General features: G+C 38.3%; 7 protein-coding genes and 4 pseudogenes across 7 annotated transcripts; 5 read left to right on the top strand and 6 right to left on the bottom strand.

Moving 5' to 3' along the window:
- Positions 1-28,846: 28,846 nt before the first annotated feature.
- LOC143558260 (receptor-like protein 6) lies at positions 28,847-31,771 on the bottom strand (annotated as a pseudogene).
- A 20,902-nt stretch (positions 31,772-52,673) lies between these two features.
- Positions 52,674-53,920, bottom strand: LOC143558278 (uncharacterized). Its single transcript, XM_077047136.1, has 2 exons — positions 53,820-53,920; positions 52,674-53,694 (listed from the first exon to the last, which is right to left on the bottom strand). The coding sequence occupies exons 1-2, from the start codon at positions 53,918-53,920 to the stop codon at positions 52,674-52,676; spliced, it is 1,122 nt and encodes a 373-aa protein (XP_076903251.1).
- A 5,255-nt stretch (positions 53,921-59,175) lies between these two features.
- On the top strand, positions 59,176-60,081 carry LOC143558277 (uncharacterized). The gene has a single exon (XM_077047135.1). The coding sequence runs from the start codon at positions 59,176-59,178 to the stop codon at positions 60,079-60,081; it is 906 nt and encodes a 301-aa protein (XP_076903250.1).
- Positions 60,082-60,743: 662 nt separating this feature from the next.
- On the top strand, positions 60,744-61,202 carry LOC143558276 (uncharacterized). The gene has a single exon (XM_077047134.1). The coding sequence runs from the start codon at positions 60,744-60,746 to the stop codon at positions 61,200-61,202; it is 459 nt and encodes a 152-aa protein (XP_076903249.1).
- A 3,530-nt stretch (positions 61,203-64,732) lies between these two features.
- LOC143558275 (receptor-like protein 6) lies at positions 64,733-67,658 on the bottom strand (annotated as a pseudogene).
- Positions 67,659-79,003: 11,345 nt separating this feature from the next.
- On the top strand, positions 79,004-82,716 carry LOC143558274 (heavy metal-associated isoprenylated plant protein 16-like). The gene is made up of 3 exons (XM_077047133.1): positions 79,004-79,088; positions 79,190-79,318; positions 82,592-82,716. The coding sequence occupies exons 1-3, from the start codon at positions 79,004-79,006 to the stop codon at positions 82,714-82,716; spliced, it is 339 nt and encodes a 112-aa protein (XP_076903248.1).
- A 2,202-nt stretch (positions 82,717-84,918) lies between these two features.
- Positions 84,919-85,851, bottom strand: LOC143558273 (F-box/FBD/LRR-repeat protein At2g04230-like). The gene has a single exon (XM_077047132.1). The coding sequence runs from the start codon at positions 85,849-85,851 to the stop codon at positions 84,919-84,921; it is 933 nt and encodes a 310-aa protein (XP_076903247.1).
- Positions 85,852-96,080: 10,229 nt separating this feature from the next.
- LOC143558271 (uncharacterized) lies at positions 96,081-96,803 on the top strand. The gene has a single exon (XM_077047131.1). The coding sequence runs from the start codon at positions 96,081-96,083 to the stop codon at positions 96,801-96,803; it is 723 nt and encodes a 240-aa protein (XP_076903246.1).
- An 844-nt stretch (positions 96,804-97,647) lies between these two features.
- LOC143558270 (uncharacterized) lies at positions 97,648-98,106 on the top strand. The gene has a single exon (XM_077047130.1). It carries the CDS (start codon positions 97,648-97,650, stop codon positions 98,104-98,106), a length of 459 nt encoding a protein of 152 aa, XP_076903245.1.
- Positions 98,107-101,636: 3,530 nt separating this feature from the next.
- Positions 101,637-104,561, bottom strand: LOC143558269 (receptor-like protein 6; annotated as a pseudogene).
- Positions 104,562-135,872: 31,311 nt separating this feature from the next.
- Positions 135,873-138,577, bottom strand: part of LOC143558268 (receptor-like protein 6) — a 2,925-nt pseudogene continuing 220 nt past the window's right edge.

Raw genomic sequence — 138,577 nt, 5'->3', positions numbered from 1 at the left:
GAATCGGTATCAGAGCCAAGTTCAAGAAATCGATAATCGAGTTAACTTTGATCGGCAGTGAGGCAGATCAACGGTATAGTGATTGGCGGCGATTGATGGCTTGAGAGGAGCTATCAATCGGCGAATATCGGACCAAGTTGGGTTTGTACCGATACATAGGAGCAGCGGTGTGGGTACTGTTACGGCGGCGCAACGATTAGGTTGTTCGTTCAGCAACATCTCAGAAACAAAGGGTTTCTAATCAGGATTCCGCTGTGGGAAAAAAAAATCTTGCATCGGAAACTAGTTTCTACAGTGATATGGTTTTGTAATTAAAGTATATTATTAAAGGTGTGAGAAGTGAAAAGGGCAAAATATTTGTGTGGTGACTACTGGTTCCTATCGTGAGGATAAAACAAAATTTAAAAAGTTTATTTTTTTGGTTCACGAGGAGTTCAAGAAGGAAAAAAAAGGTGTTTTATTTTCTTTCTTTTGGTTCAACTGCTTGAACTTATTATTATAGGTTACATAAGACGGTTTGATCATTATTATTGGTTTTTATTTGTGTTGAACAGGACGGTTCAATTCAATGTTCATATTTTATTGGCTTACGAGTTAGGTATTAACCAGGGTTTGATATACTTTATTTTACGAGCAAGCGATTTCGGTTCTGAAAAGTTGTTCGGAATTGATTTGTTCATATTGTTCCGACGGACTGGAGCAAGGGGTTGGACAAGCGCGTTTAACTTGGAGTTCGATTTTACAAGGGTTAAACGAGTTATGTTTGGCCAGTCTATTGATTTAAACGATGTGCTTGTGGTTTGATTCGGGAACAGGAGATGATCAAGGAAGATTGTTGTCTGCTCGATTAGATGACCGGAATCGTAACCAAAGGAGTGGTTATGCGTTTTCATACGACCGAATGAATGGTTGGGGGACAGGGTTACAGAGGTAGTCGAGTTCGGGGGAGTCGAATAACACATCTATGGATCAAGAAAAGTTCCGGGGATATCAAGGCGAAAATGGTTGTGAAAACCGAGAAGGTCAAGTTCATGGGTTAAATCAAACAGGGCAAAAGAGACATGCTCGGAGTTGAATGACCACTTATTTAGAGTCAGAAATTAGGGGGTGATTGTTGGAAGTAATTTCAGATTCTAAGTCACAAGTCGGTGAACTTGAGGGACTAATATTGACAAGCTGGTATAACTGGTTGTGTTTCCTAATTACATTATGTTTCCTAATTGTACTGTAATTATAATAGGTAATGCCTTTGATAACAAGTTAGGTTAAGTCTATATAAACATGTCATGGTTAGACATTATAGATTGTGGTGGTGTGAGATGCAACCGAGTTAGGGTTCATCCAAGAGGCACACACGAGATGTAACCGAGTTAGGGTTCATCTAGATGTAACCGAGTTAAAGAGTCAAACCGAGTTAGGGTTTGAGGGTTTGTAATCAGTTTTTAGAGTCATATTTTATTATTAATATAAACGCAAGTTATTCGTTTAGTTTGTGTGTTGATTATCGATATGGGACTTGAATTACGGGACTTGATATATCACTTGCATTTTTAAAACTAGTTAGAATCTAAATTAAATCAGGTTATCTAAAAGAGTTAAGTACCAGTTTAGTACCTGTGGTTTGGCCAACTACGCAACTTTAATACATATTATTTATTTTGTGCAAATGGCTACCTCAGTTTCTTGCATTTTTAGTACTTCTTTTCTAACCCGTCTATTTTTTCCGTTAAGTGAGAGATAATTTGGTAACTTCGTTATTTTCTTTGTCTTTTTCTTTTCTTTTAAACGCTTATATCTTGTAAACCCTAAATCCCGAAATCATAACATCAAAATCCAAATCCTAAATCCCCAAACCCTTTCTCCATATCATAGGGTTTAAATTTTTATGATATTTGGGGATTTAGGGTTTGAATTTTAATGTTATGATTTGGAGATTTAGGATTTACAAGATATAAGCATTTAAAAGAAAAGAAAATAACGAAGTTACTAAATTATCCCTAACTTAACGGAAAAATAGACGGGGTTAGAAAAAGTACTAAAATTGCAAGTTTTTTGAAACTGAGGTAGCCATTTGCACAAAATAAAGAATAGGTACTAAAGTTACGTAGTTGGCCAAACCACAGGCACTAAAATGGCACTTAACTCTATCTAAAAATGATATCTCCAGGAACAGAATACTCAAATCTCATTAAAAATAAACTATATCACTTGCACATATCACTACTTCCTTGCATAATATGACATTTAAAATTTTAAAATACAAACACCGACTATCTTATATTACCCAAAACCCTTAGAACGACAATAAGCGAGACTTTGGCCGTGAATAACGAAATCCAGTAATTAAAAGTCAATTTTTTCATGACACTACTTATATAATCTTTTCCCCTTATTCATTCTAAGTCTCATCAAAATTTTTGTCACCCAGATCAATCTAAATGGACGGTGAACAACAAATCATTCGATCTAGTAGACAAGAAGAGCCTGATTATGCCGATAGTCTGGAACCCGGCTATTGCTTTTGTCCGACGGACTACGATCTCATCGTCCACTATTTGAAAAAGAAGATACAAACTGGAAACCACCCTAAGTGCCGGTTACACGTGGTCAATCTTTACGACTACCATCCCCAAGAACTGTCTGGTTAGTAACAACTTCCCACCCTTTAATTAACTTGTACATATGACCTTAAATAAGAGTATAATTAATCTTGATCGTTTCTTGTTTTGTATTTTTTTTCTTTTAACACAATTAATTTGAATGTTTTCTTGATGACAGAACGATACTTATCGCACGAAAACAAGTGGTACTTTCTGACATCTAGAGATAGAAAATATCCAAAAGGGGACTTACCTAACAGAAAAACCAAGAACTTTGGATCTTGGAAAGCATCACAGAGATATACAACGGTTTATAATAAAGCGAGAGAAGCGGTTGGAAGTAAAAGAAGTTTAGCTTATTATGATGACAAGGGGAAAAAGACGTCATGGCTAATGCATGACTATATACCACCAATGATCCGAATCTCCCTATCGGAAGCGATGGAAACAAGGTATGTATACGTGTGTAATTTCTTAACATGTCCGTCATATGATTCTAGCATGGCCAACTTTCCTTGTTTTTGTAGCTAAGTGATTGTGTGTTGTGCGAAGTTTACAAGAAGGCGCCGGTGATGATCCTAACTGATAACAATAAACAGTCCAGAAAAATTCAGAACAGACGGAATCAAGAACAAAACCAAATTGATGATGAACCTCCAACTAGAAAACGAAGAGTATCGGCAGGTAATTTACCTAATGGACCAGAACACTTCCCAGACTCGACAATAGATGTTGAGATTGCTACACCAGTGAGGTTTATGTCTACAACGTATCAGCAATCACTTAACAACATTGATGGGTGTGATCAGCCATTTCCTCCTCAAACTTTACCGCAACCAGTTAACAACATTGATGGGAGTCGTCGGCCATTTCCTCCTAAGCCATCACAGCAACCTGTTGACAACATTATGCACATGAGAATAAACTCTAACCTTAGGAGGTCAGGTAGAGCAGTTGAAACTTTTGTTCAACAATTTGCAAGAGAACACGCTGGGCCTTATTCGGACAACAACGGTGGTGATAACACGATGGGAACGGATCCATATACACCGACTTCAACAGACAGCCTTGATGACCCTACTGATCCAATGTCTTGGGTAAACAACTTTTTCGAAGATCTACCTCCGTGATTCTTGACAGACTTTCCGCATGAAGATCCAACTCTAGTGACTTGGCCAGATAGTACTAATGAAGATCCGTCTTCAGAGACACAGCCATACTTCGGCCTTGATCAAGATATTGGGGTTTCTTGATGAACATGTTTTAAGATATCATTTGTCCAAACGTATTTCTTCATTTTGAAAATGCATTTGCATAACCAGCATCTAATTTGTTGATATACCTATGTCATAAATACTTTTTTAATGGGTGTTGATCTATTTCAATTCCTTAGAATGTTTCTCTTCAGATGGGTGGAATATTTGATTTTCTTGTTATTTTATGCTTTTTTACTTGGGAGCCTTCCCTACATATTGTTCGTTTAGCAATAAGGAAAGTGGGAAGCCTAATGTGTGGGAAGTATCCTCATGGTCACGTAATGTGGCTAAACAAGCCTTTGTGTTTCAAGACGTTGCTTGCAATCCAAACCGCACCCAAAGCATTATGTCGATAGTTTGGAATCCAGCTATCGCTTTTGTCCGTATTGAAGTTTAATCATAAACTTAGATAACTTATTAGCATAGTCAGTGCTTAGAATATAATAATAGGTAGTTCGTTCAAAAGTTGTAACTTAACGAAGACAAATTAAAAGATGTGTCACATCCCGTTATTGAACCCACGCGATGGTACCAGCTCCTATAAGAGGCCTCAATGGTCAACACTTTATATTTAATTTCATTTTCGTGTCGATCATCCAATGTGAGCGTTAGATTAAATTAGACGCAATTTAACTCGTGTAGCTCTCGAATAAATATCAATTCATAATCTTCCTTAAAAGTTGTATAGTATGATATTGTTTGGCAATCCTTCACGTAGGTGATAATTCTATCTGTTTTTACTTTGTGCTCGTGCTCTACATGACCACTTATCATTTAATGTGATAAGTGATATATATATATGGTAGGTTTTCTAGACCAATATTGAGATTTGGTTATTATTTTATATAAGGAAAAGACGCCAGAAAAGAAAGTTCTCCCAAAATTCTTTGTAAAGTTGATGTGAGTCGTTTGTTAATAATAAAGAACCCAAAAGGGGATACAAAGTATATTAATTATATGCTTGAGCTTTTTATAAAGTTGAATATGCAATTTTATATTTGTTACGCGTTGGTTAAAGCTTTCCAGTTGAATAGCCTCCACGCCATGGATTCATCTATAAATACCGGAGATTCTTAACATTCTTGCTCATTCTTTTAACACCTTCTCCAAGTCCTCATAACACGAGAGAACGAGTCAATCCAAAACACAAATTTGTTAGCATCAGATCATCATTAATTTTCATAGAAATGGCCAAGGTAGAAACTTGTTCAGTTATTCAATTTGGTTATAACATTCTTGACCTCAATTTGTACAATTGATTGCTTATGCAGCAAAAGATTGTTGTGAAGATGGCAATGAACAACGAGAAGAAAAGCCGTAAGGCTCTGAAGATCGCTGTTGGTGTCCCGGGTAAGATGTTCAAAACATATTACTTATTCTTCCTTTACATAAGGTGAGATTTAAATCATCCGAAAAATTAACTAGACATGATTTGTGAATGGCTAAACAGGTGTGGAATCGGTGTCTTTCGTTGGTTCAGATAAAGATCAGATTGCATTGACCGGTGAGAAAATCGACTCAGTTGAATTAGCAACGTTGTTAAGGAAAAGTGTAGGTTACGCTGAGCTTGTTAGTGTTGGTTCGGTAGAGGAGAAGAAACCTGTTGCTCCTGCCAGTGCTGCCACAGGTCAGACACAAGCGCCCGTGTTGCCACCAATTTATACTCACCATTATAACTACAGTGTGCCGTATCATGTATACGAAGGCCCCTATAACAACGATCCCTCTTGCACAATCATGTGAGATTCATCAACTGATACAACGAGAGATCAAACCAGCTTATTATAAGTAATTTGATTCGGAATTTGTGTAATTGTAACATAATTTTGTCTGCATAAACATAAAATGAGGCTTCATGTCAATATTGTGATGTAACACAATTAACTTTATTTATTACTCTTACTTTCCTTTGGAAATGTCATTTCAAATTTTGTTTTCCAGCATGTTCGAGGAAACCCAACCTAATATTCCGGGATAAAACTAGTTTATTAAAGTGTTATAGACCGATTTAAGATGGTCAATCTCAAGATTCTGCCTTATGTAGTAACCAAACACTCCCGATATATCAGAGAAGTGAACGACACCTTGCTTCCAATTTACTGTATTTTCGTTACCTTGAATTTTAATCAAACAAACCATTTACAGGCTAATCAAATTAAGGAAACTACCAACTCTCCTAATAATAAGACACATTACCTAGAATTGGGAAATAATTTAATCAAACAAAGCAAACTGAAATTAACACTACCATGGTGCATGCATGAGAACATAGTTTGAGTTGCTCCATGAATTAGGAGCGTTGGTAGAATTGTATCATAGCTCAATTGTGTTAGTTAATCCCAATCTTGCTAATTCATTAGGGATTAGTTACTTTGTTAGAAAACTCACTTAGCCTAGAATGTAATCAATAGGTAGTTTGGGCAAAACTTGTAATTTGGCAAATATAAACTAAGTGATGTGTCGCAAAGTTGCACCCCCTTGTTAAACCGACGCTGTGGTTGCCAAAACATCATTGGCGCCCATATATGAAAGGAATCACCGTCACCACTTCGTAATCATCATAATCACATTCAAATCGTTCAACAATCGTTTCCTTTATAGTATATATGTTTTTTTTCTGAAATTGGTGGGTTTGCAAATAAATAAGTGGTTTTAGCTAACAGACTTAATATTATGTGATTTTAGGTAAGTTTATATCTCAAAAAATAATTGATTATGGTAACACCTTATCAACCTTTCAAAGTGGTGGTCAATATCATCAAAACTATGAACAGTCTTTCCAAAAAAAGGAAAATTGTTATATATCTCCTCTCATTATTTTACGCAAACTAAATAATGGAAGTTTCAAATATCGAAAATTTACGTGTGTATATATATGTGTGTATGTGTGTGCAGTCATTATAAGCGTTTTACAACTTATTCCAGTGATAAAAGCATGACCAAATTATGTAACTTGGGCAGTTTGTAGTTAGAACAAATATGAGTGGGTTTACTAGACCAATAAAATAGTGGATTAGTTTAATCCATATAACACTTATTATAGGAATAGACGCCAGAAAAGAAAGGTCTTAAGGGTCAATGATAAATTCACAAACTTTTTGGTCAATCAAACTTTTATAAAGTTTAATTATGAAAGTCCTGGGGTTAATAATAAAGAATTCAAAAAAGGTAATGCCAAGGCAAACAAAATATTTTAATGTAATTTTTTTTAAATATGAATGTACGATTCATATACTATAAATTATAACTAATATGCTTCAGCTTTTTATAAAGTATAATGATTAGTTATAATATGTATTACGCGTTGGTTAAGCTTTCCATTAGGATGGCCTCCACGCCATGGATTCATCTATAAATACTGGATATTCTTAACGTTCTTCAAGTCCTCATAACTCGAGTGAGCAAGTCGATCCAAAACACACACGTGTTAGCATCAGATCATCATCAAGTTCATAGAAATGGCCAAGGTAGAAACCTATTCAGTTATTCAATTTGGTTATAACATTCTTGACCTCAATTTGTACACTGATTGCTTATGCAGCAAAAGATTGTTGTGAAGATGGCGGTGAACAACGAGAAGAAAAGCCGTAAGGCTCTGAAGATCGCTGTTGGTGTCCCGGGTAAGTTGTTCAAAACATATTACTTAATTTTCCTTACATATTAGTTTAGATTTAAATAATCTGAAAAGTTAACTAGTCAAGATTTGCGAATGGCTAAACAGGTGTGGAATCGATGTCTTTCGTTGGTTCAAATAAAGATCAGATTGCATTAACCGGTGAAGGAATTGACTCAGTTGCATTAGCAACGTTGTTAAGGAAAAGTTTAGGTTACACTGAGCTGGTTAGTGTTGGTTCGTGTAGGGGTATGGTACTAAACCCGGTTTTACGACCCTAAATTTATTATGTTTGGCTTATTTTATTATATGGACTAATACAATGTTATTGGGCTGAGGGGGTTTTGTGGAGGTAACCCTAACTGGGCTAGGTCCATTAGGGTACCATGATGATGGCCATGAGACTCTCTATATAAGGAGGTCTCCACCTCCTTATTAAGGGGTCATGCTCAATAAGAGCCACCACCACTTTTTTATGTCTGTAAACAAGAGATCTTTTAGATTTCTTAGCAGTCACCTCCACACCCCCGAAAAACCATTGCAGGTCTCAAGCAGCCGAAGAAGAAGATCAAGACGTGGTTCGTTCATCTCGAAAATCCGTGGAAACATCGTCATGGATCAGGTCAGATTCATTTCATGCTTCGACATTGGCGCCATCCGTGGGACGGCAACGAACTACCCTTCGATCTTCATCTCGGCTGTCAGATCTCTCCCAGGAAATTCAGATCCGGAAGTTTACAGAAAAAGGCTTCAAGGCTTGTTCTATTAAAGCTCAAAAAGATCCATAGATCTAAAAGAGGCTTCCAGATCTGTGCGAAAAGAAACTGCCTGACTCGAATGGTCAAGTCTCCGGATCTGTGATGGTTTTAAATCTGCTCCGAGCTTCAGATCTATCTAGATCTGATTTACAGATCTAGATCTAGATTACAGACCTGGATTTTAGGTTTAAAATTGCAGATCTAACTCTTAAATTGCAGATCCAGAAAGTATCAGATTTCCGCCGCCATGTACGCGCGCCCGTGGATTCTCACTCCACAGCCATGCATGTGCCACCGCGGAAACCACCATGTGGGTTTTGCGCAAGAGACCTCCGCCATGCACGCGCACTCGCGAGTCACCACTCTATCGCCGTGCATGCGCGCATCAGGCTACGCGCCAAACTTAAAGGTTGGGAATCCTCATAATATCCCATATGGCTACGCGCCAAACTTAAAGGTTGGGAATCCTCATAATATCCCATATGGCTACGCGCCAAACTTAAAGGTTGGGAATCCTCATAATATCCCATATGGCTACGCGCCAAACTTAAAGGTTGGGAATCCTCATAATATCCCATATGGCTACGCGCCAAACTTAAAGGTTGGGAATCCTCATAATATCCCATATGGCTACGCGCCAAACTTAAAGGTTGGGAATCCTCATAATATCCCATATGGCTACGCGCCAAACTTAAAGGTTGGGAATCCTCATAATATCCCATATGGCTACGCGCCATACTTAAAGGTTGGAAATCCTCATAATATCCCATATGGCTACACGCCATGCTTAAAGGTTGGGAATCCTCATAATATCCCATATGGCTACGCGCCACGCTTAAAGGTTGGGAATCCTCATAATATCCCATATGGCTACGTGCCATGCTTAAAGGTTGGGAATTCTCATAAACCCATCAGGCCAAGCGCCAAACTTAAAGGTTGGGAATCCTCATAAACCCATACGGCTTCGCGCCGAATACAAGACCGAACGCGGCTCCGCTCCGTTCAACATGCACACCACCATGATGCTTGAGCGCAGTCGCATATCACATGCTCATGCACCACATATGCTCACGCATATTACATATGCTTACGCATCACATGCTCTCACATATCACAGTCTACGCGCACGCGCATGCAACATCTGCGCCTGGCGCATGACACAAAGTCTACGCGCACGCGCATGCAACATCTGCGCGTGGCGCGGGACATAAAGTAGCTCGTAAGTCGCCTCACGCGCAAGCTTTATTATTCTTATAGCTTGTAAGCCGCAACTCGCGCAAGCTCAATTATTATTATAGCTCGTAAGTCGCCTCACGCGCAAGCTTCATTATTATCATAGCTCGTAAGCCGCAACTCGCGCAAGCTCCATTATTATTATAGCTCGTAAGTCGCCTCACGCGCAAGCTTCATTATTCTTATAGCTCGTAAGTCGCCTCACGCGCAAGCTTTATGTTTCTTACAGCTCATAAGTCACCTCGCGCGCAAGCTTCATTATTATTATAGCTCGTAAGCCGCAACTCGCGCCAGCTTCATTATTATTACAGCTCATAAGTCGTCTCGCGCGCAAGCTTTATTATTCTTATAACTCGTAAGTCGCCTCGCGCGCAGTTTTTATTATTCTTATAGCTCGTAAGTCGCCTTACGCGCAAGCTTTATTATTCTTATAGCTCGTAAGCCGCAACTCGCGCAAGCTCAATTATTATTATAGCTCGTAAGTCGCCTCACGCGCAAGCTTCATTATTATCATAGCTCGTAAGCCGCAACTCGCGCAAGCTCCATTATTATTATAGCTCGTAAGTCGCCTCACGCGCAAGCTTCATTATTCTTATAGCTCGTAAGTCGCCTCACGCGCAAGCTTTGTGTTTCTTACAGCTCATAAGTCGCCTTGCGCGCAAGCTTCATTATTATTATAGCTCGTAAGCCGCAACTCGCGCCAGCTTTATTATTCTTATTGCTCGTAAGTCGCCTTACGCGCAGGCTTTATTATTCTCATAACTCGTAAGCTGCCTCGCGCGCAAGTTATGTTACATTATTATCGAGATGCGCGCTCCATCTTTTATCAGGCCTCGCGCCACTATGATGCGTGCTATATCTTATTTATGACAGGGCACCATCATTATCATAAGGATCGCAACATGTCACCATCATGAGGAAAACCTCCCAAAACTCAAAGACAATAAAGACAAGGCCAAAGAAAAGGGAAAAAACCGCCCCATGACCTAACACACCTCATAAAATCCAGCGCTCCACCTAGACGCTTGCGCGCCCAGGAGCAACGCTGGACTTGGGGGGCTTGTAGGGGTATGGTACTAAACCCGGTTTTACGACCCTAAATTTATTATGTTTGGCTTATTTTATTATACGGACTAATACAATGTTATTGGGCTGAGGGGTTTTGTAGAGGTAACCCTAACTGGGCTAGGCCCATTAGGGTACCATGATGGTGGCCATGAGACTCTCTATATAAGGAGGTCTCCACCTCCTTATTAAGGGGTCATGCTCAATAAGAGCCACCACCACTTTTTTATGTCTGTAAACAAGAGATCTTTTAGATTTCTTAGCAGTCACCTCCACACCCCCGAAAAACCATTGCAGGTCTCAAGCAGCCGAAGAAGAAGATCAAGACGTGGTTCGTTCATCTCGAAAATCCGTGGAAACATCATCATGGATCAGGTCAGATTCATTTCATGCTTCGACAGTTCGGTAGAGGAGAAGAAACCGGCTGCTCCTGCCAGTGCTGTTGCGAGTCAGACACAACCGCCCATGTGTGTGCCGTATCATGTATACGAAGGCCGCTATAACGACGATCCCTCAGCTTGCTCTATCATGTGAGAATTAACTCATCAAAACAAAGAGAATTTCGGTTGCTTACAATACAGATGCTTCATGCTTGAAGAAACATGGATCTACTCCCCTTAACGGGTCCTAGATCCGATGAGCCAACAGGGTAGGATACGGTTAACTGCTGATACGACACGCCTTGATCTTCCTCTCCGGTTGCTCAGATCTGTCATAGAAAAGTGGGGGAGTGGAGGTGACTGCTAAGAGAATGAACTCTTGTTTACAGACACAAAAATATGTGCGAGCCAAGGGTCCAAGAGAAGGCCCTTTTCATGTATGATAAAGGCTCCTTATATAGGGACTCCATGGCTACCATCATGAACCCTAACCTTTATTGGGCCAGGCCCGGTTAGGGGTTACCTCCACAAACCCCGGCCCAATAATAATTAGTAGACAATAATAATAATAATAATGTAATAAACATAATATATTATGTAATAAATAAAAGGTCGTACCGGGTTTGACGTACCCTACACCTACAAGTCCCCAGTCCAGTGCTTCTCCTGGGTGTGCAAGCGGTTTGGTGAATTGTTAGACTTATAAGGAATGCTCAGGAGTGAGGAGTAGTGTTTTTTTGACCCAATGCTTTCTATATGGACCTTTTTGCATGTGCGTCTACTTTGTTTCGGGTTGTAAAAGGTTTTAAATCATGATGGCGATTTTGGCGCGTGGGCCTTTTTATCATAAGATGACACGTGGCCATACGGGTGTATTATAAGGTTCTCATCCTCAATTTGGGGCGTAGCCATGTGGGTTTTTTTACAAGGGTCCCAAACCTTTATGTTTGGCGTTAGCCGTTAGGGCTGGCGTTGGCGTTTAGCCGTTAGCACTGGCGTTGGCGTTAGCCTGTAGCCGTGGCGTTGGAATTAGCCTGTTATTTGGACGTCCTCCATCCAAAGATGACAAGCTTGTCACTTTCGGCACGCACATCGGGTATAATAGGATGTCTTCCATCCTCGGGCGAATTATGAGGTGTGCCCAACCTTATATTTGGATGTCTTCCACCGCGCTAATGTAGTGGTGATATACCATGATAGTCCCCCAGTTCATTGCTGCTAAATAATGTTAGTAGCATTGAACTTGTAATAATAAACTTGTTATTAATGTTTTCAATCACATGCGCGGATGAGTATGAACAACTTTTTATATCATGACAAAAATGATATTTGTTGATTTAATATACTACATGAGATTAAATAATTTCTCATAGTCGTTATTTACTAATAATCGTTTTAAAGATTTGGTAATACTCACGTTTTTTAGTAAAGTCTATGACATCTCCATTTCATTTCATAAACTATTATGCAATATTAGTTTATTAATAAAAATGGAAATTGTGTCAAGACATGACTTGAGTCTCCGCGCGTTTTATAACGGTATGTTGTTTAAAATATGAAGAGATTCACTTACATTGTTGAGAGGATTCCACGCCTCTGACGCGAGACATCCTTGTTTTGTTTTTGTAGACCATAAAAAATGTCTCAAAACTGGAGGGGTTGATGTGAAACTTTAGGAATTAATTCCCAATCTTCCCACATGCTACGGATCATGTCTAATGAGTGTTAGCTTGAATATTTAATGATTTCATTTGCCTCCTATCGCTTCCCCATCGAATAATTTGATTACACCATCAATATGTCTGACGGCTTGTACAAATTGAATTAAGGCCTTCACTGGAATTTGTGTGTTTGAGAAGATGACGAGGACGACATAACACCATGGAGTGATAACGCAAGTTACCCGCGGTGATCAGTTTTCTTTGTGACCTGCGGAAGCCGAGTTTGACACGCGGTTGTTCGGAGTTCATTCCTCTCGAACATGTAAGTGATCCGCGGTTTGCCTGCAAGGGCTTTCGATTGACCCGCGAATGTTCCGGTTAAGTTTTATACTTGATCCGCGTGGCGGAAGTGACCCGCCGGAACTTGCACGGAACTTTTTTGTTGATCCGCGGAAGCTAGAAGATATTACCGCGGAAGCCATAAATGACCCGCCATTGTTTTGTTTGGAGTTTTTCACGGGTCCACGGAAGCTGAAAACGACCCGCCATTGTCTTCCTCGGAGTTTTTTAGGTGATCCGCGGGAGCTAGAGGATATGACCGCGGAAGCCATAAATGACCCGTCATTGTTTTGATTGGAGCTTTTCACGGGTCCGCGGAAGCTAAAAACGACCCTGCCATTGTCTTCCTCGGAGTTTTTTTAGGTGATCCGCGGTGACGTGTTGACGGAAACCAACATGCAGGCAGCTAGGCGGTTTTTCTTAAGAAGGTATTGTCGTCATTTCTCAGCCTTCTCTTTTATGTGGAAAAGACAAACAACCACTTCTTTCTTTTATACTTGGAAACTTGAAGCTCCTAGAATTAATTTTTTAGATTGTGCAAATTGGTCCATAATTAGTCTAGATCTGTACAGAGTAGACTTTGAGTTGCATTAAATTTATTGATAGGTTTAGATCTTGTTTATAGACCATCATATATATGATTCCAAAGATGAGGGACCATTATGAAAGTTGAGAATTAATTCACTTTCTTGGAAATCCTTTTCACGTGCACATGTTGCATTTTTGCGACATGCGATTGTCTAGCCGAAGCTTCTCACTAGGGCCCATGGTGGCCAGATTTGATCCGCGGTTGCTCGTTAGTGATCCGCCAAAGCTTTTTCGCGGCCCGCAGAAGCCAAAAATTGGTCCGCCAGTGCACGCATGAAACCGCGAAAAGCATAATTAACTCATCGGAGTTTGTATGTTGCTGCAGGGAATGCATGCGGGTGAGGTTGTCCAGCCGGAGCTTCGCGGGATAGTCCGAGGCTGATGTTATGGAGGTCGCGCGATACTTACTGCGGAAGGCAAAATGACCCGTTTGGAGTCTTGCTCGCGACAACAGCTTTTTTATTATGTCTACTAGAGACATGTCCACTTGAGACTAAAGCGCCCGGATGACCCGCCGTTATGTAGTGTGGTTGATATGCCGGAGCTATGTGCGTTTGCTAATCACAGTATAATTGTATTGAATGGCCTGCAAACGCATTTATGCGCGTTTGAACATGGAGAATGTAGACGTTGTGCTTTCTGCTCACCATGATATCTCATAGTGCAATTGGCACCAGGTGACTTGTGTAACAAGTAACCTTTCACATCGAAAACATATCTAAAAGCTTCACCAAACGATCTGCAGTTGCCTTCGAACAACTTCTGCTGATAAAATAAACTAAAATCCACCCCCAAAGTCTTCAAATCCCGAAAGGGTGAACACCGATTCTCCAACTCCTCTAGAAACAACGAGAGCAGATGAACAACAGATGAGTAAATCGTAAGTGATTTCACGTTGCATAAAACCTCAAACACCATTATAAGATCATCAAACAGTGTCCTCTCTTCAAGTTTCTTGCAAAATCCATTGTACTTGATAATCGCCGTTTCAAGAACAGGGAGACCGAGTGTAACTTCAAACCGTGGGAAATTATTCCCCCGAAACTCGAAGTATTCAAGGTTTGGAGTGGTAAGATTACATCGGTTGACATATTTACTGTAGTACACAATTGTTAACTCCAAAAGACACGGAGCGTGTACCTTCAAAGTGTTTCCATCTGTTTGAAGATGACAACAAACCAACTTTAACTTCTTTAACGCGGGAAACCCTGAAAACGGATCAAGATCCGTAATTATCACCCTTTTGAGATACAAATTTGCTAGATTTTTGAACGATCCAGATCTTGGTCCAAAAAACGAGCAACACATGGGTTCGAGGCTGTCAAGCTTCAACCTTTTTAACGAATCCCATGAAGCAAGCGACATGTTCGGCCAACTCGTGTCTTTTCTAGCCCGGATAATATTTGCATCGAGTTCTTCAACACCTTCCTTAACCGCGTAATCAAAAACCTTTTTCAAGATCTTGGCACTGCATATTCCACTGCGTGTGAAGCTTAGTTTAACCAACTGAGTCGACCGACGAACAGATGACGCAGCGTAAACGAATTTATCGAAATCATTGAGTTTTTTAAACCTATAGGAACTGAATTTGAGAAAAGGAACATAAGTCCATTTAGAAGACCATGTTTTCGACAACAACGAGGTTTTAAACGCTTGTTCGGTTTCAAGAGATGAAAGAATTCGAAACTGTAGGTCTTCTGGTAATGCCTTAAGCCTATCCGCCATTGTTGTGTTGGTTTCTTGTTGTTCTTCATGTAATCTTTTCACCAAGGTTTTGGTTTCTTGTTCTTCACGTAATCTTTTGATCGCCATTCTTGTATGTAGTTATGAAAATATGTGATTATAGTCGGAGATGAAGATTAAATCAAGATATATTGATTTGTTTGACGGTGTATTTTGAACTTACCATATATATGTCTTAGGTAAGTAATTAAATTTATTACAACTTACCGACTTACCGTGTATATTTTTATTATATGATTTATGAATGTAAATCATAAAGTAACAAAATAGTTTCAAAATTCAAAATATGAATGAATTTTCAGTTTGTTATGATCGTGTTATTAGTGTTGTATCAAATATTAATGATTCAAGGAAACCCATCCCGGAAAAGATTAACTCGATGGGCAGCCGACAGAAACCCATCCCGGAAAAGATTCAAGGTCGTTTAACAAAGTTTTTTGTCTCAAAATTGCCGAAGAAGTGCAGCGGTAACAATTTGGCTGATTTCGTTCGACGACATGGGGAGATTTTCGACTTGTATATTGCGAGGAAACGGGATAGATTTGGTAACAGGTTTGGTTTTGTAACCATGTTGGATGTGAAAGACAAACAAGAGATGGTGAGAATTCTTGTGCTATTCGTATGGGTGACTATTGGTTACACTACAAAAAAAATGTCGTATAGTGACATACAAAAAGTGTCATTAAATAACAAAAAAATGCCACTAAAGTCTCGAATAAGAATGTGCGGCAGACAAATAAAGCGTCATTAGAAGCGGTGACGCTAAAGCCTTTTAGAGGCACTTTTTAGTTGTGTCGCACAAACTTTTTAAGCTTTTAGTGGCACTTTTTTTTTCCAATAAAAATATATTTTGTGGCAAAAATTTTGCGTCACTAATCACTTGTAGGTAAATTTCATACTAATTTTAGTGATAGAATTTCCATTAATCATTTATAGTATAAAATAAGAATAAAACCATAAAATGTAAAAACAAAATATTGTTACTTTAATTAAAAGTTCAATCGTCTTAAACTTATTCCAAATGTTTACAAACAATTTCCAATAAGTGTCAAACTAAGTTATCAAACATATAAACACAAAACGAAAAAATGTTGCAAGATTAACTAGCAAAGCACTCATCGCTTCCAATGTGGTTTCTAGTCAGTCATCTATTGTTACTTTGTCACTTGTTCTCCCTAGAAAAGTAGAAGGCATCCCCAGGTTCATCAGCATGTTTAGCACTTGTCTTAACCGAGTCCTTTCTTACAAGGGTTGCAACACCATCTCTACCACCTTCCATTGTTTCCTATCAATCTGGATTATATAATTCTATGTTCACAAAATAAATTCAATACAATGTAGCTTACGGTAAGATAATTCCTAGAGTAAGATCATCTCCTGTATTTTCAAAAACTCTTCACATAAGCATCAAATTGAGCAAAATCAAATATTAAAAATTAGCATCACCAAAATTATATAGAACAATAACTAACTCGTATATTTAGATAAAGGCGCCCAAAGTAAAACTCAGCATGTAAACCTTCTAAATGCACTTTGGTTTAGGATTTGAAGTATTACTACAATGACAATTAACACATAATACATAAATAAAATTGTTGAGAAACCATTAACTCATACATTTACAAACCTTGAACTTTCTCTAGCGGGCTTGTCACACAGATTACTAGAGCCGAGAAATATTCATGACGCCTTACGTTGAAGATTAATGTTTGTCATTTTGCCACACTTTGAGGATCATATTCATAATAGCCTCTAGAAGACTTCAGCTTGCTCACACTAAAATCTCCGTAACACCATCAAAAGCAACTAAGCAATAGAAAAAATAATTAAAATTTCATTATCACAAACACCAAAATTTATTAAAATGTTTTAAAACACATTTCGTACACCTAAAACCGATGAGCTACAGTGAAAAGAAGTTTTCTCATCTCGTTCTTTGATAGGCCAAGCTCTTTGCTAAAAGACTATGTGGGCCTTCATCCTTACAAAACAAATATACAAGAATTATATATTTTACTACTTTTTAAACATATACGTTGACATAGTGGTGCGCATGAAACCAAAATAACCAATGTTAATCGAATGAACCAAACCCAAAAGGGAACGTTTGTGTTTATTTTCTTCACACCATTAAGTAAATTTAAGTGTAAAATGATAAAACCTTTAAAAAAGGGTCACACAAATCATGTTACTAAAAAATTATTACATGGACAAACCCTGAATTGTCGAACCAGTGTTTAAGAAAAAGATTCTTGCAATTATCATGAGGCCAGATGCAGTAAATAGTATGAAGAGAATGACTATTATATGGCATAACTAATTTGGTTCTAACCTTGATTTATTGTAATGGAGCATGCATTATTTTCATCTAATGATCCTTTCGACCACCACCATAAACTGTCTCAATGCAGCAACCAAAAAACAAAGGCACATAATATGGGGTCTGATTTATACAGCATGTGCATTATTAAAAAAAATATATGTCAAACTAAAAATAAATTAAATTAAAAGTCAAAAACTCACCACAAAATTTTTCATAGATGAGAAACTGCAGGATGAATAGTTCTTGCCTACACAAAATAAAATTATACAGTTATCAAATCACCATAGTCAAAACTAGTAAAAAAACATGAACTCCAGTCTTTGGATTTCAAGCAATTACTCGATTAGGGTTGTGAATCTGTCAAGTTAAGGCGATTTGTGATTTAAAGCTAACACTATTAGGATGAAGAATATGTAGCTTAATTAGGATGTGTCGAACCTGTTGAATCAATTAGGATAACGAGACCATTGTGAGACTAAATTAGATTGTGAGGGTAGGAGTGAAAGAGGTAAAGAAATAAGATTTCAAGACTACACAAACCTATGCAGTGCGTATCATTATAACTAATGGGTCGTCACGGTTATAGTCTAGTATGCATGCAGCTTCTAGTTCGCTATAACCAATGGCTTTGATACCAATCTGTCACACCCTCAAAATCCACTAACGGAGTTTTACCGTCAGAGGGTGTGAACTGGCAGGATCGGAATCATCAGTTATAATCAAACCATAAAAACGTTTAAATGCAAATAAGTGCGGAAGCGTAAAACCTTAGTTCAAAAGTTGCGTCACGCAGGACGACTTAAAACCAAATATAACTGTTAAAAGCAAGTTTGCAGAACAAAAGTCTTTTCGTTTAATGCATGCTCCTAAACCGCGCGCCCGCCTCGGCTACCTGAGAATAACATACTAAAAGTGTCAACACAAGGTTGGTGAGTTCACAAGTTATATAAGATAAATCGGTTAGCGTTTTGCGTAACCTCGTTACGGCGTTTCAGTGTTGCGTAACCACGTCACGGCGTTTAAGTGTTGCGTAACCACGTCACGGCGTTTAAGGGTTGCGTAACCACGTCACGGCGTTTAAGTGTTGCGTAACCACGTTACGGCGTTTAAGTGTTTTGCATTACCAGATAGTGTTACGTCAAATTATATATCGATAGGTAGCTAATCTATACAACAAGTATCGCTAAGTGGTTCGAGACCGAAGCTGACTGTTTATCAAGTGCCCGTCACCAGGTCAACCCAGACCATGGTAAGTGTTAGCCAAAATTACACCCACTCAACCTCCAGTTGAGCTTAGCGTCGGGTGGGGTTTGTCAAACCCAGTAGTACTACTCAACAGTGACTCGCTATTCCAAATATTAACCGGTTCGATGTGTGGGACTTCAAATGTTACGTTTGCCGCTTAGCCTTTACAAGTGATATATAATTTATAACAAAATCTTAAATATGCGTTTATCTCAGAAAATGCGTTTATCAGAGTATGTTATCTCCCCCAAGTGAAAAACGTTTGAAAACAGTTCAAAGAGCGGGGTAAGTGAAACTCACTGTTTGCGAAGAATATCCCGATATAGATCACCAAGTGATGCGCGTCGTAGAAACTCTCTAGCGTTCTAAATAACAAAGAGATTTTCTAAGTATCGGTACGTTTAACGAGTCTCTAGACTCGGCACATAATACCTATGCACGTAACAGATTTCGTGTTTCGTTTGTGAATTGTGTGTGACTTAAACAAGTACAATTGTGATACGATACATGAGTGAGCAATTACTTTCGTGTCACGTACTAATAACATACTTTCCTAGCAATTATCCCCGTAAGGGCATTTTGGTCAACAAACAAAATTAACTAACCATTATTCCCCATAAGGGCAATTTGGTCAATTCATGGCAATCAATTAGCAACTATTCCCCGCAAGGGTATTTTGGTCAAAACATAACAAATATATAAAAACTATCATATTTCATGCATTTTTACACAACTCAGCAGTTAGTTTCATTATGACAGAATTTCTACTTGAAAGATTGTACTATTTCACCGATCATAACGTCTCAATTAATTCACCAAAAATCACCACAGAAGCATACATATCTTAGGTTTCCAGAACATATTTTATCTTATTTTTATTCCACATATTTTTCTTATAATGACCAAAACATTACAGCAAACTCATATCAGTCAGATTCATGCGCAACAGGATGTTATTTGCAATTCCCGTTAAACGAAAAATCCAATAAATGCAAGACCACTTGGGTTTGGTTCCTAACTCAATGAGTCAACTTCCAGAAGTGGAACCAACCCAATTGGCCTCGTGGTTCATGAGATATAACATTTACAACTTAACCTAACAGCAGGTCTAACAGCTCAGCTTTGCACCACGTTTTTGTAAAATAATAAAAGTACACTTCTACTTGTCCAAAAATTACAAACTTATACTTCATGGAAACTAGACTCAACCTAGTTTACTGCAGTACCCACAATCTCAACCAATTTTCACGTTTACACTTCGTTACAGTCATTTAAACATCGTATACACATTCTGCCCAGATTCTGTTCACATCAAAACTTAACAATTTCACTAGCCATGGATCACAAATAAATCATATAACATGCTAGACACTAATACTACTATCCATGCATCTCAATTACACCATACATACAAGATTAGGGTTTGTGTTTTAACTCAAATCAAAGACAACAATGAATCATGCAACAACATCAATCTAGTTATCAATTCATTATCCAAATAACAACAATCATATTAACCATATACATGAACAAAATCGGCTGCCTAGGGTTTGTACTTAACCCATTAAACATCAAAATTAAACAACAAGAAGGTAAAGGATGATCAATTATACCTTCCTAGCACCTAGTTCTTGGATTAATCACTTGATTTGATGTGTATATGTGTGTGTTCTTGTGGACGGCAGCCGTGGAGAACAAAGGAGGGAGGCCGATCGGGTCTTGTGTTTAGAAAATAATTTAGGGTTTAGTGTTAAGGTTATATTTATAATAATACAAGTTACACTCTAGTCCCTAATCCTTCAAGTGTTACATCTCTAGCCTAAACTAGTTGGTTCTTGTTTCTTGTTTAACATTCCACATAACAATCAAGTAACACACATATACCTAACACATAATTATCACATAATTAGTGTTTTGACGTTTGTCGTTTATTTATCAATCGTTCGCGTCAACTCGTTTGCGTTTCGGTGCAAATCCCGAAAGACTACACATGTAGTAAGTGTTAAGCGTCATTTAAACCCTAGTTTAAATGTAATGAAGTGTGCGTTATAGATTCAACGATCTTAAAGTTTGAATTGACGGAGTTGAGTTAACGGGGTTAACCTGAAATTGACGATTGTCACAGAAATATTTAAAGTAATTTTCAAAATCATTTTATATCCAAATAAATATGATTCTGATAACTAAATGTTAGTGATAATTGATGAGTAAAGTCTAGTTATTTTGATCATAAAACATAAGCCAACGAGTAAAGACGAAATTTTAAAATTAAAAATTTATCTCCTTCGAAAATTCAGTATAAAATATTTTCACCCGAGTTTGAATATATCCGCTCGAATTTGCAAATTTCCCTCGTTGTTTCTCCAAAAAATTATTGATGTCCCGCTCCTTTGTAAATCACCCAGTTGAATACCAGTTGATGAAGTCATTCTTATGTCTCGAGAAACCCTAATCCCGAGCCGCCAAAGTTTTTTTCAACGACCTCTTCTTTCCGGAATCAGTGAAGTCCTCTCATGATCAATTGGTAAGGCATTCGACGACCCTCACAATCTAATTTAGTCTCACAATGGTCTCGTTATCCTAATTGATTCAACAGGTTCGACACATCCTAATTAAGCTACATATTCTTCATCCTAATAGTGTTAGCTTTAAATCACAAATCGCTAAATGGCTTTTTATTTGTAGTGTTAAGAGCAAATGTAGCAAGGTTCACATTGGAATATGGTGAAATTAACATTGGTTACAAGGCTACCAATGACACACACGGTGGTTCTAAAAAGAAAGATGGGACAGATTTTTCTTCCGATAAGGGTATGACTACAATGTTCAATTTGGATGGAAGATCCTTTAAGGAGGCGCTCACCGGAAGGCTTGATTCTGTCAGGAAGTACCGGGTGGTTGTTGTTGAGGACCGGGTTAATGCGTATAAGAGTCTACATGGGAGAGCCTTATTGCGAAGATGATTGATTTGGACACCTTAAAAACATCAAAATCATTCAAAAGGAATTGCATCATGTCGAAGGTAAGGTTCAATATTTAGGTTGTATGATGGTGATGATATCCTATGAGGAAAAGGACTCGGCAGCAACAGCGTTTGAAGCGTCCAAAGAGATTATTGGGAAATTAATGTCTGTCTATGTTTGGGAGGGCCAGACTTTGGGTTATGAACGTCTTGCATGGCTAAAGTTACAGGGGTTACCTCTTCAATTGCTTGCAAGTGAAGTTATAGACAAGGTGAGTGAGGTGTTTGGGATGATTCGGACCTATCTTATGAGTACATTGGAGTGTTAACAGGCGATGTTAAGCGGATGGCAGAGTAGATTATACTTCAATGGCGCGACAAGAGTTTTCAGGTTTGGGTGTCGGAGGAGAGGGAGACTGGGACGTGTCGGAGGAGGTTGACGGCGAGGGACTGGATGTTGATAATTGTGTAGCAGAGGCTGAGGGTGGAATCAAAGGTGGCGACGGTGATGATCCGGAGGATGGTGTCGAAGCTGACGTGGCCGGCCAGAAGGGTAACGGTTCCGTTAGTCCGGAAACGGAAGGCTCTTTAATGCAGAATATTGACCCTTCCGTAATTGTTGGGAATTTAAAGGAAGGTATTAATGAGGAGGTTTTTATTTTCGGAGACAAATTTGATTTTGATAAAGTGGAGGTTCATGAGTTTCTAGAAGACTTAATTTGCAATGTGAACAAACGTAAAAAGAAACAGGTTTTCTCAGGTGTGGGCCGACCCAGCCCAAGCTACTCTAGTAGCTTAGAAAAGAATAAGATAGGGAAAAAGCCCAAAGGTGTTGACCCTTTTGGACTAGATTAACTTCTTGGGCTTAATGAGGAAGGGATTCAAATTCAAGAGGATTATGATGGTGGAGCTCAGAGGATTATGATGAGGGGCATGCTTTGGGAACAGAGGAAGAGGAGGGTCGGTCTTCGGTCGGAAAGGGGTTTCCTTTATCCTCGGGTAACAGTGATTTTAATGCAGAGAGTGTCATTGAGGCGGAGACACAAGCGACAATTGTAGTGGGTGTTAAGCTAGGCGCTCAAGTTGAGGTCTGTGAAGATTTCATTAAGGAGAATATTGTTAAGGAAGGTGTACAAGCAGGTTTGGAATGAATATTTTATCCTTAAATACTAAAGGTGTTGGGGTTGTTGGGAAAGATAATTGGGTTAAAAAGTTAAAGGAGGAAAATGGTGTGTCTGTTATTGCATTGCAGGAGACTTTGTGTAGTCATGTTAATAATTTTAAACCTAATCGATTTTGGGGTAGAAAAAATTTGAATGGGAAGGTGTTGACTCATTAGGCAGATCTGGGTTTGTTGATGGTGTGGGACCCTAGTGTTGTTTTGAAAGATTGCTCTGTTAAATATCAGAACTTCATGCTTGTGTTTGGTCGCCTTAAAGAAGATGACACCAAGTTAAATTTTCTTAATATTTATGCTCCTAAAAAACGGTGGATAAATGTATTCTTTGGAGTGCTTTACTATCTTTTATGAGGGGTAGGGAAGGCCTTTGGTGCCTTTGTGGTGACTTTAATGCTGTTCGAAATGAAGATGAAAAAAGAAATTCGAAATTCAATCAGTCGGGTGCTTCGGATTTTAATTCTTTTATTGATGAAGCTTGTCTCATGGAGTACGGGATGAAGGGTAAAAGATTCACTTTTTTGACAGGCGCGGGGAATAAATGTAAAATGAGTAAACTGGATAGATTTCTTGTGTGTGGATATTTTTTTAGCAGATGGGCTGAGGCTTGTTGTCGAGCACTTCCTAGGAACCTTTCAGATCACTGCCCGATTCTTTTGTCTTTGGTTAATAAAAATTTTGGTGCGAGACCTTTTCGATGGTTCAATTCTTGGCTCGATAGGGATGGATGTGAGGAGATGCTGGTGAATGCTTTGGATCGTTATCAGTCAGTGGGTTCTCGTGATGTTACTTTATCTAACAAGTTTCGGTTTCTTAGGAATTTAGTTCGGAATTGGAAGGCTAAACAGGACGTCACTGAAGGAGAAGAGTCATGCACTTTGAAGGTGGAGTTAGAGAGTCTTGAAGCTACTATGGAACACAGAGATCTGGTTGAGGAAGAGGAATGGGTCTGGGCTGAGTGTAAAAATGGGTTGGAAGAGTTGGAACTACATAGATTGAAATATTTGAAACAACGGTCTCGTGTTCGTTGGGTTATGCATGGGGATGACAACACAGCTATTTTCATGGTGTGATTAATGGTAGGAAGGTTGTTAATGCTATTCAGGGGATTTTGGTGGATGGTGTTTGGGTTTTAAGCCTAGCTTAGTCAAACGGGAGATTCTCAAGTTCTTCAGGGAGCATTTCTCATAAGCTCTTCGTGTTAGACCTACTCTTCGTTGTGATAACATTAAGAAGGCTCCTTTGGACTTTGTAGACGACCTTATTCAACCTTTCTCTAAGGAGGAAATAAAGGAGGCAGTGTTTTCTTGTGGTGCAGATAAAGCTCCTAGTCCCGATGGGTTTAATTTTAATTTTATTCGCAGGTTTTGGAGTTTTTTAAGAGGATTTCTCTGGTATTTTCACAGAATTTTTTGATACAGGTGTGATTAATAGAGGTTGCAGTTCTGCCTTTATTACTCTCATCCCAAAATGTAAGAAATCGGTCAGCCTGAAAGATTACAGACCTATCACTTTGGTTGGTATTATTAGTAAAGTGATCTCGAAGGTCTTAGAGGCTCGTTTGAAGAAGGTTATGGATTCAATTATTTCTGATACTTAGTTGGGCTTTCTGAGCGGGCGCTTTATCTTAGACCGGCCCTTATTAATTAATGAGATTATGTCAAGAAGAAAGATAAAAAGGATTTTTTTGTTGAAGGTAGATTTTGAGAAAGCATGCGACAATGTAAATTGGGGTTTCTTGATCTCTATTCTGCAGCAGATAGGCTTTCCTGAGAGGTGGTGTAATTAGATAATAGGTGTCTTACATTAGGCAAGATCGGCCATTCTTGTTAACGGTTCGCCTACTTCTAAATTCCAAAGTGAAAAGGGGCTGCGTCAAGGGGATCCTCTATCTTATTTTTTATTTTTGGTTGTTATGGAGGCGCTTTCGTGCAAGATCTATAAGGCCATTGAAGAAGGGGAATTCAAAGGGTTAACTTTGGCAAAGGATGGTCCAGTTGTTTCGCACTTATTTTATGCTGATGATGCCCTAATTTGGGGTGAATGGTCTCGTCTCAATGTGGCTAATATGGTGAGGATATTGAGGTGTTTTCATGCGTGTTCTGGCCTTAAGGCTAATATTCATAAGTCCAACCTTTTTGGGCTCGGTACGAGTGGAAATGAATTGGGGGAGATGGCTTCTATGATGGGCTTCAAGTCGGGGTTGTCTCCGTTTGAGTATTTGGGTATTTTAGTGGGAGCGAATATGAATAAAATAAGCAATTGGTGTAAGATTGTTGATGTCTTTGAGGCTCGTTTGGCTCTTTGGAAGGTTGTCGGATTCATGATTGATGACGTGGATACCCTTACTCACCCAGGGAAACCTAGAAGTTAAGAAGCAACAATCACAAGTTGTTAGACAAAGAAGCTCAAAGCTTCCTCACCAAAGCTTCTAGATTGACCATGGAAGCTCCTCGCTACAGTAAACCTCATAAAAGTCATCTCTGTTATGATATAAAGCTGAAACATACCATAAATTATAGATGTCGACATGGCAGGACAAAAGCAGAAAACAAGTTACTCTGAAATGGTATTACTTGTCTGCATGTGTTAAAAGAGGAGTTGACCATTTCCTTTTAAGAAGCTTATGCTTCCCAAAAAAGCTTCTCAATGCCTATAAAAAGAGGACTTCACCCAACGGTAACATTCATTCACACTTATCCTATATCTCTCTACTCCATCTCCATACTTACCCTCTTATAACCTCTTGTATAATATAACTGATTCCCACTCCGGTTGATCGCAGTAGACCCCTTTCTGCGGTGAGACTAACTAGTCATGTTTTCTTTGATCTTAGCAGGTTAGGGAGCTGTGTTAGTTTTTTACTTTTGGACCGCCATACCTTCAATTTTCGTTATACATGTTGTAGATCAATATCCATAAACAAATTTTAATTTACCAAGCTTAAATTTCTTTAAGGCATTTGCCCGGATAGCATGTTATTTCTCCGGTTGCATCCCAAGTTCACTCTCTAACATGAAATAACTTACTTCTTTGTTTAGGAAACTCAACCAATTTGTTGTCTATATTGTTGGCCCAAACTTGATCTTTGATATTGAATTAATAAAGAAATATGATGAACAATAAGATATGATCAACAATCTTTATTGATAACTTGAACTTAGATTGAATGATCTAAACGTTCTGATGCAGCCCCTATATATTTATAGATCACCAAAAGACATGATGATTAGGGTTGCAACCTTTCAAGAACCACAAAACAACATACACGTGTTTTGCAAGTTGCAAACTTTACATATGGACACTCTAACCCCAAGACTTTATACATACTTAAACATACTTTCAACTAATTACATCACGTCCCTTGTACTTATTGATGACGAGTGATTAATATACTACATGTATTGGATTAAAAAGAAAGCCGATAACCTTGTAGATCAATTGACTTCAAAGAAGAAAACTTAGACAAGAAAGGAGGCATGAATGAACTGTTGTCAATGCCTACACCTAAGAGATGCAGTTGTTCAAGACTAGTCAACTTTTGCAGCAAATCCTCAAAGCAAGGGCATTGAAGCTTTAATGGATTCCATGATAGATCTAACAAAGTCAACTGCATCAAGTGGGAGATTTCAATCGGGATTTTTCAGGTGAAGCCAACTGAGATAGAACAAGGCTTCTTAATTTCTTTAGACGAGCAATCTCATGATTTGGACGAAATACAAAACACATTATGATGAAAAGTATTTTGTAGATCCGATAAGTTTCAACCTGAGTAGATTTGCGGATCCAGTCCAAGCTTATGCTTTTATACCATTTGGTGGAGGGCCAAGGTTGTCATGCTCAGGCTACCAAAGCTTAATATTATTGTGTTTGTGCATTATGATGTAACACGATATAACTGGCTGGTGATATAGCCGATGAGCCTATTCTCATGGATCCGTTCCCGTTTCTTTCCAAAGGGATGCCTATAAAAATTTCTCCTGAGTCTGAATACTAGCCACATTGTAAATCTCAACTAGTTTGTTGTACTATTTATTTCCATCTTAATTCTTATATATGAACTAGGATTTCAGTTTGCATCAACTGGTCTTAGATCGATGTTTATAGTTTGGAAATAGTATGTTATGTGTTACTCCCTCCATCCCATTAAAAGTTTCCATATTTCCTTTTTTATTTGTCCCATTATAAATGTTCACTTTCAAAATTTATTAGCCAATTCCAAGTTTACCCTTAAACACACACAACCAGCATTAATAAATAATATTGATAGACGCAATTTACAAGGGCATTGTTGTCATTTGGTAAGCGAAAAAGAGTAATCATTTAATCTATATTAACTTTGTATTTTTCAAACCATGACACTTCTAATGGGATGGATGGAGTAATTATTTTGAGATTGAATCATTTTGACGACTAACTAGTGTATTGAATATGTACATTTCAAATCACCAAAACGACGAAACAATGCTTCGAAACGACAAAACAATGCTCCAAAACGACGAAACACTGCTTTAATTAACAAAACTCAAGTCGTTTGGATCACGTTTCAAGTTAAGTTATACATCAATCGACTCGTATTCTTTTTCTAATCAAAAGCCCTAAAACATTAGTTCGAATAGGAAAAAAAATATAATGTCAAAGTCCTTTTATTTGTGTGGGGGGGGGGGGGCATTGGCCAACTTTTTTAAAATTTGGGATCGCCATTTATGATAAAATGAATAAGGATTATTATCAGTCAATTCTATTCATTAAGGATTATTTAAATCTAATAAACCCAAATAAAATTTTTCATTAAATGATCCATTAAATTTAAATCAATGCGTAACCTTGACTCAGTGATCAATTTTTCATACATTAGCTTTTCATTATATAGTTGTTAATTTTTGTCAAACTTATAAACTAGAAAACTAATTAGTTATCATGTTTTATAACAAAATAAATACATTTAATGCATTATTATTATTATTATTAATAGACATATACGTGTATATAATATAAACTTACCGGACAAACTCAACAAATATCTACAAAGGATTAGGGATGAGATCGTACCGTACCTATACCCGAAAGTACCTGTACCTAAAATCTGGATACTCATACCCGAATTATATGGTACGGGTACAGGTACTTTGGGTACGGTACTCGCTTTATACTCCTTTGTTGTTTTTTTTTTAAATCTCCACTAAACTAGGTATCGGTAATGGTACGATGCCGACAATCAATTATCTATAATACCAAAACCGTAATACCACAACTATAACCGTAATGCCGCAACCAAAACATAATACCAAAACTAAAAATGAAACAAATCAACCATAATATAAAATTCATTCAAAATCAAGTTATGAATACCAAAACATGCAAAGTATCAAATTTTTTTTTATCAAAATCTATAAACCAAAATTAACTTATACAAAGAAAGTCAACATTCGTTTAATCTTCGCTAGTCATCTTTCCATTTTCCCTTTTTCCTTTTCTTTGTTTATGTTATCCTCAATTTCTATAGAAAAACAAGAGATAAAAATAATACATGTTATTTAATGATATACACAATTACACATACATGAAATAAAAATATACGAATACACAATATATAAATATACACATATAGATTGAGAATGAACTTATTCAACTAATATATATTATGTTTTGCAAATCTCGTTTGAAAGTTAAATATGAGTGTTGGAAACCTAATAAAAGCCCCTGCATATTATAAACGGGTACCAACACCCGTAATACCCATACATGTACCCGAACGTACTCGTACCTATAATCAATAAATTTGGGTACCCATACCCGTACCCGATACACACGTACAGGTACGGATACAGGTACGGGTACGGGTTTTCAGGAAAAAAATCTCATCCCTTCAAAGGATCATCAAACCTCAATTGTGGATGTTGTTAGTTTCTCCTTGTGTTTCTTATTGGCTTTACCCATCTGTGCTTCCTCATCTCGTATGACTCAATGACCCAATCACCATGCTTACCATAAAGTAAGTTCCCCAAAACAATTCCAATTACAAACCCACTTCCAACTCCTAACAACACGATCACCCAATTAGTTTTATCACCTGGGAAGAAAGACCCACACTCAATGTTCTTCGGTGGAAGCGTTAGTGTCCTTAAAATTTGGCATTTCTTAGATAAAGGTGTTCCACACAAATCGGGATTACCCATGTAGGAGTTGTTCTCAAATGTAATTAATTGTTTCCCTTGAGGTATGGCCCCATGAAGATGATTGAATGACACATTAAAAATTTCAAGGAAACCAAGTTATGACAATTCGTGAGGAATTTCCCCTGCTAGCTTGTTTTGGGAGAGATCCAAAGATTCAAGATTCTTTAAGATGGGAGGATACGACCTGTAAGATGGTTATTTGAAAGATTAATGGATTGAATCCCATGTAGATAATACAGTGATTCTGGGATCAACCCTTCAAATTTGTTACTAGAGAGATCAATAACTGTGAAGATGTTTAAAATACTAGGGTACTCCATCTTGACACCTTTGTTTGTTAGCGTCATCGAGTACCTCACTAGAAAATTCGACTTTGGGTCAATATGCAGATATATTTCCATAACAGAGGATTTTCTAACATTAAACGATTTCATTGCATTCCATGTTTGAAATAACTTTTGTTGCAGTTATCCACTAAAACCATTGTTGGAAATGTCTATGATGCGTAACTTGAGGAATGGTGAGCCAATTGTAGCCGGACCTTGAATCACACCAAAAAACTTATTGGATTGTAAAATGAGAACTTGTAGTTTAGCAAGAGTTCCCAACCAAAATGGAAAGACGTCTTTGAAAGAGTTACCTCCAACATCGAGAAATTCTAATTTGGTGCAATTAGTCAATGATTTTGACAGTTGACCTGTAAATTGATTTTCACTCAAATCAATTTTCTTCACCAGACTTCTTTGAGTAAAGGCATTCATCATTGGCCCATGGAAGTTATTTCTTTTTAAATCCAAAACTTACAACAAACTGGCAAAGTTGCCTAAACATGGAGGAAGCATTCCAGTCATGTTGTTAGAAGACAAATCTAACACTTGAAGGGATTTCATTTCACATATCAGTGGTGGTATTTCACCGATTAGTTTATTGTTTGAGACATCGTAAATAACCGTGGTTAGCGGTGGAACTGGAATTCTTCCTTGTAGCTGATTATACGAGATCTTGAATTCTTCCAAACGAACCCATGGGAGAAAATGGGGTTGCCTATGAAATCCAGTGATTAAGTTGTTTGAAAGATCAAGAATCTGTAATGTTTCTTTGGTATTATTCAAAATCCACTCTGGGACAAGGCCGGTAATGTTGTTGTTGCTAAGATTTAAGATTGCCAATTTTTTTGGGAGTGCAAAAAGATTGGAAATTCTCTCGAGTTGCATGATGAGAGTCCTAGATAAATCAATTCTGGTAACACGGTCAGATTGGTGTAGTTGGTGTCGACTAATGATACTTTTTTATAACCTAACAACAAAACTCTGAGTTTGGTGAGTCCTACGAACGTACCAAGGTCCAGTCTGCCGCTAAAACTGTTATCTTCTAGGGTAAGCCATTCGAGACATTTGAAATTGGAAAACGAGCTTGAAATTTCTCCTTGTCTATGATAGTTAATTTGGTAAGGTTCATAAAAGAAGATGGGATATGACCATAGATAGAATTTTGCCGCATTGTAACAGCACTAAGTTTGGTAAGATTCGAAAGAGAGGGCAGAATTTCATCATATATGTTGACATAAACTAGACTCAACACTTCAAGGTTTGTCAGTCGGCATAACCATTCATGTATGCGTCCCTTTTCACAAACTTCCAAACCAACAGGGTTTGAAAGACGTCTTGGCAATGTAGGAACTAAGCCCATGAGCTCATCTTCACCAAGTATCAAGAGAGTCAGCCGGGTCATGTTAGAGAGAGAACGTGGGATGCATCCAGAGAAATAGCATGCATAAAGGGACAAGTATACCAAATGGTTTAGTTTGCTTATGGATTGTGGTATACTCCCAACAAAACTTGTGGCTCCCAGATCCAAATGCTCAAGTAAGGTGTTGTTTTGAAATTCAGGTAATGAACCAGTGAGGTTTGGGTTTTCGCTCATATCAAGATATTTGAGATTGGGTAAATGAAATATTTTTGACGGAAACCAATCTCGAAGCCGACAACCTTGAAGATCAATTGACCTCAAAGAAGAAAAGTTAGACAAGAAAGGAGGTATGAATGAATTGATGTCAACACCTGAGAGATGTAGTGTTTCGAGTTTAGTCAAGTTTTGCAGCAAAACCTCAAAACTAGTACTTGGAAGCTTTAGCGGATTCCATGACAGATCCAACAAACTCAACTGCATCAAGTGCGTGATTTTAATCGGGATTTGACCACTGAAGCTCGAATAAGATAGATCAAGGCTTCTTAGTTTCTTAAGACGAGCTATTTCAGATGGAATTTGCGATTCAACAAAGTCGTTCATAGAGAGATTAAGCATTTGAAGATGAACAAGGCTGAAGAGTGAACTATTGGACTTGATAGGTCCACGGAGAGAGCTTTGGCTCAAATCGAGCCCAATCACATGGCCCTTATTGCTACAAACTACACCATCCCACAAGCAACAATCAAAATCATGATCTGATGTGTTGCTTGTGATCTTCCTCCAAGAGTCAAGCTTTTGAAACCTTCCAGCATCAAATGAAGCATAAGGTCGATGTAGAAAGCTTTGCTTAAATTCAAACAATGCTGAACACTCTTTATGATGGCTTAATAATGAACTAATACACGGGCTAATGACTAATAAGTATACAAAGGAGATGATTTGCATGAAACTGAAAGCCATGAAGAAGTAGCTAGGTTTAATTTGATAACTTGATTATTTGTAGAAGTTACAGTTTTGTTTATATAGAGAGACTATTTTGTATATTAAACACTCAATCATTACAAGATAAGAAATGAACGACGGAGAAAATGTGATGAAAGTAGTGGTGGGCTAGTAATTGATTGTGAACGATCATTCACTTACTTTGCTGAAGATTATTTTGTTATAATTGTAATTATATGTTGTATTTAATTTAGTTGTGGTTATAATACTTTGGTGGACTGATTCCAAACACTCTATGTGACTTCTTCCTCTTGTCTTTCTTGGTGTTTGAATATTATCAATATCAATTGCAACTTGCTATCTAAAGTGAAGTGTCCATTTTAGCAACTATGGATTATTTTTAACAGAACTTTTTTTATAAATAAACCTGGTCAATAAGAAAGTAGATACGATGAGACAATCGTACAAGCAAATCCAGAAAAGTAACCTCCAAAAAGTAAGTACAAAACTAGAAAAGAAAACCACACAGAAACAAATCACTCAAAGCAAAACAAAAAATAAAGTTGAAAATGAGTGAGACGATAGCAAACTCCCATGAACATGTCTCGTTTGTCCTGTTTGATTTGACTCATGATCTTGACCTTCTCGGTTTTCATAACCATCTTGGCCTTGATCTCCCCGGAACTTTTCTTGATCCATAGATGTGTTCTTCGGCTCCCCCGAAATCGACTATCTCTGTGACCCTGTCCCCGACCATTCACTCGGTCGTATGCAAACGCATTCCCACTCCTTTGGCTGCAATCCTGGTCATCTAATCGAGTGAGCATCAGTCATCTTGATCTTCTTAGTAAGCATCCTGTTCAATTCAACAAATCAAACCCTTAGGTCAGAACATAACTAGTTCGACAGAAAAAAACAAAATTCTGAATTAAATCCGCTTGTCCAACTCAATAAAAGAAGCAATCAATGGTGGTGGTCAAACCCTGCTTGTTTAACAAATAAATAAATAAAACCTTTTTTTTCCTTAAATTATCTCCTCACCAATCAAACCAACTTGTTTGATTTAATATTTCTTTTTCTTTCAATCACAGCATACACTTGTGTTTGACTTTTGTGTTTTCCCACTTTTTTCCTTGTGATCTTAGAGTACAAAAGTAAAACACCAAATTCCTTTTTACCTTTTAATAAATCCCTGCAATCACGTACTTCACCAAACCCTCCGTATCAATCACGACTTTGATTGACGTCTTGCCTCCTTATCAATCACGACTTTGATTGACAAACTCCAAGAGCGGTTATACCAATTCAAGTCCCGGATTGATAATCAACACACGAATTAAACGAATAACCCTCGTTTATATTAATCAGAAAATATAACTCTAAAAACTGATTACAACTTTCTCAAACCCTAACTCGGTTTGACTCTTGATAAACCCTAACTCGGTTACATCTAGATGAACCCTAACTCGGTTACATCTTGTTCACCCTCTATAATGCCTAACCACACTCGGTCGTATGAAAACGCATGGGCGGATCTAGTTAATTGGGTATGGGTTCACGGAAACCCACTGAGTTTCGGATTTTATATAGAATGCCTATATAAAATATGATAGTAAACCCACATATAAATTGTAAGTGAACAAATAAGCAAAGTTGAACCATGGTTTAATGGTAAAAACCTTGCTTTATTTTTGTGAGAACCCGGGTTCAATTCCCACTTGCAGTAGATTCTTTAATTTTTTTATAACTGATTACTTAGTCATTGGTATGTGTATCTTACTATCTTATGCTTGGCCCAACAACTTAGCTAGCATGCAAATCGGATTGCTATGTATTACATAGAAAGAGAGATAGGCTTAGCCTTTCTAAAAGAATGTTTTGGTCATTAATTTGAGGAAAAAAATATGATCTTTAGTAAAATCCCATTCTTGGTACACTGAATCGACCCGAAACCGTCGAATTGAATCGAGCCATCGAAGCGACACGAGCAGTTAGAACGACCCGAACCGTAATACCGACCCGAACAGTGAACCCATTGAAAAATATTCCTAGATCTGCCACTGTGAAAACACATTACCACTCCTTTGGCTGCAATCCTGGTCATCTAATCGAGTGAGCATCGAGTGAGCATCAGTCATCTTGATCTTCTTAGTGAGCACCTGGTTCGATTCAACAAATCAAATCCTTAGGTCAGAAGATAAATCGTTCAAACCAAAAAAAAAAACAAAACAAAACTCTGAATTAAATCCGCTTGTCCAACTCAATAAAATAAACAATCAATGGTGGTGGTCAAACCGTGCTTGTTTAACCAATAAAGAAATAAAACCTTTTTTTTCCTTAAATTGTCTCCTCACCAATCAAACCAACTTGTTTGATTTAATATTTCTTTTTCTTTCAATCGCAACATACACTTGTGTTTGACTTTTGTGTTTTCCCACTTTTTTCCTTATGATCGTAGAGCTACAAAAGTAAAACATCAAATTCCTTTTTACCTTTTAATAAATCCATACAATCACGTACTTGACCAAACCCTCCGCATCAATCACGACTTTGATTTACGTCTTGCCTCCTTATCAATCACGACTTTGATTGACAAACTCTAAGAGCGTAACCGCTCTGATACCAATTCAAGTCACGGATCGATAATCAACACACGAATTAAACGAATAACCCTCGTTTATATTAATCAAAAAATATAACTCTAAAAACTTATTACAACTTTCTCAAACCCTAACTCGGTTTGACTCTTGATAGACCCTAACTCGGTTACATCTAGATGAACCCTAACTCGGTTACATCTTGTTCACCCTCTATAATGCCTAACCATAACTCGGTTTATATAGGCTAACCTAACTTGCTAGTCAAGACATTACTAAATATTATAAAACCCAAATTCTTGGGTTGGGCCTTACACTTGGGCCAAACAACAATTGACCCAACAGTTTATACTTTGTGCTCGTGCTCTGCATCACTTATTATTTATGGCGAGTCTTCTAGACCAATCATGGGAAAAGACGCCCGAGCTCCGACAACGCGTACATCTCGTGTTTATAGAAATTTTTATATCGTAATATCCATTTCAATGAGAAATTAATATCGTTTTTGTTTCTTTTACATATTCAAACACATGTGCAAATTAATCATGTTTTGTTGCGTAAAAAACGTAAAAATTCCGTCTCCCGAATGGCAGAAAGTTTTCAACAAAATCTCTAGTGAAGCCTTAGTGGCGACAACTTAGATTGGCGGTGTCAATAAGGTATTAGTGACGCATTTGCATTAGCAGTGAATTTTCCGCTACTATTTCTCGAAAACTTTGTTCCATTTGAGGATATTAATTTATAGGGACATTTGAATTCCGTGGAAGTTCATGGAATCTAGTGGGTCAAAAGAGTCATTTTGATAATTTTCTCTAGTTTTGTATATATATGTTTGTATGTATGAATTTTGTTTCATAAACTTGTAGTACATTTAGTCTATTTATTTCAGATAGAACGTGATTTATATTTTTTTTAACATATATTGTTGGAAGTAATTTCAGACTCTAAGTCACAAGTCGGTGAATTTGAGGGACTAATATTGACAAGTTGGTCATAATTGGTTGTGTTTCCTAATTACATTATGTTTCCTAATTGTACTATAATTATAATAGGTAATGTCTTTGATAACAAGTTAGGTTAAGTCTATATAAACATGTCATGGTTAGACATTATAGATTGTAGTGGTGTGAGATGCAACCGAGTTAGGGTTCATCTAAGAGGCACACACGAGATGTAACCGAGTTAGGGTTCATCTATATGTAACCGAGTTAGGGTTCATCTAGATGTAACCGAGTTAGGGTTCATCAAGAGTCAAACCGAGTTAGGGTTTGAGGGTTTGTAATCAGTTTTTAGAGTGATATTTTCTGATTAATATAAACGCGAGTTATTCGTTTAATTTGTGTGTTGATTATCGATAAGGGACTTGAATTACAGTACTTGAATCGGTATCAGAGCCAAGTTCAAGAAATCGATAATCGAGTTAACTTTGATCGGCAGTGAGGCGGATCAACGGTATAGTGATTGGCGGCGATTGATGGCTTGAGAGGAGCTATCAATCGGAGAATATCGGACCAAGTTGGGTTTGTACCGATACATAGGAGCAGCGGTGTGGGTACTGTTACGGCGGCGCAACGATTAGGTTGTTCGTTCAGCAACATCTCAGAAACAAAGGGTTTCTAATCGGGATTCCGCTGTGGGAAAAAAAATCTTGCATCGGAAACTAGTTTCTATAGTGATATGGTTTTGTAATTAAAGTATATTATTAAAGGTGTGAGAAGTGAAAAGGGCAAAATATTTATGTGGTGACTACTGCTTCCTATCGTGAGGATAAAACAAAATTTAAAAAGTTTATTTTTTGGTTCACGAGGAGTTCAAGAAGGAAAAAAAAGGTGTTTTATTTTCTTTCTTTTGGTTCAACGGCTTGAACATTATTATAGGTTACATAAGACGGTTTGATCATTATTATTGGTTTTTATTTGTGTTGAACAGGACGGTTCAATTCAATGTTCATATTTTATTGGCTTAAACGAGTTAGGTATTAACCAGGGTTTGATATACTTTATTTTACGAGCAAGCGATTTCGGTTCTGAAAAGTTGTTCGGAATTGATTTGTTCATATTGTTCCGACGGACTGGAGCAAGGGGTTGGACAAGCGCGTTTAACTTGGAGTTCGATTTTACAAGGGTTAAACGAGTTATGTTTGGCCAGTCTATTGATTTAAACGATGTGCTTGTGGTTTGATTCAGAAACAGGAGATGATCAAGGAAGATTGTTGTCTGCTCGATTAGATGACCGAATCGTAACCAAAGGAGTGGTTATGCGTTTTCATACGACCGAATGAATGGTTGGGGACAGGGTCACAGAGGTAGTCGAGTTCGGGGGAGTCGAAGAACACATCTATGGATCAAGAAAAGTTCCGGGGATATCAAGGTGAAGATGGTTGTGAAAACCGAGAAGGTCAAGTTCATGGGTTAAATCAAACAAGGCAAAAGTGACATGCTCGGAGTTGAATGACCACTTATTTAGAGTCAGAAATTAGGGGGTGATTTTTGGAAGTAATTTCAGACTCTAAGTCACAAGTCGGTGAACTTGAGGGACTAATATTGACAAGCTGGTATAACTGGTTGTGTTTCCTAATTACATTATGTTTCCTAATTGTACTGTAATTATAATAGGTAATGCCTTTGATAACAAGTTAGGTTAAGTCTATATAAACATGTCATGGTTAGACATTATAGATTGTGGTGGTGTGAGATGCAACCGAGTTAGGGTTCATCCAAGAGGCACACACGAGATGTAACCGAGTTAGGGTTCATCTAGATGTAACCGAGTTAAAGAGTCAAACCGAGTTAGAGTTTGAGGGTTTGTAATCAGTTTTTAGAGTCATATTTTATTATTAATATAAACGCGAGTTATTCGTTTAGTTTGTGTGTTGATTATCGATATGGGACTTGAATTACGGGACTTGATATATCACTTGCATTTTTAAAACTAGTTAGAATCTAAATTAAATCATGTTATCTAAAAGAGTTAAGTACCAGTTTAGTACCTGTGGTTTGGCCAACTACGCAACTTTAATACATATTATTTATTTTGTGCAAATGGCTACCTCAGTTTCTTGCATTTTTAGTACTTCTTTTCTAACCCCGTCTATTTTTTCCGTTAAGTGAGAGATAATTTGGTAACTTCGTTATTTTCTTTGTCTTTTTCTTTTCTTTTGAACGCTTATATCTTGTAAACCCTAAATCCCGAAATCATAACATCAAAATCCAAATCCTAAATCCCCAAACCCTTTCTCCATATCATCATAGGGTTTAAATTTTTACGATATTTGGGGATTTAGGGTTTGAATTTTAATGTTATGATTTGGAGATTTAGGATTTACAAGATATAAGCATTTAAAAGAAAAGAAAATATCGAAGTTACCAAATTATCCCTAACTTAACGGAAAAATAGACGGGGTTAGAAAAAAGTACTAAAAATGCAAGTTTTTTGAAACTGAGGTAGCCATTTGCACAAAATAAAGAATAGGTACTAAAGTTACGTAGTTGGCCAAACCACATGCACTAAAATGGCACTTAACTCTATCTAAAAATGATATCTCCAGGAACAGAATACTCAAATCTCATTAAAAATAAACTATATCACTTGCACATATCGCTACTTCCTTGCATAATATGACATTTAAAATTTTAAAATACAAACACCGACTATCTTATATTACCCAAAACCCTTAGAACGACAATAAGCGAGACTTTGGCCGTGAATAACGAAATCCAGTAATTAAAAGTCAATTTTTTCATGACACTACTTATATAATCTTTTCCCCTTATTCATTCTAAGTCTCATCAAAATTTTTGTCACCCAGATCAATCTAAATGGACGGTGAACAACAAATCATTCGATCTAGTAGACAAGAAGAGCCTGATTATGCCGATAGTCTGGAACCCGGCTATTGCTTTTGTCCGACGGACTACGATCTCATCGTCCGCTATTTGAAAAAGAAGATACAAACTGGAAACCACTCTAAGTGCCGGTTACACGAGGTCAATCTTTACGACTACCATCCCCAAGAACTGTCTGGTTAGTAACAACTTCCCACCCTTTAATTAACATGTACATATGACCTTAAATAAGAGTATAATTAATCTTGATCGTTTCTTGTTTTGTATTTTTTTTCTTTTAACACAATTAATTTGAATGTTTTCTTGATGACAGAACGATACTTATCGCACGAAAACAAGTGGTACTTTCTGACATCTAGAGATAGAAAATATCCAAAAGGGGACTTACCTAACAGAAAAACCAAGAACTTTGGATCTTGGAAAGCATCACAGAGATATACAACGGTTTATAATAAAGCGAGAGAAGCGGTTGGAAGTAAAAGAAGCTTAGCTTATTATGATGACAAGGGGAAAAAGACGTCATGGCTAATGCATGAGTATACCACCAATGATCCGAATCTCCCTATCGGAAGCGATGGAAACAAGGTATGTATACGTGTGTAATTTCTTAACATGTCCGTCATATGATTATAGCATGGCCAACTTTCCTTGTTTTTGTAGCTAAGTGATTGTGTGTTGTGCGAAGTTTACAAGAAGGCGCCGGTGATGATCCTAACTGATAACAATAAACAGTCCAGAAAAATTCAGAACAGACGGAATCAAGAACAAAACCAAATTGATGATGAACCTCCAACTAGAAAACGAAGAGTATCGGCAGGTAATTTACCTAATGGACCAGAACACTTCCCAGACTCGACAATAGATGTTGAGATTGCTACACCAGTGAGGTTTATGTCTACAACGTATCAGCAATCACTTAACAACATTGATGGGTGTGATCAGCCATTTCCTCCTCAAACTTTACCGCAACCAGTTAACAACATTGATGGGAGTCGTCGGCCATTTCCTCCTAAGCCATCACAGCAACCTGTTGACAACATTATGCACATGAGAATAAACTCTAACCTTAGGAGGTCAGGTAGAGCAGTTGAAACTTTTGTTCAACAATTTGCAAGAGAACACGCTGGGCCTTATTCGGACAACAACGGTGGTGATAACACGATGGGAACGGATCCATATACACCGACTTCAACAGACAGCCTTGATGACCCTACTGATCCAATGACTTGGGTAAACAACTTTTTCGAAGATCTACCTCCGTGATTCTTGACAGACTTTCCGCATGAAGATCCAACTCTAGTGACTTGGCCAGAATGAAGATCCGTCTTCCGAGACACAGCCATACTTCGGCCTTGATCAAGATATTGGGTTTCTTGATGAACATGTTTTAAGATATCATTTGTCCAAACGTATTTCTTCATTTTGAAAATGTATTTGCATAACCAGCATCTAATTTGTTGATATACCTATGTCATAAATACTTTTTTAATGGGTGTTGATCTATTTCAATTCCTTAGAATGTTTCTCTTCAGATGGGTGGAATATTTGATTTTCTTGTTATTTTATGCTTTTTTACTTGGGAGCCTTCCCTACATATTGTTCGTTTAGCAATAAGGAAAGTGGGAAGCCTAATGTGTGGGAAGTATCCTCATGGTCACGTAATGTGGCTAAACAAGCCTTTGTGTTTCAAGACGTTGCTTGCAATCCAAACCGCACCCAAAGCATTATGTCGATAGTTTGGAATCCAGCTATCGCTTTTGTCCGTATTGAAGTTTAATCATAAACTTAGATAACTTATTAGCATAGTCAGTGCTTAGAATATAATAATAGGTAGTTCGTTCAAAAGTTGTAACTTAACGAAGACAAATTAAAAGATGTGTCACATCCCGTTATTGAACCCACGCGATGGTACCAGCTCCTATAAGAGGCCTCAATGGTCAACACTTTATATTTAATTTCATTTTCGTGTCGATCATCCAATGTGAGCGTTAGATTAAATTAGACGCAATTTAACTCGTGTAGCTCTCGAATAAATATCAATTCATAATCTTCCTTAAAAGTTGTATAGTATGATATTGTTTGGCAATCCTTCACGTAGGTGATAATTCTATCTGTTTTTACTTTGTGCTCGTGCTCTACATGACCACTTATCATTTAATGTGATAAGTGATATATATATATGGTAGGTCTTCTAGACCAATATTGAGATTTGGTTATTATTTTATATAAGGAAAAGACGCCAGAAAAGAAAGTTCTCCCAAAATTCTTTGTAAAGTTGATGTGAGTCGTTTGTTAATAATAAAGAACTCAAAAAGGGTAACAAAGTATATTAATTATATGCTTGAGCTTTTTATAAAGTTGAATATACAATTTTATATTTGTTACGCGTTGGTTAAAGCTTTCCAGTTGAATAGCCTCCACGCCATGGATTCATCTATAAATACCTGAGATTCTTAACATTCTTGCACATTCTTTTAACACCTTCTCCAAGTCCTCATAACACGAGAGAACGAGTCAATCCAAAACACAAATTTGTTAGCATCAGATCATCATTAATTTTCATAGAAATGGCCAAGGTAGAAACTTGTTCAGTTATTCAATTTGGTTATAACATTCTTGACCTCAATTTGTACAATTGATTGCTTATGCAGCAAAAGATTGTTGTGAAGATGGCAATGAACAACGAGAAGAAAAGCCGTAAGGCTCTGAAGATCGCTGTTGGTGTCCCGGGTAAGATGTTCAAAACATATTACTTATTCTTCCTTTACATAAGGTGAGATTTAAATCATCCGAAAAATTAACTAGACATGATTTGTGAATGGCTAAACAGGTGTGGAATCGGTGTCTTTCGTTGGTTCAGATAAAGATCAGATTGCATTGACCGGTGAGAAAATCGACTCAGTTGAATTAGCAACGTTGTTAAGGAAAAGTGCAGGTTACGCTGAGCTTGTTAGTGTTGGTTCGGTAGAGGAGAAGAAACCTGTTGCTCCTGCCAGTGCTGCCACAGGTCAGACACAAGCGCCCGTGTTGCCACCAATTTATACTCACCATTATAACTACAGTGTGCCGTATCATGTATACGAAGGCCCCTATAACAACGATCCCTCTTGCACAATCATGTGAGATTCATCAACTGATACAACTAGAGATCAAACCAGCTTATTATAAGTAATTTGATTCGGAATTTGTGTAATTGTAACATAATTTTGTCTGCATAAACATAAAATGAGGCTTCATGTCAATATTGTGATGTAACACAATTAACTTTATTTATTACTCTTACTTTCCTTTGGAAATGTCATTTCAAATTTTGTTTTCCAGCATGTTCGAGGAAACCCAACCTAATATTCCGGGATAAAACTAGTTTATTAAAGTGTTAGAGACCGATTTAAGATGGTCAATCTCAAGATTCTGCCTTATGTATTAACCAAACACTCCCGATATATCAGAGAAGTGAACGACACCTTGCTTCCAATTTACTGTATTTTCGTTACCTTGAATTTTAATCAAACAAACCATTTATAGGCTAATCAAATTAAGGAAACTACCAACTCTCCTAATAATAAGACACATTACCTAGAATTGGGAAATAATTTAATCAAACAAAGCAAACTGAAATTAACACTACCATGGTGCATGCATGAGAACATAGTTTGAGTTGCTCCATGAATTAGGAGCGTTGGTAGAATTGTATCATAGCTCAATTGTGTTAGTTAATCCCAATCTCGCTAATTCATTAGGGATTAGTTACTTTGTTAGAAAACTCACTTAGCCTAGAATGTAATCAATAGGTAGTTTGGGCAAAACTTGTAATTTAGCAAATAAAAACTAAGTGATGTGTCGCAAAGTTGCACCCCCTTGTTAAACCGACGCTGTGGTTGCCAAAACATCATTGGCGCCCATATATGAAAGGAATCACCGTCACCACTTCGTAATCATCATAATCACATTCAAATCGTTCAACAATCGTTTCCTTTATAGTATATATGTTTTTTTTTCTGAAATTGATGGGTTTGCAAATAAATAAGTGGTTTTAGCTAACAGACTTAATATTATGTGATTTTAGGTAAGTTTATATCTCAAAAAATAATTGATTATGGTAACACCTTATCAACCTTTCAAAGTGGTGGTCAATATCATCAAACTATGAACAGTCTTTCCAAAAAAAGGAAAATTGTTATATATCTCCTCTCATTATTTTACGCAAACTAAATAATGGAAGTTTCAAATATCGAAAATTTACGTGTGTATATATATGTGTGTATGTGTGTGCAGTCATTATAAGCGTTTTACAACTTATTCCAGTGATAAAAGCATGACCAAATTATGTAACTTGGGCAGTTTGTAGTTAGAACAAATATGAGTGGGTTTACTAGACCAATAAAATAGTGGATTAGTTTAATCCATATAACACTTATTATAGGAAAAGACGCCAGAAAAGAAAGGTCTTAAGGGTCAATGATAAATTCACAAACTTTTTGGTCAATCAAACTTTTATAAAGTTTAATTATGAAAGTCCTGGGGTTAATAATAAAGAATTCAAAAAAGGTAATGCCAGGGCAAACAAAATATTTTAATGTAATTTTTTTTAAATATGAATGTACGATTCATATACTATAAATTATAACTAATATGCTTCAGCTTTTTATAAAGTATAATGATTAGTTATAATATGTATTACGCGTTGGTTAAGCTTTCCATTAGGATGGCCTCCACGCCATGGATTCATCTATAAATACTGGATATTCTTAACGTTCTTCAAGTCCTCATAACTCGAGTGAGCAAGTCGATCCAAAACACACACGTGTTAGCATCAGATCATCATCAAGTTCATAGAAATGGCCAAGGTAGAAACCTATTCAGTTATTCAATTTGGTTATAACATTCTTGACCTCAATTTGTACAATGATTGCTTATGCAGCAAAAGATTGTTGTGAAGATGGCGGTGAACAACGAGAAGAAAAGCCGTAAGGCTCTGAAGATCGCTGTTGGTGTCCCGGGTAAGTTGTTCAAAACATATTACTTAATTTTCCTTACATATTAGTTTAGATTTAAATAATCTGAAAAGTTAACTAGTCAAGATTTGCGAATGGCTAAACAGGTGTGGAATCGATGTCTTTCGTTGGTTCAAATAAAGATCAGATTGCATTAACCGGTGAAGGAATTGACTCAGTTGCATTAGCAACGTTGTTAAGGAAAAGTTTAGGTTACACTGAGCTGGTTAGTGTTGGTTCGTGTAGGGGTATAGTACTAAACCCGGTTTTACGACCCTAAATTTATTATGTTTGGCTTATTTTATTATATGGACTAATACAATGTTATTGGGCTGAGGGGGTTTTGTGGAGGTAACCCTAACTGGGCTAGGCCCATTAGGGTACCATGATGGTGGCCATAAGACTCTCTATATAAGGAGGTCTCTACCTCCTTATTAAGGGGTCATGCTCAATAAGAGCCACCACCACTTTTTTATGTCTGTAAACAAGAGATCTTTTAGATTTCTTAGCAGTCACCTCCACACCCCCGAAAAACCATTGCAGGTCTCAAGCAGCCGAAGAAGAAGATCAAGACGTGGTTCGTTCATCACGAAAATCCGTGGAAACATCGTCATGGATCAGGTCAGATTCATTTCATGCTTCGACATTGGCGCCATCCGTGGGACGGCAACGAACTACCCTTCGATCTTCATCTCGGCTGTCAGATCTCTCCCAGGAAAAACCCAGATCCGGAAGTTTACAGAAAAAGGCTTCAAGGCTTGTTCTATTAAAGCTCAAAAAGATCCATAGATCTAAAAGAGGCTTCCAGATCTGTGCGAAAAGAAACTGCCGGACTCGAATGGTCAAGTCTCCGGATCTGTGATGGTTTTAAATCTGCTCCGAGCTTCAGATCTATCTAGATCTGATTTACAGATCTAGATCTAGATTACAGACCTGGATTTTAGGTTTAAAATTGCAGATCTAACTCTTAAATTGCAGATCCAGAAAGTATCAGATTTCCGCCGCCATGTACGCGCGCCCGCGGATTCTCACTCCGCAGCCATGCATGTGCCACCGCGGAAACCACCATGTGGGTTTTGCGCAAGAGACCTCCGCCATGCACGCGCACTCGCGAGTCACCACTCTATCGCCGTGCATGCGCGCATAGGCTACACGCCAAACTTAAAGGTTGGGAATCCTCATAATATCCCATATGGCTACGCGCCAAATTTAAAGGTTGGGAATCCTCATAATATCCCATCAGGCTACACGCCAAACTTAAAGGTTGGGAATCCTCATAATATCCCATATGGCTACGCGCCATGCTTAAAGGTTGGGAATCCTCATAATATCCCATATGGCTACGCGCCAAACTTAAAGGTTGGGAATCCTCATAATATCCCATATGGCTACGCGCCAAACTTAAAGGTTGGGAATCCTCATAATATCCCATATGGCTACGCGCCATACTTAAAGGTTGGGAATCCTCATAATATCCCATATGGCTACGCGCCATACTTAAAGGTTGGAAATCCTCATAATATCCCATATGGCTACACGCCATACTTAAAGGTTGGGAATACTTATAATATCCCATATGGCTACGCGCCACGCTTAAAGGTTGGGAATCCTCATAATATCCCATATGGCTACGCGCCATGCTTAAAGGTTGGGAATTCTCATAAACCCATCAGGCCAAGCGCCAAACTTAAAGGTTGGGAATCCTCATAAACCCATACGGCTTCGCGCCGAATACAAAACCGAACGCGGCTCCGCTCCGTTCAACATGCACACCACCATGATGCTTGAGCGCAGTCGCATATCACATGCTCATGCACCACATATGCTCACGCATATTACATATGCTTACGCATCACATGCTCTCACATATCACAGTCTACGCGCACGCGCATGCAACATCTGCGCATGGCGCATGACACAAAGTCTACGCGCACGCGCATGCAACATCTGCGCGTGGCGCGGGACATAAAGTAGCTCGTAAGTGGCCTCACGCGCAAGCTTTATTATTCTTATAGCTCGTAAGCCGCAACTCGCGCAAGCTCAATTATTATTATAGCTCGTAAGTCGCCTCACGCGCAAGCTTCATTATTATCATAGCTCGTAAGCCGCAACTCGCGCAAGCTCCATTATTATTATAGCTCGTAAGTCGCCTCACGCGCAAGCGTCATTATTCTTATAGCTCGTAAGTCGCCTCACGCGCAAGCTTTATGTTTCTTACAGCTCATAAGTCACCTCGCGCGCAAGCTTCATTATTATTATAGCTCGTAAGCCGCAACTCGCGCCAGCTTCATTATTATTACAGCTCATAAGTCGTCTCGCGCGCAAGATTTATTATTCTTATAACTCGTAAGTCGCCTCGCGTGCAGTTTTTATTATTCTTATAGCTCGTAAGTCGCCTTACGCGCAAGCTTTATTATTCTTATAGCTCGTAAGCCACAACTCGCGCAAGCTCAATTATTATTATAGCTCGTAAGTCGCCTCACGCGCAAGCTTCATTATTATCATAGCTCGTAAGCCGCAACTCGCGCATGCTCCATTATTATTATAGCTCGTAAGTCGCCTCACGCGCAAGCTTCATTATTCTTATAGCTCGTAAGTCGCCTCACGCGCAAGCTTTGTGTTTCTTACAGCTCAGAAGTCGCCTTGCGCGCAAGCTTCATTATTATTATAGCTCGTAAGCCGCAACTCGCGCCAGCTTCATTATTATTACAGCTCATAAGTCGCCTCGCGCGCAAGCTTTATTATTCTTATAGCTCGTAAGTCGCCTTACGCGCAGGCTTTATTATTCTCATAACTCGTAAGCTGCCTTGCGCGCAAGTTATGTTATATTATTATCAAGATGCGCGCTCCATCTTTTAACAGGCCTCGCGCCACTATGATGCGTGCTATATCTGATTTATGACAGGGCACCATCATTATCATAAGGACCGCAACATGTCACCATCATGAGGAAAACCTCCCAAAACTCAAAGACAATAAAGACAAGGCCAAAGAAAAGGGAAAAAACCGCCCTATGACCTAACACACCTCATAAAGTCCAGCGCTCCACCTAGACGCTTGCGCGCCCAGGAGCAACGCTGGACTTGGGGGCTTGTAGGGGTATGGTACTAAACTCGGTTTTACGACCCTAAATTTATTATGTTTGGCTTATTTTATTATATGGACTAATACAATGTTATTGGGCTGAGGGGTTTTGTGGAGGTAACCCTAACTGGGCTAGGCCCATTAGGGTACCATGATGGTGGCCATGAGACTCTCTATATAAGGAGGTCTCCACCTCCTTATTAAGGGGTCATGCTCAATAAGAGCCACCACCACTTTTTTATGTCTGTAAACAAGAGATCTTTTAGATTTCTTAGCAGTCACCTCCACACCCCCGAAAAACCATTGCAGGTCTCAAGCAGCCGAAGAAGAAGATCAAGACGTGGTTCGTTCATCACGAAAATCCGTGGAAACATCGTCATGGATCAGGTCAGATTCATTTCATGCTTCGACATTGGCGCCATCCGTGGGACGGCAACGAACTACCCTTCGATCTTCATCTCGGCTGTCAGATCTCTCCCAGGAAAAACCCAGATCCGGAAGTTTACAGAAAAAGGCTTCAAGGCTTGTTCTATTAAAGCTCAAAAAGATCCATAGATCTAAAAGAGGCTTCCAGATCTGTGCGAAAAGAAACTGCCGGACTCGAATGGTCAAGTCTCCGGATCTGTGATGGTTTTAAATCTGCTCCGAGCTTCAGATCTATCTAGATCTGATTTACAGATCTAGATCTAGATTACAGACCTGGATTTTAGGTTTAAAATTGCAGATCTAACTCTTAAATTGCAGATCCAGAAAGTATCAGATTTCCGCCGCCATGTACGCGCGCCCGCGGATTCTCACTCCGCAGCCATGCATGTGCCACCGCGGAAACCACCATGTGGGTTTTGCGCAAGAGACCTCCGCCATGCACGCGCACTCGCGAGTCACCACTCTATCGCCGTGCATGCGCGCATAGGCTACACGCCAAACTTAAAGGTTGGGAATCCTCATAATATCCCATATGGCTACGCGCCAAATTTAAAGGTTGGGAATCCTCATAATATCCCATCAGGCTACACGCCAAACTTAAAGGTTGGGAATCCTCATAATATCCCATATGGCTACGCGCCATGCTTAAAGGTTGGGAATCCTCATAATATCCCATATGGCTACGCGCCAAACTTAAAGGTTGGGAATCCTCATAATATCCCATATGGCTACGCGCCAAACTTAAAGGTTGGGAATCCTCATAATATCCCATATGGCTACGCGCCATACTTAAAGGTTGGGAATCCTCATAATATCCCATATGGCTACGCGCCATACTTAAAGGTTGGAAATCCTCATAATATCCCATATGGCTACACGCCATACTTAAAGGTTGGGAATACTTATAATATCCCATATGGCTACGCGCCACGCTTAAAGGTTGGGAATCCTCATAATATCCCATATGGCTACGCGCCATGCTTAAAGGTTGGGAATTCTCATAAACCCATCAGGCCAAGCGCCAAACTTAAAGGTTGGGAATCCTCATAAACCCATACGGCTTCGCGCCGAATACAAAACCGAACGCGGCTCCGCTCCGTTCAACATGCACACCACCATGATGCTTGAGCGCAGTCGCATATCACATGCTCATGCACCACATATGCTCACGCATATTACATATGCTTACGCATCACATGCTCTCACATATCACAGTCTACGCGCACGCGCATGCAACATCTGCGCATGGCGCATGACACAAAGTCTACGCGCACGCGCATGCAACATCTGCGCGTGGCGCGGGACATAAAGTAGCTCGTAAGTGGCCTCACGCGCAAGCTTTATTATTCTTATAGCTCGTAAGCCGCAACTCGCGCAAGCTCAATTATTATTATAGCTCGTAAGTCGCCTCACGCGCAAGCTTCATTATTATCATAGCTCGTAAGCCGCAACTCGCGCAAGCTCCATTATTATTATAGCTCGTAAGTCGCCTCACGCGCAAGCGTCATTATTCTTATAGCTCGTAAGTCGCCTCACGCGCAAGCTTTATGTTTCTTACAGCTCATAAGTCACCTCGCGCGCAAGCTTCATTATTATTATAGCTCGTAAGCCGCAACTCGCGCCAGCTTCATTATTATTACAGCTCATAAGTCGTCTCGCGCGCAAGCTTTATTATTCTTATAACTCGTAAGTCGCCTCGCGTGCAGTTTTTATTATTCTTATAGCTCGTAAGTCGCCTTACGCGCAAGCTTTATTATTCTTATAGCTCGTAAGCCACAACTCGCGCAAGCTCAATTATTATTATAGCTCGTAAGTCGCCTCACGCGCAAGCTTCATTATTATCATAGCTCGTAAGCCGCAACTCGCGCATGCTCCATTATTATTATAGCTCGTAAGTCGCCTCACGCGCAAGCTTCATTATTCTTATAGCTCGTAAGTCGCCTCACGCGCAAGCTTTGTGTTTCTTACAGCTCAGAAGTCGCCTTGCGCGCAAGCTTCATTATTATTATAGCTCGTAAGCCGCAACTCGCGCCAGCTTCATTATTATTACAGCTCATAAGTCGCCTCGCGCGCAAGCTTTATTATTCTTATAGCTCGTAAGTCGCCTTACGCGCAGGCTTTATTATTCTCATAACTCGTAAGCTGCCTTGCGCGCAAGTTATGTTATATTATTATCAAGATGCGCGCTCCATCTTTTAACAGGCCTCGCGCCACTATGATGCGTGCTATATCTGATTTATGACAGGGCACCATCATTATCATAAGGACCGCAACATGTCACCATCATGAGGAAAACCTCCCAAAACTCAAAGACAATAAAGACAAGGCCAAAGAAAAGGGAAAAAACCGCCCTATGACCTAACACACCTCATAAAGTCCAGCGCTCCACCTAGACGCTTGCGCGCCCAGGAGCAACGCTGGACTTGGGGGCTTGTAGGGGTATGGTACTAAACTCGGTTTTACGACCCTAAATTTATTATGTTTGGCTTATTTTATTATATGGACTAATACAATGTTATTGGGCTGAGGGGTTTTGTGGAGGTAACCCTAACTGGGCTAGGCCCATTAGGGTACCATGATGGTGGCCATGAGACTCTCTATATAAGGAGGTCTCCACCTCCTTATTAAGGGGTCATGCTCAATAAGAGCCACCACCACTTTTTTATGTCTGTAAACAAGAGATCTTTTAGATTTCTTAGCAGTCACCTCCACACCCCCGAAAAACCATTGCAGGTCTCAAGCAGCCGAAGAAGAAGATCAAGACGTGGTTCGTTCATCTCGAAAATCCGTGGAAACATCGTCATGGTTCAGGTCAGATTCATTTCATCCTTCGACAGTTCGGTAGAGGAGAAGAAACCGGCTGCTCCTGCCAGTGCTGTTGCGAGTCAGACACAACCGCCCATGTGTGTGCCGTATCATGTATACGAAGGCCGCTATAACGACGATCCCTCAGCTTGCTCTATCATGTGAGAATTAACTCATCAAAACATAGAGAATTTCGGTTGCTTACAATACAGATGCTTCATGCTTGAAGAAACATGGATCTACTCCCCTTAACGGGTCCTAGATCCGATGAGCCAACAGGGTAGGATACGGTTAACTGCTGATACGACACGCCTTGATCTTCCTCTCCGGTTGCTCAGATCTGTCATAGAAAAGTGGGGGAGTGGAGGTGACTGCTAAGAGAATGAACTCTTGTTTACAGACACAAAAATATGTGCGAGCCAAGGGTCCAAGGCCCTTTTCATGTATGATAAAGGCTCCTTATATAGGGACTCCATGGCTACCATCATGAACCCTAACCTTTATTGGGCCAGGCCCGGTTAGGGGTTACCTCCACAAACCCCGGCCCAATAATAATTAGTAGACAATAATAATAATAATGTAATAAACATAATATATTATGTAATAAATAAAAGGTCGTACCGGGTTTGACGTACCCTACACCTACAAGTCCCCAGTCCAGTGCTTCTCCCGGGTGTGCAAGCGGTTTGGTGAAGTGTTAGACTTATAAGGAATGCTCAGGAGTGAGGAGTAGTGCTTTTTTGACCCAATGCTTTCTATATGGACCTTTTTGCATGTGCGTCTACTTTGTTTCGGGTTGTAAAAGTTTTTAAATCATGATGGCGATTTTGGCGCGTGGGCCTTTTTATCATAAGATGACACGTGGCCATACGGGTGTATTATAAGGTTCTCATCATCAATTTGGGCCGTACCCATGTGGGTTTTTTTACAAGGGTCCCAAACCTTTATGTTTGGCGTTAGCCGTTAGGGCTGGCGTTGGCGTTTAGCCGTAACCACTGGCGTTGGCGTTAGCCTGTAGCCGTGGCATTGGCGTTAGCCTGTAGCCGTGGCGTTGGAATTAGCCTGTTATTTGGACGTCCTCCATCCAAAGATGACAAGCTTGTCACTTTCGGCGCGCACATCGGGTATAATAGGATGTCTTCCATCCTCAGGCGAATTATGAGGTGTGCCCAACCTTATATTTGGATGTCTTCCACCGCGCTAATGTAGTGGTGATATACCATGATAGTCCCCCAGTTCATTGCTGCTAAATAATGTTAGTAGCATTGAACTTGTAATAATAAACTTGTTATTAATGTTTTCAATCACATGCGCGGATGAGTATGAACAACTTTTTATATCATGACAAAAATGATATTTGTTGATTTAATATGCTACATGAGATTAAATAATTTCTCATAGTCATTATTTACTAATAATCGTTTTAAAGATTTGGTGATACTCACGTTTATTAGTAAAGTCTATGACATCTCCATTTCATTTCATAAACTATTATGCAATATTAGTTTATTAATAAAAATGGAAATTGTGTCAAGACATGACTTGAGTCTCCGCGCGTTTTATAACGGTGTGTTGTTTAAAATATGAAGAGATTCACTTACATTGTTGAGAGGATTCCACGCCTATGACGCGAGACATCCTTGTTTTGTTTTTGTAGACCATAAAAAATGTCTCAAAACTGGAGGGGTTGATGTGAAACTTTAGGAATTAATTCCCAATCTTCCCACATGCTACGGATCATGTCTAATGAGTGTTAGCTTGAATATTTAATGATTTCATTTGCCTCCTATCGCTTCCCCATCGAATAATTTGATTACACCATCAATATGTCTGACGGCTTGTACAAATTGAATTAAGGCCTTCACTGGAATTTGTGTGTTTGAGAAGATGACGAGGACGACATAACACCATGGAGTGATAACGCAAGTTACCCGCGGTGATCAGTTTTCTTTGTGACCTGCGGAAGCCGAGTTTGACACGCGGTTGTTCGGAGTTCATTCCTCTCGAACATGTAAGTGATCCGCGGTTTGCCTGCAAGGGCTTTCGATTGACCCGCGAATGTTCCGGTTAAGTTTTATACTTGATCCGCGTGGCGGAAGTGACCCGCCGGAACTTGCACGGAACTTTTTTGTTGATCCGCGGAAGCTAGAAGATATTACCGCGGAAGCCATAAATGACCCGCCATTGTTTTGTTTGGAGTTTTTCACGGGTCCACGGAAGCTGAAAACGACCCGCCATTGTCTTCCTCGGAGTTTTTTAGGTGATCCGCGGGAGCTAGAGGATATGACCGCGGAAGCCATAAATGACCCGTCATTGTTTTGATTGGAGCTTTTCACGGGTCCGCGGAAGCTAAAAACTGCCATTGTCTTCCTCGGAGTTTTTTTAGGTGATCCGCGGTGACGTGTTGACGGAAACCAACATGCAGGCAGCTAGGCGGTTTTTCTTAAGAAGGTATTGTCGTCATTTCTCAGCCTTCTCTTTTATGTGGAAAAGACAAACCACTTCTTTCTTTTATACTTGGAAACTTGAAGCTCCTAGAATTAACTTTTTAGATTGTGCAAATTGGTCCATAATTAGTCTAGATCTGTACAGAGTAGACTTTGAGTTGCATTAAATTTATTGATAGGTTTAGATCTTGTTTATAGACCATCATATATATGATTCCAAAGATGAGGGACCATTATGAAAGTTGAGAATTAATTCACTTTCTTGGAAATCCTTTTCACGTGCACATGTTGCATTTTTGCGACATGCGATTGTCTAGCCGAAGCTTCTCACTAGGGCCCATGGTGGCCAGATTTGATCCGCGGTTGCTCGTTAGTGATCCGCCAAAGCTTTTTCGCGGCCCGCAGAAGCCAAAAATTGGTCCGCCAGTGCATGCATGAAACCGCGAAAAGCATAATTAACTCATCGGAGTTTGTATGTTGCTGCAGGGAATGCATGCGGGTGAGGTTGTCCAGCCAGAGCTTCGCGGGATAGTCCGAGGCTGATGTTATGGAGGTCGCGCGATACTTACTGCGGAAGGCAAAATGACCCGTTTGGAGTCTTGCTCGCGACAACAGCTTTTTTATTATGTCTACTAGAGACATGTCCACTTGAGACTAAAGCGCCCGGATGACCCGCCGTTATGTAGTGTGGTTGATATGCCGGAGCTATGTGCGTTTGCTAATCACAGTATAATTGTATTGAATGGCCTGCAAACGCATTTATGCGCGTTTGAACATGGAGAATGTAGACGTTGTGCTTTCTGCTCACCATGATATCTCATAGTGCAATTGGCACCAGGTGACTTGTGTAACAAGTAACCTTTCACATCGAAAACATATCTAAAAGCTTCACCAAACGATCTGCAGTTGCCTTCGAACAACTTCTGCTGATAAAATAAACTAAAATCCACCCCCAAAGTCTTCAAATCCCGAAAGGGTGAACACCGATTCTCCAACTCCTCTAGAAACAACGAGAGCAGATGAACAACAGATGAGTAAATCGTAAGTGATTTCACGTTGCATAAAACCTCAAACACCATTATAAGATCATCAAACAGTGTCCTCTCTTCAAGTTTCTTGCAAAATCCATTGTACTTGATAATCGCCGTTTCAAGAACAGGGAGACCGAGTGTAACTTCAAACCGTGGGAAATTATTCCCCCGAAACTCGAAGTATTCAAGGTTTGGAGTGGTAAGATTACATCGGTTGACATATTTACTGTAGTACACAATTGTTAACTCCAAAAGACACGGAGCGTGTACCTTCAAAGTGTTTCCATCTGTTTGAAGATGACAACAAACCAACTTTAACTTCTTTAACGCGGGAAACCCTGAAAACGGATCAAGATCCGTAATTATCACCCTTTTGAGATACAAATTTGCTAGATTTTTGAACGATCCAGATCTTGGTCCAAAAAACGAGCAACACATGGGTTCGAGGCTGTCAAGCTTCAACCTTTTTAACGAATCCCATGAAGCAAGCGACATGTTCGGCCAACTCGTGTCTTTTCTAGCCCGGATAATATTTGCATCGAGTTCTTCAACACCTTCCTTAACCGCGTAATCAAAAACCTTTTTCAAGATCTTGGCACTGCATATTCCACTGCGTGTGAAGCTTAGTTTAACCAACTGAGTCGACCGACGAACAGATGACGCAGCGTAAACGAATTTATCGAAATTATTGAGTTTTTTAAACCTATAGGAACTGAATTTGAGAAAAGGAACATAAGTCCATTTAGAAGACCATGTTTTCGACAACAACGAGGTTTTAAACGCTTGTTCGGTTTCAAGAGATGAAAGAATTCGAAACTGTAGGTCTTCTGGTAATGCCTTAAGCCTATCATTGTTGTGTTGGTTTCTTGTTGTTCTTCATGTAATCTTTTCACCAAGGTTTTGGTTTCTTGTTCTTCACGTAATCTTTTGATCGCCATTCTTGTATGTAGTTATGAAAATATGTGATTATAGTCGGAGATGAAGATTAAATCAAGATATATTGATTTGTTTGACGGTGTATTTTGAACTTACCATATATATGTCTTAGGTAAGTAATTAAATTTATTACAACTTACCGACTTACCGTGTATATTTTTATTATATGATTTATGAATGTAAATCATAAAGTAACAAAATAGTTTCAAAATTCAAAATATGAATGAATTTTCAGTTTGTTATGATCGTGTTATTAGTGTTGTATCAAATATTAATGATTCAAGGAAACCCATCCCGGAAAAGATTAACTCGATGGGCAGCCGACGGAAACCCATCCCGGAAAAGATTCAAGGTCGTTTAACAAAGTTTTTTGTCTCAAAATTGCCGAAGAAGTGCAGCGGTAACAATTTGGCTGATTTCGTTCGACAACATGGGGAGATTTTCGACTTGTATATTGCGAGGAAACGGGATAGATTTGGTAACAGGTTTGGTTTTGTAACCATGTTGGATGTGAAAGACAAACAAGAGATGGTGAGAATTCTTGTGCTATTCGTATGGGTGACTATTGGTTACACTACAAAAAAAATGTCGTATAGTGACATACAAAAAGTGTCATTAAATAACAAAAAATTGCCACTAAAGTCCCGAATAAGAATGTGCGGCAGACAAATAAAGTGTCATTAGAAGCGGTGACGCTAAAGCCTTTTAGAGGCACTTTTTAGTTGTGTCGCACAAACTTTTTAAGCTTTTAGTGGCACTTTTTTTTTCCAATAAAAATATATTTTGTGGCAAAAATTTTGCGTCACTAATCATTTGTAGGTAAATTTCATACTAATTTTAGTGATAGAATTTCTATTAATCATTTATAGTATAAAATAAGAATAAAACCATAAAATGTAAAAACAAAATATTGTTACTTTAATTAAAAGTTCAATCGTCTTAAACTTATTCCAAATGTTTACAAACAATTTCCAATAAGTGTCAAACTAAGTTATCAAACATATAAACACAAAACGAACAAATGTTGCAAGATTAACTAGCAAAGCACTCATCGCTTCCAATGTGGTTTCTAGTCAGTCATCTATTGTTACTTTGTCACTTGTTCTCCCTAGAAAAGTAGAAGGCATCCCCAGGTTCATCAGCATGTTTAGCACTTGTCTTAACCGAGTCCCTTCTTACAAGTGTTGCAACACCATCTCTACCACCTTCCATTGTTTCCTATCAATCTGGATTATATAATTCTATGTTCACAAAATAAATTCAATACAATGTAGCTTACGGTAAGATAATTCCTAGAGTAAGATCATCTCCTGTATTTTCAAAAACTCTTCACATAAGCATCAAATTGAGCAAAATCAAATATTAAAAATTAGCATCACCAAAATTATATAGAACAATAACTAACTCGTATATTTAGATAAAGGCGCCCAAAGTAAAACTCAGCATATAAACCTTCTAAATGCACTTTGGTTTAGGATTTGAAGTATTACTACAATGACAATTAACACATAATACATAAATAAAATTGTTGAGAAACCATTAACTCATACATTTACAAACCTTGAACTTTCTCTAGCGGGCTTGTCACACAGATTACTAGAGCTGAGAAATATTCATGACGCCGAAGATTAATGTTTGTCATTTTGCCACACTTTGAGGATCATATTCATAATAGCCTCTAGAAGACTTCAGCTTGCTCACACTAAAATCTCCGTAACACCATCAAAAGCAACTAAGCAATAGAAAAAATAATTAAAATTTCATTATCACAAACACCAAAATTTATTAAAATGTTTTAAAACACATTTCGTACACCTAAAACCGATGAGCTACAGTGAAAAGAAGTTTTCTCATCTCGTTCTTTGATAGGCCAAGCTCTTTGCTAAAAGACTATGTGGGCCTTCATCCTTACAAAACAAATATACAAGAATTATATATTTTACTACTTTTTAAACATATACGTTGACATAGTGGTGCGCATGAAACCAAAATAACCAATGTTAATCGAATGAACCAAACCCAAAAGGGAACGTTTGTGTTTATTTTCTTCACACCATTAAGTAAATTTAAGTGTAAAACGATAAAACCTTTAAAAAAGGGTCACACAAATCATGTTACTAAAAAATTATTACATGGACAAACCCTGAATTGTCGAACCAGTGTTTAAGAAAAAGATTCTTGCAATTATCATGAGGCCAGATGCAGTAAATAGTATGAAGAGAATGACTATTATATGGCATAACTAATTTGGTTCTAACCTTGATTTATTGTAATGGAGCATGCATTATTTTCATCTAATGATCCTTTCGACCACCACCATAAACTGTCTCAATGCACCAACCAAAAAACAAAGGCACATAATATGGGGTCTGATTTATACAGCATGTGCATTATTAAAAAAAATATATGTCAAACTAAAAATAAATTAAATTAAAAGTCAAAAACTCACCACAAAATTTTTCATAGATGAGAAACTGCAGGATGAATAGTTCTTGCCTACACAAAATAAAATTATACAGTTATCAAATCACCATAGTCAAAACTAGTAAAAAAACATGAACTCCAGTCTTTGGATTTCAAGCAATTACTCGATTAGGGTTGTGAATCTGTCAAGTTAAGGCGATTTGTGATTTAAAGCTAACACTATTAGGATGAAGAATATGTAGCTTAATTAGGATGTGTCGAACCTGTTGAATCAATTAGGATAACGAGACCATTGTGAGACTAAATTAGATTGTGAGGGTCGTCGAATGCCTTACCAATTGATCATGAGAGGACTTCACTGATTCCGGAAAGAAGAGGTCGTTGAAAAAAACTTTGGCGGCTCGGGATTAGGGTTTCTCGAGACATAAGAATGACTTCATCAACTAGTATTCAACTGGGTGATTTACAAAGGAGCGGGACATCAATAATTTTTTGGAGAAACAACGAGGGAAATTTGCAAATTCGAGCGGATATATTCAAACTCGGGTGAAAATATTTTATACTGAATTTTCGAAGGAGATAAATTTTTAATTTTAAAATTTCGTCTTTACTCGTTGGCTTATGTTTTATGATCAAAATAACTAGACTTTACTCATCAATTATCACTAACATTTAGTTATCAGAATCATATTTATTTGGATATAAAATGATTTTGAAAATTACTTTAAATATTTCATTGTCAAATTTTTTGGTTATAGTAAAATAATTCTCGTTTTATAATTACTCAATAAGTGATCATAACAATTTCATAAGAATTTTAAATGTCACTAAAAATGTGTCATGACAAATACAAAGTGACGTTAAAAATATAAATTAGTGACACATAATTTAAATGCCACTAAAACGTTTGTCAAACAAATATAGTATTCTCAAAGTGCCATTAAAAGTCTAAATTAGTGGCACAGAAAACAAAATGTCATTAAAAGTGTGTGTCGCTAAATGGCTTTTTATTTGCTTTTTATTTGTAGTGTTAAGAGCAAATGTAGCAAGGTTCACATTGGAATATGGTGAAATTAACATTGGTTACAAGGCTACCAATGACACACACGGTGGTTCTAAAAAGAAAGATGGGACAGATTTTTCTTCCGATAAGGGTATGACTACAATGTTCAATTTGGATGGAAGATCCTTTAAGGAGGCGCTCACCGGAAGGCTTGATTCTGTCAGGAAGTACCGGGTGGTTGTTGTTGAGGACCGGGTTAATGAGTATAAGAGTCTACATGGGAGAGCCTTATTGCGAAGATGATTGATTTGGACACCTTAAAAACATCAAAATCATTCAAAAGGAATTGCATCATGTCGAAGGTAAGGTTCAATATTTAGGTTGTATGATGGTGATGATATCCTATGAGGAAAAGGACTCGGCAGCAACAGCGTTTGAAGCGTCCAAAGAGATTATTGGGAAATTAACGTCTGTCTATGTTTGGGAGGGCCAGACTTTGGGTTATGAACGTCTTGCATGGCTAAAGTTACAGGGGTTACCTCTTCAATTGCTTGCAAGTGAAGTTATAGACAAGGTGAGTGAGGTGTTTGGGATGATTCGGACCTATCTTACGAGTACATTGGAGTGTTAACAGGCGATGTTAAGCGGATGGCAGAGTAGATTATACTTCAATGGCGCGACAAGAGTTTTCAGGTTTGGGTGTCGGAGGAGAGGGAGACTGGGACGTGTCGGAGGAGGTTGACGGCGAGGGAATGGATGTTGATAATTGTGTAGCAGAGGCTGAGGGTGGAATCAAAGGTGGCGACGGTGATGATCCGGAGGATGGTGTCGAAGCTGACGTGGCCGGCCAGAAGGGTAACGGTTCCGTTAGTTCGGAAACGGAAGGCTCTTTAATGCAGAATATTGACCCTTCCGTAATTGTTGGGAATTTAAAGGAAGGTATTAATGAGGAGGTTTTTATTTTCGGAGACAAATTTGATTTTGATAAAGTGGAGGTTCATGAGTTTCTAGAAGACTTAATTTGCAATGTGAACAAACGTAAAAAGAAACAGGTTTTCTCAGGTGTGGGCCGACCCAGCCCAAGCTACTCTAGTAGCTTAGAAAAGAATAAGATAGGGAAAAAGCCCAAAGGTGTTGACCCTTTTGGACTAGATTAACTTCTTGGGCTTAATGAGGAAGGGATTCAAATTCAAGAGGATTATGATGGTGGAGCTCAGAGGATTATGATGAGGGGCATGCTTTGGGAACAGAGGAAGAGGAGGGTCGGTCTTCGGTCGGAAAGGGGTTTCCTTTATCCTCGGGTAACAGTGATTTTAATGCAGAGAGTGTCATTGAGGCGGAGACACAAGCGACAATTGTAGTGGGTGTTAAGCTAGGCGCTCAAGTTGAGGTCTGTGAAGATTTCATTAAGGAGAATATTGCTAAGGAAGGTGTACAAGCAGGTTTGGAATGAATATTTTATCCTTAAATACTAAAGGTGTTGGGGTTGTTGGGAAAGATAATTGGGTTAAAAAGTTAAAGGAGGAAAATGGTGTGTCTGTTATTGCATTGCAGGAGACTTTGTGTATTCATGTTAATAATTTTAAACCTAATCGATTTTGGGGTAGAAAAAATTTGAATGGGAAGGTGTTGACTCATTAGGCAGATCTGGGGTTTGTTGATGGTGTGGGACCCTAGTGTTGTTTTGAAAGATTGCTCTGTTAAATATCAGAACTTCATGCTTGTGTTTGGTCGCCTTAAAGAAGATGACACCAAGTTAAATTTTCTTAATATTTATGCTCCTAAAAAACGGTGGATAAATGTATTCTTTGGAGTGCTTTACTATCTGTTATGAGGGGTAGGGAAGGCCTTTGGTGCCTTTGTGGTGACTTTAATGCTGTTCGAAATGAAGATGAAAAAAGAAATTCGAAATTCAATCAGTCGAGTGCTTCGGATTTTAATTCTTTTATTGATGAAGCTTGTCTCATGGAGTACGGGATGAAGGGTAAAAGATTCACTTTTTTGACAGGCGCGGGGAATAAATGTAAAATGAGTAAACTGGATAGATTTCTTGTGTGTGGATATTTTTTTAGCAGATGGGCTGAGGCTTGTTGTCGAGCACTTCCTAGGAACCTTTCAGATCACTGCCCGATTCTTTTGTCTTTGGTTAATAAAAATTTTGGTGCGAGACCTTTTCATTGGTTCAATTCTTGGCTCGATAGGGATGGATGTGAGGAGATGCTGGTGAATGCTTTGGATCGTTATCAGTCAGTGGGTTCTCGTGATGTTACTTTATCTAACAAGTTTCGGTTTCTTAGGAATTTAGTTCGGAATTGGAAGGCTAAACAGGACGTCTCTGAAGGAGAAGAGTCATGCACTTTGAAGGTGGAGTTAGAGAGTCTTGAAGCTACTATGGAACACAGAGATCTGGTTGAGGAAGAGGAATGGGTCTGGGCTGAGTGTAAAAATGGGTTGGAAGAGTTGGAACTACATAGATTGAAATATTTGAAACAACGGTCTCGTGTTCGTTGGGTTATGCATGGGGATGACAACACAGCTTATTTTCATGGTGTGATTAATGGTAGGAAGGTTGTTAATGCTATTCAGGGGATTTTGGTGGATGGTGTTTGGGTTTTAAGCCTAGCTTTGTCAAACGGGAGATTCTCAAGTTCTTCAGGGAGCATTTCTCATAAGCTCTTCGTGTTAGACCTACTCTTCGTTGTGATAACATTAAGAAGGCTCCTTTGGACTTTGTAGACGACCTTATTCAACCTTTCTCTAAGGAGGAAATAAAGGAGGCAGTGTTTTCTTGTGGTGCAGATAAAGCTCCTAGTCCCGATGGGTTTAATTTTAATTTTATTCGCAGGTTTTGGAGTTTTTTTGAAGAGGATTTCTCTGGTATTTTCACAGAATTTTTTGATACAGGTGTGATTAATAGAGGTTGCAGTTCTGCCTTTATTACTCTCATCCCAAAATGTAAGAAATCGGTCAGCCTGAAAGATTACAGACCTATCACTTTGGTTGGTATTATTAGTAAAGTGATCTCGAAGGTCTTAGAGGCTCGTTTGAAGAAGGTTATGGATTCAATTATTTCTGATACTTAGTTGGGCTTTCTGAGCGGGCGCTTTATCTTAGACCGGCCCTTATTAATTAATGAGATTATGTCAAGAAGAAAGATAAAAAGGATTTTTTTGTTGAAGGTAGATTTTGAGAAAGCATGCGACAATGTAAATTGGGGTTTCTTGATCTCTATTCTGCAGCAGATAGGCTTTCCTGAAAGGTGGTGTAATTAGATAATAGGTGTCTTACATTAGGCAAGATCGGCCATTCTTGTTAACGGTTCGCCTACTTCTAAATTCCAAAGTGAAAAGGGGCTGCGTCAAGGGGATCCTCTATCTTATTTTTTATTTTTGGTTGTTATGGAGGCGCTTTCGTGCAAGATCTATAAGGCCATTGAAGAAGGGGAATTCAAAGGGTTAACTTTGGCAAAGGATGGTCCAGTTGTTTCGCACTTATTTTATGCTGATGATGCCCTAATTTTGGGTGAATGGTCTCATCTCAATGTGGCTAATATGGTGAGGATATTGAGGTGTTTTCATGCGTGTTCTGGCCTTAAGGCTAATATTCATAAGTCCAACCTTTTTGGGCTCGGTACGAGTGGAAATGAATTGGCGGAGATGGCTTCTATGATGGGCTTCAAGTCGGGGTCGTCTCCGTTTGAGTATTTGGGTATTTTAGTGGGAGCGAATATGAATAAAATAAGCAATTGGTGTAAGATTGTTGATGTCTTTGAGGCTCGTTTGGCTCTTTGGAAGGTTGTCGGATTCATGATTGATGACGTGGATACCCTTACTCACCCAGGGAAATCTAGAAGTTAAGAAGCAACAATCACAAGCTGTTAGACAAAGAAGCTCAAAGCTTCCTCACCAAAGCTTCTAGATTGACCATGGAAGCTCCTCGCTACAGTAAACCTCATAAAAGTCATCTCTGTTATGATATAAAGCTGAAACATACCATAAATTATAGATGTCGACATGGCAGGACAAAAGCAGAAAACAAGTTACTCTGAAATGGTATTACTTGTCTGCATGTGTTAAAAGAGGAGTTGACCATTTCCTTTTAAGAAGCTTATGCTTCCCAAAAAAGCTTCTCAATGCCTATAAAAAGAGGACTTCACCCAACGGTAACATTCATTCACACTTATCCTATATCTCTCTACTCCATCTCCATACTTACCCTCTTATAACCTCTTGTATAATATAACCGATTCTCACTCCAGAGGTTGATCGCAGGAGACCCCTTTCTGCGGTGAGACTAAGTAGTCATGTTTTCTTTGATCTTAGCAGGTTAGGGAGCTGTGTTAGTTTTTTACTTTTGGACCGCCATACCTTCAATTTTCGTTATACATGTTGTAGATCAATATCCATAAACAAATTTTAATTTACCAAGCTTAAATTTCTTTAAGGCATTTGCCCGGATAGCATGTTATTTCTCCGGTTGCATCCCAAGTTCACTCTCTAACATGAAATAACTTACTTCTTTGTTTAGGAAACTCAACCAATTTGTTGTCTATATTGTTGGCCCAAACTTGATCTTTGATATTGAATTAATAAAGAAATATGATGAACAATAAGATATGATCAACAATCTTTATTGATAACTTGAACTTAGATTGAATGATCTAAACGTTCTGATGCAGCCCCTATATATTTACAGATCACCAAAAGACATGATGATTAGGGTTGCAACCTTTCAAGAACCACAAAACAACATACACGTGTTTTGCAAGTTGCAAACTTTACATATGGACACTCTAACCCCAAGACTTTATACATACTTAAACATACTTTCAACTAATTACATCACGTCCCTTGTACTTATTGATGACGAGTGATTAATATACTACATGTATTGGATTAAAAAGAAAGCCGATAACCTTGTAGATCAATTGACTTCAAAGAAGAAAACTTAGACAAGAAAGGAGGCATGAATGAACTGTTGTCAATGCCTACACCTAAGAGATGCACTTGTTCAAGACTAGTCAACTTTTGCAGCAAATCCTCAAAGCAAGGGCATTGAAGCTTTAATGGATTCCATGATAGATCTAACAAAGTCAACTGCATCAAGTGGGAGATTTCAATCGGGATTTTTCAGGTGAAGCCAACTGAGATAGAACAAGGCTTCTTAATTTCTTTAGACGAGCAATCTCATGATTTGGACGAAATACAAAACACATTATGATGAAAAGTATTTTGTAGATCCGATAAGTTTCAACCAAAGTAGATTTGCGGATCCAGTCCAAGCTTATGCTTTTATACCATTTGGTGGAGGGCCAAGGTTGTCATGCTCAGGCTACCAAAGCTTAATATTATTGTGTTTGTGCATTATGATGTAACACGATATAACTGGCTGGTGATATAGCCGATGAGCCTATTCTCATGGATCCGTTCCCGTTTCTTTCCAAAGGGATGCCTATAAAAATTTCTCCCGAGTCTGAATACTAGCCACATTGTAAATCTCAACTAGTTTGTTGTACTATTTATTTCCATCTTAATTCTTATATATGAACTAGGATTTCAGTTTGCATCAACTGGTCTTAGATCGATGTTTATAGTTTGGAAATAGTATGTTATGTGTTACTCCCTCCATCCCATTAAAAGTTTCCATATTTCCTTTTTTATTTGTCCCATTATAAATGTTCACTTTCAAAATTTATTAGCCAATTCCAAGTTTACCCTTAAACACACACAACCAGCATTAATAAATAATATTGATAGACGCAATTTACAAGGGCATTGTTGTCATTTGGTAAGCGAAAAAGAGTAATCATTTAATCTATATTGAACTTTGTATTTTTCAAACCATGACACTTCTAATGGGATGGATGGAGTAATTATTTTGAGATTGAATCATTTTGACGACTAACTAGTGTATTGAATATGTACTTTTCAAATCACCAAAACGACGAAACAATGCTTCGAAACGACAAAACAATGCTCCAAAACGACGAAACACTGCTTTAATTAACAAAACTCAAGTCGTTTGGATCACGTTTCAAGTTAAGTTATACATCAATCGACTCGTATTCTTTTTCTAATCAAAAGCCCTAAAACATTAGTTCGAATAGGAAAAAAAATATAATGTCAAAGTCCTTTTATTTGTGTGGGGGGGGGGGGCATTGGGCCAACTTTTTTAAAATTTGGGATCGCCATTTATGATAAAATGAATAAGGATTATTATCAGTCAATTCTATTCATTAAGGATTATTTAAATCTAATAAACCCAAATAAAATTTTTCATTAAATGATCCATTAAATTTAAATCAATGCGTAACCTTGACTCAGTGATCAATTTTTCATACATTAGCTTTTCATTATATAGTTGTTAATTTTTGTCAAACTTATAAACTAGAAAACTAATTAGTTATCATGTTTTATAACAAAATAAATACATTTAATGCATTATTATTATTAATAGACATATACGTGTATATAATATAAACTTACCGGACAAACTCAACAAATATCTACAAAGGATTAGGAATGAGATCGGGACCGTACCGTACCTATACCCGAAAGTACCTGTACCTAAAATCTGGATACTCATACCTGAATTATATGGTACGGGTACAGGTACTTTGGGTACGGTACTCGCTTTATACTCCTTTGTTCTTTTTTTTAAATCTCCACTAAACTAGGTATCGGTAATGGTACGATGCCGACAATCAATTATCTATAATACCAAAACCGTAATACCACAACTATAACCGTAATGCCGCAACCAAAACATAATACCAAAACTAAAAATGAAACAAATCAACCATAATATAAAATTCATTCAAAATCAAGTTATGAATACCAAAACATGCAAAGTATCAAATTTTTTTTATCAAAATCTATAAACCAAAATTAACTTATACAAAGAAAGTCAACATTCGTTTAATCTTCGCTAGTCATCTTTCCATTTTCCCTTTTTCCTTTTCTTTGTTTATTTTATCCTCAATTTCTATAGAAAAACAAGAGATAAAAATAATACATGTTATTTAATGATATACACAATTACACATACATGAAATAAAAATATACGAATACACAATATATAAATATACACATATAGATTGAGAATGAACTTATTCAACTAATATATATTATGTTTTGCAAATCTCGTTTGAAAGTTAAATATGAGTGTTGGAAACCTAATAAAAGCCCCTACATATTATAAACGGGTACCAACACCCGTAATACCCATACATGTACCCGAACGTACTCGTACCTATAATCAATAAATTTGGGTACCCATACCCGTACCCGATACACACGTACAGGTATGGATACAGGTACGGGTATGGGTTTTCCGGAAAAAAATCTCATCCTTTCAAAGGATCATCAAACCTCAATTGTGGATGTTGTTAGTTTCTCCTTGTGTTTCTTATTGGCTTTACCCATCTGTGCTTCCTCATCTCGTATGACTCAATGACCCAATCACCATGCTTACCATAAAGTAAGTTCCCCAAAACAATTCCAATTACAAACCCACTTCCAACTCCTAACAACATGATCACCCAATTAGTTTTATCACCTGGGAAGAAAGACCCACACTCAATGTTCTTCGGTGGAAGCGTTAGTGTCCTTAAAATTTGGCATTTCTTAGATAAAGGTGTTCCACACAAATCGGGATTACCCATGTAGGAGTTGTTCTCAAATGTAATTAATTGTTTCCCTTGAGGTATGGCCCCATGAAGATGATTGAATGACACATTAAAAATTTCAAGGAAACCAAGTTATGACAATTCGTGAGGAATTTCCCCACCTAGCTTGTTTTGGGAGAGATCCAAAGATTCAAGATTCTTTAAGATGGGAGGATACGACCTGTAAGATGGTTATTTGAAAGATTAATGGATTGAATCCCATGTAGATAATACAGTGATTCTGGGATCAACCCTTCAAATTTGTTACTAGAGAGATCAATAACTGTGAAGATGTTTAAAATACTAGGGTACTCCATCTTGACACCTTTGTTTGTTAGCGTCATCGAGTACCTCACTAGAAAATTCGACTTTGGGTCAATATGCAGATATATTTCCATAACAGAGGATTTTCTAACATTAAACGATTTCATTGCATTCCATGTTTGAAATAACTTTTGTTGCAGTTGTCCACTAAAACCATTGTTGGAAATGTCTATGATGCGTAACTTGAGGAATGGTGAGCCAATTGTAGCCGGACCTTGAATCACACCAAAAAACTTATTGGATTGTAAAATGAGAACTTGTAGTTTAGCAAGAGTTCCCAACCAAAATGGAAAGACGTCTTTGAAAGAGTTACCTCCAACATCGAGAAATTCTAATTTGGTGCAATTAGTCAATGATTTTGACAGTTGACCTGTAAATTGATTTTCACTCAAATCAATTTTCTTCACCAGACTTCTTTGAGTAAAGGCATTCATCATTGGCCCATGGAAGTTATTTCTTTTTAAATCCAAAACTTACAACAAACTGGCAAAGTTGCCTAAACATGGAGGAAGCATTCCAGTCATGTTGTTAGAAGACAAATCTAACACTTGAAGGGATTTCATTTCACATATCAGTGGTGGTATTTCACCGATTAGTTTATTGTTTGAGACATCATAAATAACCGTGGTTAGCGGTGGAACTGGAATTCTTCCTTGTAGCTGATTATACGAGATCTTGAATTCTTCCAAACGAACCCATGGGAGAAAATGGGGTTGCCTATGAAATCCAGTGATTAAGTTGTTTGAAAGATCAAGAATCTGTAATGTTTCTTTGGTATTATTCAAAATCCACTCTGGGACAAGGCCGGTAATGTTGTTGTTGCTAAGAGTTAAGATTGCCAATTTTGTTTGGGAGTGCAAAAAGATTGGAAATTCTCTCGAGTTGCATGATGAGAGTCCTAGATAAATCAATTCTGGTAACACGGTCAGATTGGTGTAGTTGGTGTCGACTAATGATACTTTTTTATAACCTAACAACAAAACTCTGAGTTTGGTGAGTCCTACAAACGTACCAAGGTCCAGTCTGCCGCTAAAACTGTTATCTTCTAGGGTAAGCCATTCGAGACATTTGAAATTGGAAAACGAGCTTGAAATTTCTCCTTGTCTATGATAGTTAATTTGGTAAGGTTCATAAAAGAAGATGGGATATGACCATAGATAGAATTTTGCCGCATTGTAACAGCACTAAGTTTGGTAAGATTCGAAAGAGAGGGCAGAATTTCATCATATATGTTGATATAAACTAGACTCAACACTTCAAGGTTTGTCAGTCGGCATAACCATTCATGTATGCGTCCCTTTTCACAAACTTCCAAACCAACAGGGTTTGAAAGACGTCTTGGCAATGTAGGAACTAAGCCCATGAGCTCATCTTCACCAAGTATCAAGAGAGTCAGCCGGGTCATGTTAGAGAGAGAACGTGGGATGCATCCAGAGAAATAGCATGCATAAAGGGACAAGTATACCAAATGGTTTAGTTTGCTTATGGATTGTGGTATACTCCCAACAAAACTTGTGGCTCCCAGATCCAAATGCTCAAGTAAGGTGTTGTTTTGAAATTCAGGTAATGAACCAGTGAGGTTTGGGTTTTCGCTCATATCAAGATATTTGAGATTGGGTAAATGAAATATTTTTGACGGAAACCAATCTCGAAGCCGACAACCTTGAAGATCAATTGACCTCAAAGAAGAAAAGTTAGACAAGAAAGGAGGTATGAATGAATTGATGTCAACACCTGAGAGATGTAGTGTTTCGAGTTTAGTCAAGTTTTGCAGCAAAACCTCAAAACTAGTACTTGGAAGCTTTAGCGGATTCCATGACAGATCCAACAAACTCAACTGCATCAAGTGCGTGATTTTAATCGGGATTTGACCACTGAAGCTCGAATAAGATAGATCAAGGCTTCTTAGTTTCTTAAGACGAGCTATTTCAGATGGAATTTGCGATTCAACAAAGTCGTTCATAGAGAGATTAAGCATTTGAAGATGAACAAGGCTGAAGAGTGAACTATTGGACTTGATAGGTCCACGGAGAGAGCTTTGGCTCAAATCGAGCCCAATCACATGGCCCTTATTGCTACAAACTACACCATCCCACAAGCAACAATCAAAATCATGATCTGATGTGTTGCTTGTGATCTTCCTCCAAGAGTCAAGCTTTTGAAACCTTCCAGCATCAAATGAAGCATAAGGTCGATGTAGAAAGCTTTGCTTAAATTCAAACAATGCTGAACACTCTTTATGATGGCTTAATAATGAACTAATACACGGGCTAATGACTAATAAGTATACAAAGGAGATGATTTGCATGAAACTGAAAGCCATGAAGAAGTAGCTAGGTTTAATTTGATAATTTATTTAATTGTAGAAGTTACAGTTTTGTTTATATAGAGAGACTATTTTGTATATTAAACACTCAATCGTTACAAGATAAGAAATGAACGACGGAGAAAATGTGATGAAAGTAGTGGTGGGCTAGTAATTGATTGTGAACGATCATTCACTTACTTTGCTGAAGATTATTTTGTTATAATTGTAATTATATGTTGTATTTAATTTAGTTGTGGTTATAATACTTTGGTGGACTGATTCCAAACACTCTATGTGACTTCTTCCTCTTTTCTTTCTTGGTGTTTGAATATTATCAATCAAGATATCAATTGCAACTTGCTATCTAAAGTGAAGTGTCCATTTTAGCAACTATGGATTATTTTTAACAGAACTTTTTTTATAAATAAACCTGGTCAATAAGAAAGTAGATACGATGAGACAATCGTACAAGCAAATCCAGAAAAGTAACCTCCAAAAAGTAAGTACAAAACTAGAAAAGAAAAACACACAGAAACAAATCACTCAAAGCAAAACAAAAAATAAAGTTGAAAATGAGTGAGACGATAGCAAACTCCCATGAACATGTCTCGTTTGTCCTGTTTGATTTGACTCATGATCTTGACCTTCTCGGTTTTCATAACCATCTTGGCCTTGATCTCCCCGGAACTTTTCTTGATCCATAGATGTGTTCTTCGGCTCCCCCGAAATCGACTATCTCTGTGACCCTGTCCCCGACCATTCACTCGGTCGTATGCAAACGCATTCCCACTCCTTTGGCTGCAATCCTGGTCATCTAATCGAGTGAGCATCAGTCATCTTGATCTTCTTAGTAAGCATCCTGTTCAATTCAACAAATCAAACCCTTAGGTCAGAACATAACTAGTTCGACAGAAAAAAACAAAATTCTGAATTAAATCCGCTTGTCCAACTCAATAAAAGAAGCAATCAATGGTGGTGGTCAAACCCTGCTTGTTTAACAAATAAATAAATAAAACCTTTTTTTTCCTTAAATTATCTCCTCACCAATCAAACCAACTTGTTTGATTTAATATTTCTTTTTCTTTCAATCACAGCATACACTTGTGTTTGACTTTTGTGTTTTCCCACTTTTTTCCTTGTGATCTTAGAGTACAAAAGCAAAACACCAAATTCCTTTTTACCTTTTAATAAATCCCTGCAATCACGTACTTCACCAAACCCTCCGTATCAATCACGACTTTGATTGACGTCTTGCCTCCTTATCAATCACGACTTTGATTGACAAACTCCAAGAGCGGTTATACCAATTCAAGTCCCGGATTGATAATCAACACACGAATTAAACGAATAACCCTCGTTTATATTAATCAGAAAATATAACTCTAAAAACTGATTACAACTTTCTCAAACCCTAACTCGGTTTGACTCTTGATAAACCCTAACTCGGTTACATCTAGATGAACCCTAACTCGGTTACATCTTGTTCACCCTCTATAATGCCTAACCACACTCGGTCGTATGAAAACGCATGGGCGGATCTAGTTAATTGGGTATGGGTTCACGGAAACCCACTGAGTTTCGGATTTTATATAGAATGCCTATATAAAATATGATAGTAAACCCACATATAAATTGTAAGTGAACAAATAAGCAAAGTTGAACCATGGTTTAATGGTAAAAACCTTGCTTTATTATTGTGAGAACCCGGGTTCAATTCCCACTTGCAGTAGATTCTTTAATTTTTTTATAACTGATTACTTAGTCATTGGTATGTGTATCTTACTATCTTATGCTTGGCCCAACAACTTAGCTAGCATGCAAATCGGATTGCTATGTATTACATAGAAAGAGAGATAGGCTTAGCCTTTCTAAAAGAATGTTTTGGTCATTAATTTGAGGAAAAAAATATGATCTTTAGTAAAATCCCATTCTTGGTACACTGAATCGACCCGAAACCGTCGAATTGAATCGAGCCATCGAAGCGACACGAGCAGTTAGAACGACCCGAACCGTAATACCGACCCGAACAGTGAACCCATTGAAAAATATTCCTAGATCTGCCACTGTGAAAACACATTACCACTCCTTTGGCTGCAATCCTGGTCATCTAATCGAGTGAGCATCAGTCATCTTGATCTTCTTAGTGAGCACCTGGTTCTATTCAACAAATCAAATCCTTAGGTCAGAAGATAAATCGTTCAAACAAAAAAAAAACAAAACAAAACTCTGAATTAAATCCGCTTGTCCAACTCAATAAAATAAACAATCAATGGTGGTGGTCAAACCGTGCTTGTTTAACCAATAAAGAAATAAAACCTTTTTTTTCCTTAAATTGTCTCCTCACCAATCAAACCAACTTGTTTGATTTAATATTTCTTTTTCTTTCAATCGCAACATACACTTGTGTTTGACTTTTGTGTTTTCCCACTTTTTTCCTTATGATCGTAGAGCTACAAAAGTAAAACATCAAATTCCTTTTTACCTTTTAATAAATCCATACAATCACGTACTTGACCAAACCCTCCGCATCAATCACGACTTTGATTTACGTCTTGCCTCCTTATCAATCACGACTTTGATTGACAAACTCTAAGAGCGTAACCGCTCTGATACCAATTCAAGTCACGGATCGATAATCAACACACGAATTAAACGAATAACCCTCGTTTAAATTAATCAAAAAATATAACTCTAAAAACTTATTACAACTTTCTCAAACCCTAACTCGGTTTGACTCTTGATAGACCCTAACTCGGTTACATCTAGATGAACCCTAACTCGGTTACATCTTGTTCACCCTCTATAATGCCTAACCATAACTCGGTTTATATAGGCTAACCTAACTTGCTAGTCAAGACATTACTAAATATTATAAAACCCTAATTCTTGGGTTGGGCCTTACACTTGGGCCAAACAACAATTGACCCAACAATTTATACTTTGTGCTCGTGCTCTGCATCACTTATTATTTATGGCGAGTCTTCTAGACCAATCATGGGAAAAGACGCCAGAGCTCCGACAACGCGTACATCTCGTGTTTATAGAAATTTTTATATCGTAATATCCATTTCAATGAGAAATTAATATCGTTTTTGTTTCTTTTACATATTCAAACACCTGTGCAAATTAATCGTGTTTTGTTGCGTAAGAAACGTAAAAATTCCGTCTCCCGAATGGCATAAAGTTTTCAACAAAATCTCTAGTGAAGCCTTAGTGGCGACAACTTAGATTGGCGGTGTCAATAAGGTATTAGTGACGCATTTGCATTAGCAGTGAATTTGCCGCTACTATTTCTCGAAAACTTTGTTCCATTTGAGGATATTAATTTATAGGGACATTTGAATTCCGTGGAAGTTCATGGAATCTAGTGGGTCAAAAGAGTCATTTTGATAATTTTCTCTAGTTTTGTATATATATGTTTGTATGTATGAATTTTGTTTCATAAACTTGTAGTACATTTTGTCTATTTATTTCAGATAGAACGTGATTTATATTTTTTTTAACATATATTGTTGGAAGTAATTTCAGACTCTAAGTCACAAGTCGGTGAATTTGAGGGACTAATATTGACAAGTTGGTCATAATTGGTTGTGTTTCCTAACTACATTATGTTTCCTAATTGTACTATAATTATAATAGGTAATGTCTTTGATAACAAGTTAGGTTAAGTCTATATAAACATGTCATGGTTAGACATTATAGATTGTGGTGGTGTGAGATGCAACCGAGTTAGGGTTCATCTAAGAGGCACACACGAGATGTAACCGAGTTAGGGTTCATCTAGATGTAACCGAGTTAGGGTTCATCTAGATGTAACTGAGTTAGGGTTCATCAAGAGTCAAACCGAGTTAGGGTTTGAGGGTTTGTAATCAGTTTTTAGAGTGATATTTTCTGATTAATATAAACGCGAGTTATTCGTTTAATTTGTGTGTTGATTATCGATAAGGGACTTGAATTACAGGACTTGAATCGGTATCAGAGCCAAGTTCAAGAAATCGATAATCGAGTTAACTTTGATCGGCAGTGAGGCAGATCAACGGTATAGTGATTGGCGGCGATTGATGGCTTGAGAGGAGCTATCAATCGGCGAATATCGGACCAAGTTGGGTTTGTACCGATACATAGGAGCAGCGGTGTGGGTACTGTTACGGCGGCGCAACGATTAGGTTGTTCGTTCAGCAACATCTCAGAAACAAAGGGTTTCTAATCAGGATTCCGCTGTGGGAAAAAAAAATCTTGCATCGGAAACTAGTTTCTACAGTGATATGGTTTTGTAATTAAAGTATATTATTAAAGGTGTGAGAAGTGAAAAGGGCAAAATATTTGTGTGGTGACTACTGGTTCCTATCGTGAGGATAAAACAAAATTTAAAAAGTTTATTTTTTTGGTTCACGAGGAGTTCAAGAAGGAAAAAAAAGGTGTTTTATTTTCTTTCTTTTGGTTCAACTGCTTGAACTTATTATTATAGGTTACATAAGACGGTTTGATCATTATTATTGGTTTTTATTTGTGTTGAACAGGACGGTTCAATTCAATGTTCATATTTTATTGGCTTACGAGTTAGGTATTAACCAGGGTTTGATATACTTTATTTTACGAGCAAGCGATTTCGGTTCTGAAAAGTTGTTCGGAATTGATTTGTTCATATTGTTCCGACGGACTGGAGCAAGGGGTTGGACAAGCGCGTTTAACTTGGAGTTCGATTTTACAAGGGTTAAACGAGTTATGTTTGGCCAGTCTATTGATTTAAACGATGTGCTTGTGGTTTGATTCGGGAACAGGAGATGATCAAGGAAGATTGTTGTCTGCTCGATTAGATGACCGGAATCGTAACCAAAGGAGTGGTTATGCGTTTTCATACGACCGAATGAATGGTTGGGGGACAGGGTTACAGAGGTAGTCGAGTTCGGGGGAGTCGAATAACACATCTATGGATCAAGAAAAGTTCCGGGGATATCAAGGCGAAAATGGTTGTGAAAACCGAGAAGGTCAAGTTCATGGGTTAAATCAAACAGGGCAAAAGAGACATGCTCGGAGTTGAATGACCACTTATTTAGAGTCAGAAATTAGGGGGTGATTGTTGGAAGTAATTTCAGACTCTAAGTCACAAGTCGGTGAACTTGAGGGACTAATATTGACAAGCTGGTATAACTGGTTGTGTTTCCTAATTACATTATGTTTCCTAATTGTACTGTAATTATAATAGGTAATGCCTTTGATAACAAGTTAGGTTAAGTCTATATAAACATGTCATGGTTAGACATTATAGATTGTGGTGGTGTGAGATGCAACCGAGTTAGGGTTCATCCAAGAGGCACACACGAGATGTAACCGAGTTAGGGTTCATCTAGATGTAACCGAGTTAAAAAGTCAAACCGAGTTAGGGTTTGAGGGTTTGTAATCAGTTTTTAGAGTCATATTTTATTATTAATATAAACGCAAGTTATTCGTTTAGTTTGTGTGTTGATTATCGATATGGGACTTGAATTACGGGACTTGATATATCACTTGCATTTTTAAAACTAGTTAGAATCTAAATTAAATCAGGTTATCTAAAAGAGTTAAGTACCAGTTTAGTACCTGTGGTTTGGCCAACTACGCAACTTTAATACATATTATTTATTTTGTGCAAATGGCTACCTCAGTTTCTTGCATTTTTAGTACTTCTTTTCTAACCCGTCTATTTTTTCCGTTAAGTGAGAGATAATTTGGTAACTTCGTTATTTTCTTTGTCTTTTTCTTTTCTTTTAAACGCTTATATCTTGTAAACCCTAAATCCCGAAATCATAACATCAAAATCCAAATCCTAAATCCCCAAACCCTTTCTCCATATCATCATAGGGTTTAAATTTTTATGATATTTGGGGATTTAGGGTTTGAATTTTAATGTTATGATTTGGAGATTTAGGATTTACAAGATATAAGCATTTAAAAGAAAAGAAAATAACGAAGTTACTAAATTATCCCTAACTTAACGGAAAAATAGACGGGGTTAGAAAAAGTACTAAAATTGCAAGTTTTTTGAAACTGAGGTAGCCATTTGCACAAAATAAAGAATAGGTACTAAAGTTACGTAGTTGGCCAAACCACAGGCACTAAAATGGCACTTAACTCTATCTAAAAATGATATCTCCAGGAACAGAATACTCAAATCTCATTAAAAATAAACTATATCACTTGCACATATCACTACTTCCTTGCATAATATGACATTTAAAATTTTAAAATACAAACACCGACTATCTTATATTACCCAAAACCCTTAGAACGACAATAAGCGAGACTTTGGCCGTGAATAACGAAATCCAGTAATTAAAAGTCAATTTTTTCATGACACTACTTATATAATCTTTTCCCCTTATTCATTCTAAGTCTCATCAAAATTTTTGTCACCCAGATCAATCTAAATGGACGGTGAACAACAAATCATTCGATCTAGTAGACAAGAAGAGCCTGATTATGCCGATAGTCTGGAACCCGGCTATTGCTTTTGTCCGACGGACTACGATCTCATCGTCCACTATTTGAAAAAGAAGATACAAACTGGAAACCACCCTAAGTGCCGGTTACACGAGGTCAATCTTTACGACTACCATCCCCAAGAACTGTCTGGTTAGTAACAACTTCCCACCCTTTAATTAACTTGTACATATGACCTTAAATAAGAGTATAATTAATCTTGATCGTTTCTTGTTTTGTATTTTTTTTCTTTTAACACAATTAATTTGAATGTTTTCTTGATGACAGAACGATACTTATCGCACGAAAACAAGTGGTACTTTCTGACATCTAGAGATAGAAAATATCCAAAAGGGGACTTACCTAACAGAAAAACCAAGAACTTTGGATCTTGGAAAGCATCACAGAGATATACAACGGTTTATAATAAAGCGAGAGAAGCGGTTGGAAGTAAAAGAAGTTTAGCTTATTATGATGACAAGGGGAAAAAGACGTCATGGCTAATGCATGACTATATACCACCAATGATCCGAATCTCCCTATCGGATGCGATGGAAACAAGGTATGTATACGTGTGTAATTTCTTAACATGTCCGTCATATGATTCTAGCATGGCCAACTTTCCTTGTTTTTGTAGCTAAGTGATTGTGTGTTGTGCGAAGTTTACAAGAAGGCGCCGGTGATGATCCTAACTGATAACAATAAACAGTCCAGAAAAATTCAGAACAGACGGAATCAAGAACAAAACCAAATTGATGATGAACCTCCAACTAGAAAACGAAGAGTATCGGCAGGTAATTTACCTAATGGACCAGAACACTTCCCAGACTCGACAATAGATGTTGAGATTGCTACACCAGTGAGGTTTATGTCTACAACGTATCAGCAATCACTTAACAACATTGATGGGTGTGATCAGCCATTTCCTCCTCAAACTTTACCGCAGCCAGTTAACAACATTGATGGGAGTCGTCGGCCATTTCCTCCTAAGCCATCACAGCAACCTGTTGACAACATTATGCACATGAGAATAAACTCTAACCTTAGGAGGTCAGGTAGAGCAGTTGAAACTTTTGTTCAACAATTTGCAAGAGAACACGCTGGGCCTTATTCGGACAACAACGGTGGTGATAACACGATGGGAACGGATCCATATACACCGACTTCAACAGACAGCCTTGATGACCCTACTGATCCAATGACTTGGGTAAACAACTTTTTCGAAGATCTACCTCCGTGATTCTTGACAGACTTTCCGCATGAAGATCCAACTCTAGTGACTTGGCCAGATAGTACTAATGAAGATCCGTCTTCAGAGACACAGCCATACTTCGGCCTTGATCAAGATATTGGGGTTTCTTGATGAACATGTTTTAAGATATCATTTGTCCAAACGTATTTCTTCATTTTGAAAATGCATTTGCATAACCAGCATCTAATTTGTTGATATACCTATGTCATAAATACTTTTTTAATGGGTGTTGATCTATTTCAATTCCTTAGAATGTTTCTCTTCAGATGGGTGGAATATTTGATTTTCTTGTTATTTTATGCTTTTTTACTTGGGAGCCTTCCCTACATATTGTTCGTTTAGCAATAAGGAAAGTGGGAAGCCTAATGTGTGGGAAGTATCCTCATGGTCACGTAATGTGGCTAAACAAGCCTTTGTGTTTCAAGACGTTGCTTGCAATCCAAACCGCACCCAAAGCATTATGTCGATAGTTTGGAATCCAGCTATCGCTTTTGTCCGTATTGAAGTTTAATCATAAACTTAGATAACTTATTAGCATAGTCAGTGCTTAGAATATAATAATAGGTAGTTCGTTCAAAAGTTGTAACTTAACGAAGACAAATTAAAAGATGTGTCACATCCCGTTATTGAACCCACGCGATGGTACCAGCTCCTATAAGAGGCCTCAATGGTCAACACTTTATATTTAATTTCATTTTCGTGTCGATCATCCAATGTGAGCGTTAGATTAAATTAGACGCAATTTAACTCGTGTAGCTCTCGAATAAATATCAATTCATAATCTTCCTTAAAAGTTGTATAGTATGATATTGTTTGGCAATCCTTCACGTAGGTGATAATTCTATCTGTTTTTACTTTGTGCTCGTGCTCTACATGACCACTTATCATTTAATGTGATAAGTGATATATATATATGGTAGGTTTTCTAGACCAATATTGAGATTTGGTTATTATTTTATATAAGGAAAAGACGCCAGAAAAGAAAGTTCTCCCAAAATTCTTTGTAAAGTTGATGTGAGTCGTTTGTTAATAATAAAGAACCCAAAAGGGGATACAAAGTATATTAATTATATGCTTGAGCTTTTTATAAAGTTGAATATGCAATTTTATATTTGTTACGCGTTGGTTAAAGCTTTCCAGTTGAATAGCCTCCACGCCATGGATTCATCTATAAATACCGGAGATTCTTAACATTCTTGCTCATTCTTTTAACACCTTCTCCAAGTCCTCATAACACGAGAGAACGAGTCAATCCAAAACACAAATTTGTTAGCATCAGATCATCATTAATTTTCATAGAAATGGCCAAGGTAGAAACTTGTTCAGTTATTCAATTTGGTTATAACATTCTTGACCTCAATTTGTACAATTGATTGCTTATGCAGCAAAAGATTGTTGTGAAGATGGCAATGAACAACGAGAAGAAAAGCCGTAAGGCTCTGAAGATCGCTGTTGGTGTCCCGGGTAAGATGTTCAAAACATATTACTTATTCTTCCTTTACATAAGGTGAGATTTAAATCATCCGAAAAATTAACTAGACATGATTTGTGAATGGCTAAACAGGTGTGGAATCGGTGTCTTTCGTTGGTTCAGATAAAGATCAGATTGCATTGACCGGTGAGAAAATCGACTCAGTTGAATTAGCAACGTTGTTAAGGAAAAGTGTAGGTTACGCTGAGCTTGTTAGTGTTGGTTCGGTAGAGGAGAAGAAACCTGTTGCTCCTGCCAGTGCTGCCACAGGTCAGACACAAGCGCCCGTGTTGCCACCAATTTATACTCACCATTATAACTACAGTGTGCCGTATCATGTATACGAAGGCCCCTATAACAACGATCCCTCTTGCACAATCATGTGAGATTCATCAACTGATACAACGAGAGATCAAACCAGCTTATTATAAGTAATTTGATTCGGAATTTGTGTAATTGTAACATAATTTTGTCTGCATAAACATAAAATGAGGCTTCATGTCAATATTGTGATGTAACACAATTAACTTTATTTATTACTCTTACTTTCCTTTGGAAATGTCATTTCAAATTTTGTTTTCCAGCATGTTCGAGGAAACCCAACCTAATATTCCGGGATAAAACTAGTTTATTAAAGTGTTATAGACCGATTTAAGATGGTCAATCTCAAGATTCTGCCTTATGTAGTAACCAAACACTCCCGATATATCAGAGAAGTGAACGACACCTTGCTTCCAATTTACTGTATTTTCGTTACCTTGAATTTTAATCAAACAAACCATTTACAGGCTAATCAAATTAAGGAAACTACCAACTCTCCTAATAATAAGACACATTACCTAGAATTGGGAAATAATTTAATCAAACAAAGCAAACTGAAATTAACACTACCATGGTGCATGCATGAGAACATAGTTTGAGTTGCTCCATGAATTAGGAGCGTTGGTAGAATTGTATCATAGCTCAATTGTGTTAGTTAATCCCAATCTCGCTAATTCATTAGGGATTAGTTACTTTGTTAGAAAACTCACTTAGCCTAGAATGTAATCAATAGGTAGTTTGGGCAAAACTTGTAATTTGGCAAATATAAACTAAGTGATGTGTCGCAAAGTTGCACCCCCTTGTTAAACCGACGCTGTGGTTGCCAAAACATCATTGGCGCCCATATATGAAAGGAATCACCGTCACCACTTCGTAATCATCATAATCACATTCAAATCGTTCAACAATCGTTTCCTTTATAGTATATATGTTTTTTTTCTGAAATTGGTGGGTTTGCAAATAAATAAGTGGTTTTAGCTAACAGACTTAATATTATGTGATTTTAGGTAAGTTTATATCTCAAAAAATAATTGATTATGGTAACACCTTATCAACCTTTCAAAGTGGTGGTCAATATCATCAAAACTATGAACAGTCTTTCCAAAAAAAGGAAAATTGTTATATATCTCCTCTCATTATTTTACGCAAACTAAATAATGGAAGTTTCAAATATCGAAAATTTACGTGTGTATATATATGTGTGTATGTGTGTGCAGTCATTATAAGCGTTTTACAACTTATTCCAGTGATAAAAGCATGACCAAATTATGTAACTTGGGCAGTTTGTAGTTAGAACAAATATGAGTGGGTTTACTAGACCAATAAAATAGTGGATTAGTTTAATCCATATAACACTTATTATAGGAAAAGACGCCAGAAAAGAAAGGTCTTAAGGGTCAATGATAAATTCACAAACTTTTTGGTCAATCAAACTTTTATAAAGTTTAATTATGAAAGTCCTGGGGTTAATAATAAAGAATTCAAAAAAGGTAATGCCAAGGCAAACAAAATATTTTAATGTAATTTTTTTTAAATATGAATGTACGATTCATATACTATAAATTATAACTAATATGCTTCAGCTTTTTATAAAGTATAATGATTAGTTATAATATGTATTACGCGTTGGTTAAGCTTTCCATTAGGATGGCCTCCACGCCATGGATTCATCTATAAATACTGGATATTCTTAACGTTCTTCAAGTCCTCATAACTCGAGTGAGCAAGTCGATCCAAAACACACACGTGTTAGCATCAGATCATCATCAAGTTCATAGAAATGGCCAAGGTAGAAACCTATTCAGTTATTCAATTTGGTTATAACATTCTTGACCTCAATTTGTACACTGATTGCTTATGCAGCAAAAGATTGTTGTGAAGATGGCGGTGAACAACGAGAAGAAAAGCCGTAAGGCTCTGAAGATCGCTGTTGGTGTCCCGGGTAAGTTGTTCAAAACATATTACTTAATTTTCCTTACATATTAGTTTAGATTTAAATAATCTGAAAAGTTAACTAGTCAAGATTTGCGAATGGCTAAACAGGTGTGGAATCGATGTCTTTCGTTGGTTCAAATAAAGATCAGATTGCATTAACCGGTGAAGGAATTGACTCAGTTGCATTAGCAACGTTGTTAAGGAAAAGTTTAGGTTACACTGAGCTGGTTAGTGTTGGTTCGTGTAGGGGTATGGTACTAAACCCGGTTTTACGACCCTAAATTTATTATGTTTGGCTTATTTTATTATATGGACTAATACAATGTTATTGGGCTGAGGGGGTTTTGTGGAGGTAACCCTAACTGGGCTAGGCCCATTAGGGTACCATGATGATGGCCATGAGACTCTCTATATAAGGAGGTCTCCACCTCCTTATTAAGGGGTCATGCTCAATAAGAGCCACCACCACTTTTTTATGTCTGTAAACAAGAGATCTTTTAGATTTCTTAGCAGTCACCTCCACACCCCGAAAAACCATTGCAGGTCTCAAGCAGCCGAAGAAGAAGATCAAGACGTGGTTCGTTCATCTCGAAAATCCGTGGAAACATCGTCATGGATCAGGTCAGATTCATTTCATGCTTCGACATTGGCGCCATCCGTGGGACGGCAACGAACTACCCTTCGATCTTCATCTCGGCTGTCAGATCTCTCCCAGGAAATTCAGATCCGGAAGTTTACAGAAAAAGGCTTCAAGGCTTGTTCTATTAAAGCTCAAAAAGATCCATAGATCTAAAAGAGGCTTCCAGATCTGTGCGAAAAGAAACTGCCTGACTCGAATGGTCAAGTCTCCGGATCTGTGATGGTTTTAAATCTGCTCCGAGCTTCAGATCTATCTAGATCTGATTTACAGATCTAGATCTAGATTACAGACCTGGATTTTAGGTTTAAAATTGCAGATCTAACTCTTAAATTGCAGATCCAGAAAGTATCAGATTTCCGCCGCCATGTACGCGCGCCCGCGGATTCTCACTCCACAGCCATGCATGTGCCACCGCGGAAACCACCATGTGGGTTTTGCGCAAGAGACCTCCGCCATGCACGCGCACTCGCGAGTCACCACTCTATCGCCGTGCATGCGCGCATCAGGCTACGCGCCAAACTTAAAGGTTGGGAATCCTCATAATATCCCATATGGCTACGCGCCAAACTTAAAGGTTGGGAATCCTCATAATATCCCATATGGCTACGCGCCAAATTTAAAGGTTGGGAATCCTCATAATATCCCATCAGGCTACGCGCCAAACTTAAAGGTTGGGAATCCTCATAATATCCCATATGGCTACGCACCAAACTTAAAGGTTGGGAATCCTCATAATATCCCATATGGCTACGCGCCAAACTTAAAGGTTGGGAATCCTCATAATATCCCATATGGCTACGCGCCAAACTTAAAGGTTGGGAATCCTCATAATATCCCATATGGCTACGCGCCATACTTAAAGGTTGGGAATCCTCATAATATCCCATATGGCTACGCGCCATACTTAAAGGTTGGAAATCCTCATAATATCCCATATGGCTACACGCCATGCTTAAAGGTTGGGAATCCTCATAATATCCCATATGGCTACGCGCCACGCTTAAAGGTTGGGAATCCTCATAATATCCCATATGGCTACGTGCCATGCTTAAAGGTTGGGAATTCTCATAAACCCATCAGGTCAAGCGCCAAACTTAAAGGTTGGGAATCCTCATAAACCCATACGGCTTCGCGCTGAATACAAGACCGAACGCGGCTCCGCTCCGTTCAACATGCACACCACCATGATGCTTGAGCGCAGTCGCATATCACATGCTCATGCACCACATATGCTCACGCATATTACATATGCTTACGCATCACATGCTCTCACATATCACAGTCTACGCGCACGCGCATGCAACATCTGCGCCTGGCGCATGACACAAAGTCTACGCGCTCGCATGCAACATCTGCGCGTGGCGCGGGACATAAAGTAGCTCGTAAGTCGCCTCACGCGCAAGCTTTATTATTCTTATAGCTTGTAAGCCGCAACTCGCGCAAGCTCAATTATTATTATAGCTCGTAAGTCGCCTCACGCGCAAGCTTCATTATTATCATAGCTCGTAAGCCGCAACTCGCGCAAGCTCCATTATTATTATAGCTCGTAAGTCGCCTCACGCGCAAGCTTCATTATTCTTATAGCTCGTAAGTCGCCTCACGCGCAAGCTTTATGTTTCTTACAGCTCATAAGTCACCTCGCGCGCAAGCTTCATTATTATTATAGCTCGTAAGCCGCAACTCGCGCCAGCTTCATTATTATTACAGCTCATAAGTCGTCTCGCGCGCAAGCTTTATTATTCTTATAACTCGTAAGTCGCCTCGCGCGCAGTTTTTATTATTCTTATAGCTCGTAAGTCGCCTTACGCGCAAGCTTTATTATTCTTATAGCTCGTAAGCCGCAACTCGCGCAAGCTCAATTATTATTATAGCTCGTAAGTCGCCTCACGCGCAAGCTTCATTATTATCATAGCTCGTAAGCCGCAACTCGCGCAAGCTCCATTATTATTATAGCTCGTAAGTCGCCTCACGCGCAAGCTTCATTATTCTTATAGCTCGTAAGTCGCCTCACGCACAAGCTTTGTGTTTCTTACAGCTCATAAGTCGCCTTGCGCGCAAGCTTCATTATTATTATAGCTCGTAAGCCGCAACTCGCGCCAGCTTTATTATTCTTATTGCTCGTAAGTCGCCTTACGCGCAGGCTTTATTATTCTCATAACTCGTAAGCTGCCTCGCGCGCAAGTTATGTTACATTATTATCGAGATGCGCACTCCATCTTTTATCAGGCCTCGCGCCACTATGATGCGTGCTATATCTTATTTATGACAGGGCACCATCATTATCATAAGGATCGCAACATGTCACCATCATGAGGAAAACCTCCCAAAACTCAAAGACAATAAAGACAAGGCCAAAGAAAAGGGAAAAAACCGCCCCATGACCTAACACACCTCATAAAGTCCAGCGCTCCACCTAGACGCTTGACCGCCCAGGAGCAACGCTGGACTTGGGGGGCTTGTAGGGGTATGGTACTAAACCCGGTTTTACGACCCTAAATTTATTATGTTTGGCTTATTTTATTATATGGACTAATACAATGTTATTGGGCTGAGGGGTTTTGTAGAGGTAACCCTAACTGGGCTAGGCCCATTAGGGTACCATGATGGTGGCCATGAGACTCTCTATATAAGGAGGTCTCCACCTCCTTATTAAGGGGTCATGCTCAATAAGAGCCACCACCACTTTTTTATGTCTGTAAACAAGAGATCTTTTAGATTTCTTAGCAGTCACCTCCACACCCCCGAAAAACCATTGCAGGTCTCAAGCAGCCGAAGAAGAAGATCAAGACGTGGTTCGTTCATCTCGAAAATCCGTGGAAACATCATCATGGATCAGGTCAGATTCATTTCATGCTTCGACAGTTCGGTAGAGGAGAAGAAACCGGCTGCTCCTGCCAGTGCTGTTGCGAGTCAGACACAACCGCCCATGTGTGTGCCGTATCATGTATACGAAGGCCGCTATAACGACGATCCCTCAGCTTGCTCTATCATGTGAGAATTAACTCATCAAAACAAAGAGAATTTCGGTTGCTTACAATACAGATGCTTCATGCTTAAAGAAACATGGATCTACTCCCCTTAACGGGTCCTAGATCCGATGAGCCAACAGGGTAGGATACGGTTAACTGCTGATACGACACGCCTTGATCTTCCTCTCCGGTTGCTCAGATCTGTCATAGAAAAGTGGGGGAGTGGAGGTGACTGCTAAGAGAATGAACTCTTGTTTACAGACACAAAAATATGTGCGAGCCAAGGGTCCAAGAGAAGGCCCTTTTCATGTATGATAAAGGCTCCTTATATAGGGACTCCATGGCTACCATCATGAACCCTAACCTTTATTGGGCCAGGCCCGGTTAGGGGTTACCTCCACAAACCCCGGCCCAATAATAATTAGTAGACAATAATAATAATAATGTAATAAACATAATATATTATGTAATAAATAAAAGGTCGTACCGGGTTTGACGTACCCTACACCTACAAGTCCCCAGTCCAGTGCTTCTCCTGGGTGTGCAAGCGGTTTGGTGAAGTGTTAGACTTATAAGGAATGCTCAGGAGTGAGGAGTAGTGTTTTTTTGACCCAATGCTTTCTATATGGACCTTTTTGCATGTGCGTCTACTTTGTTTCGGGTTGTAAAAGGTTTTAAATCATGATGGCGATTTTGGCGCGTGGGCCTTTTTATCATAAGATGACACGTGGCCATACGGGTGTATTATAAGGTTCTCGTCCTCAATTTGGGGCGTAGCCATGTGGGTTTTTTTACAAGGGTCCCAAACCTTTATGTTTGGCGTTAGCCGTTAGGGCTGGCGTTGGCGTTTAGCCGTTAGCACTGGCGTTGGCGTTAGCCTGTAGCCGTGGCGTTGGAATTAGCCTGTTATTTGGACGTCCTCCATCCAAAGATGACAAGCTTGTCACTTTCGGCACGCACATCGGGTATAATAGGATGTCTTCCATCCTCGGGCGAATTATGAGGTGTGCCCAACCTTATATTTGGATGTCTTCCACCGCGCTAATGTAGTGGTGATATACCATGATAGTCCCCCAGTTCATTGCTGCTAAATAATGTTAGTAGCATTGAACTTGTAATAATAAACTTGTTATTAATGTTTTCAATCACATGCGCGGATGAGTATGAACAACTTTTTATATCATGACAAAAATGATATTTGTTGATTTAATATACTACATGAGATTAAATAATTTCTCATAGTCGTTATTTACTAATAATCGTTTTAAAGATTTGGTAATACTCACGTTTTTTAGTAAAGTCTATGACATCTCCATTTCATTTCATAAACTATTATGCAATATTAGTTTATTAATAAAAATGGAAATTGTGTCAAGACATGACTTGAGTCTCCGCGCGTTTTATAACGGTATATTGTTTAAAATATGAAGAGATTCACTTACATTGTTGAGAGGATTCCACGCCTCTGGCGCGAGACATCCTTGTTTTGTTTTTGTAGACCATAAAAAATGTCTCAAAACTGGAGGGGTTGATGTGAAACTTTAGGAATTAATTCCCAATCTTCCCACATGCTACGGATCATGTCTAATGAGTGTTAGCTTGAATATTTAATGATTTCATTTGCCTCCTATCGCTTCCCCATCGAATAATTTGATTACACCATCAATATGTCTGACGGCTTGTACAAATTGAATTAAGGCCTTCACTGGAATTTGTGTGTTTGAGAAGATGACGAGGACGACATAACACCATGGAGTGATAACGCAAGTTACCCGCGGTGATCAGTTTTCTTTGTGACCTGCGGAAGCCGAGTTTGACACGCGGTTGTTCGGAGTTCATTCCTCTCGAACATGTAAGTGATCCGCGGTTTGCCTGCAAGGGCTTTCGATTGACCCGCGAATGTTCCGGTTAAGTTTTATACTTGATCCGCGTGGCGGAAGTGACCCGCCGGAACTTGCACGGAACTTTTTTGTTGATCCGCGGAAGCTAGAAGATATTACCGCGGAAGCCATAAATGACCCGCCATTGTTTTGTTTGGAGTTTTTCACGGGTCCACGGAAGCTGAAAACGACCCGCCATTGTCTTCCTCGGAGTTTTTTAGGTGATCCGCGGGAGCTAGAGGATATGACCGCGGAAGCCATAAATGACCCGTCATTGTTTTGATTGGAGCTTTTCACGGGTCCGCGGAAGCTAAAAACGACCCTGCCATTGTCTTCCTCGGAGTTTTTTTAGGTGATCCGTGGTGACGTGTTGACGGAAACCAACATGCAGGCAGCTAGAAACAACGAGAGCAGATGAACAACAGATGAGTAAATCGTAAGTGATTTCACGTTGCATAAAACCTCAAACACCATTATAAGATCATCAAACAGTGTCCTCTCTTCAAGTTTCTTGCAAAATCCATTGTACTTGATAATCGCCGTTTCAAGAACAGGGAGACCGAGTGTAACTTCAAACCGTGGGAAATTATTCCCCCGAAACTCGAAGTATTCAAGGTTTGGAGTGGTAAGATTACATCGGTTGACATATTTACTGTAGTACACAATTGTTAACTCCAAAAGACACGGAGCGTGTACCTTCAAAGTGTTTCCATCTGTTTGAAGATGACAACAAACCAACTTTAACTTCTTTAACGCGGGAAACCCTGAAAACGGATCAAGATCCGTAATTATCACCCTTTTGAGATACAAATTTGCTAGATTTTTGAACGATCCAGATCTTGGTCCAAAAAACGAGCAACACATGGGTTCGAGGCTGTCAAGCTTCAACCTTTTTAACGAATCCCATGAAGCAAGCGACATGTTCGGCCAACTCGTGTCTTTTCTAGCCCGGATAATATTTGCATCGAGTTCTTCAACACCTTCCTTAACCGCGTAATCAAAAACCTTTTTCAAGATCTTGGCACTGCATATTCCACTGCGTGTGAAGCTTAGTTTAACCAACTGAGTCGACCGACGAAAAGATGACGCAGCGTAAACGAATTTATCGAAATCATTGAGTTTTTTAAACCTATAGGAACTGAATTTGAGAAAAGGAACATAAGTCCATTTAGAAGACCATGTTTTCGACAACAACGAGGTTTTAAACGCTTGTTCTGTTTCAAGAGATGAAAGAATTCGAAACTGTAGGTCTTCTGGTAATGCCTTAAGCCTATCCGCCATTGTTGTGTTGGTTTCTTGTTGTTCTTCATGTAATCTTTTCACCAAGGTTTTGGTTTATTGTTCTTCACGTAATCTTTTGATCGCCATTCTTGTATGTAGTTATGAAAATATGTGATTATAGTCGGAGATGAAGATTAAATCAAGATATATTGATTTGTTTGACGGTGTATTTTGAACTTACCATATATATGTCTTAGGTAAGTAATTAAATTTATTACAACTTACCGACTTACCGTGTATATTTTTATTATATGATTTATGAATGTAAATCATAAAGTAACAAAATAGTTTCAAAATTCAAAATATGAATGAATTTTCAGTTTGTTATGATCGTGTTATTAGTGTTGTATCAAATATTAATGATTCAAGGAAACCCATCCCGGAAAAGATTAACTCGATGGGCAGCCGACGGAAACCCATCCCGGAAAAGATTCAAGGTCGTTTAACAAAGTTTTTTGTCTCAAAATTGCCGAAGAAGTGCAGCGGTAACAATTTGGCTGATTTCGTTCGACAACATGGGGAGATTTTCGACTTGTATATTGCGAGGAAACGGGATAGATTTGGTAACAGGTTTGGTTTTGTAACCATGTTGGATGTGAAAGACAAACAAGAGATGGTGAGAATTCTTGTGCTATTCGTATGGGTGACTATTGGTTACACTACAAAAAAAATGTCGTATAGTGACATACAAAAAGTGTCATTAAATAACAAAAAAATGCCACTAAAGTCTCGAATAAGAATGTGCGGCAGACAAATAAAGTGTCATTAGAAGCGGTGACGCTAAAGCCTTTTAGAGGCACTTTTTAGTTGTGTCGCACAAACTTTTTAAGCTTTTAGTGGCACTTTTTTTTTCCAATAAAAATATATTTTGTGGCAAAAATTTTGCGTCACTAATCATTTGTAGGTAAATTTCATACTAATTTTAGTGATAGAATTTCCATTAATCATTTATAGTATAAAATAAGAATAAAACCATAAAATGTAAAAACAAAATATTGTTACTTTAATTAAAAGTTCAATCATCTTAAACTTATTCCAAATGTTTACAAACAATTTCCAATAAGTGTCAAACTAAGTTATCAAACATATAAACACAAAACGAACAAATGTTGCAAGATTAACTAGCAAAGCACTCATCGCTTCCAATGTGGTTTCTAGTCAGTCATATATTGTTACTTTGTCACTTGTTCTCCCTAGAAAAGTAGAAGGCATCCCCAGGTTCATCAGCATGTTTAGCACTTGTCTTAACCGAGTCCCTTCTTACAAGGGTTGCAACACCATCTCTACCACCTTCCATTGTTTCCTATCAATCTGGATTATATAATTCTATGTTCACAAAATAAATTCAATACAATGTAGCTTACGGTAAGATAATTCCTAGAGTAAGATCATCTCCTGTATTTTCAAAAACTCTTCACATAAGCATCAAATTGAGCAAAATCAAATATTAAAAATTAGCATCACCAAAATTATATAGAACAATAACTAACTCGTATATTTAGATAAAGGCGCCCAAAGTAAAACTCAGCATGTAAACCTTCTAAATGCACTTTGGTTTAGGATTTGAAGTATTACTACAATGACAATTAACACATAATACATAAATAAAATTGTTGAGAAACCATTAACTCATACATTTACAAACCTTGAACTTTCTCTAGCGGGCTTGTCACACAGATTACTAGAGCCGAGAAATATTCATGACGCCTTACGTTGAAGATTAATGTTTGTCATTTTGCCACACTTTGAGGATCATATTCATAATAGCCTCTAGAAGACTTCAGCTTGCTCACACTAAAATCTCCGTAACACCATCAAAAGCAACTAAGCAATAGAAAAAATAATTAAAATTTCATTATCACAAACACCAAAATTTATTAAAATGTTTTAAAACACATTTCGTACACCTAAAACCGATGAGCTACAGTGAAAAGAAGTTTTCTCATCTCGTTCTTTGATAGGCCAAGCTCTTTGCTAAAAGACTATGTGGGCCTTCATCCTTACAAAACAAATATACAAGAATTATATATTTTACTACTTTTTAAACATATACGTTGACATAGTGGTGCGCATGAAACCAAAATAACCAATGTTAATCGAATGAACCAAACCCAAAAGGGAACGTTTGTGTTTATTTTCTTCACACCATTAAGTAAATTTAAGTGTAAAACGATAAAACCTTTAAAAAAAGGGTCACACAAATCATGTTACTAAAAAATTATTACATGGACAAACCCTGAATTGTCGAACCAGTGTTTAAGAAAAAGATTCTTGCAATTATCATGAGGCCAGATGCAGTAAATAGTATGAAGAGAATGACTATTATATGGCATAACTAATTTGGTTCTAACCTTGATTTATTGTAATGGAGCATGCATTATTTTCATCTAATGATCCTTTCGACCACCACCATAAACTGTCTCAATGCAGCAACCAAAAAACAAAGGCACATAATATGATTTATACAGCATGTGCATTATTAAAAAAAATATGTCAAACTAAAAATAAATTAAATTAAAAGTCAAAAACTCACCACAAAATTTTTCATAGATGAGAAACTACAGGATGAATAGTTCTTGCCTACACAAAATAAAATTATACAGTTATCAAATCACCATAGTCAAAACTAGTAAAAAAACATGAACTCCAGTCTTAGGATTTCAAGCAATTACTCGATTAGGGTTGTGAATCTGTCAAGTTAAGGCGATTTGTGATTTAAAGCTAACAATATTAGGATGAAGAATATGTAGCTTAATTAGGATGTGTCGAACCTGTTGAATCAATTAGGATAACGAGACCATTGTGAGACTAAATTAGATTGTGAGGGTCGTCGAATGCCTTACCAATTGATCATGAGAGGACTTCACTGATTCCGGAAAGAAGAGGTCGTTGAAAAAAACTTTGGCGGCTCGGGATTAGGGTTTCTCGAGACATAAGAATGACTTCATCAACTAGTATTCAACTGGGTGATTTACAAAGGAGCGGGACATCAATAATTTTTTGGAGAAACAACGAGGGAAATTTGCAAATTCGAGCGGATATATTCAAACTCGGGTGAAAATATTTTATACTGAATTTTCGAAGGAGATAAATTTTTAATTTTAAAATTTCGTCGTTACTCGTTGGCTTATGTTTTATGATCAAAATAACTAGACTTTACTCATCAATTATCACTAACATTTAGTTATCAGAATCATATTTATTTGGATATAAAATGATTTTGAAAATTACTTTAAATATTTCTGTGACAATCGTCAATTTCAGGTTAACCCCGTTAACTCAACTCCGTCAATTCAAACTTTAAGATCGTTGAATCTATAACGCACACTTCATTACATTTAAACTAGGGTTTAAATGACGCTTAACACTTACTACATGTGTAGTCTTTCGGGATTTGCACCGAAACGCAAACGAGTTGACGCGAACGATTGATAAATAAACGACAAACGTCAAAACACTAATTATGTGATAATTATGTGTTAGGTATATGTGTGTTACTTGATTGTTATGTGGAATGTTAAACAAGAAACAAGAACCAACTAGTTTAGGCTAGAGATGTAACACTTGAAGGATTAGGGACTAGAGTGTAACTTGTATTATTATAAATATAACCTTAACACTAAACCCTAAATTATTTTCTAAACACAAGACCCGATCGGCCTCCCTCCTTTGTTCTCCACGGCTGCCGTCCACAAGAACACACACATATACACATCAAATCAAGTGATTAATCCAAGAACTAGGTGCTAGGAAGGTATAATTGATCATCCTTTACCTTCTTGTTGTTTAATTTTGATGTTTAATGGGTTAAGTACAAACCCTAGGCAGCCGATTTTGTTCATGTATATGGTTAATATGATTGTTGTTATTTGGATAATGAATTGATAACTAGATTGATGTTGTTGCATGATTCATTGTTGTCTTTGATTTGAGTTAAAACACAAACCCTAATCTTGTATGTATGGTGTAATTGAGATGCATGGATAGTAGTATTAGTGTCTAGCATGTTATATGATTTATTTGTGATCCATGGCTAGTGAAATTGTTAAGTTTTGATGTGAACAGAATCTGGGCAGAATGTGTATACGATGTTTAAATGACTGTAACGAAGTGTAAACGTGAAAATTGGTTGAGATTGTGGGTACTGCAGTAAACTAGGTTGAGTCTAGTTTCCATGAAGTATAAGTTTGTAATTTTTGGACAAGTAGAAGTGTACTTTTATTATTTTACAAAAACGTGGTGCAAAGCTGAGCTGTTAGACCTGCTGTTAGGTTAAGTTGTAAATGTTATATCTCATGAACCACGAGGCCAATTGGGTTGGTTCCACTTCTGGAAGTTGACTCATTGAGTTAGGAACCAAACCCAAGTGGTCTTGCATTTATTGGATTTTTCGTTTAACGGGAATTGCAAATAACATCCTGTTGCGCATGAATCTGACTGATATGAGTTTGCTGTAATGTTTTGGTCATTATAAGAAAAATATGTGGAATAAAAATAAGATAAAATATGTTCTGGAAACCTAAGATATGTATGCTTCTGTGGTGATTTTTGGTGAATTAATTGAGACGTTATGATCGGTGAAATAGTACAATCTTTCAAGTAGAAATTCTGTCATAATGAAACTAACTGCTGAGTTGTGTAAAAATGCATGAAATATGATAGTTTTTATATATTTGTTATGTTTTGACCAAAATACCCTTGCGGGGAATAGTTGCTAATTGATTGCCATGAATTGACCAAATTGCCCTTATGGGGAATAATGGTTAGTTAATTTTGTTTGTTGACCAAAATGCCCTTACGGGGATAATTGCTAGTAAAGTATGTTATTAGTACGTGACACGAAAGTAATTGCTCACTCATGTATCGTATCACAATTGTACTTGTTTAAGTCACACACAATTCACAAACGAAACACGAAATCTGTTACGTGCATAGGTATTATGTGCCGAGTCTAGAGACTCGTTAAACGTACCGATACTTAGAAAATCTCTTTGTTATTTAGAACGCTAGAGAGTTTCTACGACTCGTATCACTTGGTGATCTATATCGGGATATTCTTCGTAAACAGTGAGTTTCACTTACCCCGCTCTTTGAACTGTTTTCAAACGTTTTTCACTTGGGGGAGATAACATACTCCGATAAACGCATTTTCTGAGATAAACGCATATTTAAGATTTTGTTATAAATTATATATCACTTGTAAAGGCTAAGCGGCAAACGTAACATTTGAAGTCCCACACATCGAACCGGTTAATATTTGGAATAGCGAGTCACTGTTGAGTAGTACTACTGGGTTTGACAAACCCCACCCGACGCTAAGCTCAACTGGAGGTTGAGTGGGTGTAATTTTGGCTAACACTTACCATGGTCTGGGTTGACCTGGTGACGGGCACTTGATAAACAGTCAGCTTCGGTCTCGAACCACTTAGCGATACTTGTTGTATAGATTAGCTACCTATCGATATATAATTTGACGTAACACTATCTGGTAATGCAAAACACTTAAACGCCGTAACGTGGTTACGCAACACTTAAACGCCAAATTAAGTGTTGCGTTTCCACGTTACGGCGTTTAAGTGTTGCGTAACCACGTTACGGCGTTTAAGTGTTTGGCATTACCAGATAGTGTTACGTCAAATTATATATCGATAGGTAGCTAATCTATACAACAAGTATCGCTAAGCGGTTTGAGACCGAAGCTGACTGTTTATCAAGTGCCCATCACCAGGTCAACCCAGACCATGGTAAGTGTTAGTTAAAATTACACCCACTCAACCTCCAGTTGAGCTTAGCGTCGGGTGGGGTTTGTCAAACCCAGTAGTACTACTCAATAGTGACTCGCTATTCCAAATATTAACCGGTTCGATGTGTGGGACTTCAAATGTTACGTTTGCCGCTTAGCCTTTACAAGTGATATATAATTTATAACAAAATCTTAAATATGCGTTTATCTCAGAAAATGCGTTTATCGGAGTATGTTATCTCCCCCAAGTGAAAAACGTTTGAAAACAGTTCAAAGAGCGGGGTAAGTGAAACTCACTGTTTGCGAAGAATATCCCGATATAGATCACCAAGTGATGCGCGTCGTAGAAACTCTCTAGCGTTCTAAATAACAAAGAGATTTTCTAAGTATCGGTACGTTTAACGAGTCTCTAGACTCGGCACATAATACCTATGCACGTAACAGATTTCGTGTTTCGTTTGTGAATTGTGTGTGACTTAAACAAGTACAATTGTGATACGATACATGAGTGAGCAATTACTTTCGTGTCACGTACTAATAACATACTTTACTAGCAATTATCCCCGTAAGGGCATTTTGGTCAACAAACAAAATTAACTAACCATTATTCCCCATAAGGGCAATTTGGTCAATTCATGGCAATCAATTAGCAACTATTCCCCGCAAGGGTATTTTGGTCAAAACATAACAAATATATAAAAACTATCATATTTCATGCATTTTTACACAACTCAGCAGTTAGTTTCATTATGACAGAATTTCTACTTGAAAGATTGTACTATTTCACCGATCATAACGTCTCAATTAATTCACCAAAAATCACCAAAGAAGCATACATATCTTAGGTTTCCAGAACATATTTTATATTATTTTTATTCCACATATTTTTCTTATAATGACCAAAACATTACAGCAAACTCATATCAGTCAGATTCATGCGCAACAGGATGTTATTTGCAATTCCCGTTAAACGAAAAATCCAATAAATGCAAGACAACTTGGGTTTGGTTCCTAACTCAATGAGTCAACTTCCAGAAGTGGAACCAACCCAATTGGCCTCGTGGTTCATGAGATATAACATTTACAACTTAACATAACAGCAGGTCTAACAGCTCAGCTTTGCACCACGTTTTTGTAAAATAATAAAAGTACACTTCTACTTGTCCAAAAATTACAAACTTATACTTCATGGAAACTAGACTCAACCTAGTTTACTGCAGTACCCACAATATCAACCAATTTTCACGTTTACACTTCGTTACAGTCATTTAAACATCGTATACACATTCTGCCCAGATTCTGTTCACATCAAAACTTAACAATTTCACTAGCCATGGATCACAAATAAATCATATAACATGCTAGACACTAATACTACTATCCATGCATCTCAATTACACCATACATACAAGATTAGGGTTTGTGTTTTAACTCAAATCAAAGACAACAATGAATCATGCAACAACATCAATCTAGTTATCAATTCATTATCCAAATAACAACAATCATATTAACCATATACATGAACAAAATCGGCTGCCTAGGGTTTGTACTTAACCCATTAAACATCAAAATTAAACAACAAGAAGGTAAAGGATGATCAATTATACCTTCCTAGCACCTAGTTCTTGGATTAATCACTTGATTTGATGTGTATATGTGTGTGTTCTTGTGGACGGCAGCCGTGGAGAACAAAGGAGGGAGGCCGATCGGGTCTTGTGTTTAGAAAATAATTTAGGGTTTAGTGTTAAGGTTATATTTATAATAATACAAGTTACACTCTAGTCCCTAATCCTTCAAGTGTTACATCTCTAGCCTAAACTAGTTGGTTCTTGTTTCTTGTTTAACATTCCACATAACAATCAAGTAACACACATATACCTAACACATAATTATCACATAATTAGTGTTTTGACGTTTGTCGTTTATTTATCAATCGTTCGCGTCAACTCGTTTGCGTTTCGGTGCAAATCCCGAAAGACTACACATGTAGTAAGTGTTAAGCGTCATTTAAACCCTAGTTTAAATGTAATGAAGTGTGCGTTATAGATTCAACGATCTTAAAGTTTGAATTGACGGAGTTGAGTTAACGGGGTTAACCTGAAATTGACGATTGTCACAGAAATATTTAAAGTAATTTTCAAAATCATTTTATATCCAAATAAATATGATTCTGATAACTAAATGTTAGTGATAATTGATGAGTAAAGTCTAGTTATTTTGATCATAAAACATAAGCCAACGAGTAAAGACGAAATTTTAAAATTAAAAATTTATCTCCTTCGAAAATTCAGTATAAAATATTTTCACCCGAGTTTGAATATATCCGCTCGAATTTGCAAATTTCCCTCGTTGTTTCTCCAAAAAATTATTGATGTCCCGCTCCTTTGTAAATCACCCAGTTGAATACTAGTTGATGAAGTCATTCTTATGTCTCGAGAAACCCTAATCCCGAGCCGCCAAAGTTTTTTTCAACGACCTCTTCTTTCCGGAATCAGTGAAGTCCTCTCATGATCAATTGGTAAGGCATTCGACGACCCTCACAATCTAATTTAGTCTCACAATGGTCTCGTTATCCTAATTGATTCAACAGGTTCGACACATCCTAATTAAGCTACATATTCTTCATCCTAATAGTGTTAGCTTTAAATCACAAATCGCTAAATGGCTTTTTATTTGTAGTGTTAAGAGCAAATGTAGCAAGGTTCACATTGGAATATGGTGAAATTAACATTGGTTACAAGGCTACCAATGACACACACGGTGGTTCTAAAAAGAAAGATGGGACAGATTTTTCTTCCGATAAGGGTATGACTACAATGTTCAATTTGGATGGAAGATCCTTTAAGGAGGCGCTCACCGGAAGGCTTGATTCTGTCAGGAAGTACCGGGTGGTTGTTGTTGAGGACCGGGTTAATGCGTATAAGAGTCTACATGGGAGAGCCTTATTGCGAAGATGATTGATTTGGACACCTTAAAAACATCAAAATCATTCAAAAGGAATTGCATCATGTCGAAGGTAAGGTTCAATATTTAGGTTGTATGATGGTGATGATATCCTATGAGGAAAAGGACTCGGCAGCAACAGCGTTTGAAGCGTCCAAAGAGATTATTGGGAAATTAATGTCTGTCTATGTTTGGGAGGGCCAGACTTTGGGTTATGAACGTCTTGCATGGCTAAAGTTACAGGGGTTACCTCTTCAATTGCTTGCAAGTGAAGTTATAGACAAGGTGAGTGAGGTGTTTGGGATGATTCGGACCTATCTTATGAGTACATTGGAGTGTTAACAGGCGATGTTAAGCGGATGGCAGAGTAGATTATACTTCAATGGCGCGACAAGAGTTTTCAGGTTTGGGTGTCGGAGGAGAGGGAGACTGGGACGTGTCGGAGGAGGTTGACGGCGAGGGACTGGATGTTGATAATTGTGTAGCAGAGGCTGAGGGTGGAATCAAAGGTGGCGACGGTGATGATCCGGAGGATGGTGTCGAAGCTGACGTGGCCGGCCAGAAGGGTAACGGTTCCGTTAGTCCGGAAACGGAAGGCTCTTTAATGCAGAATATTGACCCTTCCGTAATTGTTGGGAATTTAAAGGAAGGTATTAATGAGGAGGTTTTTATTTTCGGAGACAAATTTGATTTTGATAAAGTGGAGGTTCATGAGTTTCTAGAAGACTTAATTTGCAATGTGAACAAACGTAAAAAGAAACAGGTTTTCTCAGGTGTGGGCCGACCCAGCCCAAGCTACTCTAGTAGCTTAGAAAAGAATAAGATAGGGAAAAAGCCCAAAGGTGTTGACCCTTTTGGACTAGATTAACTTCTTGGGCTTAATGAGGAAGGGATTCAAATTCAAGAGGATTATGATGGTGGAGCTCAGAGGATTATGATGAGGGGCATGCTTTGGGAACAGAGGAAGAGGAGGGTCGGTCTTCGGTCGGAAAGGGGTTTCCTTTATCCTCGGGTAACAGTGATTTTAATGCAGAGAGTGTCATTGAGGCGGAGACACAAGCGACAATTGTAGTGGGTGTTAAGCTAGGCGCTCAAGTTGAGGTCTGTGAAGATTTCATTAAGGAGAATATTGTTAAGGAAGGTGTACAAGCAGGTTTGGAATGAATATTTTATCCTTAAATACTAAAGGTGTTGGGGTTGTTGGGAAAGATAATTGGGTTAAAAAGTTAAAGGAGGAAAATGGTGTGTCTGTTATTGCATTGCAGGAGACTTTGTGTAGTCATGTTAATAATTTTAAACCTAATCGATTTTGGGGTAGAAAAAATTTGAATGGGAAGGTGTTGACTCATTAGGCAGATCTGGGTTTGTTGATGGTGTGGGACCCTAGTGTTGTTTTGAAAGATTGCTCTGTTAAATATCAGAACTTCATGCTTGTGTTTGGTCGCCTTAAAGAAGATGACACCAAGTTAAATTTTCTTAATATTTATGCTCCTAAAAAACGGTGGATAAATGTATTCTTTGGAGTGCTTTACTATCTGTTATGAGGGGTAGGGAAGGCCTTTGGTGCCTTTGTGGTGACTTTAATGCTGTTCGAAATGAAGATGAAAAAAGAAATTCGAAATTCAATCAGTCGGGTGCTTCGGATTTTAATTCTTTTATTGATGAAGCTTGTCTCATGGAGTACGGGATGAAGGGTAAAAGATTCACTTTTTTGACAGGCGCGGGGAATAAATGTAAAATGAGTAAACTGGATAGATTTCTTGTGTGTGGATATTTTTTTAGCAGATGGGCTGAGGCTTGTTGTCGAGCACTTCCTAGGAACCTTTCAGATCACTGCCCGATTCTTTTGTCTTTGGTTAATAAAAATTTTGGTGCGAGACCTTTTCGATGGTTCAATTCTTGGCTCGATAGGGATGGATGTGAGGAGATGCTGGTGAATGCTTTGGATCGTTATCAGTCAGTGGGTTCTCGTGATGTTACTTTATCTAACAAGTTTCGGTTTCTTAGGAATTTAGTTCGGAATTGGAAGGCTAAACAGGACGTCACTGAAGGAGAAGAGTCATGCACTTTGAAGGTGGAGTTAGAGAGTCTTGAAGCTACTATGGAACACAGAGATCTGGTTGAGGAAGAGGAATGGGTCTGGGCTGAGTGTAAAAATGGGTTGGAAGAGTTGGAACTACATAGATTGAAATATTTGAAACAACGGTCTCGTGTTCGTTGGGTTATGCATGGGGATGACAACACAGCTATTTTCATGGTGTGATTAATGGTAGGAAGGTTGTTAATGCTATTCAGGGGATTTTGGTGGATGGTGTTTGGGTTTTAAGCCTAGCTTAGTCAAACGGGAGATTCTCAAGTTCTTCAGGGAGCATTTCTCATAAGCTCTTCGTGTTAGACCTACTCTTCGTTGTGATAACATTAAGAAGGCTCCTTTGGACTTTGTAGACGACCTTATTCAACCTTTCTCTAAGGAGGAAATAAAGGAGGCAGTGTTTTCTTGTGGTGCAGATAAAGCTCCTAGTCCCGATGGGTTTAATTTTAATTTTATTCGCAGGTTTTGGAGTTTTTTTGAAGAGGATTTCTCTGGTATTTTCACAGAATTTTTTGATACAGGTGTGATTAATAGAGGTTGCAGTTCTGCCTTTATTACTCTCATCCCAAAATGTAAGAAATCGGTCAGCCTGAAAGATTACAGACCTATCACTTTGGTTGGTATTATTAGTAAAGTGATCTCGAAGGTCTTAGAGGCTCGTTTGAAGAAGGTTATGGATTCAATTATTTCTGATACTTAGTTGGGCTTTCTGAGCGGGCGCTTTATCTTAGACCGGCCCTTATTAATTAATGAGATTATGTCAAGAAGAAAGATAAAAAGGATTTTTTTGTTGAAGGTAGATTTTGAGAAAGCATGCGACAATGTAAATTGGGGTTTCTTGATCTCTATTCTGCAGCAGATAGGCTTTCCTGAGAGGTGGTGTAATTAGATAATAGGTGTCTTACATTAGGCAAGATCGGCCATTCTTGTTAACGGTTCGCCTACTTCTAAATTCCAAAGTGAAAAGGGGCTGCGTCAAGGGGATCCTCTATCTTAATTTTTATTTTTGGTTGTTATGGAGGCGCTTTCGTGCAAGATCTATAAGGCCATTGAAGAAGGGGAATTCAAAGGGTTAACTTTGGCAAAGGATGGTCCAGTTGTTTCGCACTTATTTTATGCTGATGATGCCCTAATTTGGGGTGAATGGTCTCGTCTCAATGTGGCTAATATGGTGAGGATATTGAGGTGTTTTCATGCGTGTTCTGGCCTTAAGGCTAATATTCATAAGTCCAACCTTTTTGGGCTCGGTACGAGTGGAAATGAATTGGGGGAGATGGCTTCTATGATGGGCTTCAAGTCGGGGTTGTCTCCGTTTGAGTATTTGGGTATTTTAGTGGGAGCGAATATGAATAAAATAAGCAATTGGTGTAAGATTGTTGATGTCTTTGAGGCTCGTTTGGCTCTTTGGAAGGTTGTCGGATTCATGATTGATGACGTGGATACCCTTACTCACCCAGGGAAACCTAGAAGTTAAGAAGCAACAATCACAAGTTGTTAGACAAAGAAGCTCAAAGCTTCCTCACCAAAGCTTCTAGATTGACCATGGAAGCTCCTCGCTACAGTAAACCTCATAAAAGTCATCTCTGTTATGATATAAAGCTGAAACATACCATAAATTATAGATGTCGACATGGCAGGACAAAAGCAGAAAACAAGTTACTCTGAAATGGTATTACTTGTCTGCATGTGTTAAAAGAGGAGTTGACCATTTCCTTTTAAGAAGCTTATGCTTCCCAAAAAAGCTTCTCAATGCCTATAAAAAGAGGACTTCACCCAACGGTAACATTCATTCACACTTATCCTATATCTCTCTACTCCATCTCCATACTTACCCTCTTATAACCTCTTGTATAATATAACTGATTCTCACTCCGGTTGATCGCAGTAGACCCCTTTCTGCGGTGAGACTAACTAGTCATGTTTTCTTTGATCTTAGCAGGTTAGGGAGCTGTGTTAGTTTTTTACTTTTGGACCGCCATACCTTCAATTTTCGTTATACATGTTGTAGATCAATATCCATAAACAAATTTTAATTTACCAAGCTTAAATTTCTTTAAGGCATTTGCCCGGATAGCATGTTATTTCTCCGGTTGCATCCCAAGTTCACTCTCTAACATGAAATAACTTACTTCTTTGTTTAGGAAACTCAACCAATTTGTTGTCTATATTGTTGGCCCAAACTTGATCTTTGATATTGAATTAATAAAGAAATATGATGAACAATAAGATATGATCAACAATCTTTATTGATAACTTGAACTTAGATTGAATGATCTAAACGTTCTGATGCAGCCCCTATATATTTATAGATCACCAAAAGACATGATGATTAGGGTTGCAACCTTTCAAGAACCACAAAACAACATACACGTGTTTTGCAAGTTGCAAACTTTACATATGGACACTCTAACCCCAAGACTTTATACATACTTAAACATACTTTCAACTAATTACATCACGTCCCTTGTACTTATTGATGACGAGTGATTAATATACTACATGTATTGGATTAAAAAGAAAGCCGATAACCTTGTAGATCAATTGACTTCAAAGAAGAAAACTTAGACAAGAAAGGAGGCATGAATGAACTGTTGTCAATGCCTACACCTAAGAGATGCAGTTGTTCAAGACTAGTCAACTTTTGCAGCAAATCCTCAAAGCAAGGGCATTGAAGCTTTAATGGATTCCATGATAGATCTAACAAAGTCAACTGCATCAAGTGGGAGATTTCAATCGGGATTTTTCAGGTGAAGCCAACTGAGATAGAACAAGGCTTCTTAATTTCTTTAGACGAGCAATCTCATGATTTGGACGAAATACAAAACACATTATGATGAAAAGTATTTTGTAGATCCGATAAGTTTCAACCTGAGTAGATTTGCGGATCCAGTCCAAGCTTATGCTTTTATACCATTTGGTGGAGGGCCAAGGTTGTCATGCTCAGGCTACCAAAGCTTAATATTATTGTGTTTGTGCATTATGATGTAACACGATATAACTGGCTGGTGATATAGCCGATGAGCCTATTCTCATGGATCCGTTCCCGTTTCTTTCCAAAGGGATGCCTATAAAAATTTCTCCTGAGTCTGAATACTAGCCACATTGTAAATCTCAACTAGTTTGTTGTACTATTTATTTCCATCTTAATTCTTATATATGAACTAGGATTTCAGTTTGCATCAACTGGTCTTAGATCGATGTTTATAGTTTGGAAATAGTATGTTATGTGTTACTCCCTCCATCCCATTAAAAGTTTCCATATTTCCTTTTTTATTTGTCCCATTATAAATGTTCACTTTCAAAATTTATTAGCCAATTCCAAGTTTACCCTTAAACACACACAACCAGCATTAATAAATAATATTGATAGACGCAATTTACAAGGGCATTGTTGTCATTTGGTAAGCGAAAAAGAGTAATCATTTAATCTATATTAACTTTGTATTTTTCAAACCATGACACTTCTAATGGGATGGATGGAGTAATTATTTTGAGATTGAATCATTTTGACGACTAACTAGTGTATTGAATATGTACATTTCAAATCACCAAAACGACGAAACAATGCTTCGAAACGACAAAACAATGCTCCAAAACGACGAAACACTGCTTTAATTAACAAAACTCAAGTCGTTTGGATCACGTTTCAAGTTAAGTTATACATCAATCGACTCGTATTCTTTTTCTAATCAAAAGCCCTAAAACATTAGTTCGAATAGGAAAAAAAATATAATGTCAAAGTCCTTTTATTTGTGTGGGGGGGGGGGCATTGGCCAACTTTTTTAAAATTTGGGATCGCCATTTATGATAAAATGAATAAGGATTATTATCAGTCAATTCTATTCATTAAGGATTATTTAAATCTAATAAACCCAAATAAAATTTTTCATTAAATGATCCATTAAATTTAAATCAATGCGTAACCTTGACTCAGTGATCAATTTTTCATACATTAGCTTTTCATTATATAGTTGTTAATTTTTGTCAAACTTATAAACTAGAAAACTAATTAGTTATCATGTTTTATAACAAAATAAATACATTTAATGCATTATTATTATTATTATTATTAATAGACATATACGTGTATATAATATAAACTTACCGGACAAACTCAACAAATATCTACAAAGGATTAGGGATGAGATCGTACCGTACCTATACCCGAAAGTACCTGTACCTAAAATCTGGATACTCATACCCGAATTATATGGTACGGGTACAGGTACTTTGGGTACGGTACTCGCTTTATACTCCTTTGTTGTTTTTTTTTTAAATCTCCACTAAACTAGGTATCGGTAATGGTACGATGCCGACAATCAATTATCTATAATACCAAAACCGTAATACCACAACTATAACCGTAATGCCGCAACCAAAACATAATACCAAAACTAAAAATGAAACAAATCAACCATAATATAAAATTCATTCAAAATCAAGTTATGAATACCAAAACATGCAAAGTATCAAATTTTTTTTTATCAAAATCTATAAACCAAAATTAACTTATACAAAGAAAGTCAACATTCGTTTAATCTTCGCTAGTCATCTTTCCATTTTCCCTTTTTCCTTTTCTTTGTTTATGTTATCCTCAATTTCTATAGAAAAACAAGAGATAAAAATAATACATGTTATTTAATGATATACACAATTACACATACATGAAATAAAAATATACGAATACACAATATATAAATATACACATATAGATTGAGAATGAACTTATTCAACTAATATATATTATGTTTTGCAAATCTCGTTTGAAAGTTAAATATGAGTGTTGGAAACCTAATAAAAGCCCCTGCATATTATAAACGGGTACCAACACCCGTAATACCCATACATGTACCCGAACGTACTCGTACCTATAATCAATAAATTTGGGTACCCATACCCGTACCCGATACACACGTACAGGTACGGATACAGGTACGGGTACGGGTTTTCAGGAAAAAAATCTCATCCCTTCAAAGGATCATCAAACCTCAATTGTGGATGTTGTTAGTTTCTCCTTGTGTTTCTTATTGGCTTTACCCATCTGTGCTTCCTCATCTCGTATGACTCAATGACCCAATCACCATGCTTACCATAAAGTAAGTTCCCCAAAACAATTCCAATTACAAACCCACTTCCAACTCCTAACAACATGATCACCCAATTAGTTTTATCACCTGGGAAGAAAGACCCACACTCAATGTTCTTCGGTGGAAGCGTTAGTGTCCTTAAAATTTGGCATTTCTTAGATAAAGGTGTTCCACACAAATCGGGATTACCCATGTAGGAGTTGTTCTCAAATGTAATTAATTGTTTCCCTTGAGGTATGGCCCCATGAAGATGATTGAATGACACATTAAAAATTTCAAGGAAACCAAGTTATGACAATTCGTGAGGAATTTCCCCTGCTAGCTTGTTTTGGGAGAGATCCAAAGATTCAAGATTCTTTAAGATGGGAGGATACGACCTGTAAGATGGTTATTTGAAAGATTAATGGATTGAATCCCATGTAGATAATACAGTGATTCTGGGATCAACCCTTCAAATTTGTTACTAGAGAGATCAATAACTGTGAAGATGTTTAAAATACTAGGGTACTCCATCTTGACACCTTTGTTTGTTAGCGTCATCGAGTACCTCACTAGAAAATTCGACTTTGGGTCAATATGCAGATATATTTCCATAACAGAGGATTTTCTAACATTAAACGATTTCATTGCATTCCATGTTTGAAATAACTTTTGTTGCAGTTATCCACTAAAACCATTGTTGGAAATGTCTATGATGCGTAACTTGAGGAATGGTGAGCCAATTGTAGCCGGACCTTGAATCACACCAAAAAACTTATTGGATTGTAAAATGAGAACTTGTAGTTTAGCAAGAGTTCCCAACCAAAATGGAAAGACGTCTTTGAAAGAGTTACCTCCAACATCGAGAAATTCTAATTTGGTGCAATTAGTCAATGATTTTGACAGTTGACCTGTAAATTGATTTTCACTCAAATCAATTTTCTTCACCAGACTTCTTTGAGTAAAGGCATTCATCATTGGCCCATGGAAGTTATTTCTTTTTAAATCCAAAACTTACAACAAACTGGCAAAGTTGCCTAAACATGGAGGAAGCATTCCAGTCATGTTGTTAGAAGACAAATCTAACACTTGAAGGGATTTCATTTCACATATCAGTGGTGGTATTTCACCGATTAGTTTATTGTTTGAGACATCGTAAATAACCGTGGTTAGCGGTGGAACTGGAATTCTTCCTTGTAGCTGATTATACGAGATCTTGAATTCTTCCAAACGAACCCATGGGAGAAAATGGGGTTGCCTATGAAATCCAGTGATTAAGTTGTTTGAAAGATCAAGAATCTGTAATGTTTCTTTGGTATTATTCAAAATCCACTCTGGGACAAGGCCGGTAATGTTGTTGTTGCTAAGATTTAAGATTGCCAATTTTTTTGGGAGTGCAAAAAGATTGGAAATTCTCTCGAGTTGCATGATGAGAGTCCTAGATAAATCAATTCTGGTAACACGGTCAGATTGGTGTAGTTGGTGTCGACTAATGATACTTTTTTATAACCTAACAACAAAACTCTGAGTTTGGTGAGTCCTACGAACGTACCAAGGTCCAGTCTGCCGCTAAAACTGTTATCTTCTAGGGTAAGCCATTCGAGACATTTGAAATTGGAAAACGAGCTTGAAATTTCTCCTTGTCTATGATAGTTAATTTGGTAAGGTTCATAAAAGAAGATGGGATATGACCATAGATAGAATTTTGCCGCATTGTAACAGCACTAAGTTTGGTAAGATTCGAAAGAGAGGGCAGAATTTCATCATATATGTTGACATAAACTAGACTCAACACTTCAAGGTTTGTCAGTCGGCATAACCATTCATGTATGCGTCCCTTTTCACAAACTTCCAAACCAACAGGGTTTGAAAGACGTCTTGGCAATGTAGGAACTAAGCCCATGAGCTCATCTTCACCAAGTATCAAGAGAGTCAGCCGGGTCATGTTAGAGAGAGAACGTGGGATGCATCCAGAGAAATAGCATGCATAAAGGGACAAGTATACCAAATGGTTTAGTTTGCTTATGGATTGTGGTATACTCCCAACAAAACTTGTGGCTCCCAGATCCAAATGCTCAAGTAAGGTGTTGTTTTGAAATTCAGGTAATGAACCAGTGAGGTTTGGGTTTTCGCTCATATCAAGATATTTGAGATTGGGTAAATGAAATATTTTTGACGGAAACCAATCTCGAAGCCGACAACCTTGAAGATCAATTGACCTCAAAGAAGAAAAGTTAGACAAGAAAGGAGGTATGAATGAATTGATGTCAACACCTGAGAGATGTAGTGTTTCGAGTTTAGTCAAGTTTTGCAGCAAAACCTCAAAACTAGTACTTGGAAGCTTTAGCGGATTCCATGACAGATCCAACAAACTCAACTGCATCAAGTGCGTGATTTTAATCGGGATTTGACCACTGAAGCTCGAATAAGATAGATCAAGGCTTCTTAGTTTCTTAAGACGAGCTATTTCAGATGGAATTTGCGATTCAACAAAGTCGTTCATAGAGAGATTAAGCATTTGAAGATGAACAAGGCTGAAGAGTGAACTATTGGACTTGATAGGTCCACGGAGAGAGCTTTGGCTCAAATCGAGCCCAATCACATGGCCCTTATTGCTACAAACTACACCATCCCACAAGCAACAATCAAAATCATGATCTGATGTGTTGCTTGTGATCTTCCTCCAAGAGTCAAGCTTTTGAAACCTTCCAGCATCAAATGAAGCATAAGGTCGATGTAGAAAGCTTTGCTTAAATTCAAACAATGCTGAACACTCTTTATGATGGCTTAATAATGAACTAATACACGGGCTAATGACTAATAAGTATACAAAGGAGATGATTTGCATGAAACTGAAAGCCATGAAGAAGTAGCTAGGTTTAATTTGATAACTTGATTATTTGTAGAAGTTACAGTTTTGTTTATATAGAGAGACTATTTTGTATATTAAACACTCAATCATTACAAGATAAGAAATGAACGACGGAGAAAATGTGATGAAAGTAGTGGTGGGCTAGTAATTGATTGTGAACGATCATTCACTTACTTTGCTGAAGATTATTTTGTTATAATTGTAATTATATGTTGTATTTAATTTAGTTGTGGTTATAATACTTTGGTGGACTGATTCCAAACACTCTATGTGACTTCTTCCTCTTGTCTTTCTTGGTGTTTGAATATTATCAATATCAATTGCAACTTGCTATCTAAAGTGAAGTGTCCATTTTAGCTCCTACGGATTATTTTTAACAGAACTTTTTTTATAAATAAACCTGGTCAATAAGAAAGTAGATACGATGAGACAATCGTACAAGCCAATCCAGAAAAGTAACCCCCAAAAAGTAAGTACAAAACTAGAAAAGAAAAACACACAGAAACAAATCACTCAAAGCAAAACAAAAAATAAAGTTGAAAATGAGTGAGACAATAGCAAACTCCCATGAACATGTCTCGTTTGTCCTGTTTGATTTGACTCATGATCTTGACCTTCTCGGTTTTCATAACCATCTTGGCCTTGATCTCCCCGGAACTTTTCTTGATCCATAGATGTGTTCTTCGGCTCCCCCGAAATCGACTATCTCTGTGACCCTGTCCCCGACCATTCACTCGGTCGTATGCAAACGCATTCCCACTCCTTTGGCTGCAATCATGTTCATCTAATCGAGTGAGCATCAGTCATCTTGATCTTCTTAGTAAGCATCCTGTTCAATTCAACAAATCAAACCCTTAGGTCAGAACATAACTCGTTCAACAGAAAAAAACAAAATTCTGAATTAAATCCGCTTGTCCAACTCAATAAAAGAAGCAATCAATGGTGGTGGTCAAACCCTGCTTGTTTAACAAATAAATAAATAAAACCTTTTTTTTCATTAAATTATCTCCTCACCAATCAAACCAACTTGTTTGATTTAATATTTCTTTTTCTTTCAATCACAGCATACACTTGTGTTTGACTTTTGTGTTTTCCCACTTTTTTCCTTGTGATCTTAGAGTACAAAAGTAAAACACCAAATTCCTTTTTACCTTTTAATAAATCCCTGCAATCACGTACTTCACAAAACCCTCCGTATCAATCACGACTTTGATTGACGTCTTGCCTCCTTATCAATCACGACTTTGATTGACAAACTCCAAGAGCGGTTATACCAATTCAAGTCCCGGATTGATAATCAACACACGAATTAAACTAATAACCCTCGTTTATATTAATCAGAAAATATAACTCTAAAAACTGATTACAACTTTCTCAAACCCTAACTCGGTTTGACTCTTGATAAACCCTAACTCGGTTACATCTAGATGAACCCTAACTCGGTTACATCTTGTTCACCCTCTATAATGCCTAACCACACTCGGTCGTATGAAAACGCATGGGCGGATCTAGTTAATTAGGTATGGGTTCACGGAAACCCACTGAGTTTCGGATTTTATATAGAATGCCTATATAAAATATGATAGTAAACCCACATATAAATTGTAAGTGAACAAATAAGCAAAGTTGAACCATGGTTTAATGGTAAAAACCTTGCTTTATTATTGTGAGAACCCGGGTACAATTCCCACTTGCAGTAGATTCTTTAATTTTTTTATAACTGATTACTTAGTCATTGGTATGTGTATCTTACAATCTTATGCTTGGCCCAACAACTTAGCTAGCATGCAAATCGGATTGCTATGTATTACATAGAAAGAGAGATAGGCTTAGCCTTTCTAAAAGAATGTTTTGGTCATTAATTTGAGGAAACAAATATGATCTTTAGTAAAATCCCATTCTTGGTACACTGAATCGACCTGAAACCGTCGAATTGAATCGAGCCATCGAAGCGACACGAGCAGTTAGAACGACCTGAACCGTAATACCGACCCGAACAGTGAACCCATTGAAAAATATTCCTAGATCTGCCACTGTGAAAACACATTACCACTCCTTTGGCTGCAATCCTGGTCATCTAATCGAGTGAGCATCGAGTGAGCATCAGTCATCTTGATCTTCTTAGTGAGCACCTGGTTCGATTCAACAAATCAAATCCTTAGGTCAGAAGATAAATCGTTCAAACCAAAAAAAAAAACAAAACAAAACTCTGAATTAAATCCGCTTGTCCAACTCAATAAAATAAACAATCAATGGTGGTGGTCAAACCGTGCTTGTTTAACCAATAAAGAAATAAAACCTTTTTTTTCCTTAAATTGTCTCCTCACCAATCAAACCAACTTGTTTGATTTAATATTTCTTTTTCTTTCAATCGCAACATACACTTGTGTTTGACTTTTGTGTTTTCCCACTTTTTTCCTTATGATCGTAGAGCTACAAAAGTAAAACATCAAATTCCTTTTTACCTTTTAATAAATCCATACAATCACGTACTTGACCAAACCCTCCGCATCAATCACGACTTTGATTTACGTCTTGCCTCCTTATCAATCACGACTTTGATTGACAAACTCTAAGAGCGTAACCGCTCTGATACCAATTCAAGTCACGGATCGATAATCAACACACGAATTAAACGAATAACCCTCGTTTATATTAATCAAAAAATATAACTCTAAAAACTTATTACAACTTTCTCAAACCCTAACTCGGTTTGACTCTTGATAGACCCTAACTCGGTTACATCTAGATGAACCCTAACTCGGTTACATCTTGTTCACCCTCTATAATGCCTAACCATAACTCGGTTTATATAGGCTAACCTAACTTGCTAGTCAAGACATTACTAAATATTATAAAACCCAAATTCTTGGGTTGGGCCTTACACTTGGGCCAAACAACAATTGACCCAACAGTTTATACTTTGTGCTCGTGCTCTGCATCACTTATTATTTATGGCGAGTCTTCTAGACCAATCATGGGAAAAGACGCCCGAGCTCCGACAACGCGTAAATCTCGTGTTTATAGAAATTTTTATATCGTAATATCCATTTCAATGAGAAATTAATATCGTTTTTGTTTCTTTTACATATTCAAACACATGTGCAAATTAATCATGTTTTGTTGCGTAAAAAACGTAAAAATTCCGTCTCCCGAATGGCAGAAAGTTTTCAACAAAATCTCTAGTGAAGCCTTAGTGGCGACAACTTAGATTGGCGGTGTCAATAAGGTATTAGTGACGCATTTGCATTAGCAGTGAATTTTCCGCTACTATTTCTCGAAAACTTTGTTCCATTTGAGGATATTAATTTATAGGGACATTTGAATTCCGTGGAAGTTCATGGAATCTAGTGGGTCAAAAGAGTCATTTTGATAATTTTCTCTAGTTTTGTATATATATGTTTGTATGTATGAATTTTGTTTCATAAACTTGTAGTACATTTAGTCTATTTATTTCAGATAGAACGTGATTTATATTTTTTTTAACATATATTGTTGGAAGTAATTTCAGACTCTAAGTCACAAGTCGGTGAATTTGAGGGACTAATATTGACAAGTTGGTCATAATTGGTTGTGTTTCCTAATTACATTATGTTTCCTAATTGTACTATAATTATAATAGGTAATGTCTTTGATAACAAGTTAGGTTAAGTCTATATAAACATGTCATGGTTAGACATTATAGATTGTAGTGGTGTGAGATGCAACCGAGTTAGGGTTCATCTAAGAGGCACACACGAGATGTAACCGAGTTAGGGTTCATCTATATGTAACCGAGTTAGGGTTCATCTAGATGTAACCGAGTTAGGGTTCATCAAGAGTCAAACCGAGTTAGGGTTTGAGGGTTTGTAATCAGTTTTTAGAGTGATATTTTCTGATTAATATAAACGCGAGTTATTCGTTTAATTTGTGTGTTGATTATCGATAAGGGACTTGAATTACAGTACTTGAATCGGTATCAGAGCCAAGTTCAAGAAATCGATAATCGAGTTAACTTTGATCGGCAGTGAGGCAGATCAACGGTATAGTGATTGGCGGCGATTGATGGCTTGAGAGGAGCTATCAATCGGAGAATATCGGACCAAGTTGGGTTTGTACCGATACATAGGAGCAGCGGTGTGGGTACTGTTACGGCGGCGCAACGATTAGGTTGTTCGTTCAGCAACATCTCAGAAACAAAGGGTTTCTAATCGGGATTCCGCTGTGGGAAAAAAAATCTTGCATCGGAAACTAGTTTCTATAGTGATATGGTTTTGTAATTAAAGTATATTATTAAAGGTGTGAGAAGTGAAAAGGGCAAAATATTTATGTGGTGACTACTGCTTCCTATCGTGAGGATAAAACAAAATTTAAAAAGTTTATTTTTTGGTTCACGAGGAGTTCAAGAAGGAAAAAAAAGGTGTTTTATTTTCTTTCTTTTGGTTCAACGGCTTGAACATTATTATAGGTTACATAAGACGGTTTGATCATTATTATTGGTTTTTATTTGTGTTGAACAGGACGGTTCAATTCAATGTTCATATTTTATTGGCTTAAACGAGTTAGGTATTAACCAGGGTTTGATATACTTTATTTTACGAGCAAGCGATTTCGGTTCTGAAAAGTTGTTCGGAATTGATTTGTTCATATTGTTCCGACGGACTGGAGCAAGGGGTTGGACAAGCGCGTTTAACTTGGAGTTCGATTTTACAAGGGTTAAACGAGTTATGTTTGGCCAGTCTATTGATTTAAACGATGTGCTTGTGGTTTGATTCAGAAACAGGAGATGATCAAGGAAGATTGTTGTCTGCTCGATTAGATGACCGAATCGTAACCAAAGGAGTGGTTATGCGTTTTCATACGACCGAATGAATGGTTGGGGACAGGGTCACAGAGGTAGTCGAGTTCGGGGGAGTCGAAGAACACATCTATGGATCAAGAAAAGTTCCGGGGATATCAAGGTGAAGATGGTTGTGAAAACCGAGAAGGTCAAGTTCATGGGTTAAATCAAACAGGGCAAAAGTGACATGCTCGGAGTTGAATGACCACTTATTTAGAGTCAGAAATTAGGGGGTGATTTTTGGAAGTAATTTCAGACTCTAAGTCACAAGTCGGTGAACTTGAGGGACTAATATTGACAAGCTGGTATAACTGGTTGTGTTTCCTAATTACATTATGTTTCCTAATTGTACTGTAATTATAATAGGTAATGCCTTTGATAACAAGTTAGGTTAAGTCTATATAAACATGTCATGGTTAGACATTATAGATTGTGGTGGTGTGAGATGCAACCGAGTTAGGGTTCATCCAAGAGGCACACACGAGATGTAACCGAGTTAGGGTTCATCTAGATGTAACTGAGTTAAAGAGTCAAACCGAGTTAGAGTTTGAGGGTTTGTAATCAGTTTTTAGAGTCATATTTTATTATTAATATAAACGCGAGTTATTCGTTTAGTTTGTGTGTTGATTATCGATATGGGACTTGAATTACGGGACTTGATATATCACTTGCATTTTTAAAACTAGTTAGAATCTAAATTAAATCATGTTATCTAAAAGAGTTAAGTACCAGTTTAGTACCTGTGGTTTGGCCAACTACGCAACTTTAATACATATTATTTATTTTGTGCAAATGGCTACCTCAGTTTCTTGCATTTTTAGTACTTCTTTTCTAACCCCGTCTATTTTTTCCGTTAAGTGAGAGATAATTTGGTAACTTCGTTATTTTCTTTGTCTTTTTCTTTTCTTTTGAACGCTTATATCTTGTAAACCCTAAATCCCGAAATCATAACATCAAAATCCAAATCCTAAATCCCCAAACCCTTTCTCCATATCATCATAGGGTTTAAATTTTTACGATATTTGGGGATTTAGGGTTTGAATTTTAATGTTATGATTTGGAGATTTAGGATTTACAAGATATAAGCATTTAAAAGAAAAGAAAATAACGAAGTTACCAAATTATCCCTAACTTAACGGAAAAATAGACGGGGTTAGAAAAAAGTACTAAAAATGCAAGTTTTTTGAAACTGAGGTAGCCATTTGCACAAAATAAAGAATAGGTACTAAAGTTACGTAGTTGGCCAAACCACATGCACTAAAATGGCACTTAACTCTATCTAAAAATGATATCTCCAGGAACAGAATACTCAAATCTCATTAAAAATAAACTATATCACTTGCACATATCGCTACTTCCTTGCATAATATGACATTTAAAATTTTAAAATACAAACACCGACTATCTTATATTACCCAAAACCCTTAGAACGACAATAAGCGAGACTTTGGCCGTGAATAACGAAATCCAGTAATTAAAAGTCAATTTTTTCATGACACTACTTATATAATCTTTTCCCCTTATTCATTCTAAGTCTCATCAAAATTTTTGTCACCCAGATCAATCTAAATGGACGGTGAACAACAAATCATTCGATCTAGTAGACAAGAAGAGCCTGATTATGCCGATAGTCTGGAACCCGGCTATTGCTTTTGTCCGACGGACTACGATCTCATCGTCCGCTATTTGAAAAAGAAGATACAAACTGGAAACCACTCTAAGTGCCGGTTACACGAGGTCAATCTTTACGACTACCATCCCCAAGAACTGTCTGGTTAGTAACAACTTCCCACCCTTTAATTAACATGTACATATGACCTTAAATAAGAGTATAATTAATCTTGATCGTTTCTTGTTTTGTATTTTTTTTCTTTTAACACAATTAATTTGAATGTTTTCTTGATGACAGAACGATACTTATCGCACGAAAACAAGTGGTACTTTCTGACATCTAGAGATAGAAAATATCCAAAAGGGGACTTACCTAACAGAAAAACCAAGAACTTTGGATCTTGGAAAGCATCACAGAGATATACAACGGTTTATAATAAAGCGAGAGAAGCGGTTGGAAGTAAAAGAAGCTTAGCTTATTATGATGACAAGGGGAAAAAGACGTCATGGCTAATGCATGAGTATACCACCAATGATCCGAATCTCCCTATCGGAAGCGATGGAAACAAGGTATGTATACGTGTGTAATTTCTTAACATGTCCGTCATATGATTATAGCATGGCCAACTTTCCTTGTTTTTGTAGCTAAGTGATTGTGTGTTGTGCGAAGTTTACAAGAAGGCGCCGGTGATGATCCTAACTGATAACAATAAACAGTCCAGAAAAATTCAGAACAGACGGAATCAAGAACAAAACCAAATTGATGATGAACCTCCAACTAGAAAACGAAGAGTATCGGCAGGTAATTTACCTAATGGACCAGAACACTTCCCAGACTCGACAATAGATGTTGAGATTGCTACACCAGTGAGGTTTATGTCTACAACGTATCAGCAATCACTTAACAACATTGATGGGTGTGATCAGCCATTTCCTCCTCAAACTTTACCGCAACCAGTTAACAACATTGATGGGAGTCGTCGGCCATTTCCTCCTAAGCCATCACAGCAACCTGTTGACAACATTATGCACATGAGAATAAACTCTAACCTTAGGAGGTCAGGTAGAGCAGTTGAAACTTTTGTTCAACAATTTGCAAGAGAACACGCTGGGCCTTATTCGGACAACAACGGTGGTGATAACACGATGGGAACGGATCCATATACACCGACTTCAACAGACAGCCTTGATGACCCTACTGATCCAATGACTTGGGTAAACAACTTTTTCGAAGATCTACCTCCGTGATTCTTGACAGACTTTCCGCATGAAGATCCAACTCTAGTGACTTGGCCAGAATGAAGATCCGTCTTCCGAGACACAGCCATACTTCGGCCTTGATCAAGATATTGGGTTTCTTGATGAACATGTTTTAAGATATCATTTGTCCAAACGTATTTCTTCATTTTGAAAATGTATTTGCATAACCAGCATCTAATTTGTTGATATACCTATGTCATAAATACTTTTTTAATGGGTGTTGATCTATTTCAATTCCTTAGAATGTTTCTCTTCAGATGGGTGGAATATTTGATTTTCTTGTTATTTTATGCTTTTTTACTTGGGAGCCTTCCCTACATATTGTTCGTTTAGCAATAAGGAAAGTGGGAAGCCTAATGTGTGGGAAGTATCCTCATGGTCACGTAATGTGGCTAAACAAGCCTTTGTGTTTCAAGACGTTGCTTGCAATCCAAACCGCACCCAAAGCATTATGTCGATAGTTTGGAATCCAGCTATCGCTTTTGTCCGTATTGAAGTTTAATCATAAACTTAGATAACTTATTAGCATAGTCAGTGCTTAGAATATAATAATAGGTAGTTCGTTCAAAAGTTGTAACTTAACGAAGACAAATTAAAAGATGTGTCACATCCCGTTATTGAACCCACGCGATGGTACCAGCTCCTATAAGAGGCCTCAATGGTCAACACTTTATATTTAATTTCATTTTCGTGTCGATCATCCAATGTGAGCGTTAGATTAAATTAGACGCAATTTAACTCGTGTAGCTCTCGAATAAATATCAATTCATAATCTTCCTTAAAAGTTGTATAGTATGATATTGTTTGGCAATCCTTCACGTAGGTGATAATTCTATCTGTTTTTACTTTGTGCTCGTGCTCTACATGACCACTTATCATTTAATGTGATAAGTGATATATATATATGGTAGGTCTTCTAGACCAATATTGAGATTTGGTTATTATTTTATATAAGGAAAAGACGCCAGAAAAGAAAGTTCTCCCAAAATTCTTTGTAAAGTTGATGTGAGTCGTTTGTTAATAATAAAGAACTCAAAAAGGGTAACAAAGTATATTAATTATATGCTTGAGCTTTTTATAAAGTTGAATATACAATTTTATATTTGTTACGCGTTGGTTAAAGCTTTCCAGTTGAATAGCCTCCACGCCATGGATTCATCTATAAATACCTGAGATTCTTAACATTCTTGCACATTCTTTTAACACCTTCTCCAAGTCCTCATAACACGAGAGAACGAGTCAATCCAAAACACAAATTTGTTAGCATCAGATCATCATTAATTTTCATAGAAATGGCCAAGGTAGAAACTTGTTCAGTTATTCAATTTGGTTATAACATTCTTGACCTCAATTTGTACAATTGATTGCTTATGCAGCAAAAGATTGTTGTGAAGATGGCAATGAACAACGAGAAGAAAAGCCGTAAGGCTCTGAAGATCGCTGTTGGTGTCCCGGGTAAGATGTTCAAAACATATTACTTATTCTTCCTTTACATAAGGTGAGATTTAAATCATCCGAAAAATTAACTAGACATGATTTGTGAATGGCTAAACAGGTGTGGAATCGGTGTCTTTCGTTGGTTCAGATAAAGATCAGATTGCATTGACCGGTGAGAAAATCGACTCAGTTGAATTAGCAACGTTGTTAAGGAAAAGTGTAGGTTACGCTGAGCTTGTTAGTGTTGGTTCGGTAGAGGAGAAGAAACCTGTTGCTCCTGCCAGTGCTGCCACAGGTCAGACACAAGCGCCCGTGTTGCCACCAATTTATACTCACCATTATAACTACAGTGTGCCGTATCATGTATACGAAGGCCCCTATAACAACGATCCCTCTTGCACAATCATGTGAGATTCATCAACTGATACAACGAGAGATCAAACCAGCTTATTATAAGTAATTTGATTCGGAATTTGTGTAATTGTAACATAATTTTGTCTGCATAAACATAAAATGAGGCTTCATGTCAATATTGTGATGTAACACAATTAACTTTATTTATTACTCTTACTTTCCTTTGGAAATGTCATTTCAAATTTTGTTTTCCAGCATGTTCGAGGAAACCCAACCTAATATTCCGGGATAAAACTAGTTTATTAAAGTGTTAGAGACCGATTTAAGATGGTCAATCTCAAGATTCTGCCTTATGTATTAACCAAACACTCCCGATATATCAGAGAAGTGAACGACACCTTGCTTCCAATTTACTGTATTTTCGTTACCTTGAATTTTAATCAAACAAACCATTTATAGGCTAATCAAATTAAGGAAACTACCAACTCTCCTAATAATAAGACACATTACCTAGAATTGGGAAATAATTTAATCAAACAAAGCAAACTGAAATTAACACTACCATGGTGCATGCATGAGAACATAGTTTGAGTTGCTCCATGAATTAGGAGCGTTGGTAGAATTGTATCATAGCTCAATTGTGTTAGTTAATCCCAATCTCGCTAATTCATTAGGGATTAGTTACTTTGTTAGAAAACTCACTTAGCCTAGAATGTAATCAATAGGTAGTTTGGGCAAAACTTGTAATTTAGCAAATAAAAACTAAGTGATGTGTCGCAAAGTTGCACCCCCTTGTTAAACCGACGCTGTGGTTGCCAAAACATCATTGGCGCCCATATATGAAAGGAATCACCGTCACCACTTCGTAATCATCATAATCACATTCAAATCGTTCAACAATCGTTTCCTTTATAGTATATATGTTTTTTTTTCTGAAATTGGTGGGTTTGCAAATAAATAAGTGGTTTTAGCTAACAGACTTAATATTATGTGATTTTAGGTAAGTTTATATCTCAAAAAATAATTGATTATGGTAACACCTTATCAACCTTTCAAAGTGGTGGTCAATATCATCAAACTATGAACAGTCTTTCCAAAAAAAGGAAAATTGTTATATATCTCCTCTCATTATTTTACGCAAACTAAAAAATGGAAGTTTCAAATATCGAAAATTTACGTGTGTATATATATGTGTGTATGTGTGTGCAGTCATTATAAGCGTTTTACAACTTATTCCAGTGATAAAAGCATGACCAAATTATGTAACTTGGGCAGTTTGTAGTTAGAACAAATATGAGTGGGTTTACTAGACCAATAAAATAGTGGATTAGTTTAATCCATATAACACTTATTATAGGAAAAGACGCCAGAAAAGAAAGGTCTTAAGGGTCAATGATAAATTCACAAACTTTTTGGTCAATCAAACTTTTATAAAGTTTAATTATGAAAGTCCTGGGGTTAATAATAAAGAATTCAAAAAAGGTAATGCCAGGGCAAACAAAATATTTTAATGTAATTTTTTTTAAATATGAATGTACGATTCATATACTATAAATTATAACTAATATGCTTCAGCTTTTTATAAAGTATAATGATTAGTTATAATATGTATTACGCGTTGGTTAAGCTTTCCATTAGGATGGCCTCCACGCCATGGATTCATCTATAAATACTGGATATTCTTAACGTTCTTCAAGTCCTCATAACTCGAGTGAGCAAGTCGATCCAAAACACACACGTGTTAGCATCAGATCATCATCAAGTTCATAGAAATGGCCAAGGTAGAAACCTATTCAGTTATTCAATTTGGTTATAACATTCTTGACCTCAATTTGTACAATGATTGCTTATGCAGCAAAAGATTGTTGTGAAGATGGCGGTGAACAACGAGAAGAAAAGCCGTAAGGCTCTGAAGATCGCTGTTGGTGTCCCGGGTAAGTTGTTCAAAACATATTACTTAATTTTCCTTACATATTAGTTTAGATTTAAATAATCTGAAAAGTTAACTAGTCAAGATTTGCGAATGGCTAAACAGGTGTGGAATCGATGTCTTTCGTTGGTTCAAATAAAGATCAGATTGCATTAACCGGTGAAGGAATTGACTCAGTTGCATTAGCAACGTTGTTAAGGAAAAGTTTAGGTTACACTGAGCTGGTTAGTGTTGGTTCGTGTAGGGGTATGGTACTAAACCCGGTTTTACGACCCTAAATTTATTATGTTTGGCTTATTTTATTATATGGACTAATACAATGTTATTGGGCTGAGGGGGTTTTGTGGAGGTAACCCTAACTGGGCTAGGCCCATTAGGGTACCATGATGGTGGCCATAAGACTCTCTATATAAGGAGGTCTCTACCTCCTTATTAAGGGGTCATGCTCAATAAGAGCCACCACCACTTTTTTATGTCTGTAAACAAGAGATCTTTTAGATTTCTTAGCAGTCACCTCCACACCCCGAAAAACCATTGCAGGTCTCAAGCAGCCGAAGAAGAAGATCAAGACGTGGTTCGTTCATCACGAAAATCCGTGGAAACATCGTCATGGATCAGGTCAGATTCATTTCATGCTTCGACATTGGCGCCATCCGTGGGACGGCAACGAACTACCCTTCGATCTTCATCTCGGCTGTCAGATCTCTCCCAGGAAAAACCCAGATCCGGAAGTTTACAGAAAAAGGCTTCAAGGCTTGTTCTATTAAAGCTCAAAAAGATCCATAGATCTAAAAGAGGCTTCCAGATCTGTGCGAAAAGAAACTGCCGGACTCGAATGGTCAAGTCTCCGGATCTGTGATGGTTTTAAATCTGCTCCGAGCTTCAGATCTATCTAGATCTGATTTACAGATCTAGATCTAGATTACAGACCTGGATTTTAGGTTTAAAATTGCAGATCTAACTCTTAAATTGCAGATCCAGAAAGTATCAGATTTCCGCCGCCATGTACGCGCGCCCGCGGATTCTCACTCCGCAGCCATGCATGTGCCACCGCGGAAACCACCATGTGGGTTTTGCGCAAGAGACCTCCGCCATGCACGCGCACTCGCGAGTCACCACTCTATCGCCGTGCATGCGCGCATAGGCTACGCGCCAAACTTAAAGGTTGGGAATCCTCATAATATCCCATATGGCTACGCGCCAAATTTAAAGGTTGGGAATCCTCATAATATCCCATCAGGCTACACGCCAAACTTAAAGGTTGGGAATCCTCATAATATCCCATATGGCTACGCGCCACGCTTAAAGGTTGGGAATCCTCATAATATCCCATATGGCTACGCGCCAAACTTAAAGGTTGGGAATCCTCATAATATCCCATATGGCTACGCGCCAAACTTAAAGGTTGGGAATCCTCATAATATCCCATATGGCTACGCGCCATACTTAAAGGTTGGGAATCCTCATAATATCCCATATGGCTACGCGCCATACTTAAAGGTTGGAAATCCTCATAATATCCCATATGGCTACACGCCATACTTAAAGGTTGGGAATACTTATAATATCCCATATGGCTACGCGCCACGCTTAAAGGTTGGGAATCCTCATAATATCCCATATGGCTACGCGCCATGCTTAAAGGTTGGGAATTCTCATAAACCCATCAGGCCAAGCGCCAAACTTAAAGGTTGGGAATCCTCATAAACCCATACGGCTTCGCGCCGAATACAAAACCGAACGCGGCTCCGCTCCGTTCAACATGCACACCACCATGATGCTTGAGCGCAGTCGCATATCACATGCTCATGCACCACATATGCTCACGCATATTACATATGCTTACGCATCACATGCTCTCACATATCACAGTCTACGCGCACGCGCATGCAACATCTGCGCATGGCGCATGACACAAAGTCTACGCGCATGCGCATGCAACATCTGCGCGTGGCGCGGGACATAAAGTAGCTCGTAAGTCGCCTCACGCGCAAGCTTTATTATTCTTATAGCTCGTAAGCCGCAACTCGCGCAAGCTCAATTATTATTATAGCTCGTAAGTCGCCTCACGCGCAAGCTTCATTATTATCATAGCTCGTAAGCCGCAACTCGCGCAAGCTCCATTATTATTATAGCTCGTAAGTCGCCTCACGCGCAAGCGTCATTATTCTTATAGCTCGTAAGTCGCCTCACGCGCAAGCTTTATGTTTCTTACAGCTCATAAGTCACCTCGCGCGCAAGCTTCATTATTATTATAGCTCGTAAGCCGCAACTCGCGCCAGCTTCATTATTATTACAGCTCATAAGTCGTCTCGCGCGCAAGCTTTATTATTCTTATAACTCGTAAGTCGCCTCGCGTGCAGTTTTTATTATTCTTATAGCTCGTAAGTCGCCTTACGCGCAAGCTTTATTATTCTTATAGCTCGTAAGCCGCAACTCGCGCAAGCTCAATTATTATTATAGCTCGTAAGTCGCCTCACGCGCAAGCTTCATTATTATCATAGCTCGTAAGCCGCAACTCGCGCATGCTCCATTATTATTATAGCTCGTAAGTCGCCTCACGCGCAAGCTTCATTATTCTTATAGCTCGTAAGTCGCCTCACACGCAAGCTTTGTGTTTCTTACAGCTCAGAAGTCGCCTTGCGCGCAAGCTTCATTATTATTATAGCTCGTAAGCCGCAACTCGCGCCAGCTTCATTATTATTACAGCTCATAAGTCGCCTCGCGCGCAAGCTTTATTATTCTTATAGCTCGTAAGTCGCCTTACGCGCGGGCTTTATTATTCTCATAACTCGTAAGCTGCCTTGCGCGCAAGTTATGTTATATTATTATCAAGATGCGCGCTCCATCTTTTAACAGGCCTCGCGCCACTATGATGCGTGCTATATCTGATTTATGACAGGGCACCATCATTATCATAAGGACCGCAACATGTCACCATCATGAGGAAAACCTCCCAAAACTCAAAGACAATAAAGACAAGGCCAAAGAAAAGGGAAAAAACCGCCCTATGACCTAACACAACTCATAAAGTCCAGCGCTCCACCTAGACGCTTGCGCGCCCAGGAGCAACGCTGGACTTGGGGGCTTGTAGGGGTATGGTACTAAACTCGGTTTTACGACCCTAAATTTATTATGTTTGGCTTATTTTATTATATGGACTAATACAATGTTATTGGGCTGAGGGGTTTTGTGGAGGTAACCCTAACTGGGCTAGGCCCATTAGGGTACCATGACAACAATCATATTAACCATATACATGAACAAAATCGGCTGCCTAGGGTTTGTACTTAACCCATTAAACATCAAAATTAAACAACAAGAAGGTAAAGGATGATCAATTATACCTTCCTAGCACCTAGTTCTTGGATTAATCACTTGATTTGATGTGTATATGTGTGTGTTCTTGTGGACGGCAGCCGTGGAGAACAAAGGATGGAGGCCGATCGGGTCTTGTGTTTAGAAAATAATTTAGGGTTTAGTGTTAAGGTTATATTTATAATAATACAAGTTACACTCTTGTCCCTAATCCTTCAAGTGTTACATCTCTAGCCTAAACTAGTTGGTTCTTGTTTCTTGTTTAACATTCCACATAACAATCAAGTAACACACATATACCTAACACAAATTATCACATAATTAGTGTTTTGACGTTTGTCGTTTATTTATCAATCGTTCGCGTCAACTCGTTTGCGTTTCGGTGCAAATCCCGAAAGACTACACATGTAGTAAGTGTTAAGCGTCATTTAAACCCTAGTTTAAATGTAATGAAGTGTGCGTTATAGATTCAACGATCTTAAAGTTTGAATTGACGGAGTTGAGTTAACGGGGTTAACCTGAAATTGACGATTGTCACATCATTCCCATGTTAAAGAATTTTCGTCCCGAAAATTTGAGTCAAGTCGTGATGAGTGTCTCCGGTGATGTTTGACGGTTTGCCGGATTTCGCGGTTTTCGGTGTTTGGTTAGCCCTTCAAAAAGGTGAGGATACTTTTTCATCATGTGATCCTCGCGTTCCCACGTGAACTCCGGTCCACGTCTCGAGTTCCAACGAACCTTAACGATTGGAATTTTGCTGTGTTTGAGCGTTTTGGTTTCCCAATCCAAAACTTCGACTGGTTCCTCGATGAAACGTAACTGTTCATCAACTTGTAGTTCCTCCAAAGGGACTACTTGGTTTTCATCAGATAGGCATTTCTTCAAATTTGATACGTGGAATACATCGTGTACGCCACTGAGTTCTGTTGGTAGGTCCAGTCGGTACGCCACCGGACCAATGCGCTCAGTTATCCGGTACGGACCAACATATCGTGGGTTGAGTTTGTTTCGCTTCCCAAAGCGAACCACACCTTTCCAAGGTGAGACTTTGAGTAACACCCGATCGTTCACTTGAAATTCGAGAGGTTTTCGGCGCTTGTCGGCGTAACTCTTTTGGCGATCTCGTGCTGCTGCCATGCGATTTCGGATTTGAACAATCTTTTCCGAGGTTTCGAGTACCAGTTCCGGACCAGTGATTTGGCTGTCACCCACCTCTGCCCAGCAGAGTGGTGATCGACACTTCCGTCCGTACAGCGCTTCAAACGGCGCTGCCTTAATACTTGCGTGGTAGCTGTTATTATACGAAAACTCTACCAAGGGTAAGTGGGGTTCCCAACTTTTTTCGAAATCTAAAACGCATGCACGCAACATATCCTCCAGGGTCTGAATAGTCCGTTCACTTTGCCCATCCGTCTGAGGATGGTATGCTGTACTCATATCGAGACGGGTGCCCAGTGCGCTTTCCGGCGACTTCCAAAAGTGCGAGGTGAAACGAGAATCTCGATCGGAAATGATCGAGACAGGCACTCCGTGTCTAGACACCACTTCTTTCATGTATACGCGAGTCAGTCTTTCCATTTTGTCCGTTTCCTTAATTGCTAGGAAGTGTGCCGATTTAGTCAACCGGTCAACGATCACCCAGATGGTATCGCATCCCGTCGGTGTCTTAGGCAAACCCGTAATAAAATCCATTGAGATGTGTTCCCATTTCCACATTAGGAGCTCCGGTTGTTGTAGTAGACCAGATGGTTTCTGCTATTCTATCTTGACTCTGGCACAAGTCAAACATTTGCCCACGTAGGTGGCAATGTCGGCTTTCATGTTCGGCCAACAGTAAAGTGCCTTTAAATCATGATACATTTTATCTGAGCCAGAGTGGATAGAATATCGGGACTTGTGAGCTTCGTCCATCACTAGAGTTCTCAACTCTCCGTATCGTGGAACCCAAATCCGGTTCTCAAAATATCGGACCCCGTCCGATCTGGTTTCAAGTTGCTTGTTCATGCCCCGCATGAGTTCCGACGGAAGATTATCATCTTTCAAAGCTTCCAGTTGCGCATCGCGAATCTGATCGGGTAAGCTGGCATGAATCGTGAGTTGCAATGCTCTCACCCGTCTGGGTTTATCTGTTTCTTTTCTGCTGAGGGCGTCGGCCACCACATTGGCCTTGCCAGGGTGGTACTTGATGGCACAATCGTAATCTTTAAGCAGCTCGACCCAACGACGCTGTCGCATGTTCAGCTCCTTCTGATCATAGATATGTTGGAGACTCTTGTGGTAGGTGTAAATGGTAAACTTGGTACCGTACAAGTAATGCCTCCATATCTTAAGAGCAAACACCACAGCTCCGAGTTCCAAATCATGGGTCGTGTAGTTCTTCTCGTGAACCCGTAGTTGTCGAGAGGCGTAGGCTATAACTTTCTCGAGTTGCGTCAGCACACAACCGAGACCTTGTATAGATGCGTCACAGTGTACCTCAAAATTTTCCGTTCCCTCGGGGAGGGCTAAAATAGGGGCGCTACAAAGCTTGGTTTTCAACAGTTGAAAAGCGGATTCTTGCGCGTCACCCCAGTTGTACTTAGTGCCCTTGTGGGTCAAAGCGGTGAGGGGTTGAGCAATTTTTGAAAATCCCTCGATGAAACGTCGGTAGTAGCCGGCCAGTCCTAGGAATTGTCGCACCTCAGTCGGAGTCTTAGGTGCTTCCCAGTTTTTGATGGCCTCTACCTTACCGGGATCGACATGTATACCATTCTCGTTGATCACATGTCCTAAAAAGTGAACCTCGCGAAGCCAAAATTCACATTTCGAGAGTTTAGCATACAGTTGTTCCTTCTTCAATAGTTCCAGAATTATCTTTAAGTGCTCTTCGTGGTCAGTCTCGTTCTTGGAGTAGACGAGAATATCATCGATGAAAACAATCACGAACTTGTCGAGGTACGCCTTGCATACTCGATTCATGAGATCCATAAATACGGCTGGCGCGTTGGTTAGGCCAAAAGGCATAACCGAAAACTCGTAGTAACCATACCGTGTTCTGAAAGCCGTCTTTGAGATATCTTCTTCGCGCACTCTCAGCTGGTGGTAACCGGATCGTAGATCAATCTTCGAGTAGTAACTCGATCCTTGAAGCTGGTCAAACAAATCATCAATTCGGGGTAAAGGATAACGGTTCTTGACCGTCACCTTGTTCAACTCCCGGTAGTCGATGCACATTCGGAAAGTCCCGTCTTTCTTTCGGACAAACAAGACAGGGGCTCCCCATGGCGATGAGCTAGGTCGGATAAAACCCTTATCCAACAAATCTTGCAACTGAGTGGACAACTCCTGAAGTTCCGCCGGTGCGAGCCGATACGGGGCTCGTGCTATGGGTGCTGCACCGGGTGTCAACTCGATTTGGAATTCGACTTGACGAATAGGAGGGAGTCCGGGCAAATCCTCTGGGAAAACTTCCGGAAAGTCTCGCACAACCGGTATGTCTTCAATTCGTTTCTCCTCCGCGGGTTTCTCAACAATCTGCGCCAAAATTGCCGGATGACCCTTTCGTAGATACTTCTGTGCCTTCAAAAGGGTAATGACGCTGGTGGTCATGCCGCTTCTCTCGCCTCGGACCGAAATGATCTCGCCGGAAGGGGTGGTAATATGGACTATCTTATCATGGCATAAATCTCCGCTCGGTTCTCGGATAACCAGTCCATGCCGACAACGACATCGAAACTACTAAGCGTAAAAGGAATAAGGTCGATATCAAAGACATGACCTGACAGTTTCAACTTACATCCCGCAAGTATATGAGTTGTTACTACAGTTTTACCGTTAGCTAATTCGACAGGAAACTTAGCGTCTAACGGGGTTGGAGTAAGGTCTAAAAGTTGGCTAAAGGCTTTCGACACAAAACTCCTATCAGCTCCAGTGTCAAATAAAACAGAAGCAAAACAATCGTTTACAGGGAACTTACCAGACACCACATGCGGGTCATTGCGGGCTTGACCCGATCCAATCACAAACGCTCTTCCTTTGCCATTGCCTCCACCATTACTGCCACTTCCATTACCCCCGTTATTGTCATTCTGTTTCAGCTTGGGGCAATCCTTCCGGAAATGACCTTCCTGCCCACATTCAAAGCATCCCTTAGTTGTCATCGGTGGCTTAGGAGCACCCTTTGCCGCAAGGTCTCCTCTACATTCTTTCGCTTGGTGACCTATCTTTCCGCATCTTTGACACTTGACACGGTCACACTGGCCAACATGATGAAAGTTGCACATGTTGCACTTTGGATATTTCCCAGCATATCCGCTCGAAACCTGCCCGCTACCGTTGTGGTTGGTGTTGTTGTTGTGATTCTGAGTGTTAAAGCTCCGAGTAAATTCAGGCTTACGGTAGTGGTGTTGCGGTGGGAGGTTCGAGGATGAAGATCTGGTGTTGTCAAACTTTCTCTTCCCGCTGTTCGGGTTGCTGTTGCTGTTACTGTTGCTGACGTGGTCACTACTCGGGTTGTCACGGGCTTTAGTGGTCGAACCCCTAGGTGGTAACGCACCTTGGGTCACAGCCTGATCCGTCAGTTTGTGAGCTAAACGGATCGCTTGTTGGATCGTGGCTGGTCGGGAAGACGTCACCATGCCCTGAATTTGCGGTGCTAAACCATCAATGTACATTTCTATTCTCTTGCTCGGCGGATCCACCATCCGCGGACACATCACAGCCAACTCGTGCGAACGAGTGGTGTAGGCTTCGATTTCCGAACCCACCATCTTCAACGACCAAAAATCCGACTCTAACTTCGAAATTTCTTCCCTCGGACAGTACTCCTCTCGCATCATGCTCTTGAACTCCTCCCAGTTCATCGCGTTAGCCAGTTCCAACCCAAGGATCTGGACGTTTGAATTCCACCAAGTGAGGGCGGAATCCTCAAGTGTCCCAGCAGCGAATTTGACCCTACTGGCATGGGGACAATTACACATCTCAAAAGCCGACTCGGCCTTCTCAGCCCAACGCAGGAAGCCTATAGCTCCCTCAGTGCCCTTAAACGTACTGGGCTTGCAGTCTAGGTAGTTCTTGAAGGTACACGTTCCACTCGGACCTCCAGTTTGATTCTGAACGTGTGCGGCTAAAGCGGCCGCCACATGGTCATTCAGCAGAGTTTGGAGTTCAGCTGCAGTCATGCTGATGTTACCACGTTCTCGTCCAGCGTTTCTTCCGGCCATTTCCACTAGATGTCGTCATCTGAGGACACCTCCGAGTGTGCCTCCTCCTCAGCCGGTTCTTCCTCCGGTTCTTCTTCGGGTTCCTCCTCGGGATCTTCCTCAAGCTCCTCTTCGGGATCTTCTTCAGGTTCTACTTCAGGCTCTGCCTCGGGCTCGGCCTCAGGCTCTGCCTCAGGTTCGGCTGGGTTCTGAGCAAGTTGCATTTGTAAGACATCGCAACGCTCTAACGCTATCTCAGTTCGGGTCCTTGCTTCTTGGAGTTGCTCTTGCAAGTCAATCATCTCAGCTTGCATCTTCATCATAACCTTCGTTTGTTGCTCACTAGTCTCTTGCATATCTTTCATTGCCGCTGCCATGCGGGCAATCTCCTCCTGAGTCTCGGTTCCGTCTTTAAACAGTCTGGCAACATTTTCTCTCGTGTAGCGCATGTAACCCACATCACGCTCCAAACAAGAAACAACAGCTGCGAGAACTCGCTCCACAGGTTCAGTTATGGGTGGTAGAGTGTTGGGATAAGCAGGGTGGTTCGGGTGAGGCAACGGGGAACTTGTTCGCGATAGACCATACGTCTGATCATGTTAGGGTACCAATCCCAGCTAACGTCGTTTTCGTAAAGGCCTCCGGATAGGCGGTACCTCTTTGGTGCGGGAGCTTCGAGTTCCGGGACTACGCGGGGTGGCGAGGCGGTAGGTAACTGAGGTTCCTTCCCGTGAGCATGCGTCATCGAATCGGATGATGATGAGGGTGGCGTCGACATTCCTACAGGTAAGCCGTGTATGCACGCGTAGGAGTGAAAGAGGTAAAGAAATAAGATTTCAAGACTACACAAACCTATGCAGTACGTATCATTATAACTAATGGGTCGTCGCGGTTATAGTCTAGTATGCATGCAGCTTCTAGTTCGCTATAACCAATGGCTCTGATACCAATCTGTCACACCCTCAAAATCCACAAACGGAGTTTTACCGTCAGAGGGTGTGAACTGGCAGGATCGGAATCATCAGTTATAATCAAACCATAAAAACGTTTAAATGCAAATAAGTGCGGAAGCGTAAAACCTTAGTTCAAAAGTTGCGTCACGCAGGACGACTTAAAACCAAATATAACTGTTAAAAGCAAGTTTGCAAAACAAAAGTATTTTCGTTTAATGCATGCTCCTAAACCGCGCGCCCGCCTCGGCTACCTGAGAATAACATACTAAAAGTGTCAACACAAGGTTGGTGAGTTCACAAGTTATATAAGATAAATCGTTTAGCGTTTTGCGTAACCTCGTTACGGCGTTTCAGTGTTGCGTAACCACGTTACGGCGTTTAAGTGTTGCGTAACCACGTCACGGCGTTTAAGTGTTGCGTAACCACGTCACGGCGTTTAAGTGTTGCGTAACCACGTCACGGCGTTTAAGTGTTGCGTAACCACGTTACGGCGTTTAAGTGTTTTGCATTACCAGATAGTGTTACGTCAAATTATATATCGATAGGTAGCTAATCTATACAACAAGTATCGCTAAGTGGTTCGAGACCGAAGCTGACTGTTTATCAAGTGCCCGTCACCAGGTCAACCCAGACCATGGTAAGTGTTAGCCAAAATTACACCCACTCAACCTCCAGTTGAGCTTAGCGTCAGGTGGGGTTTGTCAAACCCAGTAGTACTACTCAACAGTGACTCGCTATTCCAAATATTAACCGGTTCGATGTGTGGGACTTCAAATGTTACGTTTGCCGCTTAGCCTTTACAAGTGATATATAATTTATAACAAAATCTTAAATATGCGTTTATCTCAGAAAATGCGTTTATCGGAGTATGTTATCTCCCCCAAGTGAAAAACGTTTGAAAACAGTTCAAAGAGCGGGGTAAGTGAAACTCACTGTTTGCGAAGAATATCCCGATATAGATCACCAAGTGATGCGCGTCGTAGAAACTCTCTAGCGTTCTAAATAACAAAGAGATTTTCTAAGTATCGGTACGTTTAACGAGTCTCTAGACTCGGCACATAATACCTATGCACGTAACAGATTTCGTGTTTCGTTTGTGAATTGTGTGTGACTTAAACAAGTACAATTGTGATACGATACATGAGTGAGCAATTACTTTCGTGTCACGTACTAATAACATACTTTACTAGCAATTATCCCCGTAAGGGCATTTTGGTCAACAAACAAAATTAACTAACCATTATTCCCCATAAGGGCAATTTGGTCAATTCATGGCAATCAATTAGCAACTATTCCCCGCAAGGGTATTTTGGTCAAAACATAACAAATATATAAAAACTATCATATTTCATGCATTTTTACACAACTCAGCAGTTAGTTTCATTATGACAGAATTTCTACTTGAAAGATTGTACTATTTCACCGATCATAACGTCTCAATTAATTCACCAAAAATCACCATAGAAGCATACATATCTTAGGTTTCCAGAACATATTTTATCTTATTTTTATTCCACATATTTTTCTTATAATGACCAAAACATTACAGCAAACTCATATCAGTCAGATTCATGCGCAACAGGATGTTATTTGCAATTCCCGTTATACGAAAAATCCAATAAATGCAAGACCACTTGGGTTTGGTTCCTAACTCAATGAGTCAACTTCTAGAAGTGGAACCAACCCAATTGGCCTCGTGGTTCATGAGATATAACATTTACAACTTAACCTAACAGCAGGTCTAACAGCTCAGCTTTGCACCACGTTTTTGTAAAATAATAAAAGTACACTTCTACTTGTCCAAAAATTACAAACTTATACTTCATGGAAACTAGACTCAACCTAGTTTACTGCAGTACCCACAATCTCAACCAATTTTCACGTTTACACTTCGTTACAGTCATTTAAACATCGTATACACATTCTGCCCAGATTCTGTTCACATCAAAACTTAACAATTTCACTAGCCATGGATCACAAATAAATCATATAACATGCTAGACACTAATACTACTATCCATGCATCTCAATTACACCATACATACAAGATTAGGGTTTGTGTTTTAACTCAAATCAAAGACAACAATGAATCATGCAACAACATCAATCTAGTTATCAATTCATTATCCAAATAACAACAATCATATTAACCATATACATGAACAAAATCGGCTGCCTAGGGTTTGTACTTAACCCATTAAACATCAAAATTAAACAACAAGAAGGTAAAGGATGATCAATTATACCTTCCTAGCACCTAGTTCTTGGATTAATCACTTGATTTGATGTGTATATGTGTGTGTGTTCTTGTGGACGGCAGCCGTGGAGAACAAAGGAGGGAGGCCGATCGGGTCTTGTGTTTAGAAAATAATTTAGGGTTTAGTGTTAAGGTTATATTTATAATAATACAAGTTACACTCTAGTCCCTAATCCTTCAAGTGTTACATCTCTAGCCTAAACTAGTTGGTTTTTGTTTCTTGTTTAACATTCCACATAACAATCAAGTAACACACATATACCTAACACATAATTATCACATAATTAGTGTTTTGACGTTTGTCGTTTATTTATCAATCGTTCGCGTCAACTCGTTTGCGTTTCGGTGCAAATCCCGAAAGACTACACATGTAGTAAGTGTTAAGCGTCATTTAAACCCTAGTTTAAATGTAATGAAGTGTGCGTTATAGATTCAACGATCTTAAAGTTTGAATTGACGGAGTTGAGTTAACGGGGTTAACCTGAAATTGACGATTGTCACAATTTCATTGTCAAATTTTTGGTTATAGTAAAATAATTCTCGTTTTATAATTACTCAATAAGTGATCATAACAATTTCATAAGAATTTTAAATGTCACTAAAAATGTGTCATGACAAATACAAAGTGACGTTAAAAATATAAATTAGTGACACATAATTTAAATGCCACTAAAACGTTTGTCAAACAAATATAGTATTCTCAAAGTGCCATTAAAAGTCTAAATTAGTGGCACAGAAAACAAAATGTCATTAAAAGTGTGTGTCGCTAAATGGCTTTTTATTTGCTTTTTATTTGTAGTGTTAAGAGCAAATGTAGCAAGGTTCACATTGGAATATGGTGAAATTAACATTGGTTACAAGGCTACCAATGACACACACGGTGGTTCTAAAAAGAAAGATGGGACTGATTTTTCTTCCGATAAGGGTATGACTACAATGTTCAATTTGGATGGAAGATCCTTTAAGGAGGCGTTCACCGGAAGGCTTGATTCTGTCAGGAAGTACCGGGTGGTTGTTGTTGAGGACCGGGTTAATGCGTATAAGAGTCTACATGGGAGAGCCTTATTGAGAAGATGATTGATTTGGACACCTTAAAAACATCAAAATCATTCAAAAGGAATTGCATCATGTCGAAGGTAAGGTTCAATATTTAGGTTGTATGATGGTGATGATATCCTATGAGGAAAAGGACTCGGCAGCAACAGCGTTTGAAGCGTCCAAAGAGATTATTGGGAAATTAACGTCTGTCTATGTTTGGGAGGGCCAGACTTTGGGTTATGAACGTCTTGCATGGCTAAAGTTACTGGGGTTACCTCTTCAATTGCTTGCAAGTGAAGTTATAGACAAGGTGAGTGAGGTGTTTGGGATGATTCGGACCTATCTTATGAGTACATTGGAGTGTTAACAGGCGATGTTAAGTGGATGGCAGAGTAGATTATACTTCAATGGCGCAACAAGAGTTTTCAGGTTTGGGTGTCGGAGGAGAGGGAGACTGGGACGTGTCGGAGGAGGTTGACGGCGAGGGAATGGATGTTGATAATTGTGTAGCAGAGGCTGAGGGTGGAATCAAAGGTGGCGACGGTGATGATCCGGAGGATGGTGTCGAAGCTGACGTGGCCGGCCAGAAGGGTAACGGTTCCGTTAGTCCGGAAACGGAAGGCTCTTTAATGCAGAATATTGACCCTTCCGTAATTGTTGGGAATTTAAAGGAAGGTATTAATGAGGAGGTTTTTATTTTCGGAGACAAATTTGATTTTGATAAAGTGGAGGTTCATGAGTTTCTAGAAGACTTAATTTGCAATGTGAACAAATGTAAAAAGAAACAGGTTTTCTCAGGTGTGGGCCGACCCAGCCCAAGCTACTCTAGTAGCTTAGAAAAGAATAAGATAGGGAAAAAGCCCAAAGGTGTTGACCCTTTTGGACTAGATTAACTTCTTGGGCTTAATGAGGAAGGGATTCAAATTCAAGAGGATTATGATGGTGGAGCTCAGAGGATTATGATGAGGGGCATGCTTTGGGAACAGAGGAAGAGGAGGGTCGGTCTTCGGTCGGAAAGGGGTTTCCTTTATCCTCGGGTAACAATGATTTTAATGCAGAGAGTGTCATTGAGGCGGAGACACAAGCGACAATTGTAGTGGGTGTTAAGCTAGGCGCTCAAGTTAAGGTCTATGAAGATTTCATTAAGGAGAATATTGCTAAGGAAGGTGTACAAGCAGGTTTGGAATGAATATTTTATCCTTAAATACTATAGGTGTTGGGGTTGTTGGGAAAGATAATTGGGTTAAAAAGTTAAAGGAGGAAAATGGTGTGTCTGTTATTGCATTGCAGGAGACTTTGTGTAGTCATGTTAATAATTTTAAACCTAATCGATTTTGGGGTAGAAAAAATTTGAATGGGAAGGTGTTGACTCATTAGGCAGATCTGGGGTTTGTTGATGGTGTGGGACCCTAGTGTTGTTTTGAAAGATTGCTCTGTTAAATATCAGAACTTCATGCTTGTGTTTGGTCGCCTTAAAGAAGATGACACCAAGTTAAATTTTCTTAATATTTGTGCTCCTAAAAAACAGTGGATAAATGTATTCTTTGGAGTGCTTTACTATCTGTTATGAGGGGTAGGGAAGGCCTTTGGTGCCTTTGTGGTGACTTTAATGCTGTTCGAAATGAAGATGAAAAAAGAAATTCGAAATTCAATCAGTCGAGTGCTTCGGATTTTAATTCTTTTATTGATGAAGCTTGTCTCATGGAGTACGGGATGAAGGGTAAAAGATTCACCTTTTTGACAGGCGCGGGGAATAAATGTAAAATGAGTAAACTGGATAGATTTCTTGTGTGTGGATATTTTTTTAGCAGATGGGCTGAGGCTTGTTGTCAAGCACTTCCTAGGAACCTTTCAGATCACTGCCCGATTCTTTTGTCTTTGGTTAATAAAAATTTTGGTGCGAGACCTTTTCGATGGTTCAATTCTTGGCTCGATAGGGATGGATGTGAGGAGATGCTGGTGAATGCTTTGGATCGTTATCAGTCAGTGGGTTCTCGTGATGTTACTTTATCTAACAAGTTTCGGTTTCTTTGGAATTTAGTTCGGAATTGGAAGGCTAAACAGGACGTCACTGAAGGAGAAGAGTCATGCACTTTGAAGGTGGAGTTAGAGAATCTTGAAGCTACTATGGAACACAGAGATCTGGTTGAGGAAGAGGAATGGGTCTGGGCTGAGTGTAAAAATGGGTTGGAAGAGTTGGAACTACATAGATTGAAATATTTGAAACAACGGTCTCGTGTTCGTTGGGTTATGCATGGGGATGACAACACAGCTTATTTTCATGGTGTGATTAATGGTAGGAAGGTTGTTAATGCTATTCAGGGGATTTTGGTGGATGGTGTTTGGGTTTTAAGCCTAGCTTAGTCAAACGGGAGATTCTCAAGTTCTTCAGGGAGCATTTCTCATAAGCTCTTCGTGTTAGACCTACTCTTCGTTGTGATAACATTAAGAAGGCTCCTTTGGACTTTGTGGACGACCTTATTCAACCTTTCTCTATGGAGGAAATAAAGGAGGCAGAGTTTTCTTGTGGTGCAGATAAAGCTCCTAGTCCCGATGGGTTTAATTTTAATTTTATTCGCAGGTTTTGGAGTTTTTTTGAAGAGGATTTCTCTGGTATTTTCACAGAATTTTTTGATACAGGTGTGATTAATAGAGGTTGCAGTTCTGCCTTTATTACTCTCATCCCAAAATGTAAGAAATCGGTCAGCCTGAAAGATTACAGACCTATCACTTTGGTTGGTATTATTAGTAAAGTGATCTCGAAGGTCTTAGAGGCTCGTTTGAAGAAGGTTATGGATTCAATTATTTCTGATACATAGTTGGGCTTTCTGAGCGGGCGCTTTATCTTAGACCGGCCCTTATTAATTAATGAGATTATGTCAAGAAGAAAGATAAAAAGGATTTTTTTGTTGAAGGTAGATTTTGAGAAAGCATGCGACAATGTAAATTGGGGTTTCTTGATCTCTATTCTGCAGCAGATAGGCTTTCCTGAGAGGTGGTGTAATTAGATAATAGGTGTCTTACATTAGGCAAGATCGGCCATTCTTGTTAACGGTTCACCTACTTCTAAATTCCAAAGTGAAAAGGGGCTGCGTCAAGGGGATCCTCTATCTTATTTTTTATTTTTGGTTGTTATGGAGGCGCTTTCGCGCAAGATCTATAAGGCCATTGAAGAAGGGGAATTCAAAGGGTTAACTTTGGCAAAGGATGGTCCAGTTGTTTCGCACTTATTTTATGCTGATGATGCCCTAATTTGGGTGAATGGTCTCGTCTCAATGTGGCTAATATGGTGAGGATATTGAGGTGTTTTCATGCGTGTTCTGGCCTTAAGGCTAATATTCATAAGTCCAACCTTTTTGGGCTCGGTACGAGTGGAAATGAATTGGGGGAGATGGCTTCTATGATGGGCTTCAAGTCGGGGTCGTCTCCGTTTGAGTATTTGGGTATTTTAGTGGGAGCGAATATGAATAAAATAAGCAATTGGTGTAAGATTGTTGATGTCTTTGAGGCTCGTTTGGCTCTTTGGAAGGTTGTCGGATTCATGATTGATGACATGGATACCCTTACTCACCCAGGGAAACCTAGAAGTTAAGAAGCAACAATCACAAGCTGTTAGACAAAGAAGCTCAAAGCTTCCTCACCAAAGCTTCTAGATTGACCATGGAAGCTCCTCGCTACAGTAAACCTCATAAAAGTCATCTCTGTTATGATATAAAGCTGAAACATACCATAAATTATAGATGTCGACATGGCAGGACAAAAGCAGAAAACAAGTTACTCTGAAATGGAAAACAAGTTACTCTGAAATGGTATTACTTGTCTGCATGTGTTAAAAGAGGAGTTGACCATTTCCTTTTAAGAAGCTTATGCTTCCCAAAAAAGCTTCTCAATGCCTATAAAAAGAGGACTTCACCCAATGGTAACATTCATTCACACTTATCCTATATCTCTCTACTCCATCTCCATACTTACCCTCTTATAACCTCTTGTATAATATAACTGATTCTCACTCCAGAGGTTGATCGCAGGAGACCCCTTTCTGCGGTGAGACTAACTAGTCATGTTTTCTTTGATCTTAGCAGGTTAGGGAGCTGTGTTAGTTTTTTACTTTTGGACCGCCATACCTTCAATTTTCGTTATACATGTTGTAGATCAATATCCATAAACAAATTTTAATTTACCAAGCTTAAATTTCTTTAAGGCATTTGCCCGGATAGCATGTTATTTCTCCGGTTGCATCCCAAGTTCACTCTCTAACATGAAATAACTTACTTCTTTGTTTAGGAAACTCAACCAATTTGTTGTCTATATTGTTGGCCCAAACTTGATCTTTGATATTGAATTAATAAAGAAATATGATGAACAATAAGATATGATCAACAATCTTTATTGATAACTTGAACTTAGATTGAATGATCTAAACGTTCTGATGCAGCCCCTATATATTTATAGATCACCAAAAGACATGATGATTAGGGTTGCAACCTTTCAAGAACCACAAAACAACATACACGTGTTTTGCAACTTGCAAACTTTACATATGGACACTCTAACCCCAAGACTTTATACATACTTAAACATACTTTCAACTAATTACATCACGTCCCTTGTACTTATTGATGACGAGTGATTAATATACTACATGTATTGGATTAAAAAGAAAGCCGATAACCTTGTAGATCAATTGACTTCAAAGAAGAAAACTTAGACAAGAAAGGAGGCATGAATGAACTGTTGTCAATGCCTACACCTAAGAGATGCAGTTGTTCAAGACTAGTCAACTTTTGCAGCAAATCCTCAAAGCAAGGGCATTGAAGCTTTAATGGATTCCATGATAGATCTAACAAAGTCAACTGCATCAAGTGGGAGATTTCAATCGGGATTTTTCAGGTGAAGCCAACTGAGATAGAACAAGGCTTCTTAATTTCTTTAGACGAGCAATCTCATGATTTGGACGAAATACAAAACACATTATGATGAAAAGTATTTTGTAGATCCGATAAGTTTCAACCTGAGTAGATTTGCGGATCCAGTCCAAGCTTATGCTTTTATACCATTTGGTGGAGGGCCAAGGTTGTCATGCTCAGGCTACCAAAGCTTAATATTATTGTGTTTGTGCATTATGATGTAACACGATATAACTGGCTGGTGATATAGCCGATGAGCCTATTCTCATGGATCCGTTCCCGTTTCTTTCCAAAGGGATGCCTATAAAAATTTCTCCCGAGTCTGAATACTAGCCACATTGTAAATCTCAACTAGTTTGTTGTACTATTTATTTCCATCTTAATTCTTATATATGAACTAGGATTTCAGTTTGCATCAACTGGTCTTAGATCGATGTTTATAGTTTGGAAATAGTATGTTATGTGTTACTCCCTCCATCCCATTAAAAGTTTCCATATTTCCTTTTTTATTTGTCCCATTATAAATGTTCACTTTCAAAATTTATTAGCCAATTCCAAGTTTACCCTTAAACACACACAACCAGCATTAATAAATAATATTGATAGACGCAATTTACAAGGGCATTGTTGTCATTTGGTAAGCGAAAAAGAGTAATCATTTAATCTATATTGAACTTTGTATTTTTCAAACCATGACACTTCTAATGGGATGGATGGAGTAATTATTTTGAGATTGAATCATTTTGACGACTAACTAGTGTATTGAATATGTACTTTTCAAATCACCAAAACGACGAAACAATGCTTCGAAACGACAAAACAATGCTCCAAAACGACGAAACACTGCTTTAATTAACAAAACTCAAGTCGTTTGGATCACGTTTCAAGTTAAGTTATACATCAATCGACTCGTATTCTTTTTCTAATCAAAAGCCCTAAAACATTAGTTCGAATAGGAAAAAAAATATAATGTCAAAGTCCTTTTATTTGTGTGGGGGGGGGGGGGGCATTGGCCAACTTTTTTAAAATTTGGGATCGCCATTTATGATAAAATGAATAAGGATTATTATCAGTCAATTCTATTCATTAAGGATTATTTAAATCTAATAAACCCAAATAAAATTTTTCATTAAATGATCCATTAAATTTAAATCAATGCGTAACCTTGACTCAGTGATCAATTTTTCATACATTAGCTTTTCATTATATAGTTGTTAATTTTTGTCAAACTTATAAACTAGAAAACTAATTAGTTATCATGTTTTATAACAAAATAAATACATTTAATGCATTATTATTATTATTATTAATAGACATATACGTGTATATAATATAAACTTACCGGACAAACTCAACAAATATCTACAAAGGATTAGGGATGAGATCGTACCGTACCTATACCCGAAAGTACCTGTACCTAAAATCTGGATACTCATACCCGAATTATATGGTACGGGTACAGGTACTTTGGGTACGGTACTCGCTTTATACTCCTTTGTTGTTTTTTTTAAATCTCCACTAAACTAGGTATCGGTAATGGTACGATGCCAACAATCAATTATCTATAATACCAAAACCGTAATACCACAACTATAACCGTAATGCCGCAACCAAAACATAATACCAAAACTAAAAATGAAACAAATCAACCATAATATAAAATTCATTCAAAATCAAGTTATGAATACCAAAACATGCAAAGTATCAAATTTTTTTTATCAAAATCTATAAACCAAAATTAACTTATACAAAGAAAGTCAACATTCGTTTAATCTTCGCTAGTCATCTTTCCATTTTCCCTTTTTCCTTTTCTTTGTTTATTTTATCCTCAATTTCTATAGAAAAACAAGAGATAAAAATAATACATGTTATTTAATGATATACACAATTACACATACATGAAATAAAAATATACGAATACACAATATATAAATATACACATATAGATTGAGAATGAACTTATTCAACTAATATATATTATGTTTTGCAAATCTCGTTTGAAAGTTAAATATGAGTGTTGGAAACCTAATAAAAGCCCCTGCATATTATAAACGGGTACCAACACCCGTAATACCCATACATGTACCCGAACGTACTCGTACCTATAATCAATAAATTTGGGTACCCATACCCGTACCCGATACACACGTACAGGTACGGATACAGGTACGGGTACGGGTTTTCAGGAAAAAAATCTCATCCCTTCAAAGGATCATCAAACCTCAATTGTGGATGTTGTTAGTTTCTCCTTGTGTTTCTTATTGGCTTTACCCATCTGTGCTTCCTCATCTCGTATGACTCAATGACCCAATCACCATGCTTACCATAAAGTAAGTTCCCCAAAACAATTCCAATTACAAACCCACTTCCAACTCCTAACAACATGATCACCCAATTAGTTTTATCACCTGGGAAGAAAGACCCACACTCAATGTTCTTCGGTGGAAGCGTTAGTGTCCTTAAAATTTGGCATTTCTTAGATAAAGGTGTTCCACACAAATCGGGATTACCCATGTAGGAGTTGTTCTCAAATGTAATTAATTGTTTCCCTTGAGGTATGGCCCCATGAAGATGATTGAATGACACATTAAAAATTTCAAGGAAACCAAGTTATGACAATTCGTGAGGAATTTCCCCTGCTAGCTTGTTTTGGGAGAGATCCAAAGATTCAAGATTCTTTAAGATGGGAGGATACGACCTGTAAGATGGTTATTTGAAAGATTAATGGATTGAATCCCATGTAGATAATACAGTGATTCTGGGATCAACCCTTCAAATTTGTTACTAGAGAGATCAATAACTGTGAAGATGTTTAAAATACTAGGGTACTCCATCTTGACACCTTTGTTTGTTAGCGTCATCGAGTACCTCACTAGAAAATTCGACTTTGGGTCAATATGCAGATATATTTCCATAACAGAGGATTTTCTAACATTAAACGATTTCATTGCATTCCATGTTTGAAATAACTTTTGTTGCAGTTGTCCACTAAAACCATTGTTGGAAATGTCTATGATGCGTAACTTGAGGAATGGTGAGCCAATTGTAGCCGGACCTTGAATCACACCAAAAAACTTATTGGATTGTAAAATGAGAACTTGTAGTTTAGCAAGAGTTCCCAACCAAAATGGAAAGACGTCTTTGAAAGAGTTACCTCCAACATCGAGAAATTCTAATTTGGTGCAATTAGTCAATGATTTTGACAGTTGACCTGTAAATTGATTTTCACTCAAATCAATTTTCTTCACCAGACTTCTTTGAGTAAAGGCATTCATCATTGGCCCATGGAAGTTATTTCTTTTTAAATCCAAAACTTACAACAAACTGGCAAAGTTGCCTAAACATGGAGGAAGCATTCCAGTCATGTTGTTAGAAGACAAATCTAACACTTGAAGGGATTTCATTTCACATATCAGTGGTGGTATTTCACCGATTAGTTTATTGTTTGAGACATCGTAAATAACCGTGGTTAGCGGTGGAACTGGAATTCTTCCTTGTAGCTGATTATACGAGATCTTGAATTCTTCCAAACGAACCCATGGGAGAAAATGGGGTTGCCTATGAAATCCAGTGATTAAGTTGTTTGAAAGATCAAGAATCTGTAATGTTTCTTTGGTATTATTCAAAATCCACTCTGGGACAAGGCCGGTAATGTTGTTGTTGCTAAGATTTAAGATTGCCAATTTTTTTGGGAGTGCAAAAAGATTGGAAATTCTCTCGAGTTGCATGATGAGAGTCCTAGATAAATCAATTCTGGTAACACGGTCAGATTGGTGTAGTTGGTGTCGACTAATGATACTTTTTTATAACCTAACAACAAAACTCTGAGTTTGGTGAGTCCTACGAACGTACCAAGGTCCAGTCTGCCGCTAAAACTGTTATCTTCTAGGGTAAGCCATTCGAGACATTTGAAATTGGAAAACGAGCTTGAAATTTCTCCTTGTCTATGATAGTTAATTTGGTAAGGTTCATAAAAGAAGATGGGATATGACCATAGATAGAATTTTGCCGCATTGTAACAGCACTAAGTTTGGTAAGATTCGAAAGAGAGGGCAGAATTTCATCATATATGTTGACATAAACTAGACTCAACACTTCAAGGTTTGTCAGTCGGCATAACCATTCATGTATGCGTCCCTTTTCACAAACTTCCAAACCAACAGGGTTTGAAAGACGTCTTGGCAATGTAGGAACTAAGCCCATGAGCTCATCTTCACCAAGTATCAAGAGAGTCAGCCGGGTCATGTTAGAGAGAGAACGTGGGATGCATCCAGAGAAATAGCATGCATAAAGGGACAAGTATACCAAATGGTTTAGTTTGCTTATGGATTGTGGTATACTCCCAACAAAACTTGTGGCTCCCAGATCCAAATGCTCAAGTAAGGTGTTGTTTTGAAATTCAGGTAATGAACCAGTGAGGTTTGGGTTTTCGCTCATATCAAGATATTTGAGATTGGGTAAATGAAATATTTTTGACGGAAACCAATCTCGAAGCCGACAACCTTGAAGATCAATTGACCTCAAAGAAGAAAAGTTAGACAAGAAAGGAGGTATGAATGAATTGATGTCAACACCTGAGAGATGTAGTGTTTCGAGTTTAGTCAAGTTTTGCAGCAAAACCTCAAAACTAGTACTTGGAAGCTTTAGCGGATTCCATGACAGATCCAACAAACTCAACTGCATCAAGTGCGTGATTTTAATCGGGATTTGACCACTGAAGCTCGAATAAGATAGATCAAGGCTTCTTAGTTTCTTTAGACGAGCTATTTCAGATGGAATTTGCGATTCAACAAAGTCGTTCATAGAGAGATTAAGCATTTGAAGATGAACAAGGCTGAAGAGTGAACTATTGGACTTGATAGGTCCACGGAGAGAGCTTTGGCTCAAATCGAGCCCAATCACATGGCCCTTATTGCTACAAACTACACCATCCCACAAGCAAC

This window comes from Bidens hawaiensis, unplaced genomic scaffold, assembly GCF_021521415.1.
Source record: "Bidens hawaiensis isolate Kalapana, Puna unplaced genomic scaffold, B.hawaiensis_p1.1 tig00019386_1, whole genome shotgun sequence".
In the NCBI taxonomy this organism is placed as follows: domain Eukaryota; kingdom Viridiplantae; phylum Streptophyta; class Magnoliopsida; order Asterales; family Asteraceae; genus Bidens; species Bidens hawaiensis.
Note: the sequence above shows the minus strand (reverse complement) of the source record. Positions and strands in the feature narration are given on the sequence as shown.

Excerpts from the sequence above, each read along its gene's own strand:
- LOC143558278 (XM_077047136.1), bottom strand. The coding sequence starts at position 53,920 with ATGGCGATCAAAAGATTACGTGAAGAACAAGAAACCAAAACCTTGGTG. Across the intron at positions 53,695-53,819 it reads ACAACAATGATAGGCTTAAG|TTCCTATAGGTTTAAAAAAC; the intron begins GCATTACCAGAA and ends TCTCAAATTCAG.
- LOC143558277 (XM_077047135.1), top strand. The coding sequence starts at position 59,176 with ATGAGGGGTAGGGAAGGCCTTTGGTGCCTTTGTGGTGACTTTAATGCT.
- LOC143558276 (XM_077047134.1), top strand. The coding sequence starts at position 60,744 with ATGGAGGCGCTTTCGTGCAAGATCTATAAGGCCATTGAAGAAGGGGAA.
- LOC143558274 (XM_077047133.1), top strand. The coding sequence starts at position 79,004 with ATGCAGCAAAAGATTGTTGTGAAGATGGCGGTGAACAACGAGAAGAAA. Across the intron at positions 79,089-79,189 it reads GATCGCTGTTGGTGTCCCGG|GTGTGGAATCGATGTCTTTC; the intron begins GTAAGTTGTTCA and ends ATGGCTAAACAG. Across the intron at positions 79,319-82,591 it reads CACTGAGCTGGTTAGTGTTG|AGGAGAAGAAACCGGCTGCT; the intron begins GTTCGTGTAGGG and ends ACAGTTCGGTAG.
- LOC143558273 (XM_077047132.1), bottom strand. The coding sequence starts at position 85,851 with ATGGCGGATAGGCTTAAGGCATTACCAGAAGACCTACAGTTTCGAATT.
- LOC143558271 (XM_077047131.1), top strand. The coding sequence starts at position 96,081 with ATGAGGGGTAGGGAAGGCCTTTGGTGCCTTTGTGGTGACTTTAATGCT.
- LOC143558270 (XM_077047130.1), top strand. The coding sequence starts at position 97,648 with ATGGAGGCGCTTTCGTGCAAGATCTATAAGGCCATTGAAGAAGGGGAA.